We start from the raw sequence: 144,179 nt of genomic DNA, 5'->3' as shown, positions 1-144,179 counted from the left end.
CGTAGAGGAGGGTTTTTGGGCCTTGCAGCGCCGTTTACGGCTGTCTGCACGGTCTCCGTGTGACTGCAGCTCGCCCTGTAGTCTGTGAGCAGCCATAGCCTGGTTGTCTCCAGCTCAGGGTTCTTCACTGCGTCATACCGCCAAATCAATTTTCATTTTGTTTTAAGTAGTGCAGGCTGCTGCACATTTTTTCAAAAAAATCCTATTAGTGTCTTTCCACCCGTCTCCAGCTAACTTGTGGAAAAACACTACATAGGATAACGTAGAGGAGGGTTTTTGGGCCTTGCAGCGCCGTTTACGTCTGTCTGCACGGTCTCCGTGTGACTGCAGCTCTATCCGTTGTCAGTTCAGCCCCCAAAAAATAAATAAATAATAAAGTTCACCAAACACACCAGTTACACCACTTTACATTTGTGTAGGCCACATTAGCTCATATTAAAGTCTAGTCCACACTTTAGAAAATTAGTGTTTCTTATACCTGTTAGGAGGAGTTGCTCAGGAATAAGCACACAAAGCCGTTAGTACTTTTCTGCTTATCTTTATCAGTCAACCAAGATGAAGAAGGCAGTGAGTAAGGCACGTGGGCGTGGGCGTGGGCGCAGAGCAGGGAGGGGACGTGGGGATTCTGTGCCTGCTGCGGGCACCGGTGACTCATCAGCACCCACTTTCACCAGGCAACAGTCATTCATGTGCAGCTTTGTGTCAGAGCGCCGTACACCGCTGCTGCGTGAAGAACAAATTGAAGCCGTTGTCGGATGGATGGCAGCTAATGCATCAACTTCAATTAGTGCCACATCCTCTCAGACACAGAGCACTGGAGAGCAGCCATCTGTCTCTTCACCACCTGCCAAATTGTCCAGGCAGACAGAGAGCCCAGGACAGGAGCCGTCTCTACTTCTGTTCTCTGAATCTCTTGGCTTGGAAACAGGGGGCCATCCAAGCAGCATTGGAGAAATGGAAGAAGAGGCAGGGTGCAGTGATGCCCAACAGCTTTTTCTCTCTTCCTCTGAAGAGGCGGGTGGGCCAGTGGCTCCGGTCACCACATCGCAGGCCGCATCAGCTGATGATGACACTCAGGTGCCACTTACTGGTGCGTGCTCTGCTGCTGAGACTACCCAGGAGGAGCAGTTGGGGGCAGAGGGTAGTGTAGATGATGAGGTCCTTGACCCATCTTGGCGTGAGGGACAGGAAGGTGGTGGGAGCAGCTCTGAGGAAGAGATTCCCCGTACGGCCCAAAGAGGGAGAGGGAGGGGGAAGACTGCGGATCCTGCAGCCTCCGCTTTGGCACCCGTTAGGAGCATGTCTCTTCCAAAAGCCAAAAAGGGCGCTCCCAAGACTTGCAGTGCCTGGTCCTTTTTTGACACAGTTGCAGATGACATTTGCTATGTCAGATGCAAGGTGTGTCATCAAAAAGTCAAAAGAGGTCGAAATGTCAGCAACCTCAATACCTCCAACATGTGGAAACATGTGCGCAACAGGCACCCGGCGGAGTTAGAAAAACACACTGAAGAGCTAGGCCAACCAACAGCGGCAGCTACCACCTCTTCAGCTCGTGTTGCCTCTTCCTCTAGCTCACACGCAGCTGGTTCGGCTTCCTCCCAGGATCGCCGTGGAAGAACCTCTGGCCCTGTTGTCCAGAGACCCGCTGTAATTCCACCCGCAGCACCACTTTCCCAGTCATCCACACACTCCCAGCCCAGTCTACAGCCATCGGTAGTACAGGCATGGGAGAAAAGGCGGCCTTTCTCGTCAAACCACCCACGAGCACAGGCTCTGACTGCAGGCATTGCCAAACTTCTGTCACTGGAAATGCTGTCATTCAGGCTGGTGGAGACTGACAGCTTCCGTGACTTGATGTCATTGGCAGTCCCACAGTACAATGTGCCCAGCCGCTTTTACTTCAGCAGGCAAGCCGTCCCTGCCCTGCACAAGCATGTGGAGGGACACATAAAACACGCGCTACTGAACGCCGTCAGTAGCAAGGTCCACCTCACCACCGATGCGTGGACCAGTCAACATGGACAGGGGCGATACCTTTCCCTCACTGCCCATTGGGTTAATGTCGTTGAGCCGGGTACAGACCGTGCGAGTGGCGCAGGACGTGTCCTGCCCACTCCAAGGATTGCAGGAATCCATTCTGTACGCATTGACTCCTCCTCTTACACCAGTTCCTCAGAATCATCGCTGCAGGAGCCGTCACAGTCCACCTCCACATGGACCCGTGATGAACGTGTACCTGTTACGACCGACATGAGCACAGCCGTGGCCAAACGTCAACAGGCCGTCTTGAAATTAATTTTTTTGGGGAATCGTAGCCACACAGCGCAGGAGCTCTGGAATGCCATCAAGCAGGAGAGCGATGTGTGGTTTGTGCCAGCGAATCTCCAGCCAGGCATGGTAGTGTGTGATAATGACCGAAATCTGGTGGCAGCTCTGGGCCTCGGCAACCTCACTCACATCCCATGTCTGGCACATGTGCTCAATTTGGTCGTGCAGAGCTTTTTGAGGGACTATCCGGATCTTGATGCACTGCTGTACAAGGTCCGCCTAGAGTGTGCTCACTTGCGGCGTTCCAGCATGGCAAAAGCGCGCATTGCGGCTCTGCAGCGCCGACACCGCCTGCCGGAACATCGCATCATATGTGACCTACCTACCAGGTGGAATTCCACGTTACATATGTTGGAGCGGTTGTGTGAGCAGCAGCAAGCTGTAATGGAGTACCAGCTGCTTCAGGCGCAAAGAAGTCGCAGTCAGCGCCATACAGACTTCACAACCACAGAGTGGGCCACTATGAATGACGTCTGCCAGGTTTTGCGTCCCTTTGATTATTCCACGCGGATGGCGAGTGCAGATGATGCACTAGTCAGCATGACTGTCCCCCTTATCTGCCTGCTTGAAAAATCACTGCAAGCGCTAAGGGATGATGTTGTGGAAGAGGTGGAGGATGAGGATTCACCATTTCCATCATCTTCTGGACAGTCAGCGCCACGTGGTTCCTCACAAACGCGTAGGCAGGGGACAGTTTGTGAGGAGGATGAGGAGGAGTCAATGGAGGAGGAAGACATCCGTCCAGAGGAGGGAGTTACCGAATTGTCCAGTACTCAGTGTGTACAGCGAGGGTGGGGTGATGACGAGCGGGCAGAGATCACGCCTCCAGCAGGGGACAGCGTTTCTTGGGCAGTTGGCAGTCTGCAGCACATGGTGGATTACATGCTGCAGTGCCTGAGAAACGACCGCCGCATCGCCCACATTCTCAACATGTCTGATTATTGGGTGTTCACCCTCCTCGATCCTCGCTACCGGGACAACGTAGAAAGCCTCATCACACCGTTGAACCGGGAGCGAAAAATGCGGGAGTACCAAGACACACTGGTCAATTCCATCATCTTCTCCATTCCAACTGAGAGAAGTGCTGCTAGTGCATTCCAAAGCAGCTCAGTGCGTCCAGGCAGTGGTGGAGGCTCTGCACAAAGAGGGAGCAGAAGCAGTGCCTCTGCCCAAGGCAAGACCAGTATGGCCCAACTGTGGCACAGTTTTCTGTGCCCGCCACAAAAGTCTACACCATCACAGACGGCTCCAGTCAGCAGGAGGCAACGGTTCCGTCAGATGGTGACAGACTACATGTCTTGCCCTCTTGCTGTACTCCCAGACGGCTCTTCCCCTTTCAAGTTTTGGGTCTCAAAGCTGGATACATGGCCAGAGCTAAGCCAGTATGCATTGGAGGTGCTGTCTTGCCCTGCGGCCAGTGTATTATCGGAACGTGTCTTTAGTGCTGCAGGTGGTGTACTAACTGACCGTCGCATGCGACTATCCTCCGATAACGTTGACCGGCTTACTTTCCTGAAAATGAACAAGGCCTGGATCTCGCAGGAATTTGCCACTCCTCCTCCTGATTAAATAATTAGGTCACTGTATACGTTATCCAGGTCTCCTGTTGTGTTCATCTTTCTACCACCTGAACTTAAATTCCTGGGCTCCAACACCGCCAGTTGAGGCTCAGAAGTGCCGTCTGCACAGTCAAAACATACGACCCAGTGTTATTGGGTTTCAGTAACGTCAGCTGATCCCCAGCTGTGTAGCCGGCAATGTGTCATGTGACCGCCACGCTGACACAACAACTGAAATGTAAGGGAATCTGTCCCCCCCCCAAGGCGTTTGTTACTGAAAGAGCCACCTTGTGCAGCAGTAATGCTGCACAAGGAAAAGGTAGCTATTTTGGTTTAGCTCCTTGCACACGCAGAACTTAACACTTATAAAATGTGTCCACTGATACCGTAAAACCGTCCCGGAGGTGGGATGGCCATGGCCATGGATCCCAGGCCCCCAGTGGGATAAAATCAGAAGACACTGCGAGGCGGGCTCTCGGCCAGCGCGGCCGCACAGACGCAGCCAGCCTGACACCAAATGATGTCAGAAGATGGGCAACGCTAAGTGTGCCTGGCCAAGGGATAACATAACAGCGCAGGCTCCGGGACGGAATCAAACTACGCTGAGGAGCCGGGGCGCGGCGCCGGGGGGGTAGGAATGACGGCTGTGCTGCGTCATATTACGAAGGAAAGTCCCACCTCCGGGACGGTTTCACGGTTTCAGGGGACACATTTTATAAGTGTTTAGTTCTGTGTTTGCAAGGAGCATGATGAAAAGAGCCACCTTTTCCTTTTGCATCTTTTGTGCTGCACAAGCTGGCTCTTTCAGCTACAAACGCCTTGGGGGGGGGTTAAAGGTTCCCTTTCGACTTTCTCAGGCTTCAGCCTACATTGTGTTCCTCTGCTTTTCCACCTGTCCCTGGGCTCCAACACCGCTATTTGCCGTCCAGAAGTGCTGTCCGCACAGTCCCAACAGTCGCTCCTCTGTTATTGGGGTTCAGTAACGTCAGCTGTTCCCCAGCTGTGTGTGTGGCAATCCCTCCTACCTCCTCCTACCTCCTCCTCCTCCACCTGTCCCTGGGCTCCAACACCGCTAGTTGTTGCCTGGTAGTGCTGTACGCACAGTCCCAACAGTCCCTCCTCTGTTATTGGGGTTCAGTAACGTCAGCTGTTCCCCTGCTGTGTGTGTGGCAATCCCTCCTACCTCCTCCACCTCCTCCTCCTCCACCTGTCCCTGGGCTCCAACACCGCTAGTTGTTGCCTGGTAGTGCTGTACGCACAGTCCCAACAGTCCCTCCTCTGTTATTGGGGTTCAGTAACGTCAGCTGTTCCCCTGCTGTGTCTGTGGCAATCCCTCCTACCTCCTCCTACCTCCTCCTCCTCCACCTGTCCCTGGGCTCCAACACCGCTAGTTGTTGCCTGGTAGTGCTGTACGCACAGTCCCAACAGTCCCTCCTCTGTTATTGGGGTTCAGTAACGTCAGCTGTTCCCCTGCTGTGTGTGTGGCAATCCCTCCTACCTCCTCCACCTCCTCCTCCTCCACCTGTCCCTGGGCTCCAACACCGCTAGTTGTTGCCTGGTAGTGCTGTGCGCACAGTCAACAGTCCCTCCTCTGTTATTGGGGTTCAGTAACGTCAGCTGTTCCCCAGCTGTGTGTGTGGCAATCCCTCCTACCTCCTCCTACCTCCTCCTCCTCCACCTGTCCCTGGGCTCCAACACCGCTAGTTGTTGCCTGGTAGTGCTGTACGCACAGTCCCAACAGTCCCTCCTCTGTTATTGGGGTTCAGTAACGTCAGCTGTTCCCCAGCTGTGTGTGTGGCAATCCCTCCTACCTCCTCCTCCACCTGTCCCTGGGCTCCAACACCGCTAGTTGTTGCCTGGTAGTGCTGTACGCACAGTCCCAACAGTCCCTCCTCTGTTATTGGGGTTCAGTAACGTCAACTGTTCCCTTGCTGTGTGTGTGGCAATCCCTCCTACCTCCTCCTACCTCCTCCTCCTCCACCTGTCCCTGGGCTCCAACACCGCTAGTTGTTGCCTGGTAGTGCTGTACGCACAGTCCCAACAGTCCCTCCTCTGTTATTGGGGTTCAGTAACGTCAGCTGTTCCCCAGCTGTGTGTGTGGCAATCCCTCCAACCTCCTCCTCCTCCACCTGTCCCTGGGCTCCAACACCGCTAGTTGTTGCCTGGTAGTGCTGTACGCACAGTCCCAACAGTCCCTCCTCTGTTATTGGGGTTCAGTAACGTCAGCTGTTCCCCTGCTGTGTGTGTGGCAATCCCTCCTACCTCCTCCTACCTCCTCCTCCTCCACCTGTCCCTGGGCTCCAACACCGCTAGTTGTTGCCTGGTAGTGCTGTACGCACAGTCCCAACAGTCCCTCCTCTGTTATTGGGGTTCAGTAACGTCAGCTGTTCCCCTGCTGTGTGTGTGGCAATCCCTCCTACCTCCTCCTACCTCCTCCTCCTCCACCTGTCCCTGGGCTCCAACACCGCTAGTTGTTGCCTGGTAGTGCTGTACGCACAGTCCCAACAGTCCCTCCTCTGTTATTGGGGTTCAGTAACATCAGCTGTTCCCCTGCTGTGTGTGTGGCAATCCCTCCTACCTCCTCATACCTCCTCCTCCTCCACCTGACCCTGGGCTCCAACACCGCTAGTTGTTGCCTGGTAGTGCTGTACGCACAGTCCCAACAGTCCCTCCTCTGTTATTGGGGTTCAGTAACGTCAGCTGTTCCCCTGCTGTGTGTGTGGCAATCCCTCCTATATCCTCCACCTCCCCCTCCTGTCCCTGGGCTCCAACACCGCTAGTTGTTGCCTGGTAGTGCTGTGCGCACAGTCAACAGTCCCTCCTCTGTTATTGGGGTTCAGTAACGTCAGCTGTTTCCCAGCTGTGTGTGTGGCAATCCCTCCTACCTCCTCCTACCTCCTCCTCCTCCACCTGTCCCTGGGCTCCAACACCGCTAGTTGTTGCCTGGTAGTGCTGTACGCACAGTCCCAACAGTCCCTCCTCTGTTATTGGGGTTCAGTAACGTCAGCTGTTCCCCTGCTGTGTGTGTGGCAATCCCTCCTACCTCCTCCACCTCCTCCTCCTCCACCTGTCCCTGGGCTCCAACACCGCTAGTTGCCATCCAGAAGTGCTGTCCGCACAGAGCCAAACACCTCGCCCATGTGTTAGTGGGGTTCAGCACCGCCAGCTGTTCCCCTGCTGTGCAGCCGGCAACGTGTACTGCGACCGCCACGCAGGCACAACAAGTTAAATTTAAGGGAACCTGTCCCCCCCCCCCATGCGTTTGTTACTGAAGGAGCCACCTTGTGCAGCAGTAATGATGCAAAGGGAAAAAGTGACTCTTTTCGTGGTGCTCCTTGCACATGCTGATCCTAACACTTATGAAAAGTGTCCCCTCCTACCGTGATACCGTCCGGTTGGTGGAACTTTCCTTTGTGATGTGACGCAGCACAGCCGTCATTCTTACCCCCTTGGCGCCGTGCGCTGCTTCCTCAGCGTTGTTTGAATCAGTCCCGGAGCCTGCGCTGTTAGGTTAGCCCTTGGCCAGGCACACATTTTGCGCTGCCCGTCTTCTGACATCATTTGGTGTCAGGCTGGCTGCGCCTGTGTGCCGCGCTGGCCGAGATCCCGCCTCGTACTTTCTTCTGATTTAATCCCACTGGGGGCCTGGGATCCATGGACATGCGCAGTGCATATCTGAACCTCCACCTCTCACTCATCTCCCTACGGCTTCTTCAAACTGTGCGGTGTCAGCTGGTCCCTAATAGCATGCCACGGCCGTGACACCGCACAGTCAGAAGAAGCCGTAGGGAGATGAGTGAGAGGTGGAGGTTCAGATATGCACTGCGCATGTCCATGGATCTCAGGCCCCCAGTGGGATTAAATCAGAAGACAGTATGAGGCGGGCTCTCGGCCAGCGCGGCCGCACAGGCGCAGCCAGCCTGACACCAAATGATGTCAGAAGACGGGCAGCGCAAAATGTGTGCCTGGCCAAGGGCTAACCTAACAACGCAGGCTCCGGGACTGATTCAAACAACGCTGAGGAGGCGGCGCACGGCGCCAAGGGGGTAAGAATGACGGCTGTGCTGCGTCACATCACAAAGGAAAGTTCCACCTACCGGACGGTATCACGGTAGGAGGGGACACTTTTTATAAGTGTTAGGTTCAGCATGTGCAAGGACCATAATTAAAAGAGCTAAGTTTACCTTTTCCAGCATTAGTGCTGTACACGATGGCTCTTTCAGCTACAAACGCCTGGGGGGGGTTAAAGTTTCCCTTTCAACTTGCTCCAGTGCAGGCTTCGGCCTACACTCTGCTCCCTCTCCTCCTCCTGCTGACCCTGGGCTCTAACACCGCCAGTTGGGGCCCAGATGTGCTAGCTGCACAGAGCCAAACACCAGCCAATGTGTCAGTGGGGTTCAGCACCGCCAGCTGTTCCCCTGCTGTGTAGCCGGCAACGTGTCCTGCAACAGCCACGCAGACACAAGAACTGAAATTGAAGGAAACCTGTCCCCCCTCCCCCAGGCGTTTTTACGTTTTACAGCCACCTTGTACGACAGTAATGCTGCATGTGTGCAAGGTGGCTCAGAAACTTAATCTCCTTGCCCATGTTGAAGTGAACACGTCTAAAAATGAGTCCTCTGCGACCATTAAAACGTCCCTCAGGTGTGATTTTCCTTTGTATTGACACGCAACAAGCTCCTTGGTAGCGCTGCCCGTCTTCTGATATCATTGTTTGGCTGCCTGCGCCTCTGCGGCCGCCTTGCCCCACACAACGCCCCTCGGTGTCTTATTTATTTGGACTGCGAGGGTGTGATTGATGGGCATGAACGGTGCATTTCTTCACCTGTCCCTCATCTCCTTCCGCCTTCTTCAGACTGTGCGGCTTCATGGCCGTGGCATGCGATAAGGGATCAGCTGACGCCGCACAGTCTGCAGCGGGTGTAAGGACCCGAGTGCAAGAGGCGAACATATGTGCTGCGCCAGGCCATGAATCACAGCCCCGCAGTGTTTTAACAATGTTAAGACACCGCGGGGCTGGGATTCATGGTCATCGCGAACCGCAGCGGCCGACATTAAATGAGGTCAGAAGATGGGCAGCGCTAACAGCGCTAGGCCAGGGGATAACACGACAGCGCAGACTCCTGTACAGCAAATAACAACGCTCAGGAGGCTGCACCCAGCACCAAGGTGGGATTCTTGACATCTGAGCTGCGTCTCATTACAAAGGGAACTCGCGCCTCCAACACAGTTTGACTGTATAAAGGGCTAAATGTTATACGTGTTTCATTCAGCGTGTGCAAGGAGCAAAATTAAAAGAGCAACCTTTGACTTGTGCAGCACTACTGCTGCATAAGCTGTGGCTCTTCTACTTTGTAACCCCTGAGGGGGGGTTAAAGGTTACCTTTGAAATTGGTTGAATTAGGCTTCGGCCTACACTCTGCTCCCCCTGCAGAGCCCGGGCTCCAACACCGCCAGTTGGGGCCCGGTACTGCTAGCTGCACAGAGAAAAACACCAGCCAATGTGTCAGTGGGGTTCAGCACCGCCAGCTGTTCCCCTGCTGTGCAGCCGGCAACGTGTCCTGCAACAGCCACGCAGGCACAACAGACCCAAAGCTGCCGCCAGTGCAGGCTTCGGCCTACACTCTGCTCCATCTCCTCCTCCTGCTGACCCCGGGCTCTAACACCGCCAGTTGGGGCCCGGTACTGCTAGCTGCACAGAGAAAAACACCAGCCAATGTGTCAGTGGGGTTCAGCACCGCCAGCTGTTCCCCTGCTGTGCAGCCGGCATCGTGTCCTGCAAAAGCCACGCAGACACTTGCTCTTGTACCTTCTGCTCCCCATCCTGGTTCCAGTACCGTCAGCTGGTTCCGGGCAGAGCCTTTGGCTTAGGTGCCTCCCTCTGGGTATCCGAGTTCCACCAACGTCAGGTGGTCCTTGGTAGTGCTTTCAGGCACGGGTACCTCCTGCTTAGTAACCGGGTTCCAGTAACGTCAGCTGGTCTTCGGTAGTTCCATTGGCTCTTGGACCTTCGGCTACCCATCCGGATTCCAGCACCGTCAGCTGGTTCTCGGCAGTGTCTTTTGCTCTTGTACCTTCTGCTCCCCATCCTGGTTCCAGTACCGTCAGCTGGTTCCGGGCAGAGCCTTTGGCTTAGGTGCCTCCCTCTGGGTATCCGAGTTCCACCAACGTCAGGTGGTCCTTGGTAGTGCTTTCAGGCACGGGTACCTCCTGCTTAGTAACCGGGTTCCAGTAACGTCAGCTGGTCCTCGGTAGTTCCATTGGCTCTTGGACCTTCGGGTAGCCATCCGAGTTCCAGTTCCATCAGCTGGTTCTCGGCATTTTCTCAGCCTTCTTGTACCTTCTGCTACATTTCCAAGTTCAAGAGACTAAACACGATGACCCGGAAGACCACCCCTAAGATGACGACGACACCAGAGACGACAACCACCGTGATGACGACGACCCTGGAGACGATGACCCTGAAGACCACCCCGATGACGACGACCCCGGAGATGACGACCCTGAAGACCACCCCGATGACGACAACCCCGGAGACGACGACCCTGGAGACGACGACGACCTGGAAGACCGAGAAGCAGAAGAACAAGAGGCTGCAGAACAAAGAGCAGAAGAACATTAAGCATAACACTAAATATCAGAGCAAAAAATATTATCTAAATTATAAGCAGAAGAAGACTAAGCAGTGTATGGGGGTGAGTCCGTTCCTCCTCGTGGTGCCCCTGGATAAAGCCTGATGCTGCAGGCCAAACTGAACGCGGACAAATGTAACTCTTTTGTGACAGGCAGAACGGAAGGTGTAATCTTCAAACTTTTATAGATAACAACTACGGGAATGCCTGTCACAAATAAGAATATGATGAAGAAGTAGAATATGATGAAGATAATAGTAAAATAAAAAGAATATGAACAATGTAACCAAAAAAATAATAGGTAGAAGATGAAGAAGAAGATGAATAAGGTGAAGAAGTTGATGTCAAAGAAGCTGATGATGAGGATAATGAAGAAGAAAGTGTGGGAGAAGTAAAAAAGAAGGTGAAGGGCGTGGAAGTAGTGAAACATCAATATCTGACAAAATAAAAAAAAAATTAACATAGTCAAAATCTTTCTACCGCCGAACGTCATAAAAAAAAACAAAATCCTGCTATTCTATTACATTGGGCTAAACCTCTGTGCCTTTAATGTCTCCGCCACGTCCCCCAATACATCCTACATTATTCTTAGTTGTTGTCCTTCATGTAGAATGAACCTACAAGTTTATAAAGGATTTATTTTAATTCCGATATTTTCGTCCCATTGACTTGCATTGGGATCGGGTATCGGTATCGGATTAGATCCGATATTTTGACGGTATCGGCCGATACTTTCCGATACCGATACTTTCCGATATCGGAAAGTATCGCTCAACACTAGCCATAACCCTAACAGGCTAATTAAGGTCTGAAACCTTGGACAAAGCAATCTGAGCACACAAATCTTCAAGGGTGCCAGAACCCATTTTCCTTTATGTAATTTTTAAAATGAAAAAAAAAAAGAAAGACATATATATAAATGTGTGATCGTTTACTTCACGCCTTTTAGAGGACATTTTATCTTCAACTTTCTTAACTGTTCACAATAGCAGCAATTTTAATCAGGGCTGCGCAAACTTTTACTTGCCACTGTAATTTGGACACATCATACAAAGAGAGAATCACTGGAGAAGGATATCATGGTTTGAAATGGTTTAAGACATGGTTTTGACATGGTTTACGATATAGGGGTCTGGAGAGAATTAAAATAATAATAAGAAGAATAAGAATAATAATATAATAATGCACATTCGCTTAATTTCAAATAAATTTGATGCAAATGGAATTTGCCTATCAAACTCGAGCAAATATGCCAAATTCGAATTTCAGCAGATTAATTCAACCTTATCATGAAATTTTAACAGCACAGTGAGTTGCATTAATAAACCATAAAAACAACTGCAAAATTAATTTACTTTTCCCAACTACCCCCTCAAGAAAAAAAAAAAAGAAAAGTTAATAATTACCTAATAAGGTTTTTTGAAAATAATGAATCATCCTCTAAGAAAAAATCACTCATATGGCTGCATCAACAGAAAAGTCTAAATGTTTTGGCTCTTGGAATGTGATGGCTGTAAAAACTAGTTGTTTTCCATTAAATGTGCTGTTATTGTGCAAAAAATAGTAAAAGAAAAAAAAAAAAGTCTAAACATAATTGGCAGCTCTTTAATTGTACTGACCCGCAAAATAAAACTAACACTTTATTTATGCTGCTCTGTTAAATGTGTTAATTTAAAACACAGAAACTATCGGCGGAATTGCAGTTTGTTTTCCATTCTCACACCAAGAAAAAAGTTCATAAAAGTTAAACAACAAATTATATGTATCCAAAATACTGCAATTGCAGAAAATCACTCATCTTGCCAAAAACTAGCCCTCGGAGATCTACTAAATATTACAAATATGTGAGTGAGTCTCTTACAGCGATGTTACAAAAAAAATAAATTCTACAAAATGATCTCGATAATGATGAGAAAATCACCTGTTACTCAAATGGTTAATGAGGTCTGTCATAGTGAACAGTTCACTTTAAATTACTTTTTTTTTAATTTTACTAAACTCTTCTCAATTTGTTTCTAAACTTTTGTGAAGCGTCAGCGGTACATTTACCAAAGCTGCACTGTGACTTTCTAATTGAACTAGCACAATTGCGTTGATATTAAAAACAATGACAAAAAAAAGCAAAGATTTGGCATTTATACGACCCGGGAGATTTTCATGCTGAGAGTAAAGAGCAAAAATGATTTAAGAGCTCACACCTGCACTCTTCCATGTACAATAATATACACATACCATGTCTCTTTTCTCTAGGAGAAGCGCTTTAATTAACCACTCATTGGAAGAATGCAGTGTTTGCCCAGGAAGGGGAAATTAGTTTTGCAAATTAGCTCATTAAATGAGTCAATAAGTGCTCTTTTGTAACACCTGGCACCTTTCACTACTGATGTAATCATAACATATAGAAAAATGCAGATGCCATCTCTCTTGGCATATTAATAGAGCTGGCTTAATAAGTACGAACACAGAATTAGTAAGAGCACAGAGTATAAAATGATGACACCAAGGTATGGGCTTGAGAAGAGTCTGAATTGGAGTTCAGTGAATTGAGTTGCAGGAAATTGGTCAAGCCAACACGTCTTTAGATAGTGGCCACAGGAAGGTGGCTACTCAACCCACCCCCACTACTTCTCTTGCATTGCCCATTCCTCTTCTGATTAACAAGCAACAGTGATGTTGATCTAGTCCTACAAATCAGAAAAAGCCCTGTTGATTACAGTAGGAAGAAGGAGCGTTTCGCACTTGTCTCATCTCCAGGGATAGTTAAAGAATATTGGCGCGCACTCAGGATATTAAGGGAGTGAGGTGCTGGTATAACGGACTGTAGAAAGCCCTAAATACAGTAAAGAATATATATACACCGCACACTCTAGGTATATGAAATGCAATAGTGACAATTTATTAATGACATGAACAAATGCGTGTTTAAAAGCGACCAGAGGTAATTATGACGTTTCGACTCTTTCAGAGCCTTAATCATATAATCGCTTTATTACGCATAGACGTTTCGACTCTACCAGAGCCTTATTCATATAATCGCTAGGAGAAAACAGAAATAAAAATTAAACATAAGTATATAGTATGTACATTATTCAATATAGAACAAGTGGCAAACATAAATAAAGCATGAAACAATATAATACCCATCCTGGATAAAAAGAAAAAAAGGGGGAAAAAACAAAACAAAAGCACAAAAGCACAGCAACGGCAAATATCATAATGCATAGCTTGTGAAAAACATCAACTGTGTATTGGAAAGAAGGCTGAGAATTAGATTGAATTAGTAAGGGGTAGAGGGCTAAGGTAGCCAGGTCATATGACTATAGTAGCGGGAAAAATAAAGAGAGACTTTTACCAGAGAGCAGACAACGAAGGACAAAGAGGCAAGAAATGAGGAGAATCTGTGGGATAGGAGCTGCGACTGAGCTCACCCCAGGACGGAGCACCGAAGATTGGACACCGGAGTCCATGTTTGTGTAGGAACTGCAGGTCCCGCAACCAAATCCGGAGGATAGGAGATTGCTGGTCTCCTGGCCCCATTGGACACCTGAAGGCACAGCAGTGTCATGAATCCCAATGGCTAGGGATAGCAAGGGACAAGCAAAGTAATACAAAATATCGGACGAGCTCTAGGGTGATGGAACCTGGGCTGACCGCTGCCCTACGCCTGACAAACGCAACTAGAGATAGCCAGGGAGCGTGCCTACGTTGGTTCTAGACGCCACGCACCAGCCTAAGAGCTAACTAGTACGGCAGAGAAAATAAAGACCTCACTTGCCTCCAGAGGAATGAACCCCAAAAGGTATAGTTGCCCCCCACATGTATTGACGGTGAAATGAGAGGAAGGCACACACATAGAGATGATATATATAGGTTCAGCAAATTAAGGCCCGCTGTAAACTAGAAAGCAGAACGATACAAAAGGGGTCTGAGCGGTCAGCAAAAAACCCTAATCAAAAAACCATCCTGAGATTACAAGAACCCATGTGCCAACTCATGGCACATGGGGAGAACCTCAGTCCACTAGAGCTACCAGCTAGCATAGAGACATAATAAGCAAGCTGGACAAAGAAACAACAACTGAAAATCAGCACTTAGCTTATCCTGAAAGATCTGGGAGCAGGTAGGCAGGAACCAAACAGAGCACATCTGAATACATTGATAGCCGGCAAGGGAATGACAGAAAGGCCAGGTAAAATAGGAACCACCCAGCCTCTGATGGACAGGTGGAAACCAAAGGCCGCAACCCACCAAAGTCACCCAGTACCAGCAGTAACCACCAGAGGGAGCCCACAAACAGAATCCACAACAGTACCCCCCCCTTGAGGAGGGGTCACCGAACCCTCACGAGAACCCCCAGGGCGATCAGGGTGAGCTCTATGGAAGGCGCGGACCAAATCAGTCGCATGAACATCGGAGGCGACCACCCAGGAATTATCCTCCTGACCATAACCCTTCCACTTAACCAAATACTGGAGTTTGCGTCTGGAAACACGAGAATCCAAGATCTTCTCAACAACATACTCCAATTCTCCCTCCACCAGCACCGGAGCAGGAGGCTCAACCGAAGGAACAACGGGCACCTCATACCTCCGCAACAACGACCGATGGAACACATTATGAATAGCAAACGATGCTGGGAGATCCAAACGAAAAGATACAGGGTTAAGAATCTCCGAGATCCTATAAGGACCGATGAACCGAGGCTTGAACTTAGGAGAAGAGACCTTCATAGGGACAAAACGAGAAGACAACCACACCAAATCCCCAACAAGAAGTCGGGGACCCACGCGGCGACGGCGATTAGCAAACTGCTGAGTCTTCTCCTGAGATAACTTCAAATTGTCCACCACCTGATTCCAAATCTGATGTAGCCTGTCCACCACCACGTCCACTCCAGGACAATCCGAAGACTCCACCTGACCAGAGGAAAAACGAGGATGAAACCCCGAATTACAAAAAAAAGGAGAGACCAACGTGGCAGAACTAGCCCGATTATTAAGAGCAAATTCGGCCAGTGGCAAAAAAGCAACCCAGTCATCTTGATCAGCAGAAACAAAACACCTCAAATAAGTTTCCAAGGTCTGATTAGTTCGCTCCGTCTGGCCATTCGTCTGAGGATGGAATGCAGACGAGAAAGACAAATCAATGCCCATCTTGGCACAAAACGTCCGCCAAAATCTAGACACAAACTGGGATCCCCTGTCAGAAACTATATTCTCCGGAATCCCATGCAAACGAACCACGTTCTGAAAAAATAAAGGGACCAACTCAGAGGAGGAAGGCAACTTAGGCAAGGGCACCAAATGAACCATCTTAGAAAAGCGGTCACACACAACCCAGATAACGGACATTTTCTGTGAAACCGGGAGATCAGAAATAAAATCCATGGAAATGTGCTTCCAAGGCCTCTTCGGGATGGGCAAGGATAACAACAACCCACTGGCCCGAGAACAGCAAGGCTTAGCTCGAGCACACACTTCACAAGACTGCACAAAAGTACGCACATCCCTAGACAAGGAAGGCCACCAAAAAGACCTGGCCACCAAGTCTCTAGTACCAAATATTCCAGGATGACCAGCCAACACAGAAGAATGGACCTCGGAGATGACTCTGCTGGTCCAATCATCCGGAACAAACAGTCTTTCTGGCGGACAACAATCCGGTTTATCCACCTGAAACTCCTGCAATGCACGTCGCAAGTCTGGGGATACGGCGGACAATATTACCCCATCCCTAAGGATACCAGTAGGCCCAGAGTCTCCAGGAGAGTCAGGCACAAAACTCCTGGAAAGAGCATCTGCCTTCACATTCTTTGAACCTGGCAGGTATGAAACCACGAAATTGAAACGAGAAAAAAACAACGACCAACGAGCCTGTCTAGGATTCAAACGCCTGGCAGACTCAAGGTAAATGAGATTCTTGTGATCAGTCAAGACCACCACACGATGTTTAGCACCCTCAAGCCAATGACGCCACTCCTCAAATGCCCACTTCATGGCCAAAAGCTCCCGATTACCCACATCATAATTGCGCTCGGCGGGCGAGAATTTTCTAGAGAAGAATGCACATGGCTTCATCACCGAGCCATTAGAACTTCTCTGTGACAAAACCGCCCCCGCTCCAATCTCGGAAGCATCAACCTCAACCTGAAAAGGAAGTGAAACATCTGGTTGACACAACACAGGAGCAGAAGAAAACCGGCGCTTAAGTTCCCGAAAGGCCTCCACGGCCGCAGGAGACCAATCAGCAACATCAGCACCCTTTTTAGTCAAATCAGTCAAAGGTTTAACAATACTGGAAAAATTAGCAATGAACCGATGATAAAAATTAGCAAACCCCAAGAACTTCTGAAGGCTCTTAACAGATGTAGGTTGTGTCCAGTCACAAATCGCCTGAACCTTGACGGGATCCATCTCAATAGTAGAAGGAGAAAAAATGTACCCCAAAAAAGAAATCTTCTGGACTCCGAAGAGACACTTTGAGCCCTTCACAAACAGAGAATTGGCCCGCAGAACCTGAAACACCTTCCTGACCTGTAAAACATGAGACTCCCAGTCATCAGAAAACACCAAAATATCATCCAAATACACAATCATAAACTTATCCAGATATTCACGGAAAATATTGTGCATAAAGGACTGAAAGACTGACGGAGCATTGGAGAGTCCAAAAGGCATTACCAAATACTCAAAATGGCCCTCAGGCGTATTAAATGCGGTTTTCCACTCGTCACCCTGTTTTATCCGCACCAGATTATACGCACCGCGAAGATCTATCTTAGTGAACCACCTCGCCCCCTTAATGCGAGCAAACAAATCAGTCAATAATGGCAGTGGATACTGATATTTGACTGTAATCTTATTCAGAAGGCGATAATCTATACAAGGCCTCAGGGAACCATCTTTTTTTGCCACAAAAAAAAAACCTGCTCCCAGAGGGGACGAAGATGGACGAATATGTCCCTTTTCCAAGGACTCCTTAATATAATTCCGCATAGCAGTATGCTCTGGCAGTGACAGATTAAATAAACGACCCTTAGGGAACTTACTGCCAGGAATCAATTCTATAGCACAGTCACAATCTCTATGAGGAGGGAGCGAATTGAGCTTAGGCTCCTCAAAAACATCCCTATAGTCAGACAAAAACGCAGGGATCTCAGAAGGAGTAGATGAAGCGATTGAAATCGGAGGTGCATCATCATGAACCCCCTGACATCCCCAGCTTAACACAGACATTGTTTTCCAGTCCAGGACAGGATTATGAGTTTGTAACCATGGCAGACCAAGCACTAGTACATCATGTAAATTATACAGTACAAGGAAGCGAATCACCTCCTGATGAACGGGAGTCATGCGCATGGTCACTTGTGTCCAATAATGCGGCTCATTCATAGCCAATGGTGTAGAGTCAATTCCTTTCAGAGGGATAGGAACTTCCAGAGGCTCCAGACTAAAACCGCAGCGTTTAGCAAATGACCAATCCATAAGACTCAGGGCAGCGCCTGAATCCACATAGGCATCGACGGAAATGGAAGACAGTGAAAAAATCAGAGTCACAGACAAAATGAACTTAGGCTGCAGAGTACCAATGGCAAAAGATTTATCAACCCTTTTTGTGCGTTTAGAGCATGCTGATATAACATGAGCTGAATCACCACAATAAAAACACAATCCATTTTTCCGCCTATAATTTTGCCGTTCACTTCTGGACTGAATTCTATCACATTGCATAGTCTCAGGTGCCTGTTCAGAAGACACCGCCAAGTGATGCACGGGTTTGCGCTCCCGTAAACGCCGATCAATCTGAATGGCCATAGCCATCGACTCATTCAGACCTGTAGGCGTAGGGAACCCCACCATAATATCCTTAATGGCCTCGGAAAGACCATTTCTGAAGTTTGCAGCCAGGGCGCACTCATTCCACTGAGTAAGCACCGACCATCTCCGAAATTTTTGACAATATATTTCCGCTTCATCATGCCCCTGAGAGAGGGCTAATAAAGCCTTTTCAGCCTGAATCTCCAGGTTGGGTTCCTCATAGAGCAATCCCAATGCCAGAAAAAACGCATCCACATTGAGCAATGCAGGATCCCCTGGTGCCAATGCAAATGCCCAATTCTGAGGGTCGCCCCGCAGGAAAGATATTACAATCTTGACCTGTTGAGCAGGGTCTCCAGAGGAGCGAGATTTTAAAGAAAGAAACAATTTACAATTGTTCCTGAAATTCAGGAAGGTAGATCTATCTCCAGAAAAGAACTCTGGAATAGGAATTCTAGGTTCAGACATGGGAGTGTGAACAACAAAATCCTGTATGTTTTGAACTTTTGCCGCGAGATTACTCAGGCTGGAAGCCAAACTCTGGACATCCATGTTAAACAGCTAATATCAGAGCCATTCAAGGGTTAAGAGGAGGTAAGAAGCAGCTAGACAGCAATTAAGGGCTAGGCAGCAAAACTCTGAAGGAAAAAAAAAAAAAAATTTCCCTTAGACACTTCTTTTTCTCCTGCTTCAGCCCAAACAATTAACACTTTGTGGGCCGGCTATACTGTCATGAATCCTAATGGCTAGGGATAGCAAGGGACAAGCAAAGTAATACAAAATATCGGACGAGCTCTAGGGTGATGGAACCTGGGCTGACCGCTGCCCTACGCCTGACAAACGCAACTAGAGATAGCCAGGGAGCGTGCCTACGTTGGTTCTAGACGCCACGCACCAGCCTAAGAGCTAACTAGTACTGCAGAGAAAATAAAGACCTCACTTGCCTCCAGAGGAATGAACCCCAAAAGGTATAGTTGCCCCCCACATGTATTGACGGTGAAATGAGAGGAAGGCACACACATAGAGATGATATATATAGGTTCAGCAAATTGAGGCCCGCTGTAAACTAGAAAGCAGAACGATACAAAAGGGGTCTGAGCGGTCAGCAAAAAACCCTAATCAAAAAACCATCCTGAGATTACAAGAACCCATGTGCCAACTCATGGCACATGGGGAGAACCTCAGTCCACTAGAGCTACCAGCTAGCATAGAGACATAATAAGCAAGCTGGACAAAAAACCAACAACTGAAAATCAGCACTTAGCTTATCCTGAAAGATCTGGGAGCAGGTAGGCAGGAACCAAACAGAGCACATCTGAATACATTGATAGCCGGCAAGGGAATGACAGAAAGGCCAGGTAAAATAGGAACCACCCAGCCTCTGATGGACAGGTGGAAACCAAAGGCCGCAACCCACCAAAGTCACCCAGTACCAGCAGTAACCACCAGAGGGAGCCCACAAACAGAATCCACAACACAGCAGCATACGAGAGCCCAGAGTCACCATGAGGGAGTGAAACCTGGAACAGGCTCAAATTGGATGCCATGCGGGTAGTGTTTCACTTAGTGGACAGACTGAGAGAGGGACTTGAGGAGAACTAAAAGCACTAAGCACCCAGAGAACAGCGCAGCAGGAAGGCCTCCAAGCCCACCTGGCTAGGAAACTGCAACCCTTGAGTCCTCTAGTTATACCTACACCATCATTCTTGCACTCCAATGTCCACTATCCCTCATAAACTGTTCTGGTAGCACTGGGGCCGCGCTCCACCTGTGGGGAGCAGAACCATCCAAGCTGCATAACCATCATCCCCAGCGAGTACCACAGGTGGCATCATGAATAATCCCCTTTTCCTATATAAACTTTATTCCCTTCAATCATCCATCCTTTTTCATTGCATGCCCAGGGCCACGGACCGAATCACCGCTGCTGTGACCACCCCTTTAAGAACCATCCAACCCAGTTTCGAGTACCCCACAGCCCTAGCGGGTGTTGCATGATCACCTTGGGGTTAGCTCTGTCCTTCACTAAATACAAACTGCTTGTACCTATGTCTATTTCTTTTAGTGTCTCTGTATTCATGGAACAAGCTTTCATTGATTCCAAACTTTCTGAGAATTGGATTTACCTCTCAATAGGCAAGAATGAAAATTAATTTTGTTTATTTGCAGGCAACCCCAAAGCTAATCTCATTGTATGGCTTCACACTTCCTGGTGGTTGTATTAAGCTCTGGACTGAAAAGGTGACTCTTGTGCTATCTTGTCAAGTAATTAGTACTACCAAATTAGACCGCCATGGAGCATGTAAGCTAATCCAAATTGAATAGGGTGATGAATGGAAGACCACGTTCAATACCCATGAGAGTTTCTATGAAGAAAGTGTGATGACTTTTGTATTATGCAATAAAAAGGCTATATTCTAGCACTTCATTCATGTCTATCTGTCTGACATCCTAATTTTCTCCAGAGATCTAGAGTCACATCGTCATCATGACTGCTCTGTTCTGAGGGTGCTGTGACAAAACCATCTTTTTGACAAAAAAGAAAAATGTCTCTTTTGAGAATGATTAATTAATTTTCAGCTATATAATCTCTTCTGGAGGATTGCTTACAGATTTAGTGAAAGTTTCTCCAATATTGCATTGGCCATTGTACTTCTACTTATTTTCTGATTTAATAAAAGTAATGACATGCTCTATCGCATGCTACAGTATATAATGAGATATTGTGACCTATATACAGTGCCACATGCATAAATTCACTAATTGTCATAGGGTGTTTAGTAATGGCATTTAAATAGCCTTTTTGGGTGGTCCCATTTTGGTTGTTACTAAAAGTGAGTAAATTCATTCTAAACAAATCAAATTAGTTTAGTGTTTCCCCAAATTCATGAATTTTATTAAATTAGAATTTTTGAAATTTACTAAATTCATAGCAACTAGGGAGGGATTAAAAACATTCAAGAAATCATGCTCACTTAAGGTACTTTCACACTTAGCGACTTTGCATCGATAACGATAGCGATCCGTGACGTTACAGCGTCCTGGATAGCGATATCGTTGTGTTTGACACGCAGCAGCGATCTGGATCCTGCTGTGATATCGCTTGTCGTTGCTGAAAGTTCAGAACTTTATTTGGTCGTCAGATCGGCATGTATCGTTGTGTTTTACAGCAAAAGCAACGATGCCAGCGATGTTTTACAATGGTAACCAGGGTAAATATCGGGTTACTAAGCACAGGGCCGCGCTTAGTAACCCGATATTTACCCTGGTTACCATTGTAAAAGTAAAAAAAAAAAACACTACATACTCACATTCCGGTGTCCGTCAGGTCCCACGCCGTCCGCTTCCCGCACTGACTGTGAGTGCCGGCCGTAAAGTAAAAGCAGAGCACAGCGGTGACGTCACCGCCGTGCTGTGCTTTACGGCCGGCACTGACACAGTCAGTGCGGGAAGCAGATGGCGTGGGACCTGACGGACACCGGAATGTAAGTGTGTAGTGTTTTTTTTTTTTACATTTACAATGGTAACCAGGGTAAACATCGGGTTACTAAGCGCGGCCCTGCGCTTAGTAACCCGATGTTTACCCTGGTTACCCGGGGACTTCAGCATCGTTGGTCGCTGGAGAGCTGTCTGTGCCAGGTCGCATCGCTGGTCGTGATCGTTGGTAAATCGTTTAGTGTGAAGGTACCTTTAGCCCATCACCTGCTCCTGAAATCCAGATCCTCAGCATTCATTCACAAGTTGACGTTCTCTTTCTTGGCACTTCCAGCTTCCGGCTTCAGTTAAGACTTGAGACAAGTTTGGACATCATGATATCATGATGTGAACTACTCCAGGTGATCACTGTTGTGAATTCCGTTCTCGAACTCCCTCCTGTGGTTATGAATTGTACTTCGGTGAGTTCTGTCCGTGGACTCCCTCTGGTGGCTGTGAGTGGAACTGCTGGCTCTGATGTTGCCTCCTCAGCTGCTCTCGTTTGCGGCTAGGCTGGCTTCTCTATTTAACTCCACTCAGATCGTTACTCCATGCCAGCTGTCAATGTATTAGTACTGTTCAGATCTCTCTCGGATCTTTCTGATGACCTGTCTACTCCAGCAAAAGCTAAGTCCCTGCTAGTTCATTTGTTGTTCATTGTGTACTGAATATATTTCTTAGTACTTGCTAAGTTCTAGTCCAGCTTGCTAACATGATAGTGCCTTGCTAGCTGGAAGCTCTGGGTTGCAGAGTGGCACCTCCGCACCGTGAGTCGGTGCGGGGGTCTTTTTGCACACTCTGCGTGGCTTTTTTTAGTTTTTTGTGCTGACCGCATAGATTCCTTTCCTATCCTCAATCTATGTAGTAAGTCTGGCCTCCTTTGCTGACACCTGTTTCATCCCTGTGTTTGTGACTTCCCTCTTAACTCACAGTTAATATATGTGGGGGGCTGCCTTTATCTTTGGGGAATTTCTCTGAGGCAAGGTAAGGCTTATTTTCCTATCTTTAGGGGTAGTTAGCTCTTAGGCTGTGAAGAGGCATCTAGGGAGAGTTAGGTACGCTCCACAGCTATTTCTAGTGTGTGTGTTATAGGATTAGGATTTGCGGTCAGCAGAGTTCCCACTTCCCAGAGCTGGTCCTGTCTTCTAGTTTAACCATCAGGTCATTCCAGGTGCACCTAACCACCAGGTCCATAACAGTACAGCTGGCCCACAAAGTGTTAATGCATCTCAATACAGGGATAAGAGAAGTTCTGAGACCATTTTTTTTTCTCTGCAGTGTGTTTTGTCTTTCTTTTCTCCTTAACCTCTGGGTGGTTCAGGACTCAGGTGTAGATATGGACATTCAAGGTCTGTCCTCTTGTGTTGATCATCTCACTACGAGTGTACAAAGCATTCAAGATTATGTAGTTCAGAATCCTATGTTAGAGCCTAGAATTCCAATTCCTGATTTGTTTTTTGGAGATAGATCTAAATTTCTGAATTTCAAAAATAATTGTAAACTGTTTCTTGCTTTGAAACCCCGCTCCTCTGGTGACCCCATTCAGCAAGTAAAAATCATTATTTCTTTGTTACGTGGCGACCCACAAGACTGGGCATTCTCCCTTGCGCCAGGAGATCCTGCATTGCTTAATGTTGATGCGTTTTTTCTGGCGCTTGGATTGCTTTATGATGAACCTAACTCTGTGGATCAGGCAGAGAAAATCTTGCTGGCTTTGTGTCAAGGTCAGGATGAAGCGGAGGTTGTTGTGAATTTGGATTCTGGGCTCCCCCGGTGGCCGCTTGTGGAATTGGACTTGTCATCCTCTTTCCTGTTTCACCTGGTTCCATCAGTAGTGGGTGTCGCTATTTAAGCTCATTTCTCTGGTGGTTTCTTGCCGGTCAACAATGTTATCTGATGCCTCTCAGTGCTTGTTCCTGCTTCTGACAACTACTAGATAAGTTGGACTTTTGTCCATGTTTCGTTTGCCTATTTGTTCCAGTTCACAGCTGAAGTTTTGTTACTGTGTCTGGAAAGCTCTCGTTGATCAGGGATTGCTACTCTGGTGTTATGAGTTAATGCCAGAGTTTAAGGTAATCTCTGGATGGTGTTTTGTTAGTGTTTTTCTGCTGACCATGAAAGTATACTATCTGTCTTCTGCTATCTAGTAAGCGGACCTCAAATTTGCTAAGACTATTTTCCTGCTGCGTTTGTTGTTTCATCTGAACTCACCGTCATTATATGTGGGGGGCTACTGTCTTCTTTGGAATATTTCTCTAGAGGTGAGCCAGGTCTTATATTTCCCTCTGCTAGCTATTTAAGTCTTAGGCCAGAGCTGGGCATCTAGCAATAAATAGGAAATGCTACCTGGCTATTTCTAGTTGCGCGGCAGGCTTAGTTCATGGTCAGTATAGTTCCATCTTCCGAGAGCTTGTCCCTCTATAGGCTTGCTATGATCTCTGCTTGCAGAGATCATGACAGTTTGACCGGCCCCGCCAATAAAGTGTTAATAGACCCAGGTTGAGAAAGGAGAGTTATAAGAAGTCTGCTGGAATTTTTTTTTTTTTTTTTTTTTTTTCCTCCAGTTTGCCTTGCTGCAGTCTTTTTTCTCTCTCTCCTCCTCATCTCTGTATGGCTCTGTGTGCACCTGACAATAATGGATCTTCAGAGTGTAACTGCGGGTTTGAATAATCTCATCACGAAAGTACAAAATTTACAAGATTTTGTGGTACATGCTCCAGTATCTGAGCCGAGAATTCCTTTGCCGGAGTTCTTCACAGGGAATAGAGCTAGCTTCCAGAATTTCCGAAATAATTGTAAGCTTTATTTGTCCCTGAAGTCTCGTTCAGCTGGAGACCCTGCTCAGCAGGTTAGGATTGTGATTTCCTTGCTCAGGGGTGACCCTCAAGATTGGGCCTTCTCATTGCCAGCAGGGGATCCTGCGTTGCGCGATGTGGATGCGTTTTTTCTGGCCTTGGGCTTGCTTTATGAGGAACCTCATTTGGAACTTCAGGCAGAAAAAACTTTGATGGCACTATCTCAGGGGCAAGACGAAGCTGAGGTTTACTGCCAAAAATTCCGTAAATGGTCTGTGCTTACTCAGTGGAATGAGTGCGCCTTGGCGGCAACTTTCAGAGAAGGTCTCTCTGATGCCGTTAAGGATGTTATGGTGGGGTTCCCTGTGCCTGCAGGTCTGAATGAGTCCATGACAATGGCTATTCAGATTGATAGGCGTGTGCGGGAGCGCAAACCGGTGCACCATCTGGCGGTGTCTATGGAAAAGACGCCAGAAAGTATGCAGTGTGATAGAATTCTGTCCAGGAGCGAGCGACAGAATTTTAGACGGAAGAATGGATTGTGCTTCTATTGTGGGGATTCTACTCATGTTATATCAGCATGCTCTAGGCGTACAAAGAAGCTTGATAAGTCTGTTTCCATTGGCACCATTCAGTCTAAGTTTATTTTGTCTGTAACCCTGATTTGCTCTTTGTCATCCATTGCCACGGACGCCTATGTTGACTCTGGCGCCGCTCTGAGTCTTATGGATTGGTCCTTTGCCAATCGTTGTGGTTTTGATTTAGAGCCTTTGGAGACTCTTATTCCTCTGAAGGGGATTGACTCCACCCCATTGGCTAATAATAAACCACAATACTGGACACAAGTAACCATGCGTATCAATCCGGATCACCAGGAGATTATTCGTTTCCTGGTGCTGTATAATTTACATGACGATTTGGTACTGGGATTGCCATGGTTGCAGTCTCACAATCCAGTCTTGGACTGGAGAGCAATGTCTGTGTTGAGCTGGGGATGTAAGGGTATTCATGGGGACTTACCTTTGGTTTCTATTTCGTCGTCCATTCCCTCTGAAGTCCCTGAGTTCCTCTCAGATTATCAAGACGTCTTTGACGAACCCAAGCTTGGGTCGTTACCTCCGCACCGTGAGTGCGATTGTGCCATAGATTTGATACCGGGTTGCAAATATCCAAAGGGTCGTTTGTTTAATCTGTCCGTGCCGGAACATGCTGCTATGCGGGAATATATAAAGGAGTCTTTGGAAAAGGGACATATTCGTCCATCTTCTTCTCCCTTGGGAGCTGGGTTTTTCTTTGTCTCAAAAAAGGACGGCTCTTTGAGACCATGTATTGATTATCGGCTTCTGAATAAGATCACTGTTAAGTACCAATACCCATTGCCATTGCTTACTGATTTGTTTGCTCGTATAGAGGGTGCTAAGTGGTTCTCTAAAATTGATCTTCGTGGGGCGTATAATTTGGTGCGGATCAGGCAGGGGGATGAGTGGAAGACCGCATTTAATACGCCCGAGGGCCACTTTGAGTATTTGGTCATGCCTTTTGGTCTTTCTAATGCCCCTTCAGTTTTCCAGTCTTTTATGCATGATATTTTCCGCGATTTTCTGGATAAATTTATGATAATATATCTGGATGATATTCTGATTTTTTCTGATGACTGGGACTCTCATGTCCAGCAGGTCAGGAGAGTTTTTCAGGTTCTGCGGTCTAATTCTTTATGTGTGAAGGGGTCTAAGTGCGTTTTTGGGGTCCAGAAAATTTCCTTTTTGGGGTATATTTTTTCTCCCTCTTCCATTGAGATGGATCCCGTCAAGGTGCAAGCTATTTGTGACTGGACTCAGCCCTCCTCTCTTAAGGGTCTTCAGAGATTTTTGGGCTTTGCCAACTTTTACCGCCGATTTATTGCTGGTTTTTCGGATGTCGTTAAACCACTGACTGATTTGACCAGACATGGCGCTGATGTTGCTAATTGGTCCCCTCATGCTGTAGAGGCCTTTCAGGAGCTTAAGCACCGTTTTGCCTCTGCCCCTGTGTTACGTCAGCCTGATGTGAATCTGCCTTTTCAGGTTGAGGTTGACGCTTCGGAGATCGGAGCTGGGGCAGTGTTGTCGCAGAAAGGTTCCGACTGCTCCGTCATTAGGCCTTGTGCCTTCTTTTCTCGCAAATTTTCGCCCGCAGAGCGGAATTATGATGTTGGGAATAGGGAGCTTTTGGCCATGAAGTGGGCGTTTGAGGAGTGGCGCCATTGGCTAGAGGGGGCTAAGCATCAGGTGGTGGTATTGACTGACCACAAAAATTTGATTTATCTTGAGACTGCCAGGCGCCTGAATCCTAGACAGGCGCGCTGGTCTTTATTTTTTTCTCGCTTTAATTTTGTGGTGTCATACCTACCGGGTTCTAAGAATGTTAAGGCAGATGCCCTTTCTAGGAGTTTTGACCCGGACTCTCCTGGTAATACTGAACCCACAGGTATCCTTAGGGAGGGAGTAATTTTGTCGGCCGTTTCTCCTGATCTGCGGCGGTCCTTGCAAGAGTTTCAGGCGGATAGACCGGATCGTTGTCCGCCTGATAGACTGTTTGTTCCGGATGATTGGACCAGTAGAGTTATCTCTGAGGTACATTCTTCTGCATTGGCAGGTCATCCCGGAATTTTTGGTACCAGGGATTTGGTGGCAAGATCCTTCTGGTGGCCTTCCCTGTCACGAGATGTGCGAGTCTTTGTGCAGTCATGTGACATTTGTGCTCGGGCCAAGTCTTGTAGTTCTCGGGCTAGCGGACTGCTGTTGCCCTTGCCTATTCCTAAGAGGCCTTGGACACACATCTCGATGGATTTTATTTCAGATCTGCCTGTTTCCCAGAAGATGTCTGTCATCTGGGTGGTCTGTGACCGTTTCTCTAAAATGGTCCATTTGGTTCCTCTGCCCAAGTTGCCTTCTTCTTCTGAGTTGGTTCCTCTGTTTTTTCAGAATGTTGTCCGATTGCACGGTATTCCTGAGAATATTGTTTCTGACAGAGGTACCCAATTTGTGTCTAGATTTTGGCGGGCATTCTGTGCTAGGATGGGCATAGATTTGTCTTTTTCATCTGCTTTTCACCCTCAGACTAATGGCCAGACCGAGCGGACTAATCAGACCCTGGAGACATATCTGAGGTGTTTTGTCTCTGCTGACCAGGATGATTGGGTTGCTTTTTTGCCATTGGCAGAGTTCGCCCTCAATAATCGGGCCAGCTCTTCCACCTTGGCGTCCCCGTTTTTCTGTAATTCGGGGTTTCACCCTCGATTTTCCTCCGGTCAGGTGGAATCCTCGGATTGTCCTGGAGTGGATGCGGTGGTGGAGAGATTGCATCACATCTGGGGGCAGGTTATGGACAATTTGAAGTTGTCCCAGGAGAAGACTCAGCGTTTTGCCAACCGTCATCGTCGTGTTGGTTCTCGGCTTTGTGTTGGAGATTTGGTCTGGTTGTCTTCTCGTTTTGTCCCTATGAGGGTCTCTTCTCCTAAGTTTAAACCTCGGTTCATCGGCCCTTATAGAATATTGGAGATTCTTAATCCTGTTTCTTTCCGTTTGGACCTCCCTGCGTCCTTTTCCATTCATAACGTTTTTCATCGGTCGTTATTGCGCAGGTATGAGGTGCCTGTTGTACCTTCAGTTGAGCCTCCTGCTCCGGTGTTGGTTGAGGGTGAGTTGGAGTACGTTGTGGAGAAAATTTTGGACTCTCGTGTTTCCAGACGGAGACTCCAGTATCTGGTCAACTGGAAGGGTTACGGCCAGGAGGATAATTCTTGGGTCAATGCATCTGATGTTCATGCTTCTGATCTTGTTCGTGCCTTCCATAGGGCTCATCCTGGTCGCCCTGGTGGATCTGGTGAGGGTTCGGTGCCCCCTCCTTGAGGGGGGGGTACTGTTGTGAATTTGGATTCTGGGCTCCCCCGGTGGCCGCTTGTGGAATTGGACTTGTCATCCTCTTTCCTGTTTCACCTGGTTCCATCAGTAGTGGGTGTCGCTATTTAAGCTCATTTCTCTGGTGGTTTCTTGCCGGTCAACAATGTTATCTGATGCCTCTCAGTGCTTGTTCCTGCTTCTGACAACTACTAGATAAGTTGGACTTTTGTCCATGTTTCGTTTGCCTATTTGTTCCAGTTCACAGCTGAAGTTTTGTTACTGTGTCTGGAAAGCTCTCGTTGATCAGGGATTGCTACTCTGGTGTTATGAGTTAATGCCAGAGTTTAAGGTAATCTCTGGATGGTGTTTTGTTAGTGTTTTTCTGCTGACCATGAAAGTATACTATCTGTCTTCTGCTATCTAGTAAGCGGACCTCAAATTTGCTAAGACTATTTTCCTGCTGCGTTTGTTGTTTCATCTGAACTCACCGTCATTATATGTGGGGGGCTACTGTCTTCTTTGGAATATTTCTCTAGAGGTGAGCCAGGTCTTATATTTCCCTCTGCTAGCTATTTAAGTCTTAGGCCAGAGCTGGGCATCTAGCAATAAATAGGAAATGCTACCTGGCTATTTCTAGTTGCGCGGCAGGCTTAGTTCATGGTCAGTATAGTTCCATCTTCCGAGAGCTTGTCCCTCTATAGGCTTGCTATGATCTCTGCTTGCAGAGATCATGACAGGAGGTATATTGCCAGAAGTTTAGAAAGTGGTCTGTGCTTACTCAATGGAATGAGTGTGCCCTTGCAGCAATTTTCAGAAAAGGTCTTTCTGAAGCCCTTAAGGATGTTATGGTGGGGTTTCCCACACCTGCTGGTCTGAATGAATCAATGTCCTTGGCCATTCAAATCGATCGGCGCTTGCGTGAACGCAAGGTTGTGCGCCATTTGGCGGTGTCCTCTGAGCAGAGGCCTGAGCCTATGCAATGTGATAGGACTTTGACCAGAGCTGAACGGCAGGAACACAGACGTCAGAATGGGCTGTGTTTTTACTGTGGTGACTTCACTCATGCTATCTCTGATTGTCCAAAGCGCTCTAAGCAGTTCGCTAGGTCTGTCACCTGTACAGCCTAAATTTCTTTTGTCCGTTACTCTGATTTGCTCTTTGTCATCCTACTCTGTTATGGCATTTGTGGACTCAGGCGCTGCCCTGAATTTGATGGACTTGGAGTTTGCCAGGCGCTGTGGTTTTTTCTTGGAGCCCTTGCAGTATCCTATTCCATTAAGGGGGATTGATGCTACGCCTTTGGCCAAGAATAAACCTCAGTACTGGACTCAGTAGACCATGTGCATGGCTCCTGCACATCAGGAAGATGTTCGCTTTTTGGTGTTGCATAATTTGCATGATGTGGTCGTATTGGGTTTGCATTGGCTACAGGTCCATAATCCAGTATTGGACTGGAAATCAATGTCTGTGTCCAGTTGGGGTTGTCAAGGGGTACATGGTGACTTTCCGTTGTTGTCAATTTCTCCTTCTACTCCTTCTGAAGTCCCTGAGTTTTTGTCAGATTACCGAGATGTATTTGATGAGCCCAAATCCAGTGCCCTACCTCCTCATAGGGATTGTGATTGTGCTATTAATTTGATTCCTGGTAGCAAATTTCCTAAGGGACGGCTTTTCAATTTATCTGTGCCGGAACACGCCGCTATGCGGAGTTATATAAAGGAGTCCTTGGAGAAAGGGCATATTCGCCCGTCGTCGTCACCGTTGAGAGCAGGGTTCTTTTTTGTGGCCAAGTAGGATGGTTCTCTGAGACCTTGTATAGATTACCGCCTTCTCAATAAAATCACGGTCAAATTTCAGTACCCTTTGCCTCTACTGTCTGATTTGTTTGCTCGGATTATGGGGGCTAGTTGGTTCACCAAGATAGATCTTCGAGGGGCGTATAATCTTGTGCGTATTAAACAGGGCGATGAATGGAAAACAGCATTTAATACGCCCGAGGGCCATTTTGAGTACCTGGTGATGCCATTCGGGCTTTCTAAAGCTCCATCTGTGTTTCAGTCCTTTATGCATGACATCTTCCAAAAGTATTTGGATAGATTCATTATTGTATATTTGGATGATATTTTGGTCTTTTCGGATGATTGGGAGTCTCATGTTAAGCAGGTCAGAATGGTGTTCCAGGTTCTTCGTGCTAATTTTTTGTGAAGGGGTCTAAATGTCTCTTCGGAGTTCAGAAGGTTTCCTTTTTGGGCTTCATTTTTTCCCCTTCTACTATCGAGATGGATCCTGTTAAGGTTCAGGCCATTTATGATTGGACTCAGCCTACATCTGTGAAGAGCCTTCAGAAATTCCTGGGCTTTGCTAATTTTTACCGTCGCTTCATCGCTAATTTTTCTAGTGTTGTTAAACCATTGAATGATTTGACCAAGAAAGGTGCTGATGTGGTGAATTGGTCCTCTGCGGCCATTGAGGCTTTTTGGGAGTTGAAACGTAGTTTCTCTTCGGCCCCTGTGTTGTGTCAGCCAGATGTTTCGCTTCCTTTTCAGGTCGAGGTTAATGCTTCTGAGATTGGAGCAGGGGCTGTTTTGTCTCAAAGATCTTCTGATGGCTCTGTGATGAAGCCATGTGCTTTCTTTTCTAGAAAGTTTTCGCCTGCTGAGCGTAATTATGATGTTGGCAATCGGGAGTTGTTGGCCATGAAGTGGGCGTTCGAGGAGTGGCGACATTGGCTTGAGGTGAGCCAAGCATCGCGTGGTGGTCTTAACGGATCACAAGAATCTGACTTATCTCAAGTCTGCTAAGCGGCTGAATCCTAGACAGGCTCGATGGTCGCTGTTTTTCTCCCGTTTCAATTTTGTGGTTTCATACCTTCCGGGTTCTAAGAATGTGAAGGCCAATGCCCTTTCAAGGAGTTTTGTGCCTGATTCCCCGGGAGTTCCTGAGCCGGCTGGTATTCTCAAAGAGGGGGTAATTCTGTCTGCCATCTCACCTGATTTGCGGCGGGCGCTGCAGGAGTTTCAGGCTGATAGACCTGACCGTTGTCCAGCAGAGAAACTGTTTGTCCCTGATAGATGGACTAGTAGAGTTATCTCTGAGGTTCATTGTTCGGTGTTGGCTGGTCATCCTGGGATATTTGGTACCAGAGATTTGGTGGCTAGGTCCTTTTGGTGGCCTTCCTTGTCACGGGATGTGCGTTCTTTTGTGCAGTCCTGTGGGACTTGTGCTCGGGCCAAGCCCTGCTGTTCTCGTGCCAGTGGCTTACTTTTGCCCTTGCCAGTCCCGAAAAGGCCTTGGACGCATGTTTCCATGGATTTTATTTCAGATCTCCCTGTCTCTCAAAGGATGTCGGTCATCTGGGTGGTTTGTGATCGCTTCTCTAAGATGGTACATTTGGTACCCTTGCCTAAATTACCTTCCTCCTCTGATTTGGTTCCACTATTTTTCCAGCATGTGGTTCGTTTGCATGGCATTCCGGAGAACATCATGTCGGACAGAGGTTCCCAGTTTGTTTCAAGGTTTTGGCGGTCCTTTTGTGCTAAGATGGGCATTGATTTGTCTTTCTCTTCGGCTTTCCATCCTCAGACAAATGGCCAAACCGAACGAACTAATCAGACTTTGGAGACCTATCTGAGATGCTTTGTTTCTGCTGATCAGGATGATTGGGTGACCTTCTTGCCATTGGCTGAGTTCGCCCTTAATAATCGGGCCAGTTTGGCCACTTTGGTTTCGCCTTTTTTTTGTAATTCTGGTTTTCATCCTCATTTTTCTCCAGGGCAGGTTGAGCCTTCGGACTGTCCTGGCGTGGATTCTGTGGTGGACAGGTTGCAGCAAATTTGGACTCATGTAGTGGACAATTTGACATTGTCCCAGGAGAAGGCTCAATGTTTCGCCAACCGCCGTCGCTGTGTTGGTCCCCGACTTCGTGTTGGGGATTTGGTTTGGTTGTCGTCTCGTCATGTCCCTATGAAGGTTTCTTCTCCTAAGTTTAAGCCTCGTTTCATTGGTCCTTATAAGATTTCTGAAATTATCCATCCTGTGTCGTTTCGTTTGGCCCTTCCAGCTTCTTTTGCCATCCATAATGTGTTCCATAGGTCGTTGTTGCGGAGATATATGACGCCTATGGTTCCCTCCGTTGACCCTCCTGCTCCGGTGTTGGTCGAGGGGGAGTTGGAGTATGTGGTGGAGAAGATTTTGGATTCTCGTATTTCGAGATGGAAACTTCAGTACCTGGTCAAATGGAAGGGCTATGGTCAGGAGGATAATTCCTGGGTTTTTGCCTCCGATGTCCATGCGGCCGAGTTGGTTCGTGCCTTTCATTTGGCTCGTCCTGATCGGCCTGGGGGCTCTGGTGAGGGTTCGGTGACCCTTCCTCAAGGGGGGGGTACTGTTTTGAATTCCATTCTCGAACTCCCTCCTGTGGTTATGAATGGTACTTTGGTGAGTTCTGTCCGTGGACTCCCTCTGGTGGCTGTGAGTGGAACTGCTGGCTCTGAGGTTGCCTCCTCAGCTGCTCTCGTTTGCGGCTAGGCTGGCTTCTCTATTTAACTCCACTCAGATCGTTACTCCATGCCAGCTGTCAATGTATTAGTACTGTTCAGATCTCCCTCGGATCTTTCTGATGACCTGTCTACTCCAGCAAAAGCTAAGTCCCTGCTAGTTCATTTGTTGTTCATTGTGTACTGAATATATTTCTTAGTACTTGCTAAGTTCTAGTCCAGCTTGCTAACATGATATTGCCTTGCTAGCTGGAAGCTCTGGGTTGCAGAGTGGCACCTCCGCACCGTGAGTCGGTGCGGGGGTCTTTTTGCACACTCTGCGCGGCTTTTTTTAGTTTTTTGTGCTGACCGCATAGATTCCTTTCCTATCCTCAATCTATGTAGTAAGTCTGGCCTCCTTTGCTGGAACCTGTTTCATCCCTGTGTTTGTGACTTCCCTCTTAACTCACAGTTAATATATGTGGGGGGCTGCCTTTATCTTTGGGGAATTTCTCTGAGGCAAGGTAAGGCTTATTTTCCTATCTTTAGGGGTAGTTAGCTCTTAGGCTGTGAAGAGGCGTCTAGGGAGAGTTAGGTACGCTCCACAGCTATTTCTAGTGTGTGTGTTATAGGATTAGGATTTGCGGTCAGCAGAGTTCCCACTTCCCAGAGCTGGTCCTGTCTTCTAGTTTAACCATCCGGTCATTCCAGGTGCGCCTAACCACCAGGTCCATAACAGACCACATAAGGTGACCAGACCAGAAGTGGAGTGGGGGTCTAGAAAGGCAGTGGCAGACCGGCAAAAAAACTGGTGAGGCAGTGACAGATGGGAGTCAACGTGAGTATTTTTATTGCTTTTAACACATTCTCTCCCTTAATATGCTTTGGGGTCAAGTGATCTACAAGTGTAAAAAAATGTTTGTTTGTTTTACTTGCGATTCAGGTTTTTTTCATTTTGCATAGAATAAATGTGAATCGAATTTCCTGTCTAGGGATTCATTAGCAGTAGTAAGCAGCGTTCATACAGGCACTGGATTGTTGTGTCAAAACAATGTGACATTTATTTCCACACCAAAATCAAAACCATAAACATAAAATTCCTAGCCTTGCTCAGGTGCAAATTAAATATAATAGATAGTGATGAGCGAATACACTCGTTGCTCGGGTTTTCCTGAGCACGCTTGGATGACCTCCGAGTATTTGTTAGTGTTCGGACATTAAGTTTTCATTGCCTCAGCTGATTGATTTACAGCTATTAGCCAGGCTAAGTACATGTGGGGGTTGTGTCATGAATCCCAATGGCTAGGGATAGCAAGGGACAAGCAAAGTAATACAAAATATCGGACGAGCTCTAGGGTGATGGAACCTGGGCTGACCGCTGCCCTACGCCTGACAAACGCAACTAGAGATAGCCAGGGAGCGTGCCTACGTTGGTTCTAGACGCCACGCACCAGCCTAAGAGCTAACTAGTACTGCAGAGAAAATAAGACCTCACTTGCCTCCAGAGGAATGAACCCCAAAAGGTATAGTTGACCCCCACATGTATTGACGGTGAAATGAGAGGAAGGCACACACATAGAGATGATATATATAGGTTCAGCAAATTGAGGCCCGCTGTAAACTAGAAAGCAGAACGATACAAAAGGGGGCTGAGCGGTCAGCAAAAAACCCTAATCAAAAAACCATCCTGAGATTACAAGAACCCATGTGCCAACTCATGGCACATGGGGAGAACCTCAGTCCACTAGAGCGACCAGCTAGCATAGAGACATAATAAGCAAGCTGGACAAAAAACCAAACAACTGAAAATCAGCACTTAGCTTATCCTGAAAGATCTGGGAGCAGGTAGGCAGGAACCAAACAGAGCACATCTGAATACATTGATAGCCGGCAAGGGAATGACAGAAAGGCCAGGTAAAATAGGAAACACCCAGCCTCTGATGGACAGGTGGAAACCAAAGGCCGCAACCCACCAAAGTCACCCAGTACCAGCAGTAACCACCAGAGGGAGCCCACAAACAGAATCCACAACAGTACCCCCTCCTTGAGGAGGGGTCACCGAACCCTCACGAGAACCCCCAGGGCGATCAGGGTGAGCTCTATGGAAGGCGCGGACCAAATCAGTCGCATGAACATCGGAGGCGACCACCCAGGAATTATCCTCCTGACCATAACCCTTCCACTTAACCAAATACTGGAGTTTGCGTCTGGAAACACGAGAATCCAAGATCTTCTCAACAACATACTCCAATTCTCCCTCCACCAGCACTGGAGCAGGAGGCTCAACCGAAGGAACAACGGGCACCTCATACCTCCGCAACAACGACCGATGGAACACATTATGAATAGCAAACGATGCTGGGAGATCCAAACGAAAAGATACAGGGTTAAGAATCTCCGAGATCCTATAAGGACCGATGAACCGAGGCTTGAACTTAGGAGAAGAGACCTTCATAGGGACAAAACGAGAAGACAACCACACCAAATCCCCAACAAGAAGTCGGGGACCCACGCGGCGACGGCGATTAGCAAACTGCTGAGTCTTCTCCTGAGATAACTTCAAATTGTCCACCACCTGATTCCAAATCTGATGTAGCCTGTCCACCACCACGTCCACTCCAGGACAATCCGAAGACTCCACCTGACCAGAGGAAAAACGAGGATGAAACCCCGAATTACAAAAAAAAGGAGAGACCAACGTGGCAGAACTAGCCCGATTATTAAGAGCAAATTCGGCCAGCGGCAAAAAAGCAACCCAGCCATCTTGATCAGCAGAAACAAAACACCTCAAATAAGTTTCCAAGGTCTGATTAGTTCGCTCCGTCTGGCCATTCGTCTGAGGATGGAATGCAGACGAGAAAGACAAATCAATGCCCATCTTGGCACAAAACGTCCGCCAAAATCTAGACACAAACTGGGATCCCCTGTCAGAAACGATATTCTCCGGAATCCCATGCAAACGAACCACGTTCTGAAAAAATAAAGGGACCAACTCAGAGGAGGAAGGCAACTTAGGCAAGGGCACCAAATGAACCATCTTAGAAAAGCCGTCACACACCACCCAGATAACGGACATTTTCTGTGAAACCGGGAGATCAGAAATAAAATCCATGGAAATGTGCGTCCAAGGCCTCTTCGGGATGGGCAAGGATAACAACAACCCACTGGCCCGAAAACAGCAAGGCTTAGCTCGAGCACACACTTCACAAGACTGCACAAAGGTACGCACATCCCTAGACAAGGAAGGCCACCAAAAAGACCTGGCCACCAAGTCTCTAGTACCAAATATTCCAGGATGACCAGCCAACACAGAAGAATGGACCTCGGAGATGACTCTACTGGTCCAATCATCCGGAACAAACAGTCTTTCTGGTGGACAACGATCCGGTTTATCCACCTGAAACTCCTGCAATGCACGTCGCAAGTATGGGGATACGGCGGACAATATTACCCCATCCCTAAGGATACCAGTAGGCCCAGAGTCTCCAGGAGAATCAGGCACAAAACTCCTGGAAAGAGCATCTGCCTTCACATTCTTTGAACCTGGCAGGTATGAAACCACGAAATTGAAACGAGAAAAAAACAACGACCAACGAGCCTGTCTAGGATTCAAACGCCTGGCAGACTCAAGGTAAATGAGATTCTTGTGATCAGTCAAGAGCACCACACGATGTTTAGCACCCTCAAGCCAATGACGCCACTCCTCAAATGCCCACTTCATGGCCAAAAACTCCCGATTACCCACATCATAATTGCGCTCGGCGGGCGAGAATTTTCTAGAGAAGAATGCACATGGCTTCATCACCGAGCCATTAGAACTTCTCTGTGACAAAACCGCCCCCGCTCCAATCTCGGAAGCATCAACCTCAACCTGAAAAGGAAGTGAAACATCTGGTTGACACAACACAGGAGCAGAAGAAAACCGGCGCTTAAGTTCCTGAAAGGCCTCCACGGCCGCAGGAGACCAATCAGCAACATCAGCACCCTTTTTAGTCAAATCAGTCAAAGGTTTAACAATACTGGAAAAATTAGCAATGAACCGACGATAAAAATTAGCAAACCCCAAGAACTTCTGAAGGCTCTTAACAGATGTAGGTTGTGTCCAGTCACAAATCGCCTGAACCTTGACGGGATCCATCTCAATAGTAGAAGGAGAAAAAATGTACCCCAAAAAAGAAATCTTCTGGACTCCGAAGAGACACTTTGAGCCCTTCACAAACAGAGAATTGGCCCGCAGAACCTGAAACACCTTCCTGACCTGTAAAACATGAGACTCCCAGTCATCAGAAAACACCAAAATATCATCCAAATACACAATCATAAACTTATCCAGATATTCACGGAAAATATTGTGCATAAAGGACTGAAAGACTGACGGAGCATTGGAGAGTCCAAAAGGCATTACCAAATACTCAAAATGGCCCTCAGGCGTATTAAATGCGGTTTTCCACTCGTCACCCTGTTTTATCCGCACCAGATTATACGCACCGCGAAGATCTATCTTAGTGAACCACCTCGCCCCCTTAATGCGAGCAAACAAATCAGTCAATAATGGCAGTGGATACTGATATTTGACTGTAATCTTATTCAGAAGGCGATAATCTATACAAGGCCTCAGGGAACCATCTTTTTTTGCCACAAAAAAAAAACCTGCTCCCAGAGGGGACGAAGATGGACGAATATGTCCCTTTTCCAAGGACTCCTTAATATAATTCCGCATAGCAGTATGCTCTGGCAGTGACAGATTAAATAAACGACCCTTAGGGAACTTACTGCCAGGAATCAATTCTATATCACAGTCACAATCTCTATGAGGAGGGAGCGAATTGAGCTTAGGCTCCTCAAAAACATCCCTATAGTCAGACAAAAACGCAGGGATCTCAGAAGGAGTAGATGAAGCGATTGAAATCGGAGGTGCATAATCATGAACCCCTGACATCCCCAGCTTAACACAGACATTGTTTTCCAGTCCAGGACAGGATTATGAGTTTGTAACCATGGCAGACCAAGCACTAGTACATCATGTAAATTATACAGTACAAGGAAGCGAATCACCTCCTGATGAACGGGAGTCATGCGCATGGTCACTTGTGTCCAATACTGCGGCTTATTCATAGCCAATGGTGTAGAGTCAATTCCCTTCAGAGGGATAGGAACTTCCAGAGGCTCCAGACTAAAACCGCAGCGTTTAGCAAATGACCAATCCATAAGACTCAGGGCAGCGCCTGAATCCACATAGGCATCGACGGAAATGGAAGACAGTGAAAAAATCAGAGTCACAGACAAAATGAACTTAGCCTTACTTAGGCTTAGTACCAATGGCAAAAGATTTATCAACCCTTTTTGTGCGTTTAGAACATGCTGATATAACATGAGCTGAATCACCACAATAAAAACACAATCCATTTTTCCGCCTATAATTTTGCCGTTCACTTCTGGACTGAATTCTATCACATTGCATAGTCTCAGGTGCCTGTTCAGAAGACACCACCAACTGGTGCACGGGTTTGCGCTCCCGTAAACGCCAATCAATCTGAATGGCCATAGCCATCGACTCATTCAGACCTGTAGGCGTAGGGAACCCCACCATAATATCCTTAATGGCCTCGGAAAGACCATTTCTGAAGTTAGCAGCCAGGGCGCACTCATTCCACTGAGTAAGCACCGACCATTTCCGAAATTTTTGACAATATATTTCCGCTTCATCATGCCCCTGAGAGAGGGCTAATAAAGCCTTTTCAGCCTGAATCTCCAGGTTGGGTTCCTCATAGAGCAATCCCAATGCCAGAAAAAACGCATCCACATTGAGCAATGCAGGATCCCCTGGTGCCAATGCAAATGCCCAATTCTGAGGGTCGCCCCGCAGGAAAGATATTACAATCTTGACCTGTTGAGCAGGGTCTCCAGAGGAGCGAGATTTTAAAGAAAGAAACAATTTACAATTGTTCCTGAAATTCAGGAAGGTAGATCTATCTCCAGAAAAGAACTCTGGAATAGGAATTCTAGGTTCAGACATGGGAGTGTGAACAACAAAATCCTGTATGTTTTGAACTTTTGCCGCGAGATTACTCAGGCTGGAAGCCAAACTCTTGACATCCATGTTAAACAGCTAATATCAGAGCCATTCAAGGGTTAAGAGGAGGTAAGAAGCAGCTAGACAGCAATTAAGGGCTAGGCAGCAAAACTCTGAAGGAAAAAAAAAAAAAAAATTCCCTTAAACACTTCTTTTTCTCCTGCTTCAGCCCAAACAATTAACACCTTGTGGGCCGGCTATACTGTCATGAATCCCAATGGCTAGCGATAGCAAGGGACAAGCAAAGTAATACAAAATATCGGACGAGCTCTAGGGTGATGGAACCTGGGCTGACCGCTGCCCTACGCCTGACAAACGCAACTAGAGATAGCCAGGGAGCGTGCCTACGTTGGTTCTAGACGCCAAGCACCAGCCTAAGAGCTAACTAGTACTGCAGAGAAAATAAGACCTCACTTGCCTCCAGAGGAATGAACCCCAAAAGGTATAGTTGACCCCCACATGTATTGACGGTGAAATGAGAGGAAGGCACACACATAGAGATGATATATATAGGTTCAGCAAATTGAGGCCCGCTGTAAACTAGAAAGCAGAACGATACAAAAGGGGGCTGAGCGGTCAGCAAAAAACCCTAATCAAAAAACCATCCTGAGATTACAAGAACCCATGTGCCAACTCATGGCACATGGGGAGAACCTCAGTCCACTAGAGCGACCAGCTAGCATAGAGACATAATAAGCAAGCTGAACAAAAAACCAAACAACTGAAAATCAGCACTTAGCTTATCCTGAAAGATCTGGGAGCAGGTAGGCAGGAACCAAACAGAGCACATCTGAATACATTGATAGCCGGCAAGGGAATGACAGAAAGGCCAGGTAAAATAGGAAACACCCAGCCTCTGATGGACAGGTGGAAACCAAAGGCCGCAACCCACCAAAGTCACCCAGTACCAGCAGTAACCACCAGAGGGAGCCCACAAACAGAATCCACAACAGGGTTGCCTGGTTGCTAGGAAATCCCCACATGTACTCAGGCTGGCTAACAGCTGTAAATCATTCAGCTGCCGTGATGAAAACTTAACCCCTTTTCTGACATTAGACGTACTATCCCGTCGAGGTGGGGTGGGCCCGTATGACCACCGACGGGATAGTACGTCATATGCGATCGGCCGCGCTCACGGGGGGAGCGTGGCTGATCGCGGCCGGATGTCAGCTGACTATCGCAGCTGACATCCGGCACTATGTGCCGGCACATTAACCCCCAACACACTGCGATCAAACATGATCGCAGTGTTCCAGCGGTATAAGAAAGCATCGCGCAGGGAGGGGGCTCCCTGCATGCTTCCCTGAGACCCCCGGAGCAACGTGATGTGATCGCGTTGCACTGAGGGTCTTTTACCTCCTCCTCGCTGCAGCACGCCCGGATTCAAAATGGCAGCGGGGCTGCATCCGGGTCCTGCAGGGAGGTGGCTTCACAGCACCTGCTCAGAGCAGGTGCCAGGAAGCCTTCAGGAGTGCACGTCAGATCGCTGATCTGACACAGTGCACAGCAAAGTGTCAGATAAGCAATCTTACACTATAACATGATTCTCCCCCCCGGGGCAATGTTATAGTGTAAAAAATAATATTCACATGTGTAAAAAAAAAAATAAAAAATTCCCCCCCAAAAAAAGAAAAATAGTTCCTATAAATACATTTCTTTATCTAAAAAAACAAAAACAATAAAAGTACACATATTTAGTATCGCCACGTCCATAACGACCCGACCTATAAAACTGTCCCACTAGTTAACCCCTTCAGTGAACACCATAAAAAAATGAGGCAAAAAACAATGCTTTATTATCATACCGCCAAACAAAAAGTTAAATAACACGCGATCAAAAAGACGGATATAAATAACCATGGTACTGCTGAAAACGTCATCTTGTCCCGCAAAAAACGAGCCACCATACAGTGTCATAAAAAAAAAAGTTATAGTCCTCAGAATAAAGGAATGAAAGCAATGCAAAAATAATTATTTTTTCTATAAAATAGTTTTTATCATTTAAAAGCGCCAAAACATAAAAAAATGATATAAATGAGGTATCACTGTAATCGTACTGACCCGAAGAATAAAACTGCTTTATCCATTTTACCAAACGCGAAACGGTATAAACGCCTCCCCCAAAAGAAATTCATGAATAGTAGGTTTTTGGTCATTCTGCCTCACAAAAATTGGAATAAAAAGCGATCAAAAAATGTCACATGCTCTAAAATGTTACCAATAAAAACGTCAACTCGTCCAACAAAAAACAAGACCTCACATGACTTTGTGGACCAAAATATGGAAAAATTATAGCTCTCAAAATTTGGTAACGCAAAAACTATTTTTTGCAATAAAAAGCGTCTTTCAGTGTGTGACGGCTGCCAATCATAAAAATCTGCTAAAAAACCACTATAAAAGTAAATCAAACACCCCTCATCACCCCCATAGTTAGGGAAAAATTTAAAAAATGTATTTATTTCCATTTTCCCATTTAGGATTAGAGCTAGGGTTAGGGCTAGAGTTAGGTGCTAGGGTTAGGGTTAGGGTTAGGGCTAGGGTTAAGGTTAGGGTTAGGGCTAGGGTTAGGGTTAGGGCTAGGGTTAGGGTTGGGGCTAGTGTTAAGGCTACAGTTAGGGTTGGGTCTAAAGTTAGGGTTAGGGTTGGGGCTAAAGTTAGGGTTAGGGTTTGGATTATATTTACGGTTGGGAATACGGTGGGGATTAGGGTTAGGGGTGTGTCAGGGTTAGGGGTGTGGTTAGGGTTACCATTGGGATTAGGGTAAGGGATGTGTTTGGATTAGGGTTTCAGTTATAATTGGGGTGTTTCCACTGTTAAGGCACATCAGGGGCTCTCCAAGCGCGACATGGCATCCGATCTCAATTCCAGCCAATTCTGCGTTGAAAAAGTAAAACAGTGCTCCTTCCCTTCCAGGCTCTGCCATGCGCTCAAACGGTGGTTCCCCCACATATGGGGTATCAGCGTACTCAGGACAATTTGGTCAACAACTTTTGGCATCCAATTTCAACTGTTACCCTTGGAAAAATACAAAACTGGGGGCTAAAAAATAATTTTTGTGGAAAAAAAAGATTTTTATTTTCACGGCTCTGCGTTATAAACTGTAGTGAAACACTTGGGGGTTCAAAGTTCTCACAACAAATCTAGATAAGTTCCTTTGGGGGTCTGTTTTCCAATATGGGGTCACTTGTGGGGGGTTTCTACTGTTTAGGCACATTAGGGGCTCTGCAAACACAATGTGACGCCTGCAGACCAATCCATCTAAGTCTGCATTCCAAATGACGCTCCTTCCCTTCCAAGCTCTGCCATGTGCTCAAACGGTGGTTCCCCCCACATATGGGGTATCAGTGTACTCAGGACAAATTGGACAACAACTTTTAGGGTCCAATTTCTCCTGTTTCCTTTGGGAAAATACAAAACTGTGGGCTAAAAAATAATTTTTGTGGAAAAAAAATAATTTTTATTTTCACGGCTCTGTGTTATAAACTGTAGTGAAACACTTGGGGGTCAAAGCTCTCACAACACATCTAGATGAGTTCCTGAGTGGGTCTACTTTCCAAAATGGTGTCACTTGTGGTGGGATTTCAATGTTTAGGCACATCAGGGGCTCTCCAAACGCAACATGGCGTCCCATCTCAATTCCTGTCAATTTTGCATTGAAAAGTCAAACGGCGCTCCTTCCCTTCCGAGCTCTCCAATGCGCCCAAACAGTGGTTTACCCCCACATATGGGGTATCAGCGTACTCAGGACAAATTGTACAACAACTTTTGTGGTCCAATTTCTTCTCATATCCTTGGGAAAATAAAAAATTGGGGGCAAAAAAAGTTAAATGTTCATTTTTATTTAAACATTCCAAAAATTCCTGTGTAACACCTGAAGGGTTAATAAACTTCTTGAATGTGGTTTTGAGCACCTTGAGGAGTGCAGTTTTTAGAATTGTGTCACACTTGGTTATTTTCTATCATATAGACCCCTCAAAATGACTTCATATGAGATGTGGTCCCTAAAAAAAAATGGTGTTGTAAAAATGAGAAATTGCTGGTCAACTTTTAACCCTTATAACTCCCTAACAAAAAAAATGTTGGTTCCAAAATTGTGCTGATGTAAAGTAGACATGTGGGAAGTGTTACTTATTAAGTATTTTGTGTGACATATCTCTGTGATTTAATTGCATAAAAATTCAAAGTTTGAAAATTGCAAAATTTTCACAATTTTCGCCAAATTTCTGTTTTTTTCACAAATAAATGCAGGTAATATCAAAGAAATTTTACCACTGTCATGAAGTACAATATGTCACGAGAAAACATTGTCAGAATCACCGGGATCCATTGAAGCGTTCCAGAGTTATAACCTCATAAAGGAACAGTGGTCAGAACTGTAAAAATTTGTATAGTATAGAAAATGTTCAGCACAGCCTACAAGGGGAGTTGACTAGTTATAGGTTCCCAAACCTTAATACGTGAAGAAGTGACAACTAGCACAATCCGATTGTTGTGATGCAAAAGGGGTAGTTTAATTATTATGCAGAAAATAGAAAAAAATCCAGCTCAACGAGGTGGTGAAAAAGCAAAGTCTTGGTACTTTATTCACTTCATATAAAAAAATAGAGGATAAAACAACAGCACAATATAATTAAAAACACTATCTACGCGTTTCTGGTGACATAGCACCCTTAGTCATGACTTGGTTATCATGACTAAGGGTGCTATGTCACCAGAAACGCGTAGATAGTGTTTTTAATTATATTGTGCTGTTGTTTTATCCTCTATTTTTTGATATGAAGTGAATAAAGTACCAAGACTTTGCTTTTTCACCACCTCGTTGAGCTGGATTTTTTTCTATTTTCTGCATTCCTCACGCCTTGACACAGTGTTTCCGTGCTCCGAGCCTCCAGGGACTACAACTATGGTGAGCTGGATTTTTTCTTTTGTCTTTGTAGTTTAATTATACATACAGTAGTCACAAACGTTTCGGTCTGCAAAGGACCTTCATCAGTGTGCTACAGAAAAAAAGAACAACTAAATATACAAATGTGCATAAACGTATAAATAAATAATAATTAAAATGAAAAACAAAAGTATATACATCAGAGAAAAAAAGGTCATAAATAGTACCGAGAGAACAACCTTGGAATATGGAGAATATGCCAGTGCCTGACAGCATATCCCACAATCAAAGAATTTCAGCAGCCGTTTCTGCCTTGTTTCAAAAGACCACGCAACATCAGAGACAGTTTGGTCCGAGCAGATATTGGCCCTGCACGACCACCCTCCACTCAACGTTTTCTGAGCAATCCCAAGACAGGTACTTTTCCCTGTCTAAACTGTAACCAGTGCAACAACGTGCTCAAAGGTGACACCATCCATCATCCGCACACAGGCAAACGGTACCGGATCGACAATTTTTTCACGTGTGACACGAATTTTGCAGTTTATCTGATTAAGTGCCCTTGTGGCTTAATGTATGTGGGAGAGACCACCCAATCGGTCAAGAACAGAATATCAAAACACAAATCGACCATTCGGTGTTAAAACCTTCTGCTTCCCCTACCTTCTCATTTTATCGACAAAGGTCACAACTTGTCCCAATTGAGATTTCAAATTATCGAACAGGTGACACCTCCTCATAGAGGGGGTGACCGGATCTCTATACTCAAACGCAGAGAAGCATACTGGATCCATGAACTGAACACTTTGAGCCCCAAAGGACTCAATACAGCTTACGATCTGCAATCTTTCCTATAATCGATCATATATCACTGTATATTATCTTTATGTCTCCTATTGTAGTGTGCATAATTGTTGTGAATTAGACTTTTTGGCTCCCTCTTGTGGTTACTAGTGATATGACTCTGGGATTGTCTTTCCTCAGTTTGGCACCCACCTGGGTCGTTAGTCCAGGGGTGTTGCTATATAAACTTCCTGGATCCTTAGTCCAGTGCCTGGCATCGTTGTAATCAGATCCTTTCTGTTTGCTCCTGTCTGCTGGTCCTGGTTCGTGCAAAATTAAGCTAAGTCCTGCTTCTTTGTTTTTTGGTTATTTGCTTTGCTCTTATTTTGTCCAGCTTGTACTAAATGTGATTCCTGACTTTGCTGGAAGCTCTAGGGGGCTGGTGTTCTCCCCCCGGGCCGTTAGACGGTTCGGGGGTTCTTGAATATTTAGCGTGGATATTTTGTGTTGTGGATTCTGTTTGTGGGCTCCCTCTGGTGGTTACTGCTGGTACTGGGTGACTTTGGTGGGTTGCGGCCTTTGGTTTCCACCTGTCCATCAGAGGCTGGGTGTTTCCTATTTTACCTGGCCTTTCTGTCATTCCCTTGCCGGCTATCAATGTATTCAGATGTGCTCTGTTTGGTTCCTGCCTACCTGCTCCCAGATCTTTCAGGATAAGCTAAGTGCTGATTTTCAGTTGTTGGTTTTTTTGTCCAGCTTGCTTATTATGTCTCTATGCTAGCTGGTAGCTCTAGTGGACTGAGGTTCTCCCCATGTGTCATGAGTTGGCACATGGGTTCTTGTAATCTCAGGATGGTTTTTTGATTAGGGTTTTTTGCTGACCGCTCAGACCCCTTTTGTATCGTTCTGCTTTCTAGTTTACAGCGGGCCTCAATTTGCTGAACCTATATATATCATCTCTATGTGTGTGCCTTCCTCTCATTTCACCGTCAATACATGTGGGGGGCAACTATACCTTTTGGGGTTCATTCCTCTGGAGGCAAGTGAGGTCTTTATTTTCTCTGCAGTACTAGTTAGCTCTTAGGCTGGTGCGTGGCGTCTAGAACCAACGTAGGCACGCTCCCTGGCTATCTCTAGTTGCGTTTGTCAGGCGTAGGGCAGCGGTCAGCCCAGGTTCCATCACCCTAGAGCTCGTCCGATATTTTGTATTACTTTGCTTGTCCCTTGCTATCCCTAGCCATTGGGATTCATGACAGTATAGCCGGCCCACAAAGTGTTAATTGTTTGGGCTTAAGCAGGAGAAAAAGAAGTGTTTAAGGGAATTTTTTTTTTTTTTTCCTTCAGAGTTTTGCTGCCTAGCCCTTAATTGCTGTCTAGCTGCTTCTTACCTCCTCTTAACCCTTGAATGGCTCTGATATTAGCTGTTTAACATGGATGTCCAGAGTTTGGCTTCCAGCCTGAGTAATCTCGCGGCAAAAGTTCAAAACATACAGGATTTTGTTGTTCACACTCCCATGTCTGAACCTAGAATTCCTATTCCAGAGTTCTTTTCTGGAGATAGATCTACCTTCCTGAATTTCAGGAACAATTGTAAATTGTTTCTTTCTTTAAAATCTCGCTCCTCTGGAGACCCTGCTCAACAGGTCAAGATTGTAATATCTTTCCTGCGAGGCGACCCTCAGAATTGGGCATGTGCATTGGCACCAGGGGATCCTGCATTGCTCAATGTGGATGCATTTTTTCTGGCATTGGGATTGCTCTATGAGGAACCCAACCTGGAGATTCAGGCTGAAAAGGCTTTATTAGCCCTCTCTCAGGGGTATGATGAAGCGGAAATATATTGTCAAAAATTTCAGAAATGGTCGGTGCTTACTCAGTGGAATGAGTGCGCCCTGGCTGCAAACTTCAGAAATGGTCTTTCCGAGGCCATTAAGGATATTATGGTGGGGTTCCCTACACCTACAGGTCTGAATGAGTCGATGGCTATGGCCATTCAGATTGATCGGCATTTACGGGAGCGCAAACCCGTGCACCAGTTGGCGGTGTCTTTTGAACAGGCACCTGAGACTATGCAATGTGATAGAATTCAGTCCAGAAGTGAACGGCAAAATTATAGGCGGAAAAATGGATTGTGTTTTTATTGTTCTGATTCAGCTCATGTTATATCAGCATGCTCTAAACGCACAAAAAGGGTTGATAAATCTTTTGCCATTGGTACTCTGCAGCCTAAGTTCATTTTGTCTGTGACTCTGATTTTTTCACTGTCTTCCATTTCCGTCGATGCCTATGTGGATTCGGGCGCTGCCCTGAGTCTTATGGATTGGTCATTTGCTAAACGCTGCGGTTTTAGTCTGGAACCTCTGGAAGTTCCTATTCCTCTGAAGGGAATTGACTCTACACCATTGGCTATGAATAAACCGCAGTATTGGACACAAGTGACCATGCGCATGACTCCCGTTCATCAGGAGGTGATTCGCTTCCTTGTACTGTATAATTTACATGATGTACTAGTGCTTGGTCTGCCATGGTTACAAACTCATAATCCTGTCCTGGACTGGAAAACAATGTCTGTGTTAAGCTGGGGATGTCAGGGGGTTCATGATTATGCACCTCCGATTTCAATCGCTTCATCTACTCCTTCTGAGATCCCTGCGTTTTTGTCTGACTATAGGGATGTTTTTGAGGAGCCTAAGCTCAATTCGCTCCCTCCGCATAGAGATTGTGACTGTGCTATAGAATTGATTCCTGGCAGTAAGTTCCCTAAGGGTCGTTTATTTAATCTGTCACTGCCAGAGCATACTGCTATGCGGAATTATATTAAGGAGTCCTTGGAAAAGGGACATATTCGTCCATCTTTGTCCCCTCTGGGAGCAGGTTTTTTTTTCGTGGCAAAAAAAGATGGTTCCCTGAGGCCTTGTATAGATTATCGCCTTCTGAATAAGATTACAGTCAAGTATCAGTATCCATTGCCATTATTGACTGATTTGTTTGCTCGCATTAAGGGGGCTAGGTGGTTCACTAAGATAGATCTTCGCGGTGCGTATAATCTGGTGCGGATAAAACAGGGTGATGAGTGGAAAACCGCATTTAATACGCCTGAGGGCCATTTTGAGTATTTGGTAATGCCTTTTGGACTCTCCAATGCTCCGTCAGTCTTTCAGTCCTTTATGCACAATATTTTCCGTGAATATCTGGATAAGTTTATGATTGTGTATTTGGATGATATTTTGGTGTTTTCTGATGACTGGGAGTCTCATGTTTTACAGGTCAGGAAGGTGTTTCAGGTTCTGCGGGCCAATTCTCTGTTTGTGAAGGGCTCAAAGTGTCTCTTCGGAGTCCAGAAGATTTCTTTTTTGGGGTACATTTTTTCTCCTTCTACTATTGAGATGGATCCCGTCAAGGTTCAGGCGATTTGTGACTGGACACAACCTACATCTGTTAAGAGCCTTCAGAAGTTCTTGGGGTTTGCTAATTTTTATCGTCGGTTCATTGCTAATTTTTCCAGTATTGTTAAACCTTTGACTGATTTGACTAAAAAGGGTGCTGATGTTGCTGATTGGTCTCCTGCGGCCGTGGAGGCCTTTCAGGAACTTAAGCGCCGGTTTTCTTCTGCTCCTGTGTTGTGTCAACCAGATGTTTCACTTCCTTTTCAGGTTGAGGTTGATGCTTCCGAGATTGGAGCGGGGGCGGTTTTGTCACAGAGAAGTTCTAATGGCTCGGTGATGAAGCCATGTGCATTCTTCTCTAGAAAATTCTCGCCCGCCGAGCGCAATTATGATGTGGGTAATCGGGAGCTTTTGGCCATGAAGTGGGCATTTGAGGAGTGGCGTCATTGGCTTGAGGGTGCTAAACATCGTGTGGTGGTCTTGACTGATCACAAGAATCTCATTTACCTTGAGTCTGCCAGGCGTTTGAATCCTAGACAGGCTCGTTGGTCGTTGTTTTTTTCTCGTTTCAATTTCGTGGTTTCATACCTGCCAGGTTCAAAGAATGTGAAGGCAGATGCTCTTTCCAGGAGTTTTGTGCCTGACTCTCCTGGAGACTCTGGGCCTACTGGTATCCTTAGGGATGGGGTAATATTGTCCGCCGTATCCCCAGACTTGCGACGTGCATTGCAGGAGTTTCAGGTGGATAAACCGGATCGTTGTCCACCAGAAAGACTGTTTGTTCCGGATGATTGGACCAGTAGAGTCATCTCCGAGGTCCATTCTTCTGTGTTGGCTGGTCATCCTGGAATATTTGGTACTAGAGACTTGGTGGCCAGGTCTTTTTGGTGGCCTTCCTTGTCTAGGGATGTGCGTACCTTTGTGCAGTCTTGTGAAGTGTGTGCTCGAGCTAAGCCTTGCTGTTCTCGGGCCAGTGGGTTGTTGTTATCCTTGCCCATCCCGAAGAGGCCTTGGACGCACATTTCCATGGATTTTATTTCTGATCTCCCGGTTTCACAGAAAATGTCCGTTATCTGGGTGGTGTGTGACCGCTTTTCTAAGATGGTTCATTTGGTGCCCTTGCCTAAGTTGCCTTCCTCCTCTGAGTTGGTCCCTTTATTTTTTCAGAACGTGGTTCGTTTGCATGGGATTCCGGAGAATATCGTTTCTGACAGGGGATCCCAGTTTGTGCCTAGATTTTGGCGGACGTTTTGTGCCAAGATGGGCATTGATTTGTCTTTCTCGTCTGCATTCCATCCTCAGACGAATGGCCAGACGGAGCGAACTAATCAGACCTTGGAAACTTATTTGAGGTGTTTTGTTTCTGCTGATCAAGATGACTGGGTTGCTTTTTTGCCACTGGCCGAATTTGCTCTTAATAATCGGGCTAGTTCTGCCACGTTGGTCTCTCCTTTTTTTTGTAATTCGGGGTTTCATCCTCGTTTTTCCTCTGGTCAGGTGGAGTCTTCGGATTGTCCTGGAGTGGACGTGGTGGTGGACAGGCTGCATCAGATTTGGAACCAGGTGGTGGACAATTTGAAGTTATCTCAGGAGAAGACTCAGCAGTTTGCTAATCGCCGTCGCCGCGTGGGTCCCCGACTTCTTGTTGGGGATTTGGTGTGGTTGTTTTCTCGTTTTGTCCCTATGAAGGTCTCTTCTCCTAAGTTCAAGCCTCGGTTCATCGGTCCTTATAGGATCTCGGAGATTCTTAACCCTGTATCTTTTCGTTTGGATCTCCCAGCATCGTTTGCTATTCATAATGTGTTCCATCGGTCGTTGTTGCGGAGGTATGAGGTGCCCGTTGTTCCTTCGGTTGAGCCTCCTGCTCCGGTGCTGGTGGAGGGAGAATTGGAGTATGTTGTTGAGAAGATCTTGGATTCTCGTGTTTCCAGACGCAAACTCCAGTATTTGGTTAAGTGGAAGGGTTATGGTCAGGAGGATAATTCCTGGGTGGTCGCCTCCGATGTTCATGCGACTGATTTGGTCCGCGCCTTCCATAGAGCTCACCCTGATCGCCCTGGGGGTTCTCGTGAGGGTTCGGTGACCCCTCCTCAAGGGGGGGGTACTGTTGTGGATTCTGTTTGTGGGCTCCCTCTGGTGGTTACTGCTGGTACTGGGTGACTTTGGTGGGTTGCGGCCTTTGGTTTCCACCTGTCCATCAGAGGCTGGGTGTTTCCTATTTTACCTGGCCTTTCTGTCATTCCCTTGCCGGCTATCAATGTATTCAGATGTGCTCTGTTTGGTTCCTGCCTACCTGCTCCCAGATCTTTCAGGATAAGCTAAGTGCTGATTTTCAGTTGTTGGTTTTTTTGTCCAGCTTGCTTATTATGTCTCTATGCTAGCTGGTAGCTCTAGTGGACTGAGGTTCTCCCCATGTGTCATGAGTTGGCACATGGGTTCTTGTAATCTCAGGATGGTTTTTTGATTAGGGTTTTTTGCTGACCGCTCAGACCCCTTTTGTATCGTTCTGCTTTCTAGTTTACAGCGGGCCTCAATTTGCTGAACCTATATATATCATCTCTATGTGTGTGCCTTCCTCTCATTTCACCGTCAATACATGTGGGGGGGGGGCAACTATACCTTTTGGGGTTCATTCCTCTGGAGGCAAGTGAGGTCTTTATTTTCTCTGCAGTACTAGTTAGCTCTTAGGCTGGTGCGTGGCGTCTAGAACCAACGTAGGCACGCTCCCTGGCTATCTCTAGTTGCGTTTGTCAGGCGTAGGGCAGCGGTCAGCCCAGGTTCCATCACCCTAGAGCTCGTCCGATATTTTGTATTACTTTGCTTGTCCCTTGCTATCCCTAGCCATTGGGATTCATGACAATTTTGATAGGGTTTTTGCTGACCATATAAGTCATCTTACTATATTCTGCTATTAGCTAGTGGGCCTCTCTTTGCTAAATTCCTAGCTCATTCTTACGTTTGTCTTTTCCTCTTACCTCACCGTTATTATTTGTTGGGGGCTTGTATCCAACTTTTGGGGTCTTTTCTCTGGAGGCAAGAAAGGTCTTTCTTTTCCCTTCTAGGGTTAGTTAGTTCTCTGGCTGGCGCGAGACGTCTAGAACCAACGTAGGCACGTTCCCCGGCTGCTGCTATTTGTGGTACTAGGATTAGATATATGGTCAGCTCAGTTACCACTGCCCTATGAGCTGGTTTTTTGCATTTGCAGACTTAGTAATTATTTCTGAGACCCTCTGCCATTGGGGTCATAACAGTATGCCAGGCCAACATTGAATGTTTAATGCATTGCAGAAGTGGGATAATAAGAAAGGAAATTCTGAGTTTTTTTTTTTTTTTTCCTCTCTTCCTCCCCTTTACCTCTGAGTGGCTTGTGCTTGCTGCAGACATGAATGTCCAGACCTTGATTACAAGTGTAGACCAGCTTGCTGCTCGTGTGCAGGGCATACAAGATTTTGTTACCAGTAGTTCAATGTCTGAACCTAAAATACCTATTCCTGAACTGTTTTCTGGAGACCGATTTAAGTTTAGGAATTTCAGGAATAATTGTAAATTGTTTCTATCTCTGAGACCCCGTTCATCTGGAGATTCAGCTCAGCAAGTTAAAATTGTTATCTCTTTTTTACGGGGCGACCCTCAGGATTGGGCTTTCTCGCTAGCGCCAGGAGATCCGGCATTGGCAAATATTGATGCATTTTTTCTGGCGCTCGGATTGCTTTACGAGGAACCCAATCTTGAAGTTCAGGCAGAAAAAGCCTTGCTGGCTATTTCTCAGGGCCAGGATGAAGCTGAAGTGTATTGCCAAAAATTTCGGAAATGGTCCGTGCTTACTCAGTGGAATGAGTGTCTCTTTGGAGTACAGAAGGTTCCCTTTTTGGGGTTTATTTTTTCCCCTTCTGCTGTGGAGATGGACCCAGTCAAGGTCCGAGCTATTCATGATTGGACTCAACCCACGTCAGTTAAGAGTCTTCAGAATTTCTTGGGTTTTGCTAACTTCTACCGTCGTTTTATCGCAAATTTTTCTAGCGTTGTTAAACCTTTGACGGATATGACCAAGAAAGGTTCTGATGTTGCTTACTGGGCTCCTGCAGCCATGGAGGCGTTCCAAGAGTTGAAGCGCCAGTTTACTTCGGCGCCTGTTTTGTGCCAGCCTGATGTCTCACTTCCCTTTCAGGTCGAAGTGGATGCTTCTGAGATTGGGGCAGGGGCCGTTTTGTCGCAGAGAGGCCCTGGTTGCTCGGTAATGAGACCATGTGCTTTCTTCTCTAGGAAGTTTTCGCCTGCTGAGCGGAATTATGATGTTGGCAATCGGGAGTTGCTGGCCATGAAGTGGGCATTTGAGGAGTGGCGTCATTGGCTCGAGGGTGCTAAGCATCGTGTGGTGGTCTTGACTGATCACAAAAATTTGATGTATCTCGAGTCTGCTAAACACCTGAATCCTAGACAGGCCCGCTGGTCATTGTTTTTCTCCCGTTTTGATTTTGTGGTCTCGTATTTACCAGGTTCAAAGAATGTGAAGGCTGATGCTCTTTCAAGGAGCTTTGTGCCTGACTCTCCTGGAGTCGCAGAACCAGTTGGTATTCTTAAAGAGGGAGTTATCTTGTCGGCCATTTCTCCTGATTTGTGACGTGTGTTGCAGAGATTTCAGGCTGGTAGACCTGACTCTTGTCCACCTGACAGACTGTTTGTTCCTGATAAGTGGACCAGCAGAGTCATTTCCGAGGTTCATTCCTCGGTGTTGGCAGGGCATCCGGGAATTTTTGGCACCAGAGATCTGGTGGCTAGGTCCTTTTGGTGGCCTTCCTTGTCACGGGATGTGCGGTCATTTGTGCAGTCCTGTGGGACTTGTGCTTGAGCTAAGCCTTGCTGTTCTCGTGCCAGCGGGTTGCTCTTGCCCTTGCCTGTCCCGAAGAGGCCTTGGACACACATTTCCATGGATTTCATTTCAGATCTCCCGGTGTCTCAGGGCATGTCTGTCATCTGGGTGGTATGTGATCGCTTTTCTAAAATGGTCCATTTGGTGCCTTTGCCTAAGCTGCCTTCCTCTTCCGATCTGGTTCCTGTGTTCTTTCAGAATGTGGTTCGTTTACACGGCATTCCTGAGAATATTGTGTCTGACAGAGGATCCCAGTTTGTTTCCAGGTTCTGGCGATCCTTTTGTGCTAGGATGGGCATTGATTTGTCGTTTTCGTCTGCCTTTCATCCTCAGACTAATGGACAAACGGAGCGAACTAATCAGACTCTGGAGGCTTATTTGAGGTGTTTTGTTTCGGCAGATCAGGATGATTGGGTGACCTTCTTGCCGTTGGCTGAGTTTGCCCTTAATAATCGGGCTAGTTCCGCTACTTTGGTTTCGCCATTTTTCTGCAACTCTGGTTTCCATCCTCGTTTTTCCTCGGGACATGTGGAGCCTTCTGAATGTCCTGGGGTAGATTCTGTGGTGGATAGGTTGCAGCAGATCTGGAATCATGTGGTGGACAACTTAAAGTTGTCACAGGAGAAGGCTCAGCGTTTTGCCAACCGCCGCCGCGGTGTGGGTCCCCGACTTCGTGTTGGGGATTTGGTATGGCTGTCTTCTCGATTTGTTCCTATGAAGGTCTCCTCTCCTAAATTTAAGCCTCGCTTCATCGGTCCTTACAAGATATTGGAAATCCTTAATCCTGTGTCCTTTCGCTTGGATCTTCCGGTGTCGTTTGCCATTCACAACGTGTTCCATAGGTCTTTGTTGCGGCGGTACGTTGTACCTGTGGTTCCTTCTGTTGAGCCTCCTGCTCCGGTGTTGGTTGAGGGCGAGTTGGAGTACGTGGTGGAGAAGATCTTGGATTCTCGTCTATCCAGACGGAGGCTTCAGTATCTGGTCAAGTGGAAGGGCTATGGTCAGGAGGATAATTCCTGGGTGGTTGCTTCTGATGTGCATGCGGCCGATTTAGTTCGTGCCTTTCACGCTGCTCATCCTGATCGCCCTGGTGGTCTTGGTGAGGGTTCGGTGACCCCTCCTTAAGGGGGGGGGTACTGTTGTGAATTAGACTTTTTGGCTCCCTCTTGTGGTTACTAGTGATATGACTCTGGGATTGTCTTTCCTCAGTTTGGCACCCACCTGGGTCGTTAGTCCAGGGGTGTTGCTATATAAACTTCCTGGATCCTTAGTCCAGTGCCTGGCACCGTTGTAATCAGATCCTTTCTGTTTGCTCCTGTCTGCTGGTCCTGGTTCGTGCAAAATTAAGCTAAGTCCTGCTTCTTTGTTTTTTGGTTATTTGCTTTGCTCTTATTTTGTCCAGCTTGTACTAAATGTGATTCCTGACTTTGCTGGAAGCTCTAGGGGGCTGGTGTTCTCCCCCCGGGCCGTTAGATGGTTCGGGGGTTCTTGAATATCCAGCGTGGATATTTTGATAGGGTTTTTGCTGACCATATAAGTCATCTTACTATATTCTGCTATTAGCTAGTGGGCCTCTCTTTGCTAAATTCCTAGCTCATTCTTACGTTTGTCTTTTCCTCTTACCTCACCGTTATTATTTGTTGGGGGCTTGTATCCAACTTTTGGGGTCTTTTCTTTGGAGGCAAGAAAGGTCTTTCTTTTCCCTTCTAGGGTTAGTTAGTTCTCCGGCTGGCGCGAGACGTCTAGAACCAACGTAGGCACGTTCCCCGGCTGCTGCTATTTGTGGTGCTAGAATTAGATATATGGTCAGCTCAGTTACCACTGCCCTATGACCTGGTTTTTTGCGTTTGCAGACTTAGTAATTATTTCTGAGACCCTCTGCCATTGGGGTCATAACACATAATAGTGCTACATGTCACATCTTTTTGTGCCAATTTACGTCCTTGCCGCATGTCCTATTATTCGGTAGTATATATCCAAACATTTTTATCCTAATTATATTCCGCCACAGTATACAGGAACCTTACATCACTGTATGTTACTCTTGTGTCTCCTATTGTAATGCACATAACTTTGCTACATATTTTCTGTGCCATTTTACGTCTTCGTCACACGCACTATTGTTTTGGAACTATATATCCGAACATTATACTGTTCCACAATGTGCAGGGACCAATTTATTACTGTGTATTATCCTTGTGCCTCCTTTTGCGGTGTGCATAACACTGCAACATGCCATATCTCTTGGTGCCATGTCTTATCATTTGGAATTATATATACAAACGTTTTATTTGTGCAGCTTATATTGTGCCATAATATGCAGGAACTAATATACTATCTCTCTCTACAGAGCTGTCCGTTTTGACCACTCTATCCTGCGACACTGTATAGCCAGGAGATCTTCACTCTTCTGTGACCCACAGCACCTCCTTTCCTGCCTTGGAACGATTCTGTGGAACGCACAGCACGCCGCCCCACCGGTCATGTGACACACGCGTCACTTCCGCTCTGCCCCTTCTGGCCCTCACATGCCGGACTCTGTAGCGTGCACACATTTTACACTATATAGAGACCACGGACGCACATGCCCCTCACTCTACTTGCAGTGGATACCACGTAGCACCCGTGTCTCTCCTTCCCGCCGGTCGGGTAAGTGTTTCTCCACAGCATCTGAGTCTAAGTGACTCATCTCTAATAGCCAGCACTTACTACCCTTTTCCAGGCAGCCTTTCTTATATATTTACCGCTGCATATTTTTCCCTTCAGACGGACCTGCCGCACTATACTGCTCATAGCATTTCTCCAGTATTCCCACTGTATCTTCGTGCTTGGTAGGTACAGTCCTATCTTCACACACAATCCGCACATGGGTATTATGTACCTCTTTATGTTACACTATTTTTGTCCCACTCTAGATGCAAATTAATTAATTACTACCTGGGTCTTATTACTACACGTACCATTTTCGCTTCATTTAGGTATGTACCCCTTCTATACTAACCTAATAGACCCGTTCTGCACACGTTCATCTCCGTATAGCCCGCTTCCCACAGTAGTTCTACAAAGGTCTCTCCAGCTGTTAAATCTGCTTGTACGGTTCTGTACTTTTGTAACTGTATCTGTGCTTATGATGTTGTTGGAGTTACTACAAGGCTGTTCTCTCGGTACTATTTCTGACCTTTTTTCCTCTGATGTATATACTTTTGTTTTTTATTCAGAATTGTAAAAATTGGCCTAGTCATTAACGTGCAAACCACCCTTGGGGGTAAAGGGGTTATTCTCCGAACACTAACAAATACTTGGAGGTCACCCGAGCATGCTCGGGAAAACCCGAGCAATGAGTGCCCTCACTCATCACTAATAATAGACCTTGGCTACTCATGCACATCTGAGCTAGTCCCAGTTCGGCAAAACAAAATGGCTACTGTCCATAGCAACCACTGATACTTGGTGCCTACAGCCCTGTGCAGTCTCTTCTTCTCATCTACTCTGCTTATACTTCCTCAGCTGACTGACCAAAGTGAACACCTAGCCTGGTTATATGTAGAGCCACTCATATGCACCTAAATAGAATCTGAAGTCTTAGGTTTAATTCTAGTCTACCTACCTGGCTTTGCTACATATCCACCCACCTAGCCAAAAGCCAAGGGCTAGGCACCACCTGCCAACACACAGAGCCTACAGGACTTTAAATTGACCAGAACTTGACACTCCTGTTTCATGAATCAAGGGTGACCTTGTAACTCCTTTTAAGTGTAAATGTGTGTAGATGTGAGATACACAGTGGGTACGGAAAGTGTTCTGACCCCTTTAAATTTTTCACTCTTTGCTTCATTGCCGCCATTTGGTAAATTCAAAAAAGTTCATTTTTTCTCATTAATGTACACTCTGCACCCCATCTTGACTGAAAAAAAACAAAAGTAGAAATTTAGCAAATTAAAACAAAAACACTAAAATATATGTATATAATGTGGATAACCCCTTTAAATGCACTAAGGTTATCTGAAACTGCCCGTGGTGATTGTCTCGGCCTGCTAGCATATCGGATGATATTGTACTGTTTAATTGGTAAGAGAAGCTACACTGATAGAAAAATTGACAAATAGACTAAAATAGATGAAAATCAGATCTAGTTGTTTTGAACAGCTGATACATGCCTCTAACAGCCTCAGGTAGAATTGTGATCCACCAGCGGCTATTAACTAGTTAAATGCCGCTGTCAAAATGAAAGAGGCATTTAATGCGAGCCTTCCGGCAAGGGCACCGGAAATCCCGCCTATCGATGACCACGTCACGTGATCGCAGGTCACTGATGGGTCGGCATGACAACCAGAGGTCTCCAGCAAACCTCTATGGATGTCACTGCCGGATTGCTATGAGCGCCGCCCAGCGGTCGGTGCTCATAGCAAGTGAGTAATTCTGCTACATACAGGCGATCTGATCATCACCTGTATGTAGCAGAGCCGATCGGGTTGTGGCAGCTTCTAGTCTCCCAGGGAGACTATTGAAGCATGGCAAAAGTAAAAAAAAAGTTTTAAAAAATATTTTTTAAGCAAAGTTCAAATCACCCCCCTTTCGCCCCATTCAAAATAAAACAATAAAAACAATACACACATTTGGTATCGCTGCTTTCAGAATCGCCCGATCTATCAATATAAAAAAAGAATTAACCCGAAAAACAAAAGTCAAAACGCCAGAATTACTTTTTTTTGGTTGATGTGACATTACATTAAAATGCAAAAACGGGCAATCAAAAGATCATATCTGCACCAAATGGTATCATTAAAAACATCAGCTTGGCACACAAAACATAAGCCCTCACCCGACCCCAAATCACAAAAAATAGAGATGCTACGGGTATCGGAAAATGGCACAATTTTTTTTTAGCAAACTTTGGAAATTTTTTTCACCACATAAATAAATAAGAACCTAGACATGTATGGTGAACTCATAATGACCTGGAGAATCATAATGACAGGTCAGTTTTAGCATTTAGTGAACATGGTGAAGAAATAAACAAAAAAACAACTATGGGTTTTTTTTTGCAATTTTACTTGGATTTATTTTCTCATTTTCCAGTACAGGATATGTTAAAAAATAATGATGTCATTGAAAAGTATAACTCGTCCCACAAAGACAAGCCCTCACATGGTCATTTTGGCAAAAAAAAAAAAACGTTCTGGCTTTGGGAAGAAGGCGAGCAAAAAATAAAAATGCAAAACCAAAAATACCTCTGGTCGCTAAAGGGTTAAGGATTGACCATCATTCTATTTCTTGATTTTTTTTTCTCCATAAGTTAGTACTAGTAGTACACATGAAAATAATTAACTTGTGATACATCTTATCAGAAAAAAAACAGTTTCTTTCTCGTGAACTAATCACTAATTCTCAAAATTCTTAATTTATAGTATATTAATGCCAGGAAGGCTAGGATTATAGTATAGCTCTGTGGGCTCTGATTAGGTGCACCTTGCTAGCACTGTATATAAACAGACTAGGTGTTCAACTATGTCAGTCTGCTGGGGAAGCTGACCAGACTGGATGTGTGTAGAAGTTGTAGAGAGAGACAAGCCAGAATCTCTCTGAGAGGAGATTACACAGGCCGTGTGCACCAAACTGTTATTATCAGTGGTTGCTATTGACGGTAGCAGTTTTGCTTAACAACATTGGTCCAGCTCAGCGTTGTCTTTAGTAGTCAGGTTCTATACTGTTTAGATAGTGCCTGGACAAGGCTAGGGATTTAGGATTATGATTTTGTTTTTGGGGCTGTACAACCTGTAGAATAAAACATTATTCTGTTTATGACATGAAAACCCTATGCCTGTGTGAATGCTACACACTACCTGTGACAGTGAACCCCTACAACAGTTAAAATGTGTCTTCAGTGAATACAGACTTTCCCATTACTGAGATAGGAGATGACAGTTGGTGCTCATTAAGTTCTATGGAAATAACAACAGAATTTATGTGTCTGCCTTTAGCTCCTTCCAACAACAAGACAAAACAACACCAACTGCCATGTCTATCTCAACAAAGGGACAGTCTGTCTTCAGACTATACAGATTTTACCCTTGAATTGAAAGTGAATGATCAGTCCCTTAGGAGAAAGAAGCAGATTTCTCTGACAAAATATATGACAAAGTTTCTTATTTTCATGTGTACTACTGATTTATGAAATATAAATTAAAACGACTGTAACTCTTTAACTTCTAGTCACTCTTGATTCCAAAGTAAGAAATAATGTCCTTATTTAATATTTTGATTTATAAAATAATAATATTTTAATTAAATATTACTGTACACCTTGAACTGATAATCGGCAGCACTTGTTCCCATTGTGCTTCCTTTAATGTTCTAATGCTACATTCATTGAAGGTTAAATGACATCAAACCTTGAAAAATAGCATAAAAGCTATGAAACAGATAACCTTCTCATGATTATCATTCAGTATTTGTGAATAATAGGTATATGAATAATTAAATATTATGAACCCTGTCGTGTATTTACAAGGTCTACCCAACAAATGTGTGAAATTAATTGATCTGTTCCATCAATTAAAGTGGCGTCTTTCCATCATTTAAAGAGATGTTTTCACCAAATACCTAATTTTAACTGGACACGTGATGTTAGGCTGTGTGCACACGTTCAGGAATTTTCGCGTTTCTTTGTGTTTTTTTGCTAAAAAAACGCGATAAAACCGCAAAAAAACCCCACATACATTAAGCGTCCTATTTATTAGAATGCAATCCGCATTTTTTGTGCACATGTTGTGTTTTTCCGCTGCGGAATCACATTACGGAAAAAATACGCAGCATGTTCATTCTTTGTGCGGAATCGTTGGGGTTTCGCACACATAGGAATTCATTGATCTGCTTACTTTCCGCATGTGGCTAGGCCCACCATGCGGGAAGTAAGTGGATCATGTGCGGTTGGAACCCAGGGTGGAGGAGAGGAGACTCTCCTTCAGGCCCTGGGATCCATATATTGTTAAAAAAAAGAATTAAAATAAAAAATTGTGACATTCTCACCTTCCAGTGTCCCTCGCAGCGTTCCTGCTCCACGCGATGCTCCTGTCCAAAATAATGCATTGCGAGAAATATCTGTGATGACGTGCGGTCTCGCGAGACAGCTACGTCATCTAGGGTCATTGCCACAAAGCATTACTGGGATCGGAGCAGCGCGAGGAGCGGGAAAACTGCCGGGGACGCCGGAAGGTGAGAATATCACGATTTTTTATTTTTCTTATTATTTTTAGCATTAGATATTTTTACTATTGATGCTGCATGGGCAGCATCAATAGCTAAAAGTTGGTCACACTTGTCCAAAACTATGTTTGACAAGTGTGACCAACCTGTCAATCAGTTTTCCAAGCGATACTACAGATCGCTTGGAAAATGCTAGCATTCTGCAAGCTAATTACACTGTGTACTTCTCTCTTATGTGAGTTATAAGTATGTCAGTAATCACACTTATATCTGCTGTGCTTAAGCAACTTGTCCTCTCTCTATACTGAGATTAGGTCTATCATTTACATCTCACATTGGAGTATCCTTCTTGTGCTGGGTTCTTCCTGTGTGAAATATCACGAGATGCTGCTCTGCTATCACTGCAGAGCGATTACAAATTGAGCACAACAGACATAAATGTGGCTATTTACACCTCTCTGAACAAACAATGTAGGAGATAGAAAGAATAGAAGAGGTGATCATTTTAGCAGAGGAGGTGCGCTAAAAGAAGGATTCGTAATATGACAGCTAAAACCAGCTGTTCTGCCCCAACACTATATGGACCTTATCTGAGATGTGACTCTCTTGTCCTCTACTCCCAGCACTTTCTAATCATTCAGGAGGCTAGACCAGGAGATTAGAGCTGTAGCCTTACATTTCATACTCGGTGAAATCTAAGGTCTGGTGGGGGCATGTTTTATTCCACTGTATTGCTGTCTACTTATGACTGGTCAGCATCACAAAGGGAAAAGTACAGACCCTCAGTGAAAAGTGTCTGATAATAACTACTTGGAAAAAATGTAAGAAGTTGTCCACTACTAAGACAACCCCTTCTCATACCCCACACTTAGCCACTAGAAAATTTAAAAAACTTATACTAATCTCTCATGCCAGCATCTTTCCTGTGGTATCGGCACTCGCGTTCCCGGGGGTCTTATGTGGTTGTTATGACACATAAGCCCTGCACCCAATCAGCACTGATGTCACTGTCTCCACCTTCAGACAAATCAAAGATCAAGAGGAAGCCAAGGCTGTTGCTGCTTTCTCTCTTCCTCTTGTTGTTCGATTTGTCCAGAGGAAAAGACAGTGACACCAGCGGTGATTGGGCGCCAGGCTCATGTGTCATAACAAATGCACAAATGGTGCCGACACAGGAGATGAGTATAAGCTTTTTTTTATGTTATCGGAATCAAACATTTAGATCAAGGAGGGGTTGTCCTGGTAGAGAACTCTGCCAGTCCTCTACTCTAGGCCAGTGGTTCCCAACCTTTCTGACACTGAGAGACACTTTCAGCGTTGAGAGAGGGTCGTGAGCCACAATTAGGTCTAAGAGAGTTGTGAGCAACATTCCGGTCCTGCCCCCTCACAATAGCGATACACAGACCCCCATTGCTAGTAATAGGACAAACAAAGCTTTTCCACAGAAATCACACTGGAGCAGTATTCCAAGACCTGAAGGCTCCCACAATACCTCCATTCAGTATTCTTACATCAATTCCTCCCATCACACCTTGCGTCTAGTTTCAAGCACCTCTTCTGACAGTTAGCATCATTCAGTCTCTAGCTTAACATACTTAAATTATATCCAAACTTCCAAAGCAAGAATATACACATTCAAATTTGCTCTTTGATGCAGGGCTATTCACAAAATTCACCATCTGGAGACTTGCCCTTCATGGTTATTTGTTAGACCTGGTGCTAATGCACAAAGCTGGCAGGCAGTTGCAAGCCACACATGATGCATCTGCGAGCCACACGTGTCTCCTGAGCCCCAAGTTGGGGACCCCTGCTCTACGGATTTGATGTCAGGGACCCTCACAGTACCAGAGAATGAAGAAGCTGATTCCTTTCCAGTTTTGTTTCTGCACATTCGCAATCCAAGTTATCCTGCTGTACTGGGAAACAGTGGATGAGCTGTGGCTTTTTAATTCTCGGAATCGATAAGGGTGTCTGTGATCAATCCTCTTGAAAATATTATACAATGGGATGAAGAAAACAGTTATAGGACTTGTTAAAATACACACATACCTTTTAAGACCTAGTTTTTCAGTTTTAGTTAGAGTCCTCAATGAGAGCTGGACCACGAAATGTGTGAACTTCTTGAACTGGTTTTCAAATAATAGGCCCCTACAATGTCATGCTGTCACATTAAGTCTGTGTACTATGCCTTGCATGAATTCATGTGGCTCATTGAAAGAATATTTTTGCTCGACCCTAGGTCAATCGCTACCTAAGATCTGTTGGCTGTCATGAAGTAGAGGAAACAGTTGACTCCTATAGGTCATTTATCACTCTTGTCACAGCTTAGTCATAAGGTATAAACAAAATAATGACTCTGCCTGGAGTCTAAATCCTGGGATCACCAGAATTTTAATTGATATAGTGGTCCTATAAGTCAATGCTTAGTGTGCTAGCAAAATATGCTGCTAACTAGAAGAAATCTAGTCATGGACAACAAATATTTATTGGTTTATAATAAATTCTGTGGAGAACAAAGAGGTTAATCTCATGTTGACCAGATCATTTTTTGGCTGGAAGCTAGCTGATGCCCTTCGCTTTAACCAAAAGGAGATGCGTCAAACCATTTATGACAAGGCAGATTGGGGAGGCTCCAGCTTTGAAAATAAAACAATCAAAAAAATGTCATGTTTGGCATTGCTGTGTTCATAAATATCAGATTTATCAAAATATAAAATAAATTAATCCAATCAGTAAACATTGTAATGACAAAAAAAATTGAAATGCCAGAATTATTTATTGGCAATAAAATGCAGCAAGAGACAACTGAAACATTGTATCTACCGTATATACTCGAGTATAAGCCGAGATTTTCAGCCCAAATTTTTGGGCTGAAAGTGCCCCTCTCGGCTTATACTCGAGTCATGATCGGTGGTGGGGTCGGCGGGTGAGCACTGTCATATACTTACCTGCTTCCGGGGCTCCTGGCGCTCCCCCTGCCCGTCCCACGGTCTCCGGGTGCCGCAGCCTCTTCCCCTGAGCGGTCACGTGGGACCGCTCATTAGAGAAATGAATAGGCGGCTCCACCTCCCATAGGGGTGGAGCCGCCTATTCATTTCTCTAATGAAGCGGTGCCGGTGACCGCTGATAGAGAAAGAGGCTGCGGCACCGAAGACAGGCAGGGGGAAGGAGCGGGACGCCGGGAGCAGGTAAGTATGGCATATTCACCTGTCCGCGTTCCACACGCCGGGCGTCGCGCCATCTTCCCGGCGTCTCTCTGCACTGACTGTGCAGGTCAGAGGGCGCGATGATGCATATAGTGTGCGCGCCGCCCTCTGCCTGATCAGTCAGTGCGGAGAGACGCCGGAAAGATGGCGCCGAGGAGCTGCAAGCAAGGTGAATATGTGTTTTTTTTTTTTTTACTGCAGCAGCAGCACAGATTTATGTGGAGCATCTATGGGGCAATGGTGCAGAGCACTATATGGCAGAGCTATGGGGCAACGGTGCAGAGTACTATATGGCACAGCTATGGGGCAACGGTGCAGAGCACTATATGGCAGAGCTATGGGGCAACGGTGCAGAGTACTATATGGCAGAGCTATGGGGCAACGGTGCAGAGTACTATATGGCACAGCTATGGGGCAATGGTGCAGAGCACTATATGGCACAGCTATGGGGCAACAGTGCAGAGCACTATATGGCACAGCTATGGGGCAATGGTGCAGAGCACTATATGGCACAGCTATGGGGCAACAGTGCAGAGCACTATATGGCACAGCTATGGGGCAACAGTGCAGAGCACTATATGGCACAACTATGGGGCAACGGTGCAGAGCACTATATGGCACAGCTATGAGGCAACGGTGCAGAGCACTATATGGCACAGCTATGGGGCAACGGTGCAGAGCACTATATGGCACAGCTATGGGGCAATGGTGCAGAGCACTATATGGCACAGCTATGGGGCAACGGTGCAGAGCACTATATGGCACAGCTATGGGGCAACGGTGCAGAGCATTATATATATGGCACAGCTATGGGGCAACGGTGCAGAGCATTATATATATATGGCACAGCTATGGGGCAACGGTGCAGAGCATTATATATATGGCGCAGCTATGGGGCAACGGTGCAGAGCATTATATGTGGCACAGCTTTATGTGGAGCATCTATGGGGCCATAATGAATGGTATGGAGTATCTATTTCTAATTTTGAAATTCACCGGTACCTGCTGCATTTTCCACCCTAGGCTTATACTCGAGTCAATAAGTTTTCCCAGTTTTTTGTGGCAAAATTAGGGGGGTCGGCTTATACTCGGGTCGGCTTATACTCGAGTATATACGGTACATCAAAATGGTATCCGTAAAAACATCCGCACAGGGCACAAAAAAAGCCATCAGATAGGCCCAGATCCTGAAAAATTAAAACGCTATGTAAACATTTTTTTTCATACACATTTTTGAATTTCTTTTCACCACTTAAATTATAAAAAACCCTGTACATGTTTGGTATCTACGTACTCATAATTACCTGGAGAATCGTATTGCCAGGTCAGTTTAGCCATAGAGTGAACATTTTAAATAAAACACCCAAAAAAACAATTGTGGAATTGCACTGTATTTGCAGTTTCACCGCACTTGGAATTTTTTTTAAACTGTTCTCATCTTTCACCTGTCCTTGCCGCCGCAGCTTTTATCCGGTCCTCTGCTTGCTCCGGACTTCTCTTTACTCTGTGCAAGTACTTCTGGTTGGACACACTAGTTATGACACCATGACACGCAAATCCCCATAGGTCAGATCACCCCAAGAAACTTGCCTGGAGTAAATTAAGTGTATTCAGGCCTAGTCACATCAGACATGCTAGATAAGAATGAAGAGGGGGCTGGAGCAGGGGCCTAATTGAACAAGAGAAGAACCAGCATGGTACAGTGGGGGCAATGGAGAGGTTTAAGTGAGCAGAATATTATATTGTTATGTTTTTAACCCCTTCCTGGCCCTTATAGATCCAGCTAAATTGTAGCTGACTTGCCTCCATTTTTCTGGATGAAATGTATCTAGTATAAAAAAAAATTCAGTTCAGTTCTGCAAATTTATGGACCTTCTAAATGTATTTCATTAATTTAAAATGAATTTGATCATCCTTAGCATAGGTGCAAATGTCCATTTTCTCTCCATCCGAGAAAAATAGTCCGCTTATTCTGATCAGAGTTTGCTCAGAGTGGCGTCAGGTTTTTCTCAGGGATGAAGAGAAAAAATCTGCCTTCTCCATTCTTTCAGTCCGTGTTTTTCACAGACCCCTAGACTTGCATTGCTGATTTTGATCCAGTACTCAAAATTGGATATGTCTCCAATTTTTCCCTTGGACTGCAAAAAAAAGTCTACATGCAAGCAAGCTGGAAATTTATGGAAATTCTAAATGTATTTTATAAACTTAAGAATCAATCTGCTCATCCTCAGGGTAGGTGCACAGAACCGTTTTCTCTCGGAAGAGAAAAATTGACCGATTATTCTGAACAGACTTTGATCAAAGTGTCATCAGTTTTTCTCGGAAGTGGAGAGAAAAAAAATTCCTCCACATTCTCCATTCAGTCAGTCTGTGAAAATCGGACCACACTCGGACATCATCCAAGTGCCATAAGATTTTTTTTTATGGACCCATAGACGTGCATTGCTGATTTTGATCCAACACTCAAAATTGGACTTCTCTGATTTTTTTCCCTCTGACCGAAAAAATCAGACATGTGCAAAGCCTCATATAATATCAAGGGCATGAGTGCTATCTGTGAAAACCATAGATAGTACTCGTCCGATATAACCTGTTAGGTGCACAAGCCCTTAGAAGATATTGATCTGGACAATACCTGATCATATCAATTTTTCACTAGAAGAGGATGGATGTGGGCAGCGTCAGATATCTCCTGCGCTTCCACTGCTGGAGAAATGTGGTATTACATGGCGCTCATTAAATTAAATAAATAGGCATGCCATACATTGTAGAACTGAGTATTCCAGATTTTTTAATGCCAGTCTCCTTAGGCTAAAAGACAATTTTTCAATTCTTTTGTATTATTTTTCATTTATTTTTTTATATATATAGATTTATGTCCAACTCTTCTAGGTTGATGATTCAATATCTAATCAAGTTCATTCATTTTTTTTTTTAAGTTGCTTTAGTTTTTTTGAGCCATGTTCTATTATGCTGCCTTTAAGAAAAATAAGACTTTTAAGAGCTTGTTTAGTAAAGTGTTCATTACCACTCATGGGAGTTCTTCAGTTAAAAAAAAGGAAGAAGAATGAATAGATTACAAATAAATTACATGCTCTTAATATTCATTAAACCTCTTATCCTGCTACGGCAAGTGGCAGTCTTTCTATTACACACAATACCAAGGGATGAAATGTGCGTGCCATAAAGGTTGCCAAGTCAGTAGAGACAAATTTTAACATTGCTTAATTGTATCCTTTCCAACAGAGAAATGGCATATTTTCTCATTCCGCATTTTATGTTGCTTAAGTAGCCAAGAGCCCGGCAATCAATGAGATAATGGCATGGAAAAAAAAAATCATAAAGAAACATTTTAAGTTTCAAAATAATAATAGTTCATTTTTTTTTTGCTTTCAGAGTTAATATTCTGTAAGTGCTTGATGAAAACTGTATGAGAATTCTCCGCTTAACGAGATATTTATATAAGGCTGAGAGACAAGCAACATAACAAAAACCTTCTGGAGAAAGCCTCCATTTTTCATACTTGGCAAAGTAAGCAATTAAGTTACATTTATGCAAAATAGGCAACAATATGGGACTAAAAAAAAATGTAGTCTCTATTTCCGAAAACATGTACTTTGTGTAAGTGGTTTGTATGGAAAAAATGAAAAATGCGGTGTTCTATTTGTAGTTTTAGAAATGAAACGGAGACATTTCTCTGCAACTTTGTTGGAAGTATTATTTCAAGGTGTACATGTAGAAAATAGTTATTTTACTGAATACCAGTGGTCAGAAAATATTATTCGAGGAGAAACCTAAAGAGGTTGCAAAAGGGTTGAAAAGAGGTCTGCCACCCTCATACAAAAATTAAGAACCTGTGCTACTTAAAGAGAACCCATCAGCAGAATGTTGCCCTATAAACTAAAGGCATGGCCATAATGACGCTGAGATGCTGATTAATCTGAAACCAGATGTGAAGAGGTCTGCTCAGCGGCTGATGAATACTCACCTTGGGAAGTTTTCATAAAATGATGTCTTGTGTGCTTCAGGGCGGAATGTGGGGGTAGGGTATTCTTCTGGTTCTCCGCCTTACTCCAGCCCCCTCTGCTTCTTGTACAGGTCACTGATTATTCAGTGACCTGTCTCCTTCTTAAAATTCTGCGCTGCCTCCTTTTTAAAATTCTGCGCTGCCTCCAAAATTGTGTGGGCATCACGTGCGCAGTGTGAGTGAGCGTGCAGGACTTCAATAAAATGGCGACGAATGCGGCGCATGCTCAGAATGTGATTTTGGCTCGGTGAAAAATTTACTGAGCCGAAATATCGATCTGCACGTGAACCACTTCTGAGTCTGACGCCATTTTATTGAAGTCCTGCACACAGGATGCCACTCAAACAACTCACTGCCCACACAATGATGGCGGCTGCGGCTCAGAATTTTAAAAAAGGAGAGGAGGATGGTGGGGTGCGGGAGTACCAGAAAAAGACCCTGCCCACGCACCCCTCTTCGAAGCACAGAAGACATCATTTTATGAAAACTTCATAAGGTGAGTATTCAACAGCCATTGAGTGGATTCTTTCTCGTCTGGTATCATATTAATCAACATCACAGCAACATTATGGCCATGCCTTTAGTTTACAGGGGTAAATCCTGCCAACAGGTTCCCTTTAAAGAAGGACTCCCATCAAACATTTTATCCTCTTAATATATTGCAGTCACCATATTACACCGCACTGTGTACTTACAGCTCATTTTGCCTTTCTACCCAGTTAATTCTTCTCTTTTCCATTAGGTCTATTGAATCACGTGATTAAAAACTGATTAACTGAATCCTTCTACACTCTAGAAAGGGGAAGTCTATTTTCCCTGCATGAGTCACAAGTCACTGTAAAAGTCCCCAGCAGGAGAGGCAGATGTGAAGTCCCCAGCTGCATCAACTATCAGAGGACAGAGAAGCTCCACAATTGAACATTTTGAGCCAATGGCCGACATAGCCGAGAAAAGTTGATCAGCAGGGATATTGGGTGTTGACCCTGTCCGATCAGATATTGATGACCTATTCCAAGGATAGGTCATCAGTGATAAAGTGGTGGATAACCTCTATAATTTCTCCATTTTTTGAGTTTGCAAAAGTTGGATGGCACTCGGAGGACATCCAAGTGCAGTCGGATGTTTTACAAGCATGTGTGCGTGTCATCCGATCAGTGGAGCTACTCGAAGCCTGCTGCAATTTTTTTCTCATGCAAAATTAGCAAGAGAAAAAAAAAGATATGTACTGCCCCATAAAATAACATTGGTCTGAGTACTATCTGATAAAACATTGGACAGCACCCATCCGAATAATATGCTCCTTGTGAGCGAGCCATAAATGTAAGAATGAATCTTTAAGTCTGGATTTTTTTGGCTGGTTTTCCACTAGGTGTTTTTATATTTCGGTACCCAATGCCTTCAGCTGCTCCTCCATTTACGTTCAGTAATCATTATTTTGAGGTTCAGCCATTCAGACTATAAATAATTCATGGGATTAAGTTTGCATCTTCTTCCTGAATGAAGCATTATTTGTTATTTTCACTTTTCAATAGTAAGATTACATACAATTGTTTGACACTTGTGGTACCTACAATGGTCAGAAAATGTTTAAAGGGAGCCTGTCACCATGAAAATGCAGGAACCATGTTATGGGGCAAGAGGAGTTGAGCAGATTGACATATAGGTTTGTGGCAAGAACATTCAGTATAAACTGTTTTTAATCATTTAATCATCTGCTCTTTTAGGCATCTTTGGTCCGAATGGTGGTATTATCAGTGACTGACAGCTTTCTTTGTATAAGTGTGCATATGGAGAAAGCTGTCAGTCACTGATAGGACCTCCTACTGCACACTGAAAACATGCGTTATCCTGAATCTTTCCATACAAAATCATATATCAGCCTACTCCACTCCCTCTGGTCTATGACATGGTGCCTGTGGGTTGGACTGCATTTTCCTAGTGACATGTTCCCTTTAAGAATCTTCAGGTCCACACTAGAGGTGAATGTAAGATATGCCCAAGTGAGGTAGTCTTGGGCGAGCTTCAGTCTCAACTCGCATTGGCATCCAACAGACATCTCGTGTCACAGTCCTGGAGTGCTGCTATGTGTGAGGGGCATCACACTTACTTTTGGGGCTGCAGACCTCTTCTTCCTCTGAGTCCAGGCATTCTTCTTTTGGAACCAGGGCAACAATCCAGGATACACGAGGTTTATAAAAGCAATCAAATGTTTACTTGGTGAATAGTAGTATGTACAGTATTTACAGGCAGATATAGAGGATAAGACCCATCAGGTTGTAACCTTTCCAACAGTTACCCGATACAATTTCAGCCCTGTCTATCGGTATAAGTGGAATGTCCCTTTCACTGGCTTTCCTAGCCCTAGGAAGTCTTCTTCACCTCTAGCAGCATATGCGGATTGCAATATCTTCTGCTCTATGTTGTCTGAGTCCATCTTTTCCTGTAGCTTCAGAGGCTGAGTGCACCCCAGGTCCCTGACGTCCATCTTGAAGTTGCCCCATACCATTGGACAGACTCACACAAAAGAGTATTTTTTGGCAATCCACTGCCCCGAGTATTATGCTCACGCTGCAGCCCGAGGCCTGCTACTTTGCTCACTGCTGTCCACACACTGACTGGCCCTGTCACTTCTTGGACCTGCTACCAACTCTCAGTTCCTCCTCCCAAACTGGGCTGGACACTACAGTTAACCCTGTCCAAGGTAACAGCAGCCCCAGTGGGTACCATACCTTTTTCACATTCATGAACATCAAGTGCATTTAACTCTTGAATTTCAGAGAGCAATCCATCAGCTCCAACCACTGCTACATGAGAAGAGCAGGCAAAATTTGAATTTGCCTGTTCCTGTGGATTTTCCTGGAATATTGAACTTGCAGATGAGTTATTCTCCTCAAATTCAATGTCCTATATTATAATTTGGGTTCCCTCACTAGACCCCAGATCATAGTAAGCAAAATATGTAAAAAAATAAAAAAAAATCCTTATACTCATCTCACTGCTCACCTCTCCGGGCTTTCAACTACCTGTCTCGTCTTCTTAACACTCTGGTTTGGGACTTCCGGCCCCGATTAGTCCTGTTAGGACCTGCATGAGAGCATAAAAAATTACATTCAATTTGCAGAGAATAACTTCTCTGCGAATCAAATCTCCCTGGAAAATCTGCTTACATAGGCAAACTCGAATTTTGCAGTATTCAGGTCGAATAAAATTCCCCTCAAACATATTCGCCCAGATGACTGCAGTGGAGAAGCCCTCAGCGAGGGTCCAACAGAAATTTCTGTTTTTTTGTTTTACTGATAATTAAAACAAGGAGATGTTTTAAAAGATAATTACACACAATGTATTGCCCTGACATTAGCTAGAGAGCAATATCGGTTAGATAGTCACAGATGCACACAAGAACTTCTAAATATGACAACTAGATAACAGCTTCTAAAAGTCATTACATCACTTTCCTGAAACTTTAAAACTCTTTATAACCAACTTGGTGTATGTCAACTTTTGACCCACTGCTAATCTGATATAGTAAATGTAAGCTGGTATATTTCTGTCTCTAATCAAATGAAATTAAATCATTTCTGATGTGAGCAAAGTAGAGGTCCTAATTGACTTGGCAAAGTGCTGCATATTTTATCAGACCCATCTAAATATGATAAAAACTGAGCACTGATTAATTTATTGTCTGATATGTGACATAAAGACTTTACAAATATATAGAGTGAAATACTAATATTCTGTCTGTCTACAGGCACCAGTAGAGGGAGCTTGAGAGTTTTAGGCCATGTTCACACTTTGCCGGTTTTACCGCGGATCCGTGGCGATTTTGATGCTGCGGGTCCGCAGCAGTTTCCATAGTGTTTACACTAACATGTAAATCCTATGGAAACTGCAGTGCACATGCTGCGGGAAAAAACGCGCAGAAACGCAGCGGTTTACAACCCGCAGCATGTCACTTCTTTGTGCAGAATCGCAGCAGTTCTGCACCCATAGAAATGCATTTATCCGCTTACTTCCCGCATGGAGCTGTGCCCACGATGCGGGAAGTAAGCGGATAATGTGCGGTTGCTACCAGGGGTGGAGGAGAGGAAACTCTCCTCCAGGCCCTGGGAAGCATAAATAGTGTAAAAAAAAGAATCAAAATAAAAAATGATGCTATACTCACCTCTCAGCGCTGCACGCGGCCGTCCGGTCTCAGTTGCTGTGCGAGCAGGACCTGCGGTGATGTCGCGGTCACATGACCGTGACGTCGCGGTCACATGACCGTGACGTCACGAAGGTCCTTCTCGGCACAGGATCTTTGGACATCAGAGGGTGAGTATCTAACCAATTTTTATTATTTTTATCATTACTATTGATGCTGCATATTGCTGCATATGCAGCATCAATAGTATAGGAGTAATCCCGCAGCGGAAATCGCAAAACAAACCGCAATAAATCTGCAGGGATAACCACAGTGGTTTTGCCCTGCAGATTTATCAATTCCGCTGTGGGAGAACCCGCAGAGCATGCCGCAAAGTGTGCACACAGCCTTAACCCTTTGTGCATCCTAATGTAAAGTGCCCAAGCAAGGTAGTCGTGGGCGAGTTGCTGATCCCACTCACTCTGGCACTTCTCAGACAACACGTGTCCACGTCCCGATGTGCTGCTGTGTGTGGCGTGCATCACACTTAACTCTGGCCTGTCAGCCTCCATTGGCTCCATGTTTTCCTCTTCTGGAAACTTGGCAGCAATCAATCCAGGGGATACAGATTTTGTAAAAACAATCAAACTTTTACTGGACAGTTGAAAAAAGAAAAAATTGTCCATCATAAAAGGGTTAAATAGATCTCTTAAACTTTGATGAGAATGGTGCATTTACTTTAAAAATACACGTCAGAGAGGGCTTTCATAGTAAGTACACCAGCCTTTTCAGGTCTAAAAGATCTATTTAAATAGTACCTATCACCTGTCTGCGGCTACTTTTCTTATTTCAGAAAGCAGTAAGCAGCTACAGATAAATTATATTCACGTACAGTATGCAGTACAGACCAAAAGTTTAAACACCTTCTCATTTAAAGATTTTTCTGTATTTTCATGACTATGAAAATTGTACATTCACACTGAAGGCAACGAAACTATGAATTAACACATGTGGAATTATATAGTTAACAAAGCAGTGCGGAACAACTGAAAATATGTCTTATATTCTAGGTTCTTCAAAGTAGCCACCTTTTGCTTTGATGACTGTTTTGCACACTCTTGGCATTCTCTTGATGAGCTTTAAGAGGTAGTCACCGGAAATGGTTTTCAATTCACAGGTGTGCCCTGTCAGGTTTAATAAGTGGGATTTCTTGCCTTATAAATGGGGTTGGGACCATCAGTTGTGTTGTGCAGAAGTCTGGTGGATACACAGCTGATAGTCCTACTGAATAAACTGTTAGAATTTGTATTATGGCAAGAAAAAAGCAGCTAATTAAAGAAAAATGAGTGGCCATCATTACTTTAACCCCTTTACCCCCAAGGGTTGTTTGCACGTTAATGACCGGGCCAATTTTTACAATTCTGACCACTGTCCCTTATTGAGGTTATAACTCTGGAACGCTTCAACGGATCATGGTAATTCTGACATTGTTTTCTCATGACATATTGTACTTCATTATAGTGGTAACACTTCTTTGATATTACCTGCGTTTATTTGTGAAAAAAATGGAAATTTGGCAAAAATTTAGAAAATTTAGCAATTTTCCAAATTTGAATTTTTATACAATTAAATCACAGATATATGTCACACAAAATACTTACTAAGTAACATTTCCCACATATCTACTTTACATCAGCACAATTTTGGAACCAACATTTTTTTGTTAGGGAGTTACAAGGGTTAAATTTGACCAGCAATTTCTCATTTTTACAACACCATTTTTTTTTTAGGGACCACATCTCATTTGAAGTCATTTTGAAGGGTCTATATGATTGAAAATACCCAAGTGTGACACCATTCTAAAAACTGCACCCCTCAAGGTGCTCAAAACCACATTCAAAAAGGTTATTAACCCTTCAGGTGTTTCACAGGAATTTTTGGAATGTTTAAATAAAAATGAACATTTACCTTTTTTTCACACAAAAAATTTACTGCAGCTCCAATTTGTTCTATTTTACAAAAGGTAACAGGAGAAAATAGACCTCAAAAGTTGTTGTACAATTTGTCCTGAGTACGCTGATACCGCATATGTGGGGGTAAACCACTGTTTGGGCGCATGGCAGAGCTCGGAAGCGAAGGAGCGTAATTTGACTTTTCAATGCAAAATTGACTGAAATTCAGATGGGATGCCATGTTGCATTTGTAGAGCCCCTGATGTGCCTAAACATTGAAACCCCCCACAAGTGACACCATTTTGGAAAGTAGACCCTCTAAGGAACTTATCTAGATGTGTGGTGAGCACTTTGACCCACCAAGTGCTTCACAGAAGTTTATAATGCAGAACCGTAAAAATAAAATATCATATATTTTCACAAAAATGATATTTTCGCCCCCAATTTTTTATTTTTCCAAGGGTAAGAGAAGAAATTGGACCCCAAAAGATGTTGTCCAATTTATCCTAAGTACGCTGATACCTAATATGTGGGGGTAAACCACTGTTTGGGCGCATGGCAGAGCTCGGAATGGAAGGAGCGCCATTTGACTTTTCAATGCAAAATTGACTGGAATTGAGATGGGATGCCATGTTGCGTTTGGAGAGCCACTGATGTGCCTAAACATTGAAACCCCCCACAAGTGACACTATTTTGGAAAGTAGACCCGCTAACGAACTCATCTAGATGTGCTGTCAGAGCTTTGACTCCCAAAGTGTTTCACTACAGTCTATAACGCAGAGCCGTGAAAATAAAAATTCATTTTTTCCCCACAAAAATTATATTTAGCCCCCAGTTATGTATTTTCCCAAGGGTAACAGGAGAAATTGGACCCCAAAAGTTGTTATCCAATTTGTCCTGAGTACGCTGATTCACCATGTGTGGGGGGGAACCACCGTTTGGGCGCATGGGAGAGCTCGGAAGGGAAGGAGCGCCATTTGGAATGCAGACTTAGATGGAATGGTCTGTAGGCGTCACGTTGCATTTGCAGAGCCCCTGATGTAACTAAACAGTAGAAACCCCCGATAAGTGACCCCATATTGGAAACTAGACCCCTCAAGGAACTTACCTAGATGTGTTGTGAGAACTTTGAACCCCCAAGTGTTTCACTACAGTTTATAACGCAGAGCCGTGAAATTAAAAAATATTTTTTTTCACACAAAAATTATTTTTTAGCCCCCAGTTTTGCATTTTTCCAAGAGTAACAGGAGAAATTGGACCCCAAAAGTTGTTGTCCAATGTGTCCTGAGTACGCTGATACCCCATATGTTGGGGTAAACCCCTGTTTGTGCGCACGGGAGAGCTCGGAAGGGAAGGAGAACTGTTTTACTTTTTCAACGCAGAATTGGCTGGAATTGAGATCGGACGCAATGTCGCATTTGGAGAGCCCCTGATGTGCCCAAACAGTGGAAACCACCCAATTATAACTGAAACCCTAATCCAAACACACCCCTAACCCTAATCTCAACTGTAACCCTAACCACACCACTAACTCTGACAATCCACTTACCCTAATCCAACCCTATTCCCAACTGTAAATGTAATCCAAACCCTAACTTTAGCCCCAACCCTAATTTTAGTCCCAACCCTAACTTTAGCCCCAACACTAACCCTAACTGTAGCCCTAACCCTAGCCCCAACCCTAATCCTAGCCCCAACCCTAACCTTAGCCCTAGCCCTAACCCTAGCCCTAACCCTAGCCCTAGCCCTAACCCTAACCCTAGCCCTAACCCTAGCCCTAACCCTAGCCCTAACCCTAGCCCTAGCCCTAACGCTAATGGGAAAATGAAAATAAATACATTTTTTTAATTTTTTAATTTTTCGTAACTAAGGGGTTGATGAAGGGGGGGTTTGATTTACTATTTATAGCGGGTTTTCTAGCGGATTTTTATGATTGGCAGCCGTCACACACTAAAAGACGCTTTTTATTGCAAAAAATGTTTTTGCGCTACCACATTTTGAGTGCTATAATTTTTCCATATTTTGGTCCACAGAGTCATGTGAGGTCTTGTTTTTTGCGGGATGAGTTGAAGTTTTTATTGGTAACATTTTCGGGCATGTGACTTTTTTTATCGCTTTTTATTCTGATTTTTGTGAGGCAGACCAAAAACCAGCTATTCATGAATTTCTTTTGGGGGGGGCGCTTATACCATTCCGCGTTTGGTAAAATGGATAAAGCAATTTTATTCTTCGGGTCAGTACAATTATAGCGCTACTTCATTTATATAATTTTTTTATGTTTTGGCGCTTTATACGATAAAAACTATTTTATAGAAAAAATAATTATTTTTGCATCGCTTTATTCTGAGGACTATAACTTTTTAATTTTTTTGCTGATGATGCTGTATGGTGCTAGTTTTTTGCGGGACAAGATGACGTTTTCAGCAGTACCATGGTTACTTATTTCCGTCTTTTTGATCGCATGCTATTCCACTTTTTGTTCAGCGGTATGATAATAAAGCGTTGTTTTTTGCCTCTTTTTTTTTTTTTTTACGGTGCTCACTGAAGGGGTTAACTAGTGGGACAGTTTTATAGGTCGGGTCGTTACAGACGCGGCAATACTAAATATGTGTACTTTTATTGTTGTTTTATTTTAATTTAGCTAAAGGAATGTATTTATTGGAACAATATTTTTTTATTATTATTATTTATTTAGGATTTTTTTTTTTTTTTTTACACCTGTAATTTTTTTGTTTTACATTTTTACTTTGCCCCAGGGGGGGGCATCACAGTAAAGTGACAGTTCGCCGATCTGACTCTTTGCTGTGCACTGTGTCAGATCGGTGATCACACAGCACAGCAGGGAGGCCACCTCCCTGCAGGACCCAGATGCAGCCCCGCGGCCATTTTGGATCTGGGGACTGCAGGGAGGAGACGCTCGGTACAAGGTGAGCACATCACCTTGTACCGATCGTCTCAGGGAAGCCCGCAGGTAGCCCCCTCCCTGCGCGATGCTTCCCTATACCGCTGGCACACTGCGATCATGTTTGATCGCAGTGTGCTGGGGGTTAATGTGCCGGGGGCGGTCCGTGACTGCTCCTGGCACATAGTGCCGGATGTCAGCTGCGATATTCAGCTGACACCCAGCTGCGACCGGCCGCGCTCCCCCCGTGAGCGCGGCCGATCGCTCTGGATGTACTGTTCCGTCCTTGGGAAGTAGGGCCCACCCAACATGGACGGAATAGTACGTCCGATGACAGAAAGGGGTTAAGAAATGAAGGTCAGTCAGTCCGAAAAACTGGGAAAACTTTGAAAGTGTCCCCAAGTGCAGTGGCAAAAACTATCAAGCGCTACAAAGAAACTGGCTCACATGAGGACCGCCCCAGGAAAGGAAGAACAAGAGTCATCTCTGCTTCTGAGGATAAGTTTATCCGCGTCACCAGCCTCAGAAATCGCAGGTTAACAGCAGCTCAAATTAGAGACCAGGTCAATGCCACACAGAGTTCCAGCAGCAGACACATCTCTACAACTGTTAAGAGGAGGCTTTGTGCAGCAAGCCTTCATGGTAAAATAGCTGCTATGAAACCACTGCTAAGGACAGGCAACAAGCAGAAGAGACTTGTTTGGGCTAAAGAACACAAGGAATGGACATTAGACCAGTGGAAATTTGTGCTTTGGTATGATGAGTCCAAACTTGAGATCTTTGGTTCCAACCACCATGTCTTTGTGTGATGCAGAAAGGTGAACGGATGGACTCTACATGCCTGGTTCCCACCATGAAGCATGGAGGAGGAGGTGTGATGGTTTGGGGGTGCTTTGCTGGTGACACTGTTGGGGATTTATTCAAAACTGAAGGCATACTGAACCAGCATGGCTACCACAGCATCTTGCAGCAGCATGCTTTTCCATCCGGTTTGCGTTTAGTTCAATCATTTATTTTTCAACAGGACAATGACCTCAAACACACCTCCAGGTTGTGTAAGGGCTATTTGACCAAAAAGGAGAGTGATGGGTTCTATGCCAGATGACCTGGCCTCCACAGTCGCCAGACCTGAATTCAATCGAGATGGTTTGGGGCGAGCTTTGCCGCAGAGTGAAGGCAAAAGGGCCAACAAGTGCTAAGCATTTCTGGGAACTACTTCAAGATTGTTGGAAGACCATTCCCGGTGACTACCTCTTGAAGCTCATTAAGAGAATGCAAAGAGTGTGCAAAGCAGTCATCAAAGCAAAAGGTGGCTACTTTGAAGAACCTAGAATATAAGACATATTTTCAGTTGTTTCACACTTTTTTGTTAAGTATGTAATTCCACATGTGTTAATTCATAGTTTTGATGCCTACAGTGTGAATGTACAATTTTCATAGTCATGAAAATACAGTAAAATCTTTAAATGAGAAGGTGTGTCCAAACTTTTGGTCTGTACTGTATATTTTTTAACAAAAACATCCCTAATTGCTCTTACAGCTAGACTAAAGGACCTTTTTGGCTCTTGTAATTTGCTTTGTGTAAACTGAGTAAAATGGCTGCCGAAATGTTACACAATGCAGAAGGTTGCATCAGCAGTAGAAAGCTGACCTGATCTCGGGGGTGACCGGGCAGGCTTCCCCATAATGCATTGTAGCTATCCTATCACATGTCCATCATAGCCTGTCTGAAAGCAGAGGTAGGAAATGTAACAACCATTTTGTGGTGAATGACTATAGTTAGAGTAAGTCACAGCTAGCAGCTCAGCAATAAAGATAGGGAGAGAATGCATATAACAGTGAACAAACGCTCGGTACCTTGGAGTGACCCTTGACTCTGCCCTCTCTTTCAAGCCACATATCCAAGCCCTTGCCTCCTCCTGCCGATTCCAACTCAAAAACATTTCCCTGATTTGTGCATTCCTTGACCATGAAACCACAAAAAAATTAGTGTATGCTCTTATCATCTCACGTCTCGACTACTACAACCTCCTACTCTCTGGCCTCTCCTCTAGCACTCTGGCACCACTCCAATCCATCCTAAACTCTGCTGCCTGACTAATCCACCTGTCTCCCCTTTATTTTCCAGCCTCTCCTCTCTGCCAGGCCCTTCATTGGCTTCCTATTGCCCAGAGGCTACAGTTCAAAACACTAACAATGACATACAAAACCATTCACAACCTGTCTCATCCATACATCTGTGACATGGTACCTACCTACACGCAACCTTCAATCATCTCATGAGCTTCTTCTCTACTCCTCTCTCATCTCTTCCTCCCACAACCACATACAAGAATTCTCCCGTACTTCCCCTATACTCTGGAACTCTCTACCCCAACACATCAGGCTGAAGACCTACCTCTTCCGACAAGCCTACAATCTGCAGTGATCCTCTGTCTGCTGAACTGCCACATGACCAATTCTACCCTCTCCTAGTGTATCCTCACCCATCCCCTGTAAACTGTGAGCCCTCGCGGGCTGGGTCCTCTCTCCTCCTGTACTTGTGTGTGCCTTGTTTTACTCATGTTTATTGTACTTGCCTATATTTGCCCCGTTCACATGTATGTCCTCTAATGGCACCTCACTGCTGGCCGGCAGTTGCAATGGTGTTGCTTCCCTGCTTTCGGGATCATTAAGGACTAGTGTTGAGCGATACTTTCCGATATCGGAAAGTATCGGTATCGGAAAGTATCGGCCGATACCGTCAAAATATCGGATCCAATCCGATACCGATACCCAATCCCAATGCAAGTCAATGGGACGAAAATATCGGAATTAAAATAAACCCTTTATAAACTTGTAGGTTCATTCTACATGAAGGAAAACAACTAAGAATAATGTAGGATGTATTGGGGGACGTGGCGGAGATATTAAAGGGACAGAGGTTTAGCCCAATGTAATAGAATAGCAGGATTTTTAATTTTTTTTTATGAAGTTCGGCGTTAGAAAGAATTTGACTATGTTATTTTTTTTTTTTTTTATGTCAGATATTGATGTTTCACTACTTCCACGCCCTTCACCTTCTTTTTTACTTCTCCCACGCTTTCTTCTTAATTATCCTCATCATCAGCTTCTTTGACATCAACTTCTTCACCTTATTCATCTTCTTCTTCATCTTCTACCTATTATTTTTTGGGTTACATTGTTCATATTCTTTTTATTTTACTATTATCTTCATCATATTCAACTTCTTCATCATATTCTTATTTGTGACAGGCATTCCCGTAGTTGTTATCTATAAAAGTTTGAAGATTACACCTTCCGTTCTGCCTGTCACAAACCAGTTACATTTGTCCGCGTTCAGTTTGGCCTGCAGCATCAGGCTTTATCCAGGGGCACCACGAGGAGGAACGGACTCACCCCCATACACTGCTTAGTCTTCTTCTGCTTATAATTTACATAATATTTTTTTGCTCTGATATTTTGTGTTATGCTTAATGTCCTTCTGCTCTTTGTTCTGCAGCCTCTTGTTCTTCTGCTTCTCGGTCTTCCAGGTCGTCGTCGTCTCCAGGGTCGTCGTCTCCGGGGTCGTCGTCATCGGGGTGGTCTCCGGGGTCGTCGTCATCGGGGTGGTCTTCAGGGTCATCGTCTCCAGGGTCGTCGTCATCACGGTGGTTGTCGTCTCTGGTGTCGTCGTCATCTTAGGGGTGTTCTTCCGGGTCATCGTGTTTAGTCTCTTGAACTTGGAAATGTAGCAGAAGGTACAAGAAGGCTGAGAAAATGCCGAGAACCAGCTGATGGAACTGGAACTCGGATGGCTACCCGAAGGTCCAAGAGCCAATGGAACTACCGAGGACCAGCTGACGTTACTGGAACCCGGTTACTAAGCAGGAGGTACCCGTGCCTGAAAGCACTACCAAGGACCACCTGACGTTGGTGGAACTCGGATACCCAGAGGGAGGCACCTAAGCCAAAGGCTCTGCCCGGAACCAGCTGACGGTACTGGAACCAGGATGGGGAGCAGAAGGTACAAGAGCAAAAGACACTGCCGAGAACCAGCTGACGGTGCTGGAACCCGGATGGGTAGCCGAAGGTCCAAGAGCCAATGGAACTACCGAGGACCAGCTGACGTTACTGGAACCCGGTTACTAAGCAGGAGGTACCCGTGCCTGAAAGCACTACCAAGGACCACCTGACGTTGGTGGAACTCGGATACCCAGAGGGAGGCACCTAAGCCAAAGGCTCTGCCCGGAACCAGCTGACGGTACTGGAACCAGGATGTGGAGCAGAAGGTACAAGAGCAAGTGTCTGCGTGGCTTTTGCAGGACACGTTGCCGGCTGCACAGCAGGGGAACAGCTGGCGGTGCTGGACCCCACTGACACATTGGCGAGGTCTTTGGCTCTGTGCAGCCAGCACTTCCGGACAGCAACGAGCGGTGTTGTAGCCCGGGCTCTGCAGGGGGAGCAGAGTGTAGGCCGAAGCCTACTTGAACCAATTTCAAAGGTAACCTTTAACCCCCCCTCAGGGGTTAGAAAGTAGAAGAGCCACAGCTTATGCAGCAGTAGTGCTGCACAAGTCAAAGGTTGCTCTTTTAATTTCGCTCCTTGCACACGCTGAATGAAACACGTATAACATTTAGCCCTTTATACAGTCAAACTGTGTTGGAGGCGCGAGTTCCCTTTGTAATGAGACGCAGCACAGATGTCAAGAATCCCACCTTGGTGCTGGGTGCAGCCTCCCGAGCGTTGTTATTTGCTGTACAGGAGTCTGCGCTGTCGTGTTATCCCCTGGCCTAGCGCCGTTAGCGCTGCCCATCTTCTGGCATCATGTAATGTCGGCCGGTGCGGTTCGCGATGCCCATGAATCCCAGCCCCGCAGTGTCTTAACATTGTTAAAACACTGCGGGGCTGGGATTCAGGGCCTGGCGCAGCACATATGTTCGCCTCTCACACTCGGGTCCTTACACCCGCTTCAGACTGTGCGGCGTCATCTGATCCCTTATCGCATGCCACGGCCATGAAGCCGCACAGTCCGAAGAAGGCGGAAGGAGAGGAGGGACAGGCGAACTGATGCACTGATCCTGCCCATCAATCACACCCTCGCAGTCCCAATAAATAAGACACCGAGGGGCGTTGTGTGGGTCAGGGCGGCCGCAGAGGCGCAGGCAGCCAAACAATGATGCCAGAAGACGGGCAGCGCTACCAAGGGGGTTGCAGCGTGTCATTACAAAGGAAAGTCACACCACCGGGACGGTTAAATGGTCACACAGAGGACACATTGCAGACGTGTTTTCAGTTCCACATGTGCGAGGAGAATACGTTTCTGAGCCACCTTGCACACATGCAGCATTACCGCTGTACAAGGTGGCTGGATAACGTAAAAACGCCTGGGGGAGGGGGGACAGGTTCCCTTCAATTTCAGTTCTTGTGTCTGCGTGGCTTTTGCAGGACACGTTGCCGGCTGCACAGCAGGGGAACAGCTGGCGGTGCTGGACCCCACTGACACATTGGCTGGTGTTTTTCTCTGTGCAGCTAGCACATCTGGGCAAAAACTGGCGGTGTGTTAGAGCCCAGGGACAGCAGGAGGAGGAGCAGGAGGAGGAGGAGGAGCAGGGGGAGGGGAGTGTAGGCCGAAGCCTGCACAGGCGGCAGCTTTGGGTGTGTTGTGTCTGCGTGGCTTTTGCAGGACACGTTGCCGGCTACACAGCAGGGGAACAGCTGGCGGTGCTGGACCCCACTGACACATTGGCGAGGTGTTTGGCTCTGTGCAGCCAGCACTTCCGGACAGCAACTAGCGTTGTTGGAGCCCGGGCTCTGCAGGTGGAGCAGAGTGTAGGCCGAAGCCTAATTGAACCGATTTCAAAAGTCACCTTTAACCCCCCCTCAGGGGTTACAAAGTAGAAGAGCCACAGCTTATGCAGCAGCAGTGCTGCGCAAGTCAAAGGTTGCTCTTGTAATTTTTCTCCTTGCACACGCTGAATGGAACACGTATAACATTTAGCCCTTTAGACAGTCAAACTGTGTAATGGAGGCGAGAGTTCCCTTTGTAATGAGACGCAGCACAGGTGTCAAGAATCCCACCTTGGTGCTGGGTGCAGCCTCCCGAGCGTTGTTATTTGCTGTACAGGAGTCTGCGCTGTCGTGTTATCCCCTGGCCTAGCGCCGTTAGCGCTGCCCATCTTCTGGCATCATGTAATGTCGGCCGGTGCGGTTCGCGATGCCCATGAATCCCAGCCCCGCAGTGTCTTAACATTGTTAAAACACTGCGGGGCTGGGATTCAGGGCCTGGCGCAGCACATATGTTCACCTCTCACACTCGGGTCCTTACACCCGCTTCAGACTGTGCGGCGTCATCTGATCCCTTATCGCATGCCACGGCCATGAAGCCGCACAGTCCGAAGAAGGCGGAAGGAGAGGAGGGACAGGCGAACTGATGCACTGATCCTGCCCATCAATCACACCCTCGCAGTCCCAATAAATAAGACACCGAGGGGCGTTGTGTGGGTCAGGGCGGCCGCAGAGGCGCAGGCAGCCAAACAATGATGCCAGAAGACGGGCAGCGCTACCAAGGGGGTTGCAGCGTGTCATTGCAAAGGAAAGTCACACCACCGGGACGGTTAAATGGTCACACAGAGGACACATTGCAGACGTGTTTTCAGTTCCACATGTGCGAGGAGAATACGTTTCTGAGCCACCTTGCACACATGCAGCATTACCGCTGTACAAGGTGGCTGGATAACGTAAAAACGCCTGGGGGAGGGGGGACAGGTTCCCTTCAATTTCAGTTCTTGTGTCTGCGTGGCTTTTGCAGGACACGTTGCCGGCTGCACAGCAGGGGAACAGCTGGCGGTGCTGGACCCCACTGACACATTGGCTGGTGTTTTTCTCTGTGCAGCTAGCACATCTGGGCAAAAACTGGCGGTGTGTTAGAGCCCAGGGACAGCAGGAGGAGGAGCAGGAGGAGGAGGAGGAGCAGGGGGAGGGGAGTGTAGGCCGAAGCCTGCACAGGCGGCAGCTTTGGGTGTGTTGTGTCTGCGTGGCTTTTGCAGGACACGTTGCCGGCTACACAGCAGGGGAACAGCTGGCGGTGCTGGACCCCACTGACACATTGGCGAGGTGTTTGGCTCTGTGCAGCCAGCACTTCCGGACAGCAACTAGCGTTGTTGGAGCCCGGGCTCTGCAGGTGGAGCAGAGTGTAGGCCGAAGCCTAATTGAACCGATTTCAAAAGTCACCTTTAACCCCCCCTCAGGGGTTACAAAGTAGAAGAGCCACAGCTTATGCAGCAGCAGTGCTGCGCAAGTCAAAGGTTGCTCTTGTAATTTTTCTCCTTGCACACGCTGAATGGAACACGTATAACATTTAGCCCTTTAGACAGTCAAACTGTGTAATGGAGGCGAGAGTTCCCTTTGTAATGAGACGCAGCACAGGTGTCAAGAATCCCACCTTGGTGCTGGGTGCAGCCTCCCGAGCGTTGTTATTTGCTGTACAGGAGTCTGCGCTGTCGTGTTATCCCCTGGCCTAGCGCCGTTAGCGCTGCCCATCTTCTGGCATCATGTAATGTCGGCCGGTGCGGTTCGCGATGCCCATGAATCCCAGCCCCGCAGTGTCTTAACATTGTTAAAACACTGCGGGGCTGGGATTCAGGGCCTGGCGCAGCACATATGTTCGCCTCTCACACTCGGGTCCTTACACCCGCTTCAGACTGTGCGGCGTCATCTGATCCCTTATCGCATGCCACGGCCATGAAGCCGCACAGTCCGAAGAAGGCGGAAGGAGAGGAGGGACAGGCGAACTGATGCACTGATCCTGCCCATCAATCACACCCTCGCAGTCCCATTAAATAAGACAACGAGGGCTGTTGTGTGGGTCAGGGCGGCCGCAGAAGCGCAGCCAGCCAAACAATGATGCCAGAAGACGGGCAGCGTTACCAAGGAGCTTGTTGCGTGTGTCAATACAAAGTCAAATCACACCTGAGGGACGTTTTAATGGTCACAGAGGACACATTTTAGACGTGTTCACTTCAACATGGGCAAGGAGAATAAGTTTCTGAGCCACCTTGAACACATGCAGCATTACTGCTGTTCAAGGTAGCTGTAAAACATAGAAACACCTGGGGGAGGGGGGACAGGTTCCCTTCAATTTCAGTTCTTGTGTCTGCGTGGCGGTCGCAGGACACGTTGCCGGCTACACAGCAGGGGAACAGCTGGCGGTGCTGGACCCCACTGACACATTGGCTGGTGTTTTTCTCTGTGCAGCTAGCACATCTGGGCAAAAACTGGCGGTGTTTGAGCCCAGGGTCAGCAGGAGGAGCAGGGGGAGCGGAGTGTAGGCCGAAGCCTGCACTCGAGCAAGTTGAAAGGAAACCTTTAACCCCCCCCCCCCCAGGCGTTTGTAGCTGAAAGAGCCATTGTGTACAGCACTAATGCTGGAAAAGGTAAACTTAGCTCTTTTAATTATGGTCCTTGTACATGCGAAACCTAACATTTATGAAATGTGTCCCCACACAGCGTTAAACCGTCCGGTAGGTGGAACTTTCCTTTGTCGTGTGACGCAGCACAGCCATCATTTTTACCCCCTTGTCGCCGTTCGCCCCCTCCTCAGCGTTGTTTGAATCTGTCCCGGAGCCTGCGCTGTTAGGTTAGCCCATGGCCATGCACACATGTTGCGCTGCCCGTCTTCTGACCTCATTTGGTGTCAGGCTGGCTGCGCCTGTGCGGGTGCGCTGGCCGAGATCCCGCCTCGCAGTGTCGTCTAATGTAATCCCACCGCGGGCCTGTGATCCGTGCCCGTGCGCAGTGCATATCCTCTCCTCTCACTCCCCTCCCTACGGCTTTTTCAGACTGTGCGGTGTCACGGCCGTGGCATGCTATTAGGGACCAGCTGACATCGCACAGTCTGAAGAAGCCGTAGGGAGGGGAGTGAGAGGAGAGGATATGCACTGCGCACGGGCACGGATCACAGGCCCGCGGTGGGATTACATTAGACGACACTGCGAGGCGGGATCTCGGCCAGCGCACCCGCACAGGCGCAGCCAGCCTGACACCAAATGAGGTCAGAAGACGGGCAGCGCAACATGTGTGCATGGCCATGGGCTAACCTAACAGCGCAGGCTCCGGGACAGATTCAAACAACGCTGAGGAGGGGGCGCACGGCGCCAAGGGGGTAAAAATGATGGCTGTGCTGCGTCACACGACAAAGGAAAGTTCCACCTACCGGACGGTTTAACGCTGTGTGGGGACACATTTCATAAGTGTTTGGTTCAGCATGTGCAAGGAGCATCACGAAAAGAGGCACTTTTTCCCTTTGCATCATTACTGCTGCACAAGGTGGCTCCTTCAGTAACAAACGCCTGGGGGGGGGGGGGTCAGGTTCCCTTACATTTAACTTGTTGTGCCTGCGTGGCGGTCGCAGTACACGTTGCCGTACACACAGCAGGGGAACAGCTGACGTTACTGAACCCCAATAACAGAGGAGGGACTGTTGACTGTGCGTACAGCACTTCTGGACGGCAACTGGCGGTGTTGGAGCCCAGGGACAGGTGGAGGAGGAGGAGGTTGGAGGAGGTAGGAGGGATTGCCACACACACAGCAGGGGAACAGCTGACGTTACTGAACCCCAATAACAGAGGAGGGACTGTTGACTGTGCGTACAGCACTTCTGGACGGCAACTGGCGGTGTTGGAGCCCAGGGACAGGTGGAGGAGGAGGAGGTTGGAGGAGGTAGGAGGGATTGCCACACACACAGCAGGGGAACAGCTGACGTTACTGAACCCCAATAACAGAGGAGCGACTGTTGACTGTGCGTACAGCACTTCTGGACGGCAACTGGCGGTGTTGGAGCCCAGGGACAGGTGGAGGAGGAGGAGGTTGGAGGAGGTAGGAGGGATTGCCACACACACAGCAGGGGAACAGCTGACGTTACTGAACCCCAATAACAGAGGAGCGACTGTTGACTGTGCGTACAGCACTTCTGGACGGCAACTGGCGGTGTTGGAGCCCAGGGACAGGTGGAGGAGGAGGAGGTTGGAGGAGGTAGGAGGAGGTAGGAGGGATTGCCACACACACAGCAGGGGAACAGCTGACGTTACTGAACCCCAATAACAGAGGAGGGACTGTTGACTGTGCGTACAGCACTTCTGGACGGCAACTGGCGGTGTTGGAGCCCAGGGACAGGTGGAGGAGGAGGAGGTTGGAGGAGGTAGGAGGGATTGCCACACACACAGCAGGGGAACAGCTGACGTTACTGAACCCCAATAACAGAGGAGGGACTGTTGACTGTGCGTACAGCACTTCTGGACGGCAACTGGCGGTGTTGGAGCCCAGGGACAGGTGGAGGAGGAGGAGGTTGGAGGAGGTAGGAGGGATTGCCACACACACAGCAGGGGAACAGCTGACGTTACTGAACCCCAATAACAGAGGAGCGACTGTTGACTGTGCGTACAGCACTTCTGGACGGCAACTGGCGGTGTTGGAGCCCAGGGACAGGTGGAGGAGGAGGAGGTTGGAGGAGGTAGGAGGGATTGCCACACACACAGCAGGGGAACAGCTGACGTTACTGAACCCCAATAACAGAGGAGCGACTGTTGACTGTGCGTACAGCACTTCTGGACGGCAACTGGCGGTGTTGGAGCCCAGGGACAGGTGGAGGAGGAGGAGGTTGGAGGAGGTAGGAGGAGGTAGGAGGGATTGCCACACACACAGCAGGGGAACAGCTGACATTACTGAACCCCAATAACAGAGGAGGGACTGTTGACTGTGCGTACAGCACTTCTGGACGGCAACTGGCGGTGTTGGAGCCCAGGGACAGGTGGAGGAGGAGGAGGTTGGAGGAGGTAGGAGGGATTGCCACACACACAGCAGGGGAACAGCTGACGTTACTGAACCCCAATAACAGAGGAGGGACTGTTGACTGTGCGTACAGCACTTCTGGACGGCAACTGGCGGTGTTGGAGCCCAGGGACAGGTGGAGGAGGAGGAGGTTGGAGGAGGTAGGAGGGATTGCCACACACACAGCAGGGGAACAGCTGACGTTACTGAACCCCAATAACAGAGGAGCGACTGTTGACTGTGCGTACAGCACTTCTGGACGGCAACTGGCGGTGTTGGAGCCCAGGGACAGGTGGAGGAGGAGGAGGTTGGAGGAGGTAGGAGGAGGTAGGAGGGATTGCCACACACACAGCAGGGGAACAGCTGACGTTACTGAACCCCAATAACAGAGGAGGGACTGTTGACTGTGCGTACAGCACTTCTGGACGGCAACTGGCGGTGTTGGAGCCCAGGGACAGGTGGAGGAGGAGGAGGTTGGAGGAGGTAGGAGGGATTGCCACACACACAGCAGGGGAACAGCTGACGTTACTGAACCCCAATAACAGAGGAGGGACTGTTGACTGTGCGTACAGCACTTCTGGACGGCAACTGGCGGTGTTGGAGCCCAGGGACAGGTGGAGGAGGAGGAGGTTGGAGGAGGTAGGAGGGATTGCCACACACACAGCAGGGGAACAGCTGACGTTACTGAACCCCAATAACAGAGGAGCGACTGTTGACTGTGCGTACAGCACTTCTGGACGGCAACTGGCGGTGTTGGAGCCCAGGGACAGGTGGAGGAGGAGGAGGTTGGAGGAGGTAGGAGGAGGTAGGAGGGATTGCCACACACACAGCAGGGGAACAGCTGACGTTACTGAACCCCAATAACAGAGGAGGGACTGTTGACTGTGCGTACAGCACTTCTGGACGGCAACTGGCGGTGTTGGAGCCCAGGGACAGGTGGAGGAGGAGGAGGTTGGAGGAGGTAGGAGGGATTGCCACACACACAGCAGGGGAACAGCTGACGTTACTGAACCCCAATAACAGAGGAGGGACTGTTGACTGTGCGTACAGCACTTCTGGACGGCAACTGGCGGTGTTGGAGCCCAGGGACAGGTGGAGGAGGAGGAGGTTGGAGGAGGTAGGAGGGATTGCCACACACACAGCAGGGGAACAGCTGACGTTACTGAACCCCAATAACAGAGGAGCGACTGTTGACTGTGCGTACAGCACTTCTGGACGGCAACTGGCGGTGTTGGAGCCCAGGGACAGGTGGAGGAGGAGGAGGTTGGAGGAGGTAGGAGGAGGTAGGAGGGATTGCCACACACACAGCAGGGGAACAGCTGACGTTACTGAACCCCAATAACAGAGGAGGGACTGTTGACTGTGCGTACAGCACTTCTGGACGGCAACTGGCGGTGTTGGAGCCCAGGGACAGGTGGAGGAGGAGGAGGTTGGAGGAGGTAGGAGGGATTGCCACACACACAGCAGGGGAACAGCTGACGTTACTGAACCCCAATAACAGAGGAGGGACTGTTGACTGTGCGTACAGCACTTCTGGACGGCAACTGGCGGTGTTGGAGCCCAGGGACAGGTGGAGGAGGAGGAGGTTGGAGGAGGTAGGAGGGATTGCCACACACACAGCAGGGGAACAGCTGACGTTACTGAACCCCAATAACAGAGGAGGGACTGTTGACTGTGCGTACAGCACTTCTGGACGGCAACTGGCGGTGTTGGAGCCCAGGGACAGGTGGAGGAGGAGGAGGTTGGAGGAGGTAGGAGGGATTGCCACACACACAGCAGGGGAACAGCTGACGTTACTGAACCCCAATAACAGAGGAGGGACTGTTGACTGTGCGTACAGCACTTCTGGACGGCAACTGGCGGTGTTGGAGCCCAGGGACAGGTGGAAAAGCAGAGGAACACAATGTAGGCCGAAGCCTGAGAAAGTCGAAAGGGAACCTTTAACCCCCCCCCAAGGCGTTTGTAGCTGAAAGAGCCAGCTTGTGCAGCACAAAAGATGCAAAAGGAAAAGGTGGCTCTTTTCATCATGCTCCTTGCAAACACAGAACTAAACACTTATAAAATGTGTCCCCTGCAACCGTAAAACCGTCCCGGAGGTGGGACTTTCCTTCGTAATGTGACGCAGCCCAGCCGTCATTCCTACCCCCCCGGCGCCGCGCACCGGCTCCTCAGCGTTGTTTTATTCCGTCCAGGAGCCTGCGCTGTTATGTTATCCCGTGGCCAGGCACACTTAGCGCTGCCCGTCTTCTGGCATCATTTGGTGTCTGGATGGCTGCGCCTGTGCGGCCGCGCTGGCAGAGAGCCCGCCTCGCAGTGTCTTCTGATTTAATCCCACTGGGGGCCTGGGATCCATGGACATGCGCAGTGCATATCTGAACCTCCACCTCTCACTCATCTCCCTATGGCTTCTTCAGACTGTGCGGTGTCACGGCCGTGGCATGCTGTTAGGGACCAGCTGACACCGAACAGTCTGAAGAAGCCATAGGGAAATGAGTGAGAGGTGGAGGTTCAGATATGCACTGCGCATGTCCATGGATCCCAGGCCCCCAGTGGGATTAAATCAGAAGACACTGCGAGGCGGGCTCTCTGCCAGCGCGGCCGCACAGGCGCAGCCATCCAGACACCAAATGATGCCAGAAGACGGGCAGCGCTAAGTGTGCCTGGCCACGGGATAACATAACAGCGCAGGCTCCTGGACGGAATAAAACAACGCTGAGGAGCCGGTGCGCGGCGCCGGGGGGGTAGGAATGACGGCTGGGCTGCGTCACATTACGAAGGAAAGTCCCACCTCCGGGACGGTTTTACGGTATCAGTGGACACATTTTATAAGTGTTAAGTTCTGCGTGTGCAAGGAGCTAAACAAAAATAGCTACCTTTTCCTTGTGCAGCATTACTGCTGCACAAGGTGGCTCTTTCAGTAACAAACGCCTTGGGGGGGGGGGGACAGATTCCCTTACATTTCAGTTGTTGTGTCAGCGTGGCGGTCGCATGACACATTGCCGGCTACACAGCTGGGGATCAGCTGACGTTACTGAAACCCAATAACACTGGGTCGTATGTTTTGACTGTGCAGACGGCACGTCTGAGCCTCAACTGGCGGTGTTGGAGCCCAGGAATTTAAGTTCAGGTGGTAGAAAGATGAACACAACAGGAGACCTGGATAACGTATACAGTGACCTAATTATTCAATCAGGAGGAGGAGTGGCAAATTCCGGCGAGATCCAGGCCTTGTTCATTTTCAGGAAAGTAAGCCGGTCAACGTTATCGGAGGATAGTCGCATGCGACGGTCAGTTAGTACACCACCTGCAGCACTAAAGACACGTTCCGATAATACACTGGCCGCAGGGCAAGACAGCACCTCCAATGCATACTGGCTTAGCTCTGGCCATGTATCCAGCTTTGAGACCCAAAACTTGAAAGGGGAAGAGCCGTCTGGGAGTACAGCAAGAGGGCAAGACATGTAGTCTGTCACCATCTGACGGAACCGTTGCCTCCTGCTGACTGGAGCCGTCTGTGATGGTGTAGACTTTTGTGGCGGGCACAGAAAACTGTGCCACAGTTCGGCCATACTGGTCTTGCCTTGGGCAGAGGCACTGCTTCTGCTCCCTCTTTGTGCAGAGCCTCCACCACGGCCTGGACGCACTGAGCTGCTTTGGAATGCACTAGCAGCACTTCTCTCAGTTGGAATGGAGAAGATGATGGAATTGACCAGTGTGTCTTGGTACTCCCGCATTTTTCGCTCCCGGTTCAACGGTGTGATGAGGCTTTCTACGTTGTCCCGGTAGCGAGGATCGAGGAGGGTGAACACCCAATAATCAGACATGTTGAGAATGTGGGCGATGCGGCGGTCGTTTCTCAGGCACTGCAGCATGTAATCCACCATGTGCTGCAGACTGCCAACTGCCCAAGAAACGCTGTCCCCTGCTGGAGGCGTGATCTCTGCCCGCTCGTCATCACCCCACCCTCGCTGTACACACTGAGTACTGGACAATTGTGTAACTCCCTCCTCTGGACGGATGTCTTCCTCCTCCATTGACTCCTCCTCATCCTCCTCACAAACGGTCCCCTGCCTACGCGTTTGTGAGGAACCACGTGGCGCTGACTGTCCAGAAGATGATGGAAATGGTGAATCCTCATCCTCCACCTCTTCCACAACATCATCCCTTAGCGCTTGCAGTGATTTTTCAAGCAGGCAGATAAGGGGGACAGTCATGCTGACTAGTGCATCATCTGCACTCGCCATCCGCGTGGAATAATCAAAGGGACGCAAAACCTGGCAGACGTCATTCATAGTGGCCCACTCTGTGGTTGTGAAGTCTGTACGGCGCTGACTGCGACTTTTTTGCGCCTGAAGCAGCTGGTACTCCATTACAGCTTGCTGCTGCTCACACAACCGCTCCAACATATGTAACGTGGAATTCCACCTGGTAGGTAGGTCACATATGATGCGATGTTCCGGCAGGCGGTGTCGGCGCTGCAGAGCCGCAATGCGCGCTTTTGCCGTGCTGGAACGCCGCAAGTGAGCACACTCTAGGCGGACCTTGTGCAGCAGTGCATCAAGATCCGGATAGTCCCTCAAAAAGCTCTGCACGACCAAATTGAGCACATGTGCCAGACATGGGATGTGAGTGAGGTTGCCGAGGCCCAGAGCTGCCACCAGATTTCGGCCATTATCACACACTACCATGCCTGGCTGGAGATTCGCTGGCACAAACCACACATCGCTCTCCTGCTTGATGGCATTCCAGAGCTCCTGCGCTGTGTGGCTACGATTCCCCAAGAAAATTAATTTCAAGACGGCCTGTTGACGTTTGGCCACGGCTGTGCTCATGTCGGTCGTAACAGGTACACGTTCATCACGGGTCCATGTGGAGGTGGACTGTGACGGCTCCTGCAGCGATGATTCTGAGGAACTGGTGTAAGAGGAGGAGTCAATGCGTACAGAATGGATTCCTGCAATCCTTGGAGTGGGCAGGACACGTCCTGCGCCACTCGCACGGTCTGTACCCGGCTCAACGACATTAACCCAATGGGCAGTGAGGGAAAGGTATCGCCCCTGTCCATGTTGACTGGTCCACGCATCGGTGGTGAGGTGGACCTTGCTACTGACGGCGTTCAGTAGCGCGTGTTTTATGTGTCCCTCCACATGCTTCTGCAGGGCAGGGACGGCTTGCCTGCTGAAGTAAAAGCGGCTGGGCACATTGTACTGTGGGACTGCCAATGACATCAAGTCACGGAAGCTGTCAGTCTCCACCAGCCTGAATGACAGCATTTCCAGTGACAGAAGTTTGGCAATGCCTGCAGTCAGAGCCTGTGCTCGTGGGTGGTTTGACGAGAAAGGCCGCCTTTTCTCCCATGCCTGTACTACCGATGGCTGTAGACTGGGCTGGGAGTGTGTGGATGACTGGGAAAGTGGCGCTGCGGGTGGAATTACAGCGGGTCTCTGGACAACAGGGGCAGAGGTTCTTCCACGGCGATCCTGGGAGGACGCCGAACCAGCTGCGTGTGAGGTAGAGGAAGAGGCAACACGAGCTGAAGAGGTGGTAGCTGCCGCTGTTGGTTGGCCTACCTCTTCAGTGTGTTTTTCTAACTCCGCCGGGTGCCTGTTGCGCACATGTTTCCACATGTTGGAGGTATTGAGGTTGCTGACATTTTTCCCTCTTTTGACTTTTTGATGACACACGTTGCATCTGACATAGCAAATGTCATCTGCAACTGTGTCAAAAAAGGACCAGGCACTGCAAGTCTTGGGAGCGCCCTTTTTGGCTTTTGGAAGAGACATGCTCCTAACGGGTGCCAAAGCGGAGGCTGCAGGATCCGCAGTCTTCCCCCTCCCTCTCCCTCTTTGGGCCGTACGGGGAATCTCTTCCTCAGAGCTGCTCCCACCACCTTCCTGTCCCTCACGCCAAGATGGGTCGAGGACCTCATCATCTACACTACCCTCTGCCCCCAACTGCTCCTCCTGGGTAGTCTCAGCAGCAGAGCACGCACCAGTAAGTGGCACCTGAGTGTCATCATCAGCTGATGCGGCCTGCGATGTGGTGACCGGAGCCACTGGCCCACCCGCCTCTTCAGAGGAAGACAGAAAAAGCTGTTGGGCATCACTGCACCCTGCCTCTTCTTCCATTTCTCCAATGCTGCTTGGCTGGCCCCCTGTTTCCAAGCCAAGAGATTCAGAGAACAGAAGTAGAGACGGCTCCTGTCCTGGGCTCTCTGTCTGCCTGGGCAATTTGGCAGGTGGTGAAGAGACAGATGGCTGCTCTCCAGTGCTCTGTGTCTGAGAGGATGTGGCACTAATGGAAGTTGATGCATTAGCTGCCATCCATCCGACAACAGCTTCAATTTGTTCTTCACGCAGCAGCGGTGTACGGCGCTCGGACACAAAGCTTCGCATGAACGACTGTTGCCTGGTGAAAGTGGGTGCTGATGAGTCACCGGTGCCCGCAGCAGGCACAGAATCCCCACGTCCCCTCCCTGCTCCGCGACGGCTCCCACGCCCCCGTGCCTTACTCACTGCCTTCTTCATCTTGGTTGACTGATAAAGATAAGCAGAAAAGTACTAACGGATTTGTGTGCTTATTCCTGAGCAACTCCTCCTAACAGGTATAAGAAGCACTAATTATCTAAAGTGTGGACTAGACTTTAATATGAGCTAATGTGGCCTACAGAAATGTAAAGTGGTGTAACTGGTGTGTTTGGTGAACTTTATTATTTATTTATTTTTTGGGGGCTGAACTGACAACAGATAGAGCTGCAGTCACACGGAGACCGTGCAGACAGACGTAAACGGCGCTACAAGGCCCAAAAACCCTCCTCTACTTTATCCTATGTAGTGTATTTCCACAAATTAGCTGGAGACGGGTGGAAAGACACTAATAGGATTTTTTTGAATAAATTAGCAGCAGACTACACTATTTGGAAAAAAAAGAAAATTGATTTGGCGGTATGACGCAGTGAAAAACCCTGAGCTGGAGACAACCAGGCTATAGCTGCTCACAGATTACAGGGCGAGCTGCAGTCACACGGAGACCGTGCAGACAGCCGTAAACGGCGCTGCAAGGCCCAAAAACCCTCCTCTACTTTATCCTATGTAGTGTTTTTCCACAAATTAGCTGGAGACGGGTGGAAAGACACTAATAGGATTTTTTTAAATTAATTAGCAGCAGACTACACTACTTTGAAAAAAAAGAAAATTGATTTGGCGGTATGACGCAGTGAAAAACCCTGAGCTGGAGACAACCAGGCTACAGCTGCTCACAGATTACAGGGCGAGCTGCAGTCACACGGAGACCGTGCAGACAGCCGTAAACGGCGCTGCAAGGCCCAAAAACCCTCCTCTACTTTATCCTATGTAGTGTTTTTCCACAAATTAGCTGGAGACGGGTGGAAAGACACTAATAGGATTTTTTTAAATTAATTAGCAGCAGACTACACTACTTTGAAAAAAAAGAAAATTGATTTGGCGGTATGACGCAGTGAAAAACCCTGAGCTGGAGACAACCAGGCTACAGCTGCTCACAGATTACAGGGCGAGCTGCAGTCACACGGAGACCGTGCAGACAGCCGTAAACGGCGCTGCAAGGCCCAAAAACCCTCCTCTACTTTATCCTATGTAGTGTTTTTCCACAAATTAGCTGGAGACGGGTGGAAAGACACTAATAGGATTTTTTTAAATTAATTAGCAGCAGACTACACTACTTGGGAAAAAAAAAAAAAAAAGGAACAGTATGAGGCAATGAACCACCCTCCCTGAACTGAATACAACCAGCTATGGATGGCCTATGTGGCTGCACTCAGACTGGAGACTGGGCTGCACTCACACACACACACACACAGACCCTGCAGATCGCTGTGAAAACAGCGCTACAAGGCAAAAGCAAGGTGAATAGTAGGTGAACACAGCGGTTGCTAAATTAGCCTTTGGAAAGCACAAAGAAGCAAATCGCTATCTCTAAACTGTCCCTCAGTCAGCAAACAGCGTCCTGTCACTAACTGAATTCACAGCAGAGTGATCGCAAAATGGCGCCAGCGACTTTTAAACTGCATCATGACATCATTACACCATCCAATCACAGCCTTGCCAGTAGTTTCATGCCCTCCATGCTAAACAGGATGTGCCCACACTTGGAATCAATCTCATTGGCTGAATTTCTGCTTTTTGAATCTTAGAACTTCCGATTCCGGTATCCGATACGCGGCAAGTATCGGAATCCCGGTATCGGAATTCCGATACCGCAAGTATCGGCCGATACCCGATACTTGCGGTATCGGAATGCTCAACACTATTAAGGACACCTATTGTGCATAAACAGAGGTCCCGTGTCACCATTGTTTGGCAGTTTCCAAGGCGATGCATAACGATATCCAAAGTTAGAATAGCCGGTTCCCTGTTCACACTTCTCTCACCTTAGCTATGGTACCATTTCACATCAGACAAAGCAAACCATGTTTGTTCTTTATGCTTCCTATTAATCAACAACAATGGAAGTGGGAGGGGTTTTGATGGAGGGGAAGGGCAGGGAAGAGAGAGGGGCAGGAAGAAGAGAGGGGCAGGTGTGGTAGTTGTGTATATTGTATTTACTATCTGCCAGCATGCAGATCATCATTATTCCAGAAACTCTCCAATGTATAACTCAGGCCCAAAAAGAGATATAAAGTTTGAGGAGGAAGAAACAAATGTACTAGTAGCTAAAGAGACCTCCATTACCGGGGGGTGGAAAATATCCATCTATTATCCGCAATAGAGATTCGTTTTCAAAGGGGATGATCAAAAGCCTATTGTTGAATACCTCCTGACAGGTCACAATAACCTCCATAGTGTGGGGAAGACCATCAGAGGCAGAGAACAAGATTATAATATATTCCTATTTATTCACTCATGGTAGAGCTGAAAAGACATTAAAACAGGGTCGCCTCCAAATTTGTAAATTATTGTGCATCCTAGTCTGATTTTATTGACAGATCTGTGGACTAGACAAAATTTGATTAGTATATAACAAGATAGATAGATGAGGTAATAGAGAGGAGGGTATATTTTTGAAAGGATGGGGGAGGGTGTTTAAAATCACAGAAATTAACTATAATTCAGCTGTTCATTTTAATCATATGGGGCCACCGTACCAAGATGGAAGATTCACCTGGCCTCTCACTTCAGTAACACTCTGTCAAAATGTCCACTGCTGGTCGATGGCTTAACCAAGTCAATTCCAGTAAACTTGAAGACTTTGTGGTCACCTCCATGTTCTGTATTGACATGCCTAGCAATAAATGTATTCCTCTCATTCTTCATGTCTACTATATGTTCACCTATCTTTCTCCTCAATTACCATGACGTCTTACCCATATATTTCTTCCCACCTTGTAGATTACCCCTTTCGATTTTCAAAATATAAAATTTCTTAATGAGTATTGTTCACCAGTCAGATGGCTATGAAAGGTTTTACCTTCTAACAGGTGAGGGCATGCCACACAATCCCCGCATCCTGGTGGTTTTATCGGGATCCAGGTACAGAGATTGTGTGGACTTGGAGAAAGGTGACTGTGAATTATCCTTTCTTAGATAGACAGGTTTTTTTCTATAAGTGATCTGGACAATATCACCCACCACTTCACAAATGTCCTTGTCCATTTTCAGAATCCCCCAATGTTAAGTTAGAATCTTCTAATCAGTGGAACGCCATTGTCATAGGTCACAATAAGTCGCACCCTATTCTTCTGTGTAGCTGAGGTTTTGGGGGCCAGCTGTGTCTCCCTTTTCTCTGCTTCAGAGCATATTGGTAGGCTTCTTCTGTGTAGCCCTTGTCCCAGAATCTATTCCTTAAATTCTGTGTTTCCTGAACAAATGTTTTACAATCAGAACAACTGTGCCTAAGGCACAAATATTGTCTCTTTAAGATCCCTCTTCTCAGAGGGAAAGGATGGTAGTTATCCCATCTGAGAAGGGTGTTAGTGGATATCTTTTTACTGAAAATTTTGTTTTTTTACTGTTCCGTTGTCCTTTTTTTATTAAAACATCCAGAAACAGAAGTTTCTCAATATCCTTAAGTGAATCAGAAATCAACATGGTTAGTGTTCAAGATCTCAACAAAGTATATGAAATTCTCCCAAGTGACTTTCCATATGATAAACACGTCATCTATATACCTTGCCCACATGTTGACCAGTTCAGTAAGATGTGCATTCCCGTCCATGAAAACCATTGTGTATTCCCACCAGCCCAGGAGCAGATTCACATAACTGGGGGTGCAGGGGTTCCCCATTGCGGTGCCCATGAGCGGGTGGTAGATCTTGCTATCAAAGGTGAAGAAATTAATTTTGAAGGTGAAGGTCAATAGTTCTACAATGAAGTTATTATGAGCAGTATGCTGTGCCCCTCTTGTCAGCAGAAAATATTTCACCTCTTAGATGCCTCTGTCATGGGTAATCAGAGTATATTGCTTCCACATCTATACTCACAAAAAATACATCTGTACCCACATGCAGTTCCTCTAACCAATTGAGAACGTCTAAGGTGTCTCTTACATAGGAGAGAAGAGATAGAACAAAAGGTCTCAGTATTCTGTCTAAGTATGTTCCCACTTTATGACTAATGCTCCCAATACTTGATACGAGGGGCGTTCATTAAAGATTTCCCCTGTCCTACTTCTATTTATCACAGGATGCTGAAACTGAACATGTGTAAAGAAAGATAAAAGTCTTTATAGGTTAAGTGCCAATTTGCAACTCAAAACTGACAACGTTCTTGATTTTACAGGTGCTGAAGTGGTGTGAGGTTTGATAGTGGACCCAGTTGAATACAAAGCAGTCATCAACTTCCTTTACTTGAAAGGCTGCACACCAAAAGAGACGCTCTATGAGATGAAAGAGATTTATGATGATGATTCCCCATCATATGATGTAGTCAAGAACTGGCATCGTCAATTCAAATGTGGCCGGACTTCAGTGCCAACAGCTCCAATTCCAGGGCGACCCCACTTTGCTATTGATGAACACACCATCCAGCAAGTGGAGGCTGCCATTTTGGAAAATCGCAGCATAACCATTCGCCACCTAGCCTAAAAAGTAAAGATTAGTGTGGGGTCCATAGAAAAAATCATCCAAGACCATCTTCACATGCATAAGGTATCTGCTCACACCTTTCCAGAAGCAGGAACTAGTCAAATGCTCTCAGGTAGGGTTGAGCAAAACGGATCGAACAAATTCAAAAATTGCTGACTTTCGGCAAAGTCGGGTTTCATGAAACCTGACCCGATCCTAGTGTGGGATCGTGTTATGATCCGGTGACCTTGGAGCCGCATGAGAGACTTTCTCAGGAGTAGGTGGTACCTGTACTGACCGCAACCCCTAAACTACCACCGCAACTAGAAGTAGCCGTGGGATGTACCTAACACGTCCTAGACGCTTCGACACAGCCGGAGGACTAAATACCCCTATAGATGGAAATGGGAATTCTATCTTGCCTCAGAGCAGAACCCCAAAGGATAGGCAGCCCCCCACAAATATTGACTGTGAGTATAAGAGGAAAAACACACGCAGGCAGAAAAACAGGATTTAGCAAAAGAGGCACTTCTAGCTAAATAGAATAGGATAGGACAGAATTCTAAGCGGTCAGTATTAAAATCCTAAAAATATCCACAGCAGATAATACAAATATTCTACATCTAACTAAAGACATAGAAAGTATATCTGCATCTCCTGAGAATCCAGCATGACTGAAAAATCCAAACAAGTCTAAGCTGGACAAAAACTCAATGAATTGTACTGAATTGCAAAGCACACTGCATGTGTGCACAGAGACTAAAACCAGACACTTATCTTAGCAGAATTGGCAGCAGGGCATGAGGAGCCAGAGAGAGATGCAATCCCTCCAAGTACAATGGACAACTGGCATGGACTCATGGATCCTGCACACTTAAATACCTAATAGAGCTGCAATCAGCAGAAACACCTGCCCAGATTACAACCCCAAGACAACTGCACTACCACCATCAACTCACCAGACCCCCAGGCTGATCAGGATGAGCCAGATGAAAGGCACGGACCAAATCAGCAGCATGGACATCAGAGGCAAAAACCCAAGAATTATCCTCCTGGCCATAACCCTTCCATTTGACAAGGTACTGAAGCCTCCACCTCGAAAAGCGAGAATACAAAATCTTCTCAACCACATACTCCAACTCCCCATCAACCAACACAGGAGCAGGAGGATCAACCGAGGGAACAACGGGCACCACATATTTCCGCAATAAAGATCTATGGAAAACATGGATGGCAAAAGAGGCCGGAAGGGCCAAACGAAAAGACACCGGATTGATAATCTCAGAAATCCTATAAGGACCAATAAACCGAGGCTTAAACTTAGGGGAAGAAACCTTCATAGGAACATGACGGGAAGACAACCAGACCAAATCCCCAATCCGAAGCCGGGAACCAACACACCGACAACGGTTAGCAAAACGCTGATCCTCTTCCTGAGACAACACCAAATTGTCCACCGCATGAGCCCAAATCTGCTGCAACCTGTCAACCACAGAATCCACACCAGGACAATCAGAAGGTTCAACTTGCCCCGAAGAAAAACGAGGATGAAAACCAAAATTACAAAAGAAGGGCGAAACCAAGGTAGCCGAACTAGCCCGATTACTAATGGCAAACTCAGCCAATGGCAAGAAAGCCACCCAATCATCCTGATCAGCAGACACAAAGCATCTCAAATAAGTTTCCAAAGTCTGATTAGTTCGCTCGGTCTGGCCTTTTGTCTGAGGATGAAATGCGGAAGAAAAAGACAAATCAATGCCCAGCCTAGCACAAAAGGCCCGCCAAAACCTAGAAACAAACTGGGAACCTCTGTGGGACACAATATTCTCCGGAATACCATGCAAACGAACCACATGCTGAAAAAACAACGGAACCAAATCAGAAGAGGAAGGCAATTTAGGCAAAGGCACCAAATGAACCATCTTAGAAAACCGGTCACAAACCACCCAGATAACCGACATCCTCTGGGAAACCGGAAGATCTGAAATAAAATCCATTGAAATATGCGTCCAGGGCCTCTCAGGGACCGGCAAAGGCAAAAGCAACCCACTAGCACGGGAACAACAAGGCTTGGCCCGCGAACAAGTCCCACAGGACTGCACAAAAGAATGCACATCCCGTAGCTAAATAGAAAGGATAGGACAGAGTACTATGCGGTCAGAATTAAAACACTAGAAAATATCCACCACAGAAAATACAAAAACTCCACAGCTAACTAAAGATATGGAGGGTATATCTGCATCTCCAGAGATACCAGCTTGGCTAAACAAATCCTTATACAGACCAAGCTGGACAAGACAAAAAACATGGAAAAGAACTGAACAATAAGGCCACAGCATGTGGACAGCAAAAAATCAAGGCCAGAACTTATCTTTGTTGAAAAGAACTGCAAAGCAGGAGAGACCAGGCAGAGATGTGAATCCTCCACGAAAAATGGACAACTGGCACTGGCTAAATGGTGAAGCAAGACTAAATAGCCCAGTCAGATTTGCAGAAAGTGAACACACCTGATAAATGCTGCGATTCAGAGACAGCAGCGCTACCACTTACAACCACCGGAGGGAGCCCAAGAGCAGAATTCACAACAGTACCTCCCCCTTGAGGAGGGGTCACCGAACCCTCACCAGAGCCCCCAGGCCGATCCGGATGAGCCACATGAAAGGCACGAACCAAATCATCAGCATGAACATCGGAGGCAACGACCCAAGAATTATCCTCCTGGCCATAACCCTTCCATTTGTCAAGATTCTGAAGCTTCCGCCTCGAAAAACGAGAATCCAAAATCTTCTCAACCACATACTCCAACTCCCCATCAATCAACACCGGGCAGGAGGATCAACAGAGGGAACAACGGGCACCACATATTTCCGCAACAAAGATCTATGAAAAACATTATGGATGGAAAAAGAGGCTGGAAGGGCCAAACGAAAAGACACTGGATTGATAATCTCAGAAATCCTATAAGGGCCTATAAACCGAGGCTTAAACTTAGGGGAAGAAACCTTCATAGGGACATGACGGGAAGACAACCAGACCAAATCCCCAACCCGAAGCCGGGAACCAACACACCGACGACGGTTAGCAAAACGCTGAGCCCCCTCCTGAGACAACAACAAATTGTCAACAACATGAGCCCAAATTTGCTGCAACCTGTCAACCACAGAGTCCACCCCAGGACAATCAGAAGGCTCAACCTGCCCTGAAGAAAAACGAGGATGAAAACCAGAGTTACAAAAGAAGGGTGAAACCAAGGTAGCAGAACTAGCCCGATTATTAAGGGCAAACTCGGCCAATGGCAAGAAAGCCACCCAATCATCCTGATCAGCAGACACAAAGCATCTCAAATAAGTTTCCAAAGTCTGATTAGTTCGCTCGGTTTGGCCATTTGTCTGAGGATGAAATGCGGAAGAAAAAGACAAATCAATGCCCAGCCTAGCACAAAAGGCCTGCCAAAACCTAGAAACAAACTGGGAACCTCTATCGGACGCAATATTCTCTGGAATGCCATGCAAACGTACCACATGCTGAAAAAACAACGGAACCAAATCTGAAGAGGAAGGCAACTTAGGCAAAGGTACCAAATGAACCATCTTAGAAAACCGATCACAAACCACCCAGATAACTGACATCCTCTGGGAAACCGGAAGATCCGAAATAAAATCCATAGAAATATGCGTCCAAGGCCTCTCAGGGACCGGCAAAGGCAAAAGCAACTCACTAGCGCGGGAACAGCAAGGCTTGGCCCGCGAACAAGTCCCACAGGACTGCACAAAAGAACGCACATCCCGTGACAAAGAAGGCCACCAAAAGGACCTACCAACCAAATCTCTGGTACCAAAAATCCCAGGTTGACCGGCCAACACAGAACAATGAACCTCCGAAATCACTTTACTAGTCCATCTGTCAGGAACAAACAATTTCCCCACTGGACAGCGGTCAGGTTTATCAGCCTGAAATTTCCGAAGAACCCGTCGTAAATCAGGGGAGATGGCAGAAAGAATCACCCCTTCCTTCAGAATACCGACCGGCTCAAGGACCCCAGGAGAATCAGGCAAAAAGCTCCTAGAGAGGGCATCAGCCTTAACATTCTTAGCACCCGGAAGATACGAGACCACAAAATCAAAACGGGAGAAAAACAGGGACCATCGGGCCTGTCTAGGATTCAGCCGTTTGGCAGACTCAAGATAAATCAGATTCTTATGATCGGTCAAGACCACAATACGGTGCTTGGCCCCCTCAAGCCAATGTCGCCACTCCTCAAATGCCCACTTCATAGCCAACAACTCACGATTGCCGACATCATAATTGCATTCCGCAGGCGAAAACTTTCGAGAAAAGAAGGCACACGGTTTCATCAAGGAACCATCAGAATTCCTCTGAGACAAAACGGCCCCTGCCCCAATCTCAGAAGCGTCAACCTCAACCTGAAAAGGAAGAGAAACATCCGGCTGACGCAACACAGGGGCAGACGTAAGTAGGCGTTTAAGCTCCTGAAAGGCAGAAACAGCCGCAGAGGACCAATTCGTCACATCAGCACCTTTCTTCGTCAAATCGGTCAAGGGTTTAACCACACTGGAGAAGTTGGCAATGAAACGGCGATAAAAATTAGCAAAGCCCAAAAATTTCTGAAGGCTCTTCATGGATGTGGGCTGGATCCAATCATGAATGGCCTGAACCTTAACAGGATCCATTTCTATAGATGAGGGAGAAAAAATGAAGCCCAAAAAAGAAATCTTCTATACTCCAAAGAGGCACTTAGACCCCTTCACAAACAAGGCATTATCACGAAGGATCTGAAATACCATCCTGACTTGTTTCACATGAGACTCCCAATCATCTGAAAAAATCAAAATATCATCCAAATATACAATCATGAATTTATCAAGATAATTCTGAAATATATCATGCATGAAGGACTGAAACACAGATGGAGCATTAGAGAGTCCGAATGGCATCACAAGGTATTCAAAATGGCCTTCGGGCGTATTAAACGCAGTTTTCCATTCGTCACCCTGTTTAATACGAACAAGATTATATGCCCTTCGAAGGTCAATCTTAGTAAACCAACTAGCCCCCTTAATCCTAGCAAACAGATCAGAAGCAAAGGCAAAGGGTATTGGAATTTGACCGTGATCTTATTCAAGAGGCGATAATCAATACAGGGTCTCAAGGAGCCATCTTTTTTGGCAACAAAAAAAAAACCTGCTCCCAATGGTGAAGAAGATGGCCGAATATGCCCCTTCTCCAAGGACTCCTTAACATAGCTCCGCATGGCGGTATGTTCTGGCACAGACAGGTTGAAAAGTCGGCCCTTAGGGAACTTACAGCCTGGAATCAAGTCAATAGCACAATCACAGTCCCTATGCGGTGGAAGGGAACTGGACCTGGGCTCATTGAACACATCCTGGAAATCTGACAAAAACTCAGGAATTTCAGAAGAGGGGGAGGAGGCAATTGACATCAAAGGAACGTCACCATGAACCCCCTGACAACCCCAACTAGTCACAGACATAGATTTCCAATCTAATACCGGATTATGCACCTGTAACCATGGGAAACCCAGCACAATAGCATCATGCAAATTATGCAACACCAGAAAACGACAATCTTCCTGATGGGCTGGCGCCATGCACATGGTCAGCTGTGTCCAAAACTGAGGTTTATTTTTAGCCAACGGTGTAGCATCAATGCCCCTCAAAGGAATAGGACTCTGCAAAGGGTGCAAGGGGAAACCACAACGTCTGGCAAATTCTAAGTCCATTAAGTTTAGAGCGGCGCCTGAATCCACAAATGCCATGACAGAAAATGACGATAATGAGCAGATCAGGGTCACAGATAACAGAAATTTAGGTTGCACAGTACTGATGGAATCAGAACTAGCGATTCTCTTGGTACGCTTAGGGCAATCAGAAATAACATGAGCAGAATTGCCGCAGTAAAAACACAACCTATTCTGACTAGTGTTGAGCATTCCGATACTGCAAGTATCGGGTATCGGCCGATACTTGCTGTATCGGAATTTCCGATACCGAGATCCGATACTTTTGTGGTATCGGGTATCGGGTATCGCAACAACATTAATGTAATAATGTGTAAAAAAGAGAATTAAAATAAAAAATATCGCTATACTCACCTTTCCGACGCAGCCGGGACCTCAGCGAGGGAACCGGCAGCGTTGTTTGTTTAAATTTCGCGCTTTTACTTGGTTACGTGAAGTCCCGGCTTGTGATTGGTCAGGGCGGCCATGTTGCCGGGACGCGGACCAATCACAGCAAGCCGTGACGAAATTACGTCACGGCTTGCTGTGATTGGTCCGCGTCCTGGCAACATGGCCGCCATTAACCAATCACAAGCCGTGATGTCACGGGAGGCTGGACATGCGCGTATTTTGAAAAGCGCGCGTAACCAGCCTCCAGTGACGTCCCGGCAACATGGCCGCCATTAACCAATCACAAGCCGGGACGTCACGGGAGGCTGGACATGCGCGTATTTTGAAAAGCGCGCGTGTCCAGCCTCCCGTGATGTCACGGCTTGTGATTGGTTAATGGCGGCCATGTTGCCGGGACGCGGACCAATCACAGCAAGCCGTGACGTAATTTCGTCACGGCTTGCTGTGATTGGTCCGCGTCCCGGCAACATGGCGCCGTGACCAATCATAAGCCGGGACGTCACTGGAGGCTGGACACGCGCGCTTTTCAAAATACGCGCATGTCCAGCCTCCCGTGACGTCACGGCTTGTGATTGGTTAATGGCGGCCATGTTGCCGGGACGCGGACCAATCACAGCAAGCCGTGACGTAATTTCGTCACGGCTTGCTGTGATTGGTCCGCGTCCCGGCAACATGGCCGCCCTGACCAATCACAAGCCGGGACCTCACATAACCAAGTAAAAGCGCGAATTTTAAACAAACAACGCTGCCGGTTCCCTCGCTGAGGTCCCGGCTGCGTCGGACAGGTGAGTATAGCAATATTTTTTATTTTAATTCTTTCTTTTACACATTAATATGGTTCCCAGGGCCTGAAGGAGAGTTTCCTCTCCTTCAGACCCTGGGAACCATCAGGAATACCGTCCGATACCTGAGTCCCATTGACTTGTATTGGTATCGGGTATCGGTATCGGATTGGATCCGATACTTTGCCGGTATCGGCCGATACTTTCCGATACCGATACTTTCAAGTATCGGACGGTATCGCTCAACACTAATTCTGACGTCTGAATCCTTGTCGTTCAGCTCTAGACACAATCCTATCACACTGCATAGGCTCAGGACTCCGCTCGGAAGACAATGCCATAGTGTGCACAACTCTGCACTCGCGCAAGCGCCGATCAATCTGAATGGCCAGAGACATAGAATCACTCAGACCAGCAGGCATAGGGAACCCCACCATAACATCTTTAACGGATTCAGAAAGACCCTTTCTGAAGATTGCTGCCAAGGCATCCTCATTCCATTTAGTCAGTACAGACCATTTTCTAAACTTCTGGCAATATGATTCTGCCACTTCTTGACCCTGAGACAGGGCCAACAAGGTCTTCTCAGCATGATCCACTGAATTAGGTTCATCATATAATAATCCTAGAGCCTGAAAAAAGGCGTCTACATTAAGCAACACCGGATTCCCAGGTTCCAGGGCAAAAGCCCAATCCTGGGGGTCACCACGCAGCAGAGATATAACAATTTTAACCTGCTGGATGGGATCACCAGAGGAACGAGGCTTCCGAGCAAAAAACAGTTTACAATTGTTTTTAAAACTCAAAAATTTGGACCTGTCCCCAAAAAAGAAATCAGGAGTAGGAATCCTAGGTTCTAAAAGCGGAGTCTGAACAATATAATCAGAAATACCCTGTACCTTAGCAGCAAGCTGGTCTATACGAGAAACTAATCCATGAACATCCATGCTAGCACAAGACTCCTCAGTCACCCAGAGGAAAAGAGGGAAGAAAAGACAAAGCAGGCTACAGAAAAAAAAATGGCTCTTTCTTCCCTTCTTCTGAGATGCATTTAACTCATTGTTGACCAGTTGTACTGTTATGATCCGATGACATTGGAGCTGCATGAGAGACTTTCTCAGGAGTAGGTGGTACCTGTACTGACCGCAACCCCTAAACTAACACCGCAACTAGAAGTAGCCGTGGGATGTACCTAACACGTCCTAGACACCTCGACACAGCCGGAGGACTAAATACCCCTATAGATGGAAATGGGAATTCTATCTTGCCTCAGAGCAGAACCCCAAAGGATAGGCAGCCCCCCACAAATATTGACTGTGAGTATAAGAGGAAAAACACACGCAGGCAGAAAAACAGGATTTAGCAAAAGAGGCACTTCTAGCTAAATAGAATAGGATAGGACAGAATTCTAATCGGTCAGTATTAAAATCCTAAAAATATCCACAGCAGATAATACAAATATTCTACATCTAACTAAAGACATAGAAAGTATATCTGCATCTCCTGAGAATCCAGCATGACTGAAAAATCCAAACAAGTATAAGCTGGACAAAAACACAATGAATTGTACTGAATTGCAAAGCACACTGCATGTGTGCACAGAGACTAAAACCAGACACTTATCTTAGCAGAATTGGCAGCAGGGCATGAGGAGCCAGAGAGAGATGCAATCCCTCCAAGTACAATGGACAATTGGCATGGACTCATGGATCCTGCACACCTACATACCTAATAGAGCTGCAATCAGTATAGAAACACCTGCCCGGATTACAACCCCAAGACAACTGCACTACCACCAACAACCACCGGAGGGAGCCCAAGAGCAGAATTCACAACAGGATCGGCCATGAGGTCGGCCATCTGCGCGCCAAAGTCGCGTTTCATATGACGCTTTCAGCGCCATTTTTCAGCCAATGAAGGAGTACGCAGAGTGTGGGCAGCATGATGACATAGGTCTCGGTCCCCACCATCTTTGAGAAGGTCATGACAGTGATTGGCTTGCTTTCTGCGGCGTCACAGGGGCTATAAAGGGGCATGCACGCCGACCGCCATCTTACTTCTGCCGATCTTAGCATAGGGAGAGGTTGCTGCAGCTTCATCAGAAGAAGGGATATAGTTAGGGAGGGAAGATTAACCCCCAAACTGCTTGTGCTGTAGCGATTTCCACTGTCCAACACCACCTTTTTTTTTGCAGGGACAGTGGAGGCTATATTTTTGTGCATCAGCTCTGTAGCTTATTAGGCTGCCTTATAAGGCTCCCTGATAGCTGCATTGCTGTTTGCACGCTGCTGTGCAAACCAACTGCTTTTTAAAAGCAAAAATCCTGTTGCTCCTTTCTGCACAGTTATCTTGTTTATTTGTCCAGACTTTTTTGTGCAGCAGTCCTTTTTATTGCTGCCATACTTGTCCTGAGATCATTGTAGGGAGATTGAAATTGTACTACAGTCCTTGTATTTTTTCATATATCTTCCAGCCACTTTCTGCCACTTACATTGTGTTGTTTTATACACTGGGCCTAAGTTTTGGTTCAGTCTCCCCCAAAAAAAGTGAGATTCAAATTCTCACAAAGTGGATATACTTCAGTCCTGTTAGTTTGTCGTATATCAGCCAGCCACTTTCTGCCACTAACATTGCAATATTTTATACACTGGGCCTGAGTTTTGGTTCAGTCTCCAAAAAAAAAAGTGAGATTCAATTTCTCACAAAGTGGATATGCTTCAGTCCTGTTAGTTTGTCGTATGTCAACCAGCCACTTTCTGCCACTTACATTGCATTGTTATATACACTGGGCCTGAGTTTTGGTTCAGACTCCCCCCCAAAAAAGGGAGATTTAAATTCTCAACAAGTTTATATACACCTTCTACCTTGTTTTACAGTACCATATAATGGTTGTTATTTTGGTTAGATTTTCCAAAAACTGAGGAAGTCTGGTGGAAGAGCCCGTGGGCGGTGGTTGCCAGCTGGTACTGATGGTGGTGGAGGTGGTAGTGGTGCATCTGGTGGTAGTGGCAAAAGCATAATAGCACCTAAGGCTGGAGGTGTTGAGCCAGCGTCATCGTCTGGCTACCCAAAATGTTGATGATCTAACCTTCATTAAAATGAACCAATCATGGATTTCAAATTATTTTGCCCCACCTTCCCCTGCTGACACATAGCTTGCCTGAAAAATGTCTTGCTTCTGGCCTCCTCTTACTGACTTCTCCAATTCCTCCATTTGCAGCTGCTGAATGTCCACCATAGGCCATTATTATACCTCCCTAAATGGGATGACTCCCCCCCACAGGGCTGTGGTCACCACCTGGCGCAAGCACCCGTGTGAGTGCCGTTTGCCTGGACAGGTGGGTGGGCCCACGCTTGGGCGACGGCACTGGCACAGGGTCCCTCATAGTACAATGAAGTGTCTCTGATGGTGGTGGTGCACAACCAACATCAGACACACCGTTGTAATATGAGGGGCCCTGTGCCAGTACCGCCGCCAACAAGAGTGTTCCCCCCAGCTCGAACAGTGCTCTACCACTTGCGATACTTACCTCTCCCTGCTCCACCACTGTGTAGTCTGTGCTGTTAAATCCTTCAATGGCACTGTCAATACAAATTTGTTGAAATGACAGATGATAGTTAAAATATACAGGGGCCCTGGTCTCCATTTAGACCAGTTAATACTTTGCGCCTACTACCACTGTCTGTGTAATGATTATAAGGGATAACTCAGGAGACTCTATGCATGGAACAAGACAACTACAGGACACAGTTTTATAAGTGGTAAAGTCTATATTATCACACGGTGATTCAAACAGGTGCAGAGAGAAACTCAAGTCCACAACACTTGGTGTAAATATAAACGCAGCTTAACAGTCTATAGGAAACTTCAGAGGAAAGTGCAATCACGCAGAAAGTCTATGAAGCACAATTATTCTTGAGGATACTTGACACGAATTAGTCCTTGGTAGTCCAAACACAGACAGATATGCTTATAAGGCAGTTCAAATAATATCTTAGCACAACCAGGGAGGCCTGGGTAAAAGTCTCAGGTTTAAGCAGAGCAGCAACAGCTTACATGTCCAGCAAATGCAGATGGAAACAAACACAAGCAGCCAGATGGAGGATTACTGGAAACCGATGTATGCAGCAGAAACTCAGAGCTGAGTAGCAGGATCTCCACACAGGTTCACAGGAGCAGGTGCAGGTGCAAGTGCAAAGCCAGTGAGTCGCCAGGGTGGAGCTGGATGCAAGGCAGAATACTCTAGCACAGACTAAAGGCTGGGGTGGAGTTATATAGCAGGAAGACACAGTGCACATGAGACCAAAGACGCCATCTTGGAAAAGGGCTGTAATGCACAAAAGTTAATCAAAATGTTCAGAGTCCTGACAGTCTTCTACTCAGCAGAGGAGCCCACCCCTGTACTTACTATGCCACCTGTTTATTTATGAGCAATTTTTTGGCAGACATTTAGCCCACTTTATTATTTGGGTCTACTAACTTAGTCTGCAACTCATTACAGTTTTCCTCCACTGAACAAAGGAATGCCGCCTGTTTAGTCCTGTTACCACATTTGAACTGCATTTAGCCCACTTTATTATTTGGGCCTACTAACTGTGTCTGCCACTCATTACAGTTTTTCTCCACTGAGCAAAGTAATGCCGCCTGTTTAGTCCTGTTACCACATTTGAACTGCATTTAGCCTACTTTATTATTTGGGCCTACTAACTGTGTCTGCCACTCATTACAGATTTCCTCCACTGAACAAAGCAATGCCGCCTGTTTAGTCCTGTTACCACATTAGAACTGCATTTAGCCCACTTTATTATTTGAGCCTACTAACTGTGTTTCCTCCCCATCCTGCCCATTGCCCAGCCACTGCTAGATGAGTCTGCTGGTACATTGACCCAGACCATTACATTCCCTTTGCACTCTACACAGCCAAAATTTGACCCTGATGAAAGTCAGGTTCCCCTTCCTGCATACTATACCACCTTACACGGGGACAAAGAGGAAGGTGCAGATGAAAGTGCAGGTTCCTTCATCAGGTGGGGGGGCATACTCGTTAGCAACATCACTGGCACAGGGCATCTCATAGTACGCAAAAGTGTCTCTGCCAGTGGGAGGCGCCACCCGCCGTCAAATACACCACCGTACTATGAGGGGCCCTGTGCCAGTGACATCACCAACGAGTATGCCCCCCACCTGATGAAGGAACCTGCACTTTCATCTGCACCTTCCTAAGATCGAGTTTGCCCCCCCTGCTTGCTCAGGATCACAGCGCTTGCAAAGTTGAAATACTTACCTCTCCCTGCTCCACCGCCGTGACGTATTCTGCGTTTCCTGGGCCCACGAAAATCTTGAGCCAGCCCTACCCCCCACAACTTTAGCCAAATGACCCCCAGTTTTCAATGCCTAACTATTATTATAAAGTAAATTAAGACTGACAAGCTTAAGTAATAAGAATTGATGTTTTTGGCATTAAAATGGGCACTGTAGGTGTTTTCCTGTCCTCCACTCACTGTCGACTTTGATTCCCCTTTGACTTGCATTGGGTTTCGTTTTTCAGTCGGCCCCTGACTTTTCGCAATAATCGGCCCATTTCACCCGATCCGACTTTTGACAAAGTCGGGTTTCGCGAAACTCGACTCAATCCGAAAAAAGTAAAAGTCGCTCAACTCTACTCTCAGGCTCTATTGATGATGTGCCATGGAAACCAGGAGGACTTTTTCAACAGACTGATCACACAGGATGAAAGCTGGGTCCATCACTATGATTCTGGGACTATAGCCCTGTTGGTGCAATGGAAGCATCATGACTCACTGCCTCTAAAGAAGGCCCATGCTCAACCCTTGGCAGGCAAGGTCATGCTCACAGAATTTTGGTACCAGCACGGAGTAGTATTGATGGATTTACTAGCAAAGGGTGTCATGATCACTGGGGCATACTATGCCTCACTGCTGTGGAAATTGTGGGAGGCCATCAAAACCAAGAGACGTGGCATGCTTATCAAAGGTATCCGCCTTCTGCAAGACAATGCACCAGTTCACAACTCACAAGTTGCCCAAATAGAAGCATGCTCCTCTGGCTTTGAAATTATACTTAATTCCCCTTATTCACCCGACCTCACACCATCGGACTTCCACCTCTTTCCAACAATGAAGTTATTTTTAGAAGGCAAGCATTTTCCAGATGATGAGACTCTGGTTTCACAACAAGGCTTTTGGAACAACCTGTCGACTTCTACAAGCGAGGTGTTTACAGTTGCTTAAAGAGATGGGAGAAGTTTGTGTCCTAAGGTAGCACCTATGTAGAGAAGGACTAATAACTATGCCAAGTTTCATTGCTCTCAGTCCACAGGAAATGGGCCAGGGAAAATCTTTAACTAACACCCCTCATACTATGGGTCTCCCGTAAACCAGGAAGTGACCCTTATGTATTTTAGAGTGTAAAAGGAGGCTAAAATGAGATATTTTGGCAACATAAACTAACATTTCTCATTACCAATCAGGTTATTATCGCTTGCCTCAGTAGGAAGAAATATTAATTGGTACACTAGTATTGTTGGTTTATGTGCAAGAATAGTGTAAGTAGACCTATCATTATGTAAAGTAAAACTCTAACCTCATATGCCTCTCTCAAGTGTAAAGAAATACCTAAAGAGATTAACTGGAATATAACTTAGTGCGAATGCAGCATGTTGTTTACACTGGCCACTAAACAGACAAAACCCAAGAAAAAAACTTAATAAGCAAATAGCCTGCAATAAAAAGTGTGAGAAAGCGCTGCCTGAGTGGGTTGGGGAAACTTGCTTGGCAACGGGATTAAAGAATCAGTCATGGTTTCTCCACATAAACAATTTATCTGATTTATTAATCATCATAAACCGCACCACGAACAGTTCATTATTTACATCAACGGAACACATTAACCACCGACAGTCTGCTCCAACAGCAGATACGCCTCTGCCCATAACCCCTTTTATCTGGAGTTACCTTACAGGAGCTCTGGCTCCACACACTGAATCCTGTCAGTCCTGGTTCCCAGGGGAAAGCTGCCTCACTGGGATCACTGTCCTTGTGACCAGGGCACCTCAGATAGTCCAGACCCGCAGTAGGAACTGTAGCTTCCCCAACACAGTAGCTATCCAAGGCCTCTCCTGTTGTGAAATTGGATTTTGGGCTCCCCCGGTGGCCACTGGGGGAATTGAACTTGTGTGCATCATCCCCTCTGTTCACCTGTTCCCATCAGGATGTGGGAGTCGCTATTTAACCTTGCTCCTCTGTCACTTCCATGCCGGTCAACATTGTAATCAGAAGCCTTTCTGTGCATGTTCCTGCTACCAGACAACTTCCAGCTAAGTCGGACTTTTGTCCTTGTTTGTTTTTTGCATTTTGTTCCAATTCACAGCTGCAGTTTTGTTTCTGTGTCTGGAAAGCTCTTGTGATCTGAAATTGCCACTCTGATGTTATGAGTTAATACTAGAGTCTTAAAGTAATTTCAGGATGGTGTATTGATAGGGTTTTCAGCTGACCATGAAAGTACCCTTTCTGTCTTCCTGCTATCTAGTAAGCGGACCTCGATTTTGCTAAACCTATTTTCATACTACGTTTGTCATTTTCATCTTAAATCACCGCCAATATATGTGGGGGCCTCTGTCTGCCTTTCGGGGAAATTTCTCTAGAGGTGAGCCAGGACTATATTTTCCTCTGCCAGGATTAGTTAGTCCTCCGGCCGGCGCTGGGCGTCTAGGGATAAAACGCAGGCTACGCTACCCGGCTACTGTTAGTTGTGCGGCAGGTTTAGTTCATGGTCAGTTTAAGTTTTCATCCTTCCAAGAGCTAGTTCCTATGTATGCCGGGCTATGTTCTCTTGCCATTGAGAACCATAACAGTTTGACCGGCCCACAAAGGGTTAAATTAATTGGCAGAGAAAGGAGAGAAAAAAGAAGTCTGCTGAAATTTTTTTTTTTTTTTTCTCCTTCAGTTCTGAGTGTGCTTTCAATTGAATCACTTGCAAGTCTGCCTATATTGCAGCCTTCCTCTCTCTCTCTCCTTCTAATCCTGGAATGGCTCTGTGTTCACCTGTTTAAAATGGATATTCAGAGTTTAGCTGCAGGTTTGAATAATCTCACCACGAAAGTTCAAAATTTCAAAAATAATTGCAAGTTGTTTTTGTCCCTGAAATCTCGCTCTGCTGGAGATCCTGCTCAGCAGGTCAGGATTGTGATTTCCTTGCTCCGGGGCGACCCTCAAGATTGGGCTTTTGCATTGGCTCCAGGGGATCCTGCGTTGCTCAATGTGGATGCGTTTTTTCTGGCCTTGGGGTTGCTTTATGAGGAACCTCATTTAGAGCTTCAGGCGGAAAAAGCCTTGATGTCCCTATCTCAGGGGCAAGATGAAGTTGAAATATACTGCCAAAAATTCCGTAAATGGTCTGTGCTTACTCAGTGGAATGAGTGCGCCCTGGCGGCGAATTTCAGAGAGGGTCTCTCTGATGCCGTTAAGGATTTTATGGTGGGGTTCCCTGTGCCTGCAGGTCTGAATGAGTCCATGACAATGGCTATCCAGATCGATAGACGTCTGCGGGAGCGCAAACCTGTGCACCATTTGGCGGTGTCTACTGAGAAGACGCCAGAGAATATGCAATGTGATAGAATTCTGTCCAGAAGCGAACGGCAGAATTTTAGACGAAAAAATGGGTTGTGCTTTTATTGTGGTGATTCAACTCATGTTATATCAGCATGCTCTAAGCGTACTAAGAAGCTTGATAAGTCAGTTTCAATTGGCACTTTTCAGTCTAAGTTTATTCTATCTGTGACCCTGATTTGTTCTTTATCATCTATTACCGCGGATGCCTATGTCGACTCTGGCGCCGCTTTGAGCCTTATGGATTGGTCCTTTGCCAAACGCTGTGGGTATGATTTAGAGCCTCTTGAAACTCCTATACCTCTGAAGGGGATTGACTCTACCCCATTGGCTAGTAATAAACCACAATACTGGACACAAGTAACTATGCGAATTAATCCGGATCATCAGGAGATTATTCGCTTTCTTGTGCTGTATAATCTACATGATGTGTTGGTGCTTGGATTGCCATGGCTGCAATCTCATAACCCAGTCCTCGACTGGAACGCTATGTCTGTGTTAAGCTGGGGATGTAAGGGGATGCATGGGGACGTACCTTTGGTTTCCATTTCGTCATCTATTCCCTCTGAGATTCCTGAATTCTTGTCTGACTATCGTGACGTTTTTGAAGATCTAAGCTTGGTTCATTACCTCCGCACCGGGAGTGCGATTGTGCCATAGATTTGATTCCGGGTAGTAAATACCCTAAGGGTCGTTTATTTAATCTGTCTGTGCCTGAACATGCTGCTATGCGAGAATATATAAAGGAGTCCTTGGAAAAGGGACATATTCGTCCTTCGTCATCTCCCTTAGGAGCCGTTTTTTTCTTTGTGTCTAAGAAAGATGGCTCTTTGAGGCCGTGTATTGATTATCGGCTTTTGAATAAAATCACGGTTAAATATCAATATCCGTTGCCACTGCTGACTGATTTGTTTGCTCGCATAAAGGGGGCCAAGTGGTTCTCTAAGATAGATCTCCGTGGGGCGTATAATTTGGTGCGAATTAAGCAGGGGGATGAGTGGAAAACCGCATTTAATACGCCCGAGGGCCACTTTGAGTATTTGGTGATGCCTTTTGGCCTTTCAAATGCCCCTTCAGTCTTTCAGTCCTTTATGCATGACATTTTCCGTGATTATTTGGATAAATTTATGATCGTGTATCTGGATGATATTCTGATTTTTTCGGATGACTGGGACTCTCATGTCCAGCAGGTCAGGAGGGTTTTTCAGGTTTTGCGGTCTAATTCCTTGTGTGTGAAGGGTTCTAAGTGCGTTTTTGGGGTTCAAAAGATTTCCTTCTTGGGATACATTTTTTCCCCCTCTTCCATCGAGATGGATCCTGTCAAGGTTCGGGCTATTTGTGATTGGACGCAACCCTCTTCTCTTAAGAGTCTTCAGAAATTTTTGGGCTTTGCTAACTTTTATCGTCGATTTGTTGCTGGTTTTTCTGATGTTGTTAAACCATTGACTGATTTGACTAAGAAGGGTGCTGATGTTGCTGATTGGTCCCCTGCTGCTGTGGAGGCCTTTCGGGAGCTTAAGCGCCGCTTTTCTTCCGCCCCTGTGTTGCGTCAGCCTGATGTTGCTCTTCCTTTTCAGGTTGAGGTCGACGCTTCTGAAATCGGAGCTGGGGCGGTTTTGTCGCAAAGAAGTTCTGACTGCTCCGTGATGAAACCTTGTGCTTTTTTTTCTCGTAAATTTTCGCCCGCCGAGCGGAATTATGATATTGGGAATCGGGAGCTTTTGGCCATGAAGTGGGCTTTTGAGGAGTGGCGTCATTGGCTTGAGGGGGCTAGACATCAGGTGGTGGTATTGACCGACCACAAAAATTTAATTTATCTTGAGTCCGCCAGACGCCTGAATCCTAGACAGGCGCGCTGGTCGTTGTTTTTCTCTCGGTTTAATTTTGTGGTGTCATACCTACCGGGTTCTAAGAATGTTAAGGCGGATGCCCTTTCTAGGAGTTTTGAGCCTGACTCCCCTGGTAATTCTGAACCTACAGGTATCCTTAAGGATGGAGTGATATTGTCTGCCATTTCTCCAGACCTGCGGTGGGCCTTGCAGGATTTTCAGGCGGATAGACCTGATCGTTGCCCACCTGGTAGACTGTTTGTTCCTGATGATTGGACCAGTAAAGTCATTTCTGAGGTTCATTCTTCTGCGTTGGCAGGTCATCCTGGAATCTTTGGTACCAGGGATTTGGTGGCAAGGTCCTTCTGGTGGCCTTCCCTGTCACGAGATGTACGAGGCTTTGTGCAGTCTTGTGACGTTTGTGCTCGGGCCAAGCCTTGTTGTTCTCGGGCTAATGGATTGTTGTTGCCCTTGCCTATCCCGAAGAGGCCTTGGACGCACATCTCGATGGATTTTATTTCGGATCTTCCTGTTTCTCAGAAGATGTCTGTCATCTGGGTGGTGTGTGACCGTTTCTCTAAGATGGTCCATTTGGTTCCCCTGCCTAAGTTGCCTTCTTCTTCCGAGTTGGTTCCTCTGTTTTTTCAAAATGTGGTTCGTTTGCATGGTATTCCGGAGAATATCGTTTCTGACAGAGGAACCCAATTCGTGTCTAGATTTTGGCGGGCATTCTGTGCTAGGATGGGCATAGATTTGTCTTTCTCGTCTGCTTTCCATCCTCAGACTAATGGCCAGACCGAGCGGACGAATCAGACTTTGGAGACATATTTGAGGTGTTTTGTGTCTGCAGATCAGGATGATTAGGTTGCTTTTTTGCCTTTAGCGGAGTTTGCCCTCAATAATCGGGCCAGCTCTGCCAACTTGGTGTCTCCTTTTTTCTGTAATTCGGGGTTTCATCCTCGATTTTCCTCCGGTCAGGTGGAATCTTCGGATTGTCCTGGAGTGGATGCTGTGGTGGAGAGGTTGCATCAGATTTGGGGGCAGGTGGTGGACAATTTGAAGTTGTCCCAGGAGAAGACTCAGCTTTTTGCCAACCGCCGGCGTCGGGTTGGTCCTCGGCTTTGTGTCGGGGACTTGGTGTGGTTGTCTTCTCGTTTTGTCCCTATGAGGGTTTCTTCTCCTAAGTTTAAGCCTCGGTTCATCGGCCCGTACAAGATATTGGAGATTCTTAACCCTGTGTCCTTCCGTTTGGACCTCCCTGCATCTTTTTCTATTCATAATGTTTTTCATCGGTCATTGTTGCGCAGGTATGAGGTACCGGTTGTGCCTTCCGTTGAGCCTCCTGCTCCGGTGTTGGTTGAGGGCGAGTTGGAGTACGTTGTGGAAAAAATCTTGGACTCCCGTGTTTCCAGACGGAAACTCCAGTATCTGGTCAAATGGAAGGGATACGGTCAGGAGGATAATTCTTGGGTGACTGCCTCTGATGTTCATGCCTCCGATCTGGTCCGTGCCTTTCATAGGGCTCATCCTGATCGCCCTGGTGGTTCTGGTGAGGGTTCGGTGCCCCCTCCTTGAGGGGGGGGTACTGTTGTGAAATTGGATTTTGGGCTCCCCCGGTGGCCACTGGTGGAATTGAACTTGTGTGCATCATCCCCTCTGTTCACCTGTTCCCATCAGGATGTGGGAGTCGCTATTTAACCTTGCTCCTCTGTCACTTCCATGCCGGTCAACATTGTAATCAGAAGCCTTTCTGTGCATGTTCCTGCTACCAGACAACTTCCAGCTAAGTCGGACTTTTGTCCTTGTTTGTTTTTTGCATTTTGTTCCAATTCACAGCTGCAGTTTTGTTTCTGTGTCTGGAAAGCTCTTGTGATCTGAAATTGCCACTCTGATGTTATGAGTTAATACTAGAGTCTTAAAGTAATTTCAGGATGGTGTATTGATAGGGTTTTCAGCTGACCATGAAAGTACCCTTTCTGTCTTCCTGCTATCTAGTAAGCGGACCTCGATTTTGCTAAACCTATTTTCATACTACGTTTGTCATTTTCATCTTAAATCACCGCCAATATATGTGGGGGCCTCTGTCTGCCTTTCGGGGAAATTTCTCTAGAGGTGAGCCAGGACTATATTTTCCTCTGCCAGGATTAGTTAGTCCTCCAGCCGGCGCTGGGCGTCTAGGGATAAAACGCAGGCTACGCTACCCGGCTACTGTTAGTTGTGCGGCAGGTTTAGTTCATGGTCAGTTTAAGTTTCCATCCTTCCAAGAGCTAGTTCCTATGTATGCTGGGCTATGTTCTCTTGCCATTGAGAACCATAACACTCTCCGCTATTCAGGAAGTCCAGTCCCAGGCACTTCCAATACACAGGCCTTCAGTCCATAGCCTCACCAGGTGCTTCCAGGAATCCAGTCCACTCCGGGACATTCCAACACACTGACTATCAATCCATGGCCTCACCATGTGCTTCCAGGAATTCAGTCCACTCCAGGACATTCCAACACACAGGCCATGCACACTGACCATGTGACCCAAACCCTGGTCACATTATGTAGTTGTAACCACTCCCATAGGTGGGAGGTGTGTGTGGCTAGATTGACCTGCCCAGCTCTCAAACTAGCCCTGCAAGCCTCCCTCTTAGTGTTGAGCGATACTTTCCGATATCGGAAAGTATCGGTATCGGAAAGTATCGGCCGATACCGTCAAAATATCGGATCCAATCCGATACCGATACCCGATCCCAATGCAAGTCAATGGGACGAAAATATCGGAATTAAAATAAACCCTTTATACACTTGTAGGTTCATTCTACATGAAGGAAAACAACTAAGAATAATGTAGGATGTATTGGGGGACGTGGCGGAGACATTAAAGGCACAGAGGTTTAGCCCAATGTAATAGAATAGCAGGATTTTTTTTTTTTTGGATGACGTTCGGCGTTAGAAAGAATTTGACTATGTTAATTTTTTTTTTTTTTTATGCCACATATTGATGTTTCACTACTTCAACGCCCTTCACCTTCTTTTTTTCTTCTCCCACGCTTTCTTCTTCATTATCCTCATCATCAGCTTCTTTGACATCAACTTCTTCACCTTATTCATCTTCTTCTTCATCTTCTACCTATTATTTTTTGGGTTACATTGTTCATATTCTTTTTATTTTACTATTATCTTCATCATATTCTACTTCTTCATCATATTCTTATTTGTGACAGGCATTCCTGTAGTTGTTATCTATAAAAGTTTGAAGATTACACCTTCCGTTCTGCCTGTCACAAAACAGTTACATTTGTCCGCGTTCAGTTTGGCCTGCAGCATCAGGCTTTATCCAGGGGCACCACGAGGAGGAACGGACTCACCCCCATACACTGCTTAGTCTTCTTCTGCTTATAATTTAGATAATATTTTTTGCTCTGATATTTAGTGTTATGCTTAATGTTCTTCTGCTCTTTGTTCTGCAGCCTCTTGTTCTTCTGCTTCTCGGTCTTCCAGGTCGTCGTCGTCTCCAGGGTCGTCGTCTCCAGGGTCGTCGTCTCCCGGGTCATCGTCATCGGGGTGGTCTTCAGGGTCGTCGTCTCCGGGGTCGTCGTCATCACGGTGGTCTTCAGGGTCATCGTCTCCAGGGTCGTCGTCATCACGGTGGTTGTCGTCTCTGGTGTCGTCGTCATCTTAGGGGTGTTCTTCCGGGTCATCGTGTTTAGTCTCTTGAACTTGGAAATGTAGCAGAAGGTACAAGAAGGCTGAGAAAATGCCGAGAACCAGCTGATGGAACTGGAACTCGGATGGCTACCCGAAGGTCCAAGAGCCAATGGAACTACCGAGGACCAGCTGACGTTACTGGAACCCGGTTACTAAGCAGGAGGTACCCGTGCCTGAAAGCACTACCAAGGACCACCTGACGTTGGTGGAACTCGGATACCCAGAGGGAGGCACCTAAGCCAAAGGCTCTGCCTGGAACCAGCTGACGGTACTGGAACCAGGATGGGGAGCAGAAGGTACAAGAGCAAAAGACAGTGCCGAGAACCAGCTGACGGTGCTGGAACCCGGATGGGTAGCCGAAGGTCCAAGAGCCAATGGAACTACCGAGGACCAGCTGACGTTACTGGAACCCGGTTACTAAGCAGGAGGTACCCGTGCCTGAAAGCACTACCAAGGACCACCTGACGTTGGTGGAACTCGGATACCCAGAGGGAGGCACCTAAGCCAAAGGCTCTGCCCGGAACCAGCTGACGGTACTGGAACCAGGATGGGGAGCAGAAGGTACAAGAGCAAGTGTCTGCGTGGCTTTTGCAGGACACGATGCCGGCTGCACAGCAGGGGAACAGCTGGCGGTGCTGAACCCCACTGACACATTGGCTGGTGTTTTTCTCTGTGCAGCTAGCAGTACCGGGCCCCAACTGGCGGTGTTGGAGCCCGGGGTCAGCAGGAGGAGGAGAGGGAGCAGAGTGTAGGCCGAAGCCTGCACTGGCGGCAGCTTTTGGGTCTGTTGTGCCTGCGTGGCAGTTGCAGGACACGTTGCCGGCTGCACAGCAGGGGAACAGCTGGCGGTGCTGAACCCCACTGACACATTGGCTGGTGTTTTTCTCTGTGCAGCTAGCAGTACCGGGCCCCAACTGGCGGTGTTGGAGCCCAGGGCTCTGCAGGGGGAGCAGAGTGTAGGCCGAAGCCTAATTGAACCAATTTCAAAGGTAACCTTTAACCCCCCCTCAGGGGTTACAAAGTAGAAGAGCCACAGCTTATGCAGCAGTAGTGCTGCACAAGTCAAAGGTTGCTCTTTTAATTTCGCTCCTTGCACACGCTGAGTGAAACACGTATAACATTTAGCCCTTTATACAGTCAAACTGTGTTGGAGGAGCGAGTTCCCTTTGTAATGAGACGCAGCACAGATGTCAAGAATCCCACCTTGGTGCTGGGTGCAGCCTCCTGAGCGTTGTTATTTGCTGTACAGGAGTCTGCGCTGTCGTGTTATCCCCTGGCCTAGCGCTGTTAGCGCTGCCCATGTTCTGGCATCATTTAATGTCGGCCGGTGCGTTTCGCGATGACCATGAATCCCAGCCCCGCAGTGTCTTAACATTGTTAAAACACTGCGGGGCTGGGATTCAGGGCCTGGCGCAGCACATATGTTCGCCTCTCACACTCGGGTCCTTACACCCGCTTCAGACTGTGCGGCGTCATCTGATCCCTTATCGCATGCCACGGCCATGAAGCCGCACAGTCCACAGAAGGCGGAAGGAGATGAGGGACAGGCGAACTGATGCACTGATCATGCCCATCAATCACACCCTCGCAGTCCCAATAACTAAGACAACGAGGGGCGTTGTGTGGGTCAGGGCGGCCGCAGAGGCGCAGGCAGCCAAACCATGATGCCAGAAGACGGGCAGCGCTACCAAGGGGGTTGCAGCGTGTCATTACAAAGGAAAGTCACACCACCGGGACGGTTAAATGGTCACACAGAGGACACATTTTAGACGTGTTTTCAGTTCCACATGTGCGAGGAGAATACGTTTATGAGCCACCTTGCACACATGCAGCATTACCGCTGTACAAGGAGGCCTTTAAAACGTACAAACGCCTGGGGGAGGGGGGACAGGTTCCCTTCAATTTCAGTTCTTGTGTCTGCGTGGCTTTTGCAGGACACGATGCCGGCTGCACAGCAGGGGAACAGCTGGCGGTGCTGAACCCCACTGACACATTGGCTGGTGTTTTTCTCTGTGCAGCTAGCAGTACCGGGCCCCAACTGGCGGTGTTGGAGCCCAGGGCTCTGCAGGGGGAGCAGAGTGTAGGCCGAAGCCTAATTGAACCAATTTCAAAGGTAACCTTTAACCCCCCCTCAGGGGTTACAAAGTAGAAGAGCCACAGCTTATGCAGCAGTAGTGCTGCACAAGTCAAAGGTTGCTCTTTTAATTTCGCTCCTTGCACACGCTGAGTGAAACACGTATAACATTTAGCCCTTTATACAGTCAAACTGTGTTGGAGGCGCGAGTTCCCTTTGTAATGAGACGCAGCACAGATGTCAAGAATCCCACCTTGGTGCTGGGTGCAGCCTCCTGAGCGTTGTTATTTGCTGTACAGGAGTCTGCGCTGTCGTGTTATCCCCTGGCCTAGCGCTGTTAGCGCTGCCCATGTTCTGGCATCATTTAATGTCGGCCGGTGCGTTTCGCGATGACCATGAATCCCAGCCCCGCAGTGTCTTAACATTGTTAAAACACTGCGGGGCTGGGATTCAGGGCCTGGCGCAGCACATATGTTCGCCTCTCACACTCGGGTCCTTACACCCGCTTCAAACTGTGCGGCGTCATCTGATCCCTTATCGCATGCCACGGCCATGAAGCCGCACAGTCCGCAGAAGGCGGAAGGAGATGAGGGACAGGCGAACTGATGCACTGATTATGCCCATCAATCACACCCTCGCAGTCCCAATAACTAAGACAACGAGGGGCGTTGTGTGGGTCAGGGCGGCCGCAGAGGCGCAGGCAGCCAAACCATGATGCCAGAAGACGGGCAGCGCTACCAAGGGGGTTGCAGCGTGTCATTACAAAGGAAAGTCACACCACCGGGACGGTTAAATGGTCACACAGAGGACACATTTTAGACGTGTTTTCAGTTCCACATGTGCGAGGAGAATACGTTTATGAGCCACCTTGCACACATGCAGCATTACCGCTGTACAAGGTGGCCTTTAAAACGTACAAACGCCTGGGGGAGGGGGGACAGGTTCCCTTCAATTTCAGTTCTTGTGTCTGCGTGGCTTTTGCAGGACACGATGCCGGCTGCACAGCAGGGGAACAGCTGGCGGTGCTGAACCCCACTGACACATTGGCTGGTGTTTTTCTCTGTGCAGCTAGCAGTACCGGGCCCCAACTGGCGGTGTTGGAGCCCGGGGTCAGCAGGAGGAGGAGAGGGAGCAGAGTGTAGGCCGAAGCCTGCACTGGCGGCAGCTTTTGGGTCTGTTGTGCCTGCGTGGCAGTTGCAGGACACGTTGCCGGCTGCACAGCAGGGGAACAGCTGGCGGTGCTGAACCCCACTGACACATTGGCTGGTGTTTTTCTCTGTGCAGCTAGCAGTACCGGGCCCCAACTGGCGGTGTTGGAGCCCAGGGCTCTGCAGGGGGAGCAGAGTGTAGGCCGAAGCCTAATTGAACCAATTTCAAAGGTAACCTTTAACCCCCCCTCAGGGGTTACAAAGTAGAAGAGCCACAGCTTATGCAGCAGTAGTGCTGCACAAGTCAAAGGTTGCTCTTTTAATTTCGCTCCTTGCACACGCTGAGTGAAACACGTATAACATTTAGCCCTTTATACAGTCAAACTGTGTTGGAGGCGCGAGTTCCCTTTGTAATGAGACGCAGCACAGATGTCAAGAATCCCACCTTGGTGCTGGGTGCAGCCTCCTGAGCGTTGTTATTTGCTGTACAGGAGTCTGCGCTGTCGTGTTATCCCCTGGCCTAGCGCTGTTAGCGCTGCCCATGTTCTGGCATCATTTAATGTCGGGCCGGTGCGTTTCGCGATGACCATGAATCCCAGCCCCGCAGTGTCTTAACATTGTTAAAACACTGCGGGGCTGGGATTCAGGGCCTGGCGCAGCACATATGTTCGCCTCTCACACTCGGGTCCTTACACCCGCTTCAGACTGTGCGGCGTCATCTGATCCCTTATCGCATGCCACGGCCATGAAGCCGCACAGTCCGCAGAAGGCGGAAGGAGATGAGGGACAGGCAAACTGATGCACTGATCATGCCCATCAATCACACCCTCGCAGTCCCAATAACTAAGACAACGAGGGGCGTTGTGTGGGTCAGGGCGGCCGCAGAGGCGCAGGCAGCCAAACCATGATGCCAGAAGACGGGCAGCGCTACCAAGGGGGTTGCAGCGTGTCATTACAAAGGAAAGTCACACCACCGGGACGGTTAAATGGTCACACAGAGGACACATTTTAGACGTGTTTTCAGTTCCACATGTGCGAGGAGAATACGTTTATGAGCCACCTTGCACACATGCAGCATTACCGCTGTACAAGGTGGCCTTTAAAACGTACAAACGCCTGGGGGAGGGGGGACAGGTTCCCTTCAATTTCAGTTCTTGTGTCTGCGTGGCTTTTGCAGGACACGATGCCGGCTGCACAGCAGGGGAACAGCTGGCGGTGCTGAACCCCACTGACACATTGGCTGGTGTTTTTCTCTGTGCAGCTAGCAGTACCGGGCCCCAACTGGCGGTGTTGGAGCCCGGGGTCAGCAGGAGGAGGAGAGGGAGCAGAGTGTAGGCCGAAGCCTGCACTGGCGGCAGCTTTTGGGTCTGTTGTGCCTGCGTGGCAGTTGCAGGACACGTTGCCGGCTGCACAGCAGGGGAACAGCTGGCGGTGCTGAACCCCACTGACACATTGGCTGGTGTTTTTCTCTGTGCAGCTAGCAGTACCGGGCCCCAACTGGCGGTGTTGGAGCCCAGGGCTCTGCAGGGGGAGCAGAGTGTAGGCCGAAGCCTAATTGAACCAATTTCAAAGGTAACCTTTAACCCCCCCTCAGGGGTTACAAAGTAGAAGAGCCACAGCTTATGCAGCAGTAGTGCTGCACAAGTCAAAGGTTGCTCTTTTAATTTCGCTCCTTGCACACGCTGAGTGAAACACGTATAACATTTAGCCCTTTATACAGTCAAACTGTGTTGGAGGCGCGAGTTCCCTTTGTAATGAGACGCAGCACAGATGTCAAGAATCCCACCTTGGTGCTGGGTGCAGCCTCCTGAGCGTTGTTATATGCTGTACAGGAGTCTGCGCTGTCGTGTTATCCCCTGGCCTAGCGCTGTTAGCGCTGCCCATGTTCTGGCATCATTTAATGTCGGCCGGTGCGTTTCGCGATGACCATGAATCCCAGCCCCGCAGTGTCTTAACATTGTTAAAACACTGCGGGGCTGGGATTCAGGGCCTGGCGCAGCACATATGTTCGCCTCTCACACTCGGGTCCTTACACCCGCTTCAGACTGTGCGGCGTCATCTGATCCCTTATCGCATGCCACGGCCATGAAGCCGCACAGTCCGCAGAAGGCGGAAGGAGATGAGGGACAGGCAAACTGATGCACTGATCATGCCCATCAATCACACCCTCGCAGTCCCAATAACTAAGACAACGAGGGGCGTTGTGTGGGTCAGGGCGGCCGCAGAGGCGCAGGCAGCCAAACCATGATGCCAGAAGACGGGCAGCGCTACCAAGGGGGTTGCAGCGTGTCATTACAAAGGAAAGTCACACCACCGGGACGGTTAAATGGTCACACAGAGGACACATTTTAGACGTGTTTTCAGTTCCACATGTGCGAGGAGAATACGTTTATGAGCCACCTTGCACACATGCAGCATTACCGCTGTACAAGGTGGCCTTTAAAACGTACAAACGCCTGGGGGAGGGGGGACAGGTTCCCTTCAATTTCAGTTCTTGTGTCTGCGTGGCTTTTGCAGGACACGATGCCGGCTGCACAGCAGGGGAACAGCTGGCGGTGCTGAACCCCACTGACACATTGGCTGGTGTTTTTCTCTGTGCAGCTAGCAGTACCGGGCCCCAACTGGCGGTGTTGGAGCCCGGGGTCAGCAGGAGGAGGAGAGGGAGCAGAGTGTAGGCCGAAGCCTGCACTGGCGGCAGCTTTTGGGTCTGTTGTGCCTGCGTGGCAGTTGCAGGACACGTTGCCGGCTGCACAGCAGGGGAACAGCTGGCGGTGCTGAACCCCACTGACACATTGGCTGGTGTTTTTCTCTGTGCAGCTAGCAGTACCGGGCCCCAACTGGCGGTGTTGGAGCCCAGGGCTCTGCAGGGGGAGCAGAGTGTAGGCCGAAGCCTAATTGAACCAATTTCAAAGGTAACCTTTAACCCCCCCTCAGGGGTTACAAAGTAGAAGAGCCACAGCTTATGCAGCAGTAGTGCTGCACAAGTCAAAGGTTGCTCTTTTAATTTCGCTCCTTGCACACGCTGAGTGAAACACGTATAACATTTAGCCCTTTATACAGTCAAACTGTGTTGGAGGCGCGAGTTCCCTTTGTAATGAGACGCAGCACAGATGTCAAGAATCCCACCTTGGTGCTGGGTGCAGCCTCCTGAGCGTTGTTATTTGCTGTACAGGAGTCTGCGCTGTCGTGTTATCCCCTGGCCTAGCGCTGTTAGCGCTGCCCATGTTCTGGCATCATTTAATGTCGGCCGGTGCGTTTCGCGATGACCATGAATCCCAGCCCCGCAGTGTCTTAACATTGTTAAAACACTGCGGGGCTGGGATTCAGGGCCTGGCGCAGCACATATGTTCGCCTCTCACACTCGGGTCCTTACACCCGCTTCAGACTGTGCGGCGTCATCTGATCCCTTATCGCATGCCACGGCCATGAAGCCGCACAGTCCGCAGAAGGCGGAAGGAGATGAGGGACAGGCGAACTGATGCACTGATCATGCCCATCAATCACACCCTCGCAGTCCCAATAACTAAGACAACGAGGGGCGTTGTGTGGGTCAGGGCGGCCGCAGAGGCGCAGGCAGCCAAACCATGATGCCAGAAGACGGGCAGCGCTACCAAGGGGGTTGCAGCGTGTCATTACAAAGGAAAGTCACACCACCGGGACGGTTAAATGGTCACACAGAGGACACATTTTAGACGTGTTTTCAGTTCCACATGTGCGAGGAGAATACGTTTATGAGCCACCTTGCACACATGCAGCATTACCGCTGTACAAGGTGGCCTTTAAAACGTACAAACGCCTGGGGGAGGGGGGACAGGTTCCCTTCAATTTCAGTTCTTGTGTCTGCGTGGCTTTTGCAGGACACGATGCCGGCTGCACAGCAGGGGAACAGCTGGCGGTGCTGAACCCCACTGACACATTGGCTGGTGTTTTTCTCTGTGCAGCTAGCAGTACCGGGCCCCAACTGGCGGTGTTGGAGCCCGGGGTCAGCAGGAGGAGGAGAGGGAGCAGAGTGTAGGCCGAAGCCTGCACTGGCGGCAGCTTTTGGGTCTGTTGTGCCTGCGTGGCAGTTGCAGGACACGTTGCCGGCTGCACAGCAGGGGAACAGCTGGCGGTGCTGAACCCCACTGACACATTGGCTGGTGTTTTTCTCTGTGCAGCTAGCAGTACCGGGCCCCAACTGGCGGTGTTGGAGCCCAGGGCTCTGCAGGGGGAGCAGAGTGTAGGCCGAAGCCTAATTGAACCAATTTCAAAGGTAACCTTTAACCCCCCCTCAGGGGTTACAAAGTAGAAGAGCCACAGCTTATGCAGCAGTAGTGCTGCACAAGTCAAAGGTTGCTCTTTTAATTTCGCTCCTTGCACACGCTGAGTGAAACACGTATAACATTTAGCCCTTTATACAGTCAAACTGTGTTGGAGGCGCGAGTTCCCTTTGTAATGAGACGCAGCACAGATGTCAAGAATCCCACCTTGGTGCTGGGTGCAGCCTCCCGAGCGTTGTTATTTGCTGTACAGGAGTCTGCGCTGTCGTGTTATCCCCTGGCCTAGCGCTGTTAGCGCTGCCCATGTTCTGGCATCATTTAATGTCGGCCGGTGCGTTTCACGATGACCATGAATCCCAGCCCCGCAGTGTCTTAACATTGTTAAAACACTGCGGGGCTGGGATTCAGGGCCTGGCGCAGCACATATGTTCGCCTCTCACACTCGGGTCCTTACACCCGCTTCAGACTGTGCGGCGTCATCTGATCCCTTATCGCATGCCACGGCCATGAAGCCGCACAGTCCGCAGAAGGCGGAAGGAGATGAGGGACAGGCAAACTGATGCACTGATCATGCCCATCAATCACACCCTCGCAGTCCCAATAACTAAGACAACGAGGGGCGTTGTGTGGGTCAGGGCGGCCGCAGAGGGGCAGGCAGCCAAACCATGATGCCAGAAGACGGGCAGCGCTACCAAGGGGGTTGCAGCGTGTCATTACAAAGGAAAGTCACACCACCGGGACGGTTAAATGGTCACACAGAGGACACATTTTAGACGTGTTTTCCGTTCCACATGTGCGAGGAGAATACGTTTATGAGCCACCTTGCACACATGCAGCATTACCGCTGTACAAGGTGGCCTTAAAAACGTACAAACGCCTGGGGGAGGGGGGACAGGTTCCCTTCAATTTCAGTTCTGGTGTCTGCGTGGCTTTTGCAGGACACGATGCCGGCTGCACAGCAGGGGAACAGCTGGCGGTGCTGAACCCCACTGACACATTGGCGAGGTGTTTTTCTCTGTGCAGCTAGCAGTACCGGGCCCCAACTGGCGGTGTTGGAGCCCGGGGTCAGCAGGAGGAGGAGAGGGAGCAGAGTGTAGGCCGAAGCCTGCACTGGCGGCAGCTTTGGGTCTGTTGTGCCTGCGTGGCTGTTGCAGGACACGTTGCCGGCTGCACAGCAGGGGAACAGCTGGCGGTGCTGAACCCCACTGACACATTGGCGAGGTGTTTTTCTCTGTGCAGCTAGCACATCTGGGCCCCAACTGGCGGTGTTAGAGCCCAGGGTCAGCAGGAGGAGCAGGGGGAGCGGAGTGTAGGCCGAAGCCTGCACTGGAGCAAGTTGAAAGGAAACCTTTAACCCCCCCCCCCAGGCGTTTGTAGCTGGAAGAGCCATCGTGTACAGCACTAATGCTGGAAAAGGTAAACTTAGCTCTTTTAATTATGGTCCTTGCAGATGCTGAACCTAACACTTATGAAATGTGTCCCCTCACAGCGTTCAACCGTCCGGTAGGTGGAACTTTCCTTTGTCATGTGACGCAGCACAGCCGTCATTTTTACCCCCTTGTCGCCGTGCGCCGCCTCCTCAGCGTTGTTTGAATCTGTCCCGGAGCCTGCGCTGTTAGGTTACCCCTTGGCCATGCACACATTTTGCGCTGCCCGTCTTCTGACATCATTTGCTGTCAGGCTGGCTGCGCCTGTGCGGGTGCGCTGTCCGAGATTCAGCCTCGCGGTGTCGTCTAATGTAATCCCACCGCGGGCCTGGGATCCGTGTCCATGCGCAGTGCATATCCTCGCCTCTCACTCCCCTCCCTACGGCTTCTTAAGACTGTGCGGTGTCACGGCCGTGGCATGCTATTAGGGATCAGCTGACACCGAACAGTCTTTAGAAGCCGTAGGGAGGGGAGTGAGAGGCGAGGATATGCACTGCGCATGGACACGGATCCCAGGCCCGCGGTGGGATTACATTAGACGACACCGCGAGGCTGAATCTCGGACAGCGCACCCGCACAGGCGCAGCCAGCCTGACAGCAAATGATGTCAGAAGACGGGCAGCGCAAAATGTGTGCATGGCCAAGGGGTAACCTAACAGCGCAGGCTCCGGGACAGATTCAAACAACGCTGAGGAGGCGGCGCACGGCGACAAGGGGGTAAAAATGACGGCTGTGCTGCGTCACATGACAAAGGAAAGTTCCACCTACCGGACGGTTGAACGCTGTGAGGGGACACATTTCATAAGTGTTAGGTTCAGCATCTGCAAGGAGCACCACGAAAAGAGGCACTTTTTCCCTTTGCATCATTACTGCTGCACAAGGTAACTCCTTCAGTAACAAACGCCTGGGGGGGGGGGGACAGGTTCCCTTAAATTTAACTTGTTGTGCCTGCGTGGCGGTCGCAGTACACGTTGCCGTATACACAGCAGGGGAACAGCTGGCGGTGCTGAACCCCACTAACACATTGGCGAGGTGTTTGGCTCTGTGAGTACAGCACTTCTGGACGGCAACTGGCGGTGTTGGAGCCCAGGGGCAGGTGGAGGAGGAGGAGGTTGGAGGAGGTAGGAGGGATTGCCACACACACAGCAGGGGAACAGCTGACGTTACTGAACCCCAATAACAGAGGAGGGACTGTTGACTGTGCGTACAGCACTTCTGGACGGCAACTGGCGGTGTTGGAGCCCAGGGGCAGGTGGAGGAGGAGGAGGTTGGAGGAGGTAGGAGGGATTGCCACACACACAGCAGGGGAACAGCTGACGTTACTGAACCCCAATAACAGAGGAGGGACTGTTGACTGTGCGTACAGCACTTCTGGACGGCAACTGGCGGTGTTGGAGCCCAGGGGCAGGTGGAGGAGGAGGAGGTTGGAGGAGGTAGGAGGGATTGCCACACACACAGCAGGGGAACAGCTGACGTTACTGAACCCCAATAACAGAGGAGGGACTGTTGACTGTGCGTACAGCACTTCTGGACGGCAACTGGCGGTGTTGGAGCCCAGGGGCAGGTGGAGGAGGAGGAGGTTGGAGGAGGTAGGAGGGATTGCCACACACACAGCAGGGGAACAGCTGACGTTACTGAACCCCAATAACAGAGGAGGGACTGTTGACTGTGCGTACAGCACTTCTGGACGGCAACTGGCGGTGTTGGAGCCCAGGGGCAGGTGGAGGAGGAGGAGGTTGGAGGAGGTAGGAGGGATTGCCACACACACAGCAGGGGAACAGCTGACGTTACTGAACCCCAATAACAGAGGAGGGACTGTTGACTGTGCGTACAGCACTTCTGGACGGCAACTGGCGGTGTTGGAGCCCAGGGGCAGGTGGAGGAGGAGGAGGTTGGAGGAGGTAGGAGGGATTGCCACACACACAGCAGGGGAACAGCTGACGTTACTGAACCCCAATAACAGAGGAGGGACTGTTGACTGTGCGTACAGCACTTCTGGACGGCAACTGGCGGTGTTGGAGCCCAGGGGCAGGTGGAGGAGGTGGAGGTTGGAGGAGGTAGGAGGGATTGCCACACACACAGCAGGGGAACAGCTGACGTTACTGAACCCCAATAACAGAGGAGGGACTGTTGACTGTGCGTACAGCACTTCTGGACGGCAACTGGCGGTGTTGGAGCCCAGGGGCAGGTGGAGGAGGAGGAGGTTGGAGGAGGTAGGAGGGATTGCCACACACACAGCAGGGGAACAGCTGATGTTACTGAACCCCAATAACAGAGGAGGGACTGTTGACTGTGCGTACAGCACTACCAGGCAACAACTAGCGGTGTTGGAGCCCAGGGACAGGTGGAGGAGGAGGAGGTGGAGGAGGTAGGAGGGATTGCCACACACACAGCAGGGGAACAGCTGACGTTACTGAACCCCAATAACAGAGGAGGGACTGTTGACTGTGCGTACAGCACTACCAGGCAACAACTAGCGGTGTTGGAGCCCAGGGACAGGTGGAGGAGGAGGAGGTGGAGGAGGTAGGAGGGATTGCCACACACACAGCAGGGGAACAGCTGACGTTACTGAACCCCAATAACAGAGGAGGGACTGTTGACTGTGCGTACAGCACTTCTGGACGGCAACTGGCGGTGTTGGAGCCCAGGGACAGGTGGAAAAGCAGAGGAACACAATGTAGGCCGAAGCCTGAGAAAGTCGAAAGGGAACCTTTAACCCCCCCCCAAGGCGTTTGTAGCTGAAAGAGCCAGCTTGTGCAGCACAAAAGATGCAAAAGGAAAAGGTGGCTCTTTTCATCATGCTCCTTGCAAACACAGAACTAAACACTTATAAAATGTGTCCCCTGCAACCGTAAAACCATCCCGGAGGTGGGACTTTCCTTCGTAATGTGACGCAGCACAGCCGTCATTTCTACCCCCCCGGCGCCGCGCACCGGCTCCTCAGCGTTGTTTTATTCCGTCCCGGAGCCTGCGCTGTTATGTTATCCCGTGGCCAGGCACACTTAGGGCTGCCCGTCTTCTGGCATCATTTGGTGTCAGGATGGCTGCGCCTGTGCTGCCGTGCTGGCAGAGAGCCCGCCTCGCAGTGTCTTCTGATTTAATCCCACTGGGGGCCTGGGATCCATGGACATGCGCAGTGCATATCCTCGCCTCTCACTCCCCTCCCTACGGCTTCTTAAGACTGTGCGGTGTCACGGCCGTGGCATGCTATTAGGGACCAGCTGACACCGAACAGTCTGAAGTAGCCATAGGGAAATGAGTGAGAGGTGGAGGTTCAGATATGCACTGCGCATGTCCATGGATCCCAGGCCCCCAGTGGGATTAAATCAGAAGACACTGCGAGGCGGGCTCTCTGCCAGCACGGCAGCACAGGCGCAGCCATCCTGACACCAAATGATGCCAGAAGACGGGCAGCCCTAAGTGTGCCTGGCCACGGGATAACATAACAGCGCAGGCTCCGGGACGGAATAAAACAACGCTGAGGAGCCGGTGCGCGGCGCCGGGGGGGTAGGAATGACGGCTGTGCTGCGTCACATTACGAAGGAAAGTCCCACCTCCGGGACGGTTTTACGGTATCAGTGGACACATTTTATAAGTGTTAAGTTCTGCCTGTGCAAGGAGCTAAACAAAAATAGCTACCTTTTCCTTGTGCAGCATTACTGCTGCACAAGGTGGCTCTTTCAGTAACAAACGCTTTGGGGGGGGGGGGACAGATTCCCTTACATTTCAGTTGTTGTGTCAGCGTGGCGGTCGCATGACACATTGCCGGCTACACAGCTGGGGATCAGCTGACGTTACTGAAACCCAATAACACTGGGTCGTATGTTTTGACTGTGCAGACGGCACTTCTGAGCCTCAACTGGCGGTGTTGGAGCCCAGGAATTTAAGTTCAGGTGGTAGAAAGATGAACACAACAGGAGACCTGGATAACGTATACAGTGACCTAATTATTTAATCAGGAGGAGGAGTGGCAAATTCCTGTGAGATCCAGGCCTTGTTCATTTTCAGGAAAGTAAGCCGGTCAACGTTATTGGAGGATAGTCGCATGCGACGGTCAGTTAGTACACCACCTGCAGCACTAAAGACACGTTCCGATAATACACTGGCCGCAGGGCAAGACAGCACCTCCAATGCATACTGGCTTAGCTCTGGCCATGTATCCAGCTTTGAGACCCAAAACTTGAAAGGGGAAGAGCCGTCTGGGAGTACAGCAAGAGGGCAAGACATGTAGTCTGTCACCATCTGACGGAACCGTTGCCTCCTGCTGACTGGAGCCGTCTGTGATGGTGTAGACTTTTGTGGGGGGCACAGAAAACTGTGCCACAGTTGGGCCATACTGGTCTTGCCTTGGGCAGAGGCACTGCTTCTGCTCCCTCTTTGTGCAGAGCCTCCTCCACTGCCTGGACGCACTGAGCTGCTTTGTAATGCACTAGCAGCACTTCTCTCAGTTGGAATGGAGAAGATGATGGAATTGACCAGTGTGTCTTGGTACTCCCGCATTTTTCGCTCCCGGTTCAACGGTGTGATGAGGCTTTCTACGTTGTCCCGGTAGCGAGGATCGAGGAGGGTGAACACCCAATAATCAGACATGTTGAGAATGTGGGCGATGCGGCGGTCGTTTCTCAGGCACTGCAGCATGTAATCCACCATGTGCTGCAGACTGCCAACTGCCCAAGAAACGCTGTCCCCTGCTGGAGGCGTGATCTCTGCCTGCTCGTCATCACCCCACCCTCGCTGTACACACTGAGTACTGGACAATTCGGTAACTCCCTCCTCTGGACGGACGTCTTCCTCCTCCATTGACTCCTCCTCATCCTCCTCACAAACTGTCCCCTGCCTACGCGTTTGTGAGGAACCACGTGGCGCTGACTGTCCAGAAGATGATGGAAATGGTGAATCCTCATCCTCCACCTCTTCCACAACATCATCCCTTAGCGCTTGCAGTGATTTTTCAAGCAGGCAGATAAGGGGGACAGTCATGCTGACTAGTGCATCATCTGCACTCGCCATCCGCGTGGAATAATCAAAGGGACGCAAAACCTGGCAGACGTCATTCATAGTGGCCCACTCTGTGGTTGTGAAGTCTGTACGGCGCTGACTGCGACTTTTTTGCGCCTGAAGCAGCTGGTACTCCATTACAGCTTGCTGCTGCTCACACAACCGCTCCAACATATGTAACGTGGAATTCCACCTGGTAGGTAGGTTACATATGATGCGATGTTCCGGCAGGCGGTGTCGGCGCTGCAGAGCCGCAATGCGCGCTTTTGCCGTGCTGGAACGCCGCAAGTGAGCACACTCTAGGCGGACCTTGTGCAGCAGTGCATCAAGATCCGGATAGTCCCTCAAAAAGCTCTGCACGACCAAATTGAGCACATGTGCCAGACATGGGATGTGAGTGAGGTTGCCGAGGCCCAGAGCTGCCACCAGATTTTGGCCATTATCACACACTACCATGCCTGGCTGGAGATTCGCTGGCACAAACCACACATCGCTCTCCTGCTTGATGGCATTCCAGAGCTCCTGCGCTGTGTGGCTACGATTCCCCAAAAAAATTAATTTCAAGACGGCCTGTTGACGTTTGGCCACGGCTGTGCTCATGTCGGTCGTAACAGGTACACGTTCATCACGGGTCCATGTGGAGGTGGACTGTGACGGCTCCTGCAGCGATGATTCTGAGGAACTGGTGTAAGAGGAGGAGTCAATGCGTACAGAATGGATTCCTGCAATCCTTGGAGTGGGCAGGACACGTCCTGCGCCACTCGCACGGTCTGTACCTGGCTCAACAACATTAACCCAATGGGCAGTGAGGGAAAGGTATCGCCCCTGTCCATGTTGACTGGTCCACGCATCGGTGGTGAGGTGGACCTTGCTACTGACGGCGTTCAGTAGCGCGTGTTTTATGTGTCCCTCCACATGCTTGTGCAGGGCAGGGACGGCTTGCCTGCTGAAGTAAAAGCGGCTGGGCACATTGTACTGTGGGACTGCCAATGACATCAAGTCACGGAAGCTGTCAGTCTCCACCAGCCTGAATGACAGCATTTCCAGTGACAGAAGTTTGGCAATGCCTGCAGTCAGAGCCTGTGCTCGTGGGTGGTTTGACGAGAAAGGCCGCCTTTTCTCCCATGCCTGTACTACCGATGGCTGTAGACTGGGCTGGGAGTGTGTGGATGACTGGGAAAGTGGCGCTGCGGGTGGAATTACAGCGGGTCTCTGGACAACAGGGCCAGAGGTTCTTCCACGGCGATCCTGGGAGGAAGCCGAACCAGCTGCGTGTGAGCTAGAGGAAGAGGCAACACGAGCTGAAGTGGTGGTAGCTGCCGCTGTTGGTTGGCCTACCTCTTCAGTGTGTTTTTCTAACTCCGCCGGGTGCCTGTTGCGCACATGTTTCCACATGTTGGAGGTATTGAGGTTGCTGACATTTCGACCTCTTTTGACTTTTTGATGACACACGTTGCATCTGACATAGCAAATGTCATCTGCAACTGTGTCAAAAAAGGACCAGGCACTGCAAGTCTTGGGAGCGCCCTTTTTGGCTTTTGGAAGAGACATGCTCCTAACGGGTGCCAAAGCGGAGGCTGCAGGATCCGCAGTCTTCCCCCTCCCTCTCCCTCTTTGGGCCGTACGGGGAATCTCTTCCTCAGAGCTGCTCCCACCACCTTCCTGTCCCTCACGCCAAGATGGGTCGAGGACCTCATCATCTACACTACCCTCTGCCCCCAACTGCTCCTCCTGGGTAGTCTCAGCAGCAGAGCACGCACCAGTAAGTGGCACCTGAGTGTCATCATCAGCTGATGCGGCCTGCGATGTGGTGACCGGAGCCACTGGCCCACCCGCCTCTTCAGAGGAAGACAGAAAAAGCTGTTGGGCATCACTGCACCCTGCCTCTTCTTCCATTTCTCCAATGCTGCTTGGCTGGCCCCCTGTTTCCAAGCCAAGAGATTCAGAGAACAGAAGTAGAGACGGCTCCTGTCCTGGGCTCTCTGTCTGCCTGGGCAATTTGGCAGGTGGTGAAGAGACAGATGGCTGCTCTCCAGTGCTCTGTGTCTGAGAGGATGTGGCACTAATGGAAGTTGATGCATTAGCTGCCATCCATCCGACAACAGCTTCAATTTGGTCTTCACGCAGCAGCGGTGTACGGCGCTCTGACACAAAGCTGCGCATGAACGACTGTTGCCTGGTGAAAGTGGGTGCTGATGAGTCACCGGTGCCCGCAGCAGGCACAGAATCCCCACGTCCCCTCCCTGCTCCGCGCCCACGCCCACGCCCACGTGCCTTACTCACTGCCTTCTTCATCTTGGTTGACTGATAAAGATAAGCAGAAAAGTACTAACGGATTTGTGTGCTTATTCCTGAGCAACTCCTCCTAACAGGTATAAGAAACACTAATTTTCTAAAGTGTGGACTAGACTTTAATATGAGCTAATGTGGCCTACAGAAATGTAAAGTGGTGTAACTGGTGTGTTTGGTGAACTTTATTATTTATTTCTTTTTTGGGGGCTGAACTGACAACAGATAGAGCTGCAGTCACACGGAGACCGTGCAGACAGACGTAAACGGCGCTGCAAGGCCCAAAAACCCTCCTCTACGTTATCCTATGTAGTGTTTTTCCACAAATTAGCTGGAGACGGGTGGAAAGACACTAATAGGATTTTTTTAAATTAATTAGCAGCAGACTACACTACTTGAAAAAAAATTAAAATTGATTTGGCGGTATGACGCAGTGAACAACCCTGAGCTGGAGACAACCAGGCTACGGCTGCTCACAGACTACAGGGCGAGCTGCAGTCACACGGAGACCGTGCAGACAGCCGTAAACGGCGCTGCAAGGCCCAAAAACCCTCCTCTACTTTATCCTATGTAGTGTTTTTCCACAAATTAGCTGGAGACGGGTGGAAAGACACTAATAGGATTTTTTTAAATTAATTAGCAGCAGACTACACTACTTGAAAAAAAATTAAAATTGATTTGGCGGTATGACGCAGTGAACAACCCTGAGCTGGAGACAACCAGGCTACGGCTGCTCACAGACTACAGGGCGAGCTGCAGTCACACGGAGACCGTGCAGACAGCCGTAAACGGCGCTGCAAGGCCCAAAAACCCTCCTCTACGTTATCCTATGTAGTGTTTTTCCACAAATTAGCTGGAGACGGGTGGAAAGACACTAATAGGATTTTTTTAAATTAATTAGCAGCAGACTACACTACTTGAAAAAAAATTAAAATTGATTTGGCGGTATGACGCAGTGAACAACCCTGAGCTGGAGACAACCAGGCTACGGCTGCTCACAGACTACAGGGCGAGCTGCAGTCACACGGAGACCGTGCAGACAGCCGTAAACGGCGCTGCAAGGCCCAAAAACCCTCCTCTACTTTATCCTATGTAGTGTTTTTCCACAAATTAGCTGGAGACGGGTGGAAAGACACTAATAGGATTTTTTTAAATTAATTAGCAGCAGACTACACTACTTGAAAAAAAAATAAAATTGATTTGGCGGTATGACGCAGTGAACAACCCTGAGCTGGAGACAACCAGGCTACGGCTGCTCACAGACTACAGGGCGAGCTGCAGTCACACGGAGACCGTGCAGACAGCCGTAAACGGCGCTGCAAGGCCCAAAAACCCTCCTCTACTTTATCCTATGTAGTGTTTTTCCACAAATTAGCTGGAGACGGGTGGAAAGACACTAATAGGATTTTTTTAAATTAATTAGCAGCAGACTACACTACTTGAAAAAAAATTAAAATTGATTTGGCGGTATGACGCAGTGAACAACCCTGAGCTGGAGACAACCAGGCTACGGCTGCTCACAGACTACAGGGCGAGCTGCAGTCACACGGAGACCGTGCAGACAGCCGTAAACGGCGCTGCAAGGCCCAAAAACCCTCCTCTACTTTATCCTATGTAGTGTTTTTCCACAAATTAGCTGGAGACGGGTGGAAAGACACTAATAGGATTTTTTTGAATAAATTAGCAGCAGACTACACTACTTGAAAAAAAAAAAAAAAAAAAAAAAAGAACAGTATGAGGCAATGAACCACCCTCCCTGAACTGAATACAACCAGCTATGGATGGCCTATGTGGCTGCACTCAGACTAGAGAGTGGGCTGCACTCACACACACACACACACAGACCTTGCAGATCGCTGTGAAAACAGCGCTACAAGGCAAAAGCAAGGTGAATAGTAGGTGAACACAGCGGTTGCTAAATTAGCCTTTGGAAAGCACAAAGAAGCAAATCGCTATCTCTAAACTGTCCCTCAGTCAGCAAACTGTCACTAACTGAATTCACAGCAGAGTGATCGCAAAATGGCGCCAGCGACTTTTAAACTGCATCATGACATCATTTCAGCAGCCAATCACAGCCTTGCCAGTAGTTTCATGCCCTCCATGCTAAACAGGATGTGCCCACACTTGGAATCATTCTCATTGGCTGAATTTCGGAATTTTGAATCTGGGAACTTCCGATTCCGGTATCCGATACGCGGCAAGTATCGGAATCCCGGTATCGGAATTCCGATACCGCAAGTATCGGCCGATACCCGATACTTGCGGTATCGGAATGCTCAACACTACTCCCTCTACAAACTATACAAATATTTGTGGGACTACAGGTCCCACAACAACAATACTACAGGCTTACAGCGCAGACTCCATCTGCGACACATACCGGCCATTTACAATCATGCCAGACACTGTTTCATTATCATCATTACAGATACGCCTCCATGCGTATCCTGAGAAGCACATATAGCACCCCCTGGCTGTAACATGGGTCACTGCATCACAATAGATAAATAAACAGCAATAGTGCAGCAATAATATATGTAATGGACTGGGTGGTGGAATGACTGTGATGTCATACAAGTAGAGCTTAGAGGGGCATGACTAGATGCTTCATCAAGTCCGATCTCTGATGCACTGCAGCTAGCGATACTGTGATCTAAGGAGAGACAATGGAGATGGAACCAGGTGTACACCAGGACTGACCTCTGGTAGATGGTAGTTGACCCCCAAGGGGCAGGAGGCAGAAATGGCCAGGAAGGGTGTAACGGGTAGGTCAGCAGATGGAGGCAGGCAATGAAGGAACATAGGAGCCAAGGATATGGACTGGTCCAGCTGGTAGACAGATGGGTAATGGCAGGTGCAGGCTGGTCCAGCTGGTATACAGATGAGCATTAGCAGGTGCATACTGGACTGGCTGATATACAGATGAGCATTGGCAGGTGCAGATTTGCCTGGCTTATATACAGATCCGCACTGGCAGGTGCGGACTGGAATGCAGATAGACAAGAAGGTACGGACATATAGGTACTGAACTAGAACACCGGCTGGCGGTTCTGGGGACCTGAAGGCAAGCATGCATTGGGCTGACTCAGGCACCTCCAATGTGGAGGATGTGCTTTAAATAGTAGATGTCCCCCAGCTATTGGCTGGGGACACTTTAGGACATCGTGTGCGGTTCCTTTAAGAAAGAGTGTGCTCGCACGTCCTAAGCATGGTGCTTGGGGATCTGTGCACCATGCGTGTACCCTGGGCATTAGCAGGAACAGTGGGAGGGAATTAGCAAGAACAGTGGGAGGACAAAGTGCTGGACATGGGCTGCAGCAGTGAGTAATCCGGTATTTCTGCCTGGGAAGATGAAAAGTCAAAATTTGGACTTGAAAAATGAAAGTGGAGGAAGTGGAGGTCAAAACTCAAAAGCGTAGTTGTGTTTGTGGTGATAGTAGTGTCACCATTAGATGTGGTGGTAGGGGCACTGGCTGATGGTAGTGGTACTTTGAGTCAGTTATAATCTAGAGCTAGGAATTAGGAGAAGGGGCAAGAAGCTGAGGACATTTCATGCATACTTCCGTGAAACTGGAAGTTGTCCAGCAGTGCCATCCTCTCAAAACTCAAACCATGGGCTGTAAGGATGGGTGAACACAGCTTTAGGCGAAGCTCAGAAGAACATTTGTAGAGCCATCCAATTTTTACTTTAATATGACATCTGTGTTTTATGTCAGCAATTAAAAAAGTTACAATATAGCTTCCAATGTTAATAATTGTGATGCATCTGTAAAAAAAATCTGATGCTATATGGATGGTGTCTGTATGCCATCGTTTTTTTTTTTTAACACAACCATTACATTTAATGGGCAATTCTGATAAAAAAAAAATCAGAGCAGTGCATGCTTCAATTTATTAAATGCAGATCGTGCATAAAAATGTTCATGTGAACAACCTAATGGACTTGAATTGGTTAGTGTGCTGTCCGCATGGTCTGATTTGCATGCGGGCAGTATAATATGCTTGCGTGAACGAGCCCTTAAAAGGAAACATATGATCCCTGGCTCTGAGAAAGTGTGTATGTGTTGTAAGATGGCCACTGGACAGGTCCTTGAGGGAAGATATGTGTCATCGCAGTTATTTGCTGCTGTGATGTGAGCTCGGAAGCATGGTCTAGAGTTCTTAGGCAATTCCAGGGAGGGGTTTTATGAGCAGTCATAAAAGATGGGTGGGAATGACTGCCACATATCCCTACCCCAGAGGCATAGTTCAGCATATAAAACGGAGACCAAGTGTCTCATTCAGTGTCTGGACCAAGAGATCGGTGGATCTCCTGTGTATTGGTCTGTGCTAAGACCTAAAGAACCGGATGCTATTCTGAGTGGTGGTCGGCACTCATAGCAAGTCAGCAATTCTGCTACATACAGGTGATTTGATCATCGCCTGTATGTAGCAGAGCCGATCAGGTTATGGCAGCTTCTAGTCTCCCATGGAGGCTATTGAAGCATGCCAAAAGAAATAAAATTTAAAAGTTTTTTTAAAAAATTAAAAAACATAAAAGTTCAAATCACCCCTCTTTTGCCCCATTCAAAATAAAACAATAATAATTAAAAAAATACACATATTTGGTTTCGCTGTTTTCAGAATCACCCGATCAATCAATATAAAAAAAATTAACCTGATCGCTAAACAGCGCAGCGAGAAAAAAAAGTCAGAAAGTCAGAATTAAATTTTCTTGGTCGCCACAGCTTGTATTAAAATGCAATAAAGGGTGATCAAAGCATCTTATCGACACCAAAATGGTATCATTAAAAATGTCAGCTGGTGTGCAACAAATAGACCCTCACCCAACCCCAGATCACGAAAAAATGGAGACGCTACACGTATCGGAAAATGGCGCAATTTTTTTTTTAAAACAAATTTTGGAATTCTTTTTCACCACTTAGATAAAATAGAACCTAGACATGTTTGGTGTCTATGAACTCGTTATGACCTGGAGAATCATAATGGCAGGTCAGTTTTAGCATTTAATGAACACAGTAGAAAAGCAAAACAAAAAACGCCATGCTTTGAATTTTTTTCCTGTTTTCCAGTACATGATATGTTAAAACCAATGGTGTTATTCAAAAGTACAACTTGTTTTGCAAAAAACAAGCCCTCACTTGGCCATATTGACAGAAAAATAAAAAAGGTATGGCTGTGGGCAGAAGGTGATAAAAAAACGAAAACGCAAAAACGAAAATACTTCTGGTCATGAAGGGGTTAAATAAACTTGCCTGGATGTTTCAGCATTACCACTTCCTGTGCCTACCTCAACTGAATGAGAACAAATCTCTACAGTGCATAAAATCGTATATCACCTTCACAAACAAAGCATTGAAATCATACAATGTATTATCCAGCTGCACTTGTGCCTGTTTATAACAATGGAGTGTATTTCCTATTATATTTTGCTTTATTAGACGTGATTGGAACTTTTAATGAAGAGATCACATTTGCGTTGTGCGGTTAATGCCTTTCCTGAAATTGTCCAGAAATAATTAAAAGTAATGCTTCACCAAAGACAAGCAATGAACACAACTTAATGAGCCCCAGTCATTCTGCTACAAATAATCTGTGTTTGCTTTGTCTGCATTTCTGTACATTTACATGGATTCATAATTCAGTTTCACTTTGTTTTCAGGTTTCAATGTCTTTAAAGCAGCTTTTATTTTGTAAATAACCCTATATGGGTAAAGTATGAGGATCTATGACGTTATCACTCTATTGGGCTAGTTGGTTGTCCCATTTCAATACTATTGGTGGTAATATGGAAAAGTGTCTAAACCAGGGATGTCAAACTCAAATACACAGAGGGACAAATTTAAAAGCTTGGACAAAGTTGCGGGTCAACCCAACCTTGATATTTATTAAAAAAAAGTCAACAATTGAGGAAACTTTTCTTTATCATCAAATATAACAATTAACTTTTTCATATGGAAACAAACTAAAAGCGGCTGTCCCATGAACAAAGTACATTTTAGTTAATAGATCTTAGAATAAAATATTGGAATAAAATAATTTATTACGCAAGAGCAGTAAAAGGCATATGGACCAATGGCCTAATTTAAATAAAAATAAAAACATAGGATATAAAAACTTGAATACTACAAATAATAAAATGTGATTCAAACAAAAGTACCCCCAACACAGTATGATACCCCACATTGAATTCCTCAACAGTATCTTTCACACACATGGTATGAAGACCCTACTGCACCCTCCCTAGTTCAATCCCCCCCGGACAAAAAATGGTGACCCCATCACAGTAAGATTCTACAACTATAATCCCAACACAGCCCTCCATACAGTATATTGTCCACAAAAAGTATTCCATACAGTATAATGGCCAAAAAATGTACACTATACAGTATAATGGCCCCACATAGTGCTCCATACAGTTGAAAGGCCACAAAAAGTGCACCATACAGTATAATGGCCACAGAAAGTGCCCCTCATAGTCCTCCATACAACATAACAGGGCCATGCATTGTCTTCCATACAGTATAATGACCCCACATAATATTTCATTCAGTATAAGGGCCCCATATAGTGCTCCATTCAGTATAATGGCTTCACATGGTGCTCCACATAGTGTAATGGCCCCAAATAGTGCTCCATAAAGCATACTGGCCCCACTTTTTGCTCCATAAAGTATACTGGCCCCACATAGTGCTCCATACAGTATAATAGATCCCACATTGAAACTCACATTTGCCCGTTTTCCCACTGCTCCAGTCTCTTGATGGTGTCGTCAGATCATCTGTCCATTTAGGACATTACAGTCTATATTTGGAGTTTGTCTCACAGGCTGCTGACAACATGATGTTTGCATGAGAACAATCATGTTAAAGAAGCACTCCCATCAAAGTTTTTATCCTCTTAATATATTGCAGTCAACATATTATATAGCACTGTATACTTAGAATTGCTCATTATGTCTTTCTACCAAGCTAATTTTTTCTCTTTTCTCTGCTCTATGTAAAAACAAGAAGTCTCCTTTCCCTGCATTTGTCATCCCTCTCTTCAAGTCTTGACCAAACTGCTCCCTCCGGGGAGCAGTGACGTTTGCAGTGACTTATGACTCATACTGGGAAAATTGACCTCCTGTTTATACATACAGTGGGTACGGAAAGTATTCAGACTCCTTTAAATTTTTCACTCTTTGTATCATTGCAGACATTTGGTAAATTAAAAAAAGTTCATTTTTTTACATTAATATACACTCTACACTAGTGTTGAGCATTCCGATACCGCAAGTATCGGGTATCGGCCGATACTTGCGGTATCGGAATTCCGATACCGAGTTCCAATACTTTTGTGGTATCAGGAATCAGTATCGGAACCATATTCATGTGTAAAATAAAGAATTAAAATAAAAAATATGGATATACTCACCTCTCCGGTGGCCCCTGGATCTTACCGCTGTAACCGGGAGCCTCCGTTTGTAAGAGTGAGCGCGTGAAGGGCCTTCGATGACGTCGTGGCTTCTGATTGGTCGCGTGACCGCTCATGTGACCGCTCACGCGACCAATCAGAAGCCGCGACATCAGCCGCGACGTCACCGAAGGTCCTTCATGGGCTCATTCTTAGTAACGAAGGCTCCCGGTTACAGCGGTAAGGTCCAGGGGCCACCGGAGAGGTGAGTATATCCATATATATCCATATACTCACCTCTCCGGCGGCCCCTGGACCTTACCGCTGTAACCGGGAGCCTCCGTTCCTAAGAATGAGCCCGTGAAGGACCTTCGATGACGTCGCGGCTGACGTCGCGGCTTCTGATTGGTCGCATGAGCGGTCACATGAGCGGTCACGCGACCAATCAGAAGCCGTGACATCATCAAAGGCCCTTCACGCGCTCATTCTTAAAAACGGAGGCTCCCGGTTACAGCGGTAAGATCCAGGGGCCACCGGAGAGGTGAGTATATCCATATTTTTTATTTTAATTCTTTATTTTACACATGAATATGGATCCCAGGGCCTGAAGGAGAGTTTCCTCTCCTTCAGACCCTGGGAACCATTCCGATACTTTGCGTCCCATTGAAATGCATTGGTATCGGGTATCGGTATCGGCGATATCCGATATTTTTTGGGTATCGGCCGATACTATCCGATACCGATGCTTTCAAGTATCGGACGGTATCGCTCAACACTACTCTACACCCCATCTTGACTGAAAAAAAACAGAAATGTAATAATTTTTGCAGATTTATTAAAGAAGAAAAACTGAAATATCACATGGTCATAAGTATTCAGACCCTTTCCTCAGTATTGAGTAGAAGCACCTTTTGAGCTAGTACAGCCATGAGTCTTCTTGGGAATTATGAAGTTTTTCACACCTGGATTTGGCGATCCTCTGCTATTCTTCCTTGCAGATCCTCTCCAGTTCCGTCAGGTTGGATGGTGAACGTTGGTGGACAGCCATTTTCATGTCTCTCCAGAGATGCTCAATTGGGTTTAGGTCAGGGTTCTGGCTGGGCAAAGTTTTTCTGAAGCTATTCCTTAGTTATTTTAGCTGTGTGCTTAATTAAGGTCATTGTCTTGTTGGAAGGTGGACCTTCGGCCAAGTCTGAGGTTCAGAGCTCTCTGGAAGAGGATTTCATCCAGGATGTCTCTGTATTTGGCTGTTTTCATGTTTCCTTCAATGGC

The sequence above is a fragment of the Ranitomeya variabilis genome, chromosome 2 (assembly GCF_051348905.1).
Source record: "Ranitomeya variabilis isolate aRanVar5 chromosome 2, aRanVar5.hap1, whole genome shotgun sequence".
Taxonomy (NCBI): Eukaryota; Metazoa; Chordata; class Amphibia; order Anura; family Dendrobatidae; genus Ranitomeya; species Ranitomeya variabilis.
Note: the sequence above shows the minus strand (reverse complement) of the source record.